The sequence below is a fragment of the Schistocerca nitens genome, chromosome 6 (assembly GCF_023898315.1).
Source record: "Schistocerca nitens isolate TAMUIC-IGC-003100 chromosome 6, iqSchNite1.1, whole genome shotgun sequence".
Classification (NCBI taxonomy): Eukaryota; Metazoa; Arthropoda; class Insecta; order Orthoptera; family Acrididae; genus Schistocerca; species Schistocerca nitens.
This window is the reverse complement of record NC_064619.1, coordinates 756,257,532-756,401,710: the sequence shown is the minus strand read 5'-3', so window position 1 is coordinate 756,401,710 and position 144,179 is coordinate 756,257,532.

Here is a 144,179-nt window from a genome sequence, read left to right as displayed (position 1 = left end):
GAAACGCTCAAAACATAGACAGTAGAAAGACTCAGTTTTCCTGTACTTAAGTCGGCATTGTGTCTCTTATATTTAATTCCGATCCAATTTCTGTGTTTCATCGTCAATGGGAAGGTCCAAGGGATACAGTAAACCTGCAGAGGTGCATCGGAGTGTAAAACTGATGACACAGGAAACCCTCAAAACATAGACAGTAAGAAGACTCAGACTTCATGTACTTAAGTAAGCATTGTGTCTCTTATATTTAAATCCGATGCAATTTGTGTGTTTAATCGTCACTGTGAAGGTCGAATTGATGCAATAAACCTGCAGAGATGCGTCGGAATGTAAAACTGATGACACAGGAAACGCTCAAAGCATAGACAGTAGGAAGACTCAGCCTTCCTGTACTTAAGTCGGCATTGTGCCTCTTATATTTAAATCCGATGCAATTTCTGCGTTTCATCGGCAATAGGAAGGTCCAATGGATACAGTAAAGCTGCAAAGGTGCATCGGAACGTAAAACTGGTGACACAGGAAACGCTCAAAGCATAGAGAGTAGGAAGACTCTGCCTTCCTGTACTTAAGTCGGCATTGTGCCTCTTATATTTAATTCCGATGCAATTTCTGTGTTTCATCGTCCATGGGAAGGTCCAAGGAATACAGTAAACCTGCAGAGGTGCATCGGAATGTAAAACTGATTACACAGGAAACGCTGAAAACATAGACAGTAGGAAGACTCAGTCTTCCTGTACTTAAATCGGCATTGTGTCTCTTATATTTAATTCCGATGCAATATCTGTGTTTCATTGTCACTGTGAAGGTCCAAGTGATACAGTAAACCTGCAGAGGTGCATCGGTATGTAAAACTGCTGACACAGGAAACGCTTAATACATAGACAGTAGGAAGACTCAGTCTTCCAGTACTTAAGTCGGCATTGTGTCTCTTATTTTTAAATCCGATGCAATTTCTGTGTTTCATCGTCCATGGGAAGGTCCAAGGAATACAGTAAACCTGCAGAGGTGCATCGGAATGTAAAACTGATTACACAGGAAACGCTGAAAACATAGACAGGAGGAAGACTCAGTCTTCCTGTACTTAAATCGGCATTGTGTCTCTTATATTTAAATCCGATGCAAATTCTGTGTTTCATCGTCGATGGAAGGTCCAAGGGATACAGCAAACCTGCAGAGGTGCATCGGAATGTAAAACTGGTGACACAGGAAACGCTCAAAACATAGACAGTAGGAAGAATCAGTCTACCTGTACTTAAGTCTGCTTTGTGTCTCTTATATTTAAATCCGAAGCAATTTCTGTGTTTCATCGTCAATGGGAAGGTCTAATGGATACTGTAAACCTGCAGAGGTGCATCGGAATGTAAAACGGGTGAAACAGGAAACGCTCAAAACATAGACAGTGGGAAGACTCAGTCTTCCTGACTTAAGGCGGCATTGTGTCTCTTACATTTAATTCCGATGAAATTTCTGTGTTTCATCGTCAATGGGAAGGTCCAAGGGATACAGTAAACCTGCAGAGGTGCATCGGAATGTAAACCTGGTGTCACAGGAAACGCTCAATACATAGACAGTAGGAAGACACAGTCTTCCTGTACTTAAGTCGGCATTGTGTCTCTTATGTTTAATTCCAAAGCAATTTCTGTGTTTCATCGTCACTGTGAAGGTCCAGTGGATACAGTAACCTGCAGAGGTGCATCGGAATGCAAAACTGGTGACACAGGAAAAGCTCAAAACATAGACAGTTGGAAGACTCAGTCTTCCTGTACTTAAGTCGGCATTGTGTCTCTTATATTTAATTCCGATGCAATTTCCGTGTTTCATCGTCCATGGGAAGGTCCAAGGAATACAGTAAACCTGCAGAGGTGCATCGGAATGTAAAACTGATTACACAGGAAACGCTGAAAACATAGACAGTAGGAAGACTCAGTCTTCCTGTACTTAAGTCGGCATTGTGTCTCTTATATTTAATTCCGATGCAATTTCTGTGTTTCATCGTCACTGTGAAGGTCCAAGGGATACAGTAAACCTGCAGAGGTGCATCGGTATGTGAAACCAGTGACACAGGAGACGCTCAAAACATAGACAGTAGGAAGACTCAGTCTTCCTTTACTTAAGTCGGCATTGTGTCTCTTATATTTAAATCCGATGCAATTTCTGTGTTTCATCGTCAATGGGAAGGTCCAATCGATACAGTAAACCTGCAGAGGTGCATCGGAATGTAAAACTGGTGACACAGGAAACGCTCAAAACGTAGACAGTAGGAAGACTCAGTTTTCCTGTACTTAAGTCGGCATTGTGTCTCTTATATTTAATTCCGATGCAATTTCTGTGTTTCATCGTCGATGGGAATGTCCAAGGGATACAGTAAACCTGCAGAGGTGCATCGGAATGTGAAACTGGTGACACAGGAAACGCTCAAAACATAGAGAGTAGGAAGACTCAGTCTTCCCGTACTTAAGTCGGCGATGTGTCTCTTATATTTAATTCCGATGCAATTTCTGTGTTTCATCGTCCATGGGAAGGTCCAAGGGATATAGTAAACCTGCAGAGGCCCATCGGAATGTAAAACTGGTGACACAGGAAACGCTCAAAACATAGACTCTAAAGAAGACTCAGTTCTTTGTACTTAAGTCGGCACTGTGTTCAAAATGGCTCTGAGCACTATGGGACTCAACTGCTGAGGTTATTAGTCCCCTAGAACTTAGAACTAGTTAAACCTAACTAACCTAAGGACATCACAAACATCCAAGCCCGAGGCAGGATTCGAACCTGCGACCGTAGCGGTCCTGCGGTTCCAGACTGCAGCGCCTTTAACCGCACGGCCACTTCGGCCGGCCGGCACTGTGTCTCTTATATTTAATTCCGATGCAATTTGTGTGTTTCATCTTCTTTGGGAAGGTCGAATGGATACAGTAATCCTGCAGACGTTCATCGGAATGTAAAACTGGTGACACAGAAACGCTCAAAACATAGACCCTAGGAAGACTCAGTTTTGTAGTACTTAAGTCGGCATTGTGTCTCTTATATTTAATTCCGATGCAATTTCTGTGTTTCATCGTCACTGTGAAGGTCCAATGGATACAGTAAACCTGCAGAGGTGCATCGGAATGTAAAACTGGTGACACAGGAAACGCTCAAAACATAGACCCTAAGAAGACTGAGTTTTGTAGTACTTAAGTCGGCATTGTGTCTCTTATATTTAATTCCGAAGCAATTTCTGTGTTTCATCGTCACTGTGAAGGTCCAATGGATACAGTAAACCTACAGAGGTGCATCGGAATGTAAAACTGGTGACACAGGAAACGCTCAAAACATAGACAGTAGAAAGACTCAGTCTTCCTGTACTTAAGTCGGCATTGTGTCTCTTATATTTAATTCCGATCCAATTTCTGTGTTTCATCGTCAATGGGAAGGTCCAAGGGATACAGTAAACCTGCAGAGGTGCATCGGAGTGTAAAACTGATGACACAGGAAACCCTCAAAACATAGACAGTAAGAAGACTCAGACTTCATGTACTTAAGTAGGCATTGTGTCTCTCATATTTAAATCCGATGCAATTTGTGTGTTTAATCGTCACTGTGAGGGTGGAATGGATGCAGTAAACCTGCAGAGATGCAGCGGAATGTAAAACTGATGACACAGGAAACGCTCAAAGCATAGACAGTAGGAAGACTCAGCCTTCCTGTACTTAAGTCGGCATTGTGCCTCTTATATTTAATTCCGATGCAATTTCTGTGTTTCATCGTCCATGGGAAGGTCCAAGGAATACAGTAAACCTGCAGAGGTGCATCGGAATGTAAAACTGATTACACAGGAAACGCTGAAAACATAGACAGTAGGAAGACTCAGTCTTCCTGTACTTAAATCGGCATTGTGTCCTTTATATTTAATTCCGATGCAATATCTGTGTTTCATCGTCACTGTCAAGGTCCAAGTGATACAGTAAACCTGCAGAGGTGCATCGGTATGTAAAACTGGTGACACAGGAAACGCTCAATACATAGACAGTAGGAAGACTCAGTCTTCCAGTACTTAAGTCGGCATTGTGTCTCTTATTTTTAAATCCGATGCAATTTCTGTGTTTCATCGTCCATGGGAAGGTCCAAGGAATACAGTAAACCTGCAGAGGTGCATCGGAATGTAAAACTGATTACACAGGAAACGCTGAAAACATAGACAGGAGGAAGACTCAGTCTTCCTGTACTTAAATCGGCATTGTGTCTCTTATATTTAAATCCGATGCAAATTCTGTGTTTCATCGTCGATGGAAGGTCCAAGGGATACAGCAAACCTGCAGAGGTGCATCGGAATGTAAAACTGGTGACACAGGAAACGCTCAAAACATAGACAGTAGGAAGAATCAGTCTACCTGTACTTAAGTCTGCTTTGTGTCTCTTATATTTAAATCCGAAGCAATTTCTGTGTTTCATCGTCAATGGGAAGGTCTAATGGATACTGTAAACCTGCAGAGGTGCATCGGAATGTAAAACTGGTGACACAGGAAACGCTCAAAACGAAGACAGTAGGAAGACTCAGTTATCCTGTACTTAAGGCGGCATTGTGTCTCTTACATTTAATTCCGATGAAATTTCTGTGTTTCATCGTCAATGGGAAGGTCCAAGGGATACAGTAAACCTGCAGAGGTGCATCGGAATGTAAACCTGGTGTCACAGGAAACGCTCAATACATAGACAGTAGGAAGACACAGTCTTCCTGTACTTAAGTCGGCATTGTGTCTCTTATGTTTAATTCCAAAGCAATTTCTGTGTTTCATCGTCACTGTGAAGGTCCAGTGGAAACAGTAACCTGCAGAGGTGCATCGGAATGCAAAACTGGTGACACAGGAAAAGCTCAAAACATAGACAGTTGGAAGACTCAGTCTTCCTGTACTTAAGTCGGCATTGTGTCTCTTATATTTAATTCCGATGCAATTTCTGTGTTTCATCGTCACTGTGAAGGTCCTACGGATACAGTAGACCTGCAGAGGTGCATCGGAATGTAAAACTGGTGACACAGGAAACGCTGAAAACATAGACAGTAGGAAGACTCAGTCTACCTGTACTTAAGTCTGCATTGTGTCTCTTATATTTAAATCCGATGCAATTTCTGTGTTTTATCGTCAATGGGAAGGTCTAATGGATACTGTAAACCTGCAGAAGTGCATCGGAGTGTAAAACTGATGACACAGGAAACCCTCAAAACATAGACAGTAAGAAGACTCAGACTTCATGTACTTAAGTAGGCATTGTGTCTCTTATATTTAAATCCGATGCAATTTGTGTGTTTCATCGTCACTGTGAAGGTCGAATGGATGCAGTAAACCTGCAGAGATGCATCGGAATGTAAAACTGATGACACAGGAAACGCTCAAAGCATAGACAGTAGGAAGACTCAGCCTTCCTGTACTTAAGTCGGCATAGTGCCTCTTATATTTAAATCCGATGCAATTTCTGCGTTTCGTCGGCAATAGGAAAGTCCAATGGATACAGTAAACCTGCAAAGATGCATCGGAATGTAAAACTGGTGACACAGGAAACGCTCAAAGCATAGACTGTAGGAAGACTCTGCCTTCCTGTACTTAAGTCGGCATTGTGCCTCTTATATTTAATTCCGATGCAATTTCTGTGTTTCATCGTCCATGGGAAGGTCCAAGGAATACAGTAAACCTGCAGAGGTGCATCGGAATGTAAAACTGATTACACAGGAAACGCTGAAAACATAGACAGTAGGAAGACTCAGTCTTCCTGTACTTAAGTCGGCATTGTGTCTCTTATATTTAATTCCGATGCAATTTCTGTGTTTCATCGTCACTGTGAAGGTCCAAGGGATACAGTAAACCTTCAGAGGTGCATCGGTATGTGAAACAGGTGACACAGGAGACGCTCAAAACATAGACAGTGGGAAGACTCAGTCTTCCTTTACTTAAGTCAGCATTGTGTCTCTTATATTTAAATCCGATGCAATTTCTGTGTTTCATCGTCAATGGGAAGGTCCAATGGATACAGTAAACCTGCAGAGGTGCATCGGAATGTAAAACTGGTGACACAGGAAACGCTCAAAACGTAGACAGTAGGAAGACTCAGTTTTCCTGTACTTAAGTCGGCATTGTGTCTCTTATATTTAATTCCGATGCAATTTCTGTGTTTCATCGTCGATGGGAATGTCCAAGGGATACAGTAAACCTGGAGAGGTGCATAGGAATGTGAAACTGGTGACACAGGAAACGCCCAAAACATAGACAGTAGGAAGACTCAGTCTTCCCCTACTTAAGTCGGCATTGTGTCTCTTATATTTAATTCCGATGCAATTTCTGTGTTTCATCGTCCATGGGAAGGTCCAAGGAATACAGTAAACCTGCAGAGGTGCATCGGAATGTAAAACTGATTACACAGGAAACGCTGAAAACATAGACAGTAGGAAGACTCAGTCTTCCTGTACTTAAGTCGGCATTGTGTCTCTTATATTTAATTCCGATGCATTTTCTGTGTTTCATCGTCACTGTGAAGGTCCAAGGGATACAGTAAACCTGCAGAGGTGCATCGGTATGTGAAACCGGTGACACAGGAGACGCTCAAAACATAGACAGTAGGAAGACTCAGTCTTCCTTTACTTAAGTCGGCATTGTGTCTCTTATATTTAAATCCGATGCAATTTCTGTGTTTCATCGTCAATGGGAAGGTCCAATGGATACAGTAAACCTGCAGAGGTGCATCGGAATGTAAAACTGGTGACACAGGAAACGCTCAAAACGTAGACAGTAGGAAGACTCAGTCTTCCCGTACTTAGGTCGGCATTGTGTCTCTTATATTTAATTCCGATGCAATTTCTGTGTTTCATCGTCCATGGGAAGGTCCAAGGGATATAGTAAACCTGCAGAGGCGCATCGGAATGTAAAACTGGTGACACAGGAAACGCTCAAACCATAGACCCTAAGGAAGACTCAGTTCTTTGTACTTAAGTCGGCACTGTGTCTCTTATATTTAATTCCGATGCAATTTGTGTGTTTCATCGTCTTTGGGAAGGTCGAATGGATACAGTAATCCTGCAGAGGTTCATCGGAATGTAAAACTGGTGACACAGAAACGCTCAAAACATAGACAGTAGGAAGAATCAGTCTACCTGTACTTAAGTCTGCTTTGTGTCTCTTATATTTAAATCCGAAGCAATTTCTGTGTTTCATCGTCAATGGGAAGGTCTAATGGATACTGTAAACCTGCAGAGGTGCATCGGAATGTAAAACTGGTGACACAGGAAACGCTCAAAACGTAGACAGTAGGAAGACTCAGTTTTCCTGTACTTAAGGCGGCATTGTGTCTCTTACATTTAATTCCGATGAAATTTCTGTGTTTCATCGTCAATGGGAAGGTCCAAGGGATACAGTAAACCTGCAGAGGTGCATCGGAATGTAAACCTGGTGTCACAGGAAACGCTCAATACATAGACAGTAGGAAGACACAGTCTTCCTGTACTTAAGTCGGCATTGTGTCTCTTATGTTTCATTCCAAAGCAATTTCTGTGTTTCATCGTCACTGTGAAGGTCCAGTGGAAACAGTAACCTGCAGAGGTGCATCGGAATGCAAAACTGGTGACACAGGAAAAGCTCAAAACATAGACAGTTGGAAGACTCAGTCTTCCTGTACTTAAGTCGGCATTGTGTCTCTTATATTTAATTCCGATGCAATTTCTGTGTTTCATCGTCACTGTGAAGGTCCTACGGATACAGTAGACCTGCAGAGGTGCATCGGAATGTAAAACTGGTGACACAGGAAACGCTGAAAACATAGACAGTAGGAAGACTCAGTCTACCTGTACTTAAGTCTGCATTGTGTCTCTTATATTTAAATCCGATGCAATTTCTGTGTTTTATCGTCAATGGGAAGGTCTAATGGATACTGTAAACCTGCAGAGGTGCATCGGAGTGTAAAACTGATGACACAGGAAACCCTCAAATCATAGACAGTAAGAAGACTCAGACTTCATGTACTTAAGTAGGCATTGTGTCTCTTATATTTAAATCCGATGCAATTTGTGTGTTTCATCGTCACTGTGAAGGTCGAATGGATGCAGTAAACCTGCAGAGATGCATCGGAATGTAAAACTGATGACACAGGAAACGCTCAAAGCATAGACAGTAGGAAGACTCAGCTTTCCTGTACTTAAGTCGGCATAGTGCCTCTTATATTTAAATCCGATGCAATTTCTGCGTTTCATCGGCAATAGGAAAGTCCAATGGATACAGTAAACCTGCAAAGATGCATCGGAATGTAAAACTGGTGACACAGGAAACGCTCAAAGCATAGACTGTAGGAAGACTCTGCCTTCCTGTACTTAAGTCGGCATTGTGCCTCTTATATTTAATTCCGATGCAATTTCTGTGTTTCATCGTCCATGGGAAGGTCCAAGGAATACAGTAAACCTGCAGAGGTGCATCGGAATGTAAAACTGATTACACAGGAAACGCTGAAAACATAGACAGTAGGAAGACTCAGTCTTCCTGTACTTAAGTCGGCATTGTGTCTCTTATATTTAATTCCGATGCAATTTCTGTGTTTCATCGTCACTGTGAAGGTCCAAGGGATACAGTAAACCTTCAGAGGTGCATCGGTATGTGAAACAGGTGACACAGGAGACGCTCAAAACATAGACAGTAGGAAGACTCAGTCTTCCTTTACTTAAGTCGGCATTGTGTCTCTTATATTTAAATCCGATGCAATTTCTGTGTTTCATCGTCAATGGGAAGGTCCAATGGATACAGTAAACCTGCAGAGGTTCATCGGAATGTAAAACTGGTGACACAGGAAACGCTCAAAACGTAGACAGTAGGAAGACTCAGTTTTCCTGTACTTAAGTCGGCATTGTGTCTCTTATATTTAATTCCGATGCAATTTCTGTGTTTCATCGTCGATGGGAATGTCCAAGGGATACAGTAAACCTGCAGAGGTGCATAGGAATGTGAAACTGGTGACACAGGAAACGCCCAAAACATAGACAGTAGGAAGACTCAGTCTTCCCCTACTTAAGTCGGCATTGTGTCTCTTATATTTAATTCTGATGCAATTTCTGTGTTTCATCGTCCATGGGAAGGTCCAAGGAATACAGTAAACCTGCAGAGGTGCATCGGAATGTAAAACTGATTACACAGGAAACGCTGAAAACATAGACAGTAGGAAGACTCAGTCTTCCTGTACTTAAGTCGGCATTGTGTCTCTTATATTTAATTCCGATGCAATTTCTGTGTTTCATCGTCACTGTGAAGGTCCAAGGGATACAGTAAACCTGCAGAGGTGCATCGGTATGTGAAACCGGTGACACAGGAGACGCTCAAAGCATAGACAGTAGGAAGACTCAGTCTTCCTTTACTTAAGTCGGCATTGTGTCTCTTATATTTAAATCCGATGCAATTTCTGTGTTTCATCGTCAATGGGAAGGTCCAATGGATACAGTAAACCTGCAGAGGTGCATCGGAATGTAAAACTGGTGACACAGGAAACGCTCAAAACGTAGACAGTAGGAAGACTCAGTTTTCCTGTACTTAAGTCGGCATTGTGTCTCTTATATTTAATTCCGATGCAATTTCTGTGTTTCATCGTCAATGGGAAGGTCTAATGGATACTGTAAACCTGCAGAGGTGCATCGGAATGTAAAACTGGTGACACAGGAAACGCTCAAAACGTAGACAGTAGGAAGACTCAGTTTTCCTGTACTTAAGGCGGCATTGTGTCTCTTACATTTAATTCCGATGAAATTTCTGTGTTTCATCGTCAATGGGAAGGTCCAAGGGATACAGTAAACCTGCAGAGGTGCATCGGAATGTAAACCTGGTGTCACAGGAAACGCTCAATACATAGACAGTAGGAAGACACAGTCTTCCTGTACTTAAGTCGGCATTGTGTCTCTTATGTTTAATTCCAAAGCAATTTCTGTGTTTCATCGTCACTGTGAAGGTCCAGTGGAAACAGTAACCTGCAGAGGTGCATCGGAATGCAAAACTGGTGACACAGGAAAAGCTCAAAACATAGACAGTTGGAAGACTCAGTCTTCCTGTACTTAAGTCGGCATTGTGTCTCTTATATTTAATTCCGATGCAATTTCTGTGTTTCATCGTCACTGTGAAGGTCCTACGGATACAGTAGACCTGCAGAGGTGCATCGAAATGTAAAACTGGTGACACAGGAAACGCTGAAAACATAGACAGTAGGAAGACTCAGTCTACCTGTACTTAAGTCTGCATTGTGTCTCTTATATTTAAATCCGATGCAATTTCTGTGTTTTATCGTCAATGGGAAGGTCTAATGGATACTGTAAACCTGCAGAGGTGCATCGGAGTGTAAAACTGATGACACAGGAAACCCTCAAAACATAGACAGTAAGAAGACTCAGACTTCATGTACTTAAGTAGGCATTGTGTCTCTTATATTTAAATCCGATGCAATTTGTGTGTTTCATCGTCACTGTGAAGGTCGAATGGATGCAGTAAACCTGCAGAGATGCATCGGAATGTAAAACTGATGACACAGGAAACGCTCAAAGCATAGACAGTAGGAAGACTCAGCCTTCCTGTACTTAAGTCGGCATAGTGCCTCTTATATTTAAATCCGATGCAATTTCTGCGTTTCATCGGCAATAGGAATGTCCAATGGATACAGTAAACCTGCAAAGATGCATCGGAATGTAAAACTGGTGACACAGGAAACGCTCAAAGCATAGACCGTAGGAAGACTCTGCCTTCCTGTACTTAAGTCGGCATTGTGCCTCTTATATTTAATTCCGATGCAATTCTGTGTTTCATCGTCCATGGGAAGGTCCAAGGAATACAGTAAACCTGCAGAGGTGCATCGGAATGTAAAACTGATTACACAGGAAACGCTGAAAACATAGACAGTATACAGACTCAGTCTTCCTGTACTTAAGTCGGCATTGTGTCTCTTATATTTAATTCCGATGCAATTTCTGTGTTTCATCGTCACTGTGAAGGTCCAAGGGATACAGTAAACCTTCAGAGGTGCATCGGTATGTGAAACAGGTGACACAGGAGACGCTCAAAACATAGACAGTAGGAAGACTCAGTCTTCATGTACTTAAGTCGGCATTGTGTCTCTTATATTTAAATCCGATGCAATTTCTGTGTTTCATCGTCAATGGGAAGGTCCAATGGATACAGTAAACCTGCAGAGGTGCATCGGAATGTAAAACTGGTGACACAGGAAACGCTCAAAACGTAGACAGTAGTAAGACTCAGTTTTCCTGTACTTAAGTCGGCATTGTGTCTCTTATATTTAATTCCGATGCAATTTCTGTGTTTCATCGTCGATGGGAATGTCCAAGGGATACAGTAAACCTGCAGAGGTGCATAGGAATGTGAAACTGGTGACACAGGAAACGCCCAAAACATAGACAGTAGGAAGACTCAGTCTTCCCCTACTTAAGTCGGCATTGTGTCTCTTATATTTAATTCCGATGCAATTTCTGTGTTTCATCGTCCATGGGAAGGTCCAAGGAATACAGTAAACCTGCAGAGGTGCATCGGAATGTAAAACTGATTACACGGGAAACGCTGAAAACATAGACATTAGGAAGACTCAGTCTTCCTGTACTTAAGTCGGCATTGTGTCTCTTATATTTAATTCCGATGCAATTTCTGTGTTTCATCGTCACTGTGAAGGTCCAAGGGATACAGTAAACCTGCAGAGGTGCATCGGTATGTGAAACCGGTGACACAGGAGACGCTCAAAACATAGACAGTAGGAAGACTCAGTCTTTCTTTACTTAAGTCGGCATTGTGTCTCTTATATTTAAATCCGATGCAATTTCTGTGTTTCATCGTCAATGGGAAGGTCCAATGGATACAGTAAACCTGCAGAGGTGCATCGGAATGTAAAACTGGTGACACAGGAAACGCTCAAAACGTAGACAGTAGGAAGACTCAGTTTTCCTGTACTTAAGTCGGCATTGTGTCTCTTATATTTAATTCCGATACAATTTCTGTGTTTCATTGTCGATGGGAATGTCCAAGGGATACGGTAAACCTACAGATGTGCATCGGAATGTGAAACTGGTGACACAGGAAACGCAAAAACATAGACAGTAGGAAGACTCAGTCTTCCCGTACTTAGGTCGGCATTGTGTCTCTTATATTTAATTCCGATGCAATTTCTGTGTTTCATCGTCCATGGGAAGGTCCAAGGGATATAGTAAACCTGCAGAGGCGCATCGGAATGTAAAACTGGTGACACAGGAAACGCTCAAACCATAGACCCTAAGGAAGACTCAGTTCTTTGTACTTAAGTCGGCACTGTGTCTCTTATATTTAATTCCGATGCAATTTGTGTGTTTCATCGTCTTTGGGAAGGTCGAATGGATACAGTAATCCTGCAGAGGTTCATCGGAATGTAAAACTGGTGACACAGAAACGCTCAAAACATAGACCCTAGGAAGACTCAGTTTTGTAGTACTTAAGTCGGCATTGTGTCTCTTATATTTAATTCCGATGCAATTTCTGTGTTTCATCGTCACTGTGAAGGTCCAATGGAAACAGTAAACCTGCAGAGGTGCATCGGAATTTAAAACTGGTGACACAGGAAACGCTCAAAACATAGACAGTAGAAAGACTCAGTCTTCCTGTACTTAAGGCGGCATTGTGTCTCTTATATTTAATTCCGATCCAATTTCTGTGTTTTATCGTCAATGGGAAGGTCCAAGGGATACAGTAAACCTGCAGAGGTGCATCGGAGTGTAAAACTGATGACACAGGAAACCCTCAAATCATAGACAGTAAGAAGACTCAGACTTCATGTACTTAAGTAGGCATTGTGTCTCTTATATTTAAATCCGATGCTATTTCTGTGTTTAATCGTCACTGTGAAGGTCGAATGGATGCAGTAAACCTGCAGAGATGCATCGGAATGTAAATCTGATGACACAGGAAACGCTCAAAGCATAGACAGTAGGAAGACCCAGCCTTCCTGTACTTAAGTCGGCATTGTGCCTCTTATATTTAAATCCGATGCAATTTCTGCGTTTCATCGGCAATAGGAAGGTCCAATGGATACAGTAAAGCTGCAAAGGTGCATCGGAATGTAAAACTGGTGACACAGGAAACGCTCAAAGCATAGAGAGTAGGAAGACTCAGCCTTCCTGGACTTAAGTCGGCATTGTGCCTCTTATATTTAATTCCGATGCAATTTCTGTGTTTCATCGTCCATGGGAAGGTCCAAGGAATACAGTAAACCTGCAGAGGTGCATCGGAATGTAAAACTGATTACACAGGAAACGCTGAAAACATAGACAGTAGGAAGACTCAGTCTTCCTGTACTTAAATCGGCATTGTGTCTCTTATATTTAATTCCGATGCAATTTCTGTGTTTCATCGTCACTGTGAAGGTCCAAGTGATACAGTAACCCTGCAGAGGTGCATCGGTATGTAAAACTGGTGACACAGGAAACGCTCAATACATAGACAGTAGGAAGACTCAGTCTTCCAGTACTTAAGTCGGCATTGTGTCTCTTATATTTAAATCCGAAACAATTTCTGTGTTTCATCGTCAATGGGAAGGTCTAATGGATACTGTAAACTTGCAGAGGTGCATCGGAATGTAAAACGGGTGAAACAGGAAACGCTCAAAACATAGACAGTGGGAAGACTCAGTCTTCCTGACTTAAGGCGGCATTGTGTCTCTTACATTTAATTCCGATGAAATTTCTGTGTTTCATCGTCAATGGGAAGGTCCAAGGGATACAGTAAACCTGCAGAGATGCATCGGAATGTAAATCTGATGACACAGGAAACGCTCAAAGCATAGACAGTAGGAAGACCCAGCCTTCCTGTACTTAAGTCGGCATTGTGCCTCTTATATTTAAATCCGATGCAATTTCTGCGTTTCATCGGCAATAGGAAGGTCCAATGGATACAGTAAAGCTGCAAAGGTGCATCGGAATGTAAAACTGGTGACACAGGAAACGCTCAAAGCATAGAGAGTAGGAAGACTCAGTCTTCCTGTACTTAAGTCGGCATTGTGTCTCTTATGTTTAATTCCAAAGCAATTTCTGTGTTTCATCGTCACTGTGAAGGTCCAGTGGATACAGTAACCTGCAGAGGTGCATCGGAATGTAAATCTGGTGACACAGGAAAAGCTCAAATCATAGACAGTTGGAAGACTGAGTCTTCCTGTACTTAAGTCGGCATTGTGTCTCTTATATTTAATTCCGATGCAATTTCTGTGTTTCATCGTCCATGGGAAGGTCCAAGGAATACAGTAAACCTGCAGAGGTGCATCGGAATGTAAAACTGATTACACAAGGAACGCTGAAAACATAGACAGTAGGAAGACTCAGTCTTCCTGTACTTAAGTCGGCATTGTGTCTCTTATATTTAATTCCGATGCAATTTCTGTGTTTCATCGTCATTGTGAAGGTCCAAGAGATACAGTAAACCTGCAGAGGTGCATCGGTATGTGAAACCGGTGACACAGGAGACGCTCAAAACATAGACAGTAGGAAGACTCAGTCCTCCTTTACTTAAGTCGGCATTGTGTCTCTTATATTTAAATCCGATGCAATTTCTGTGTTTCATCGTCAATGGGAAGGTCCAATGGATACAGTAAACCTGCAGAGATGCATCGGAATGTAAAACTGGTGACACAGGAAACGCTCAAAACGTAGACAGTAGGAAGACTCAGTTTTCCTGTACTTAAGTCGGCATTGTGTCTCTTATATTTAATTCCGATGCAATTTCTGTGTTTCATCGTCGATGGGAATGTCCAAGGGATACAGTAAACCTGTAGAGGTGCATCGGAATGTGAAACTGGTGACACAGGAAACGCTCAAAACATAGAGAGTAGGAAGACTCAGTCTTCCCGTACTTAAGTCGGCGATGTGTCTCTTATATTTAATTCCGATGCAATTTCTGTGTTTCATCGTCCATGGGAAGGTCCAAGGGATATAGTAAACCTGCAGAGGCCCATCGGAATGTAAAACTGGTGACACAGGAAACGCTCAAAACATAGAACCTAAAGAAGACTCATTTCTTTGTACTTAAGTCGGCACTGTGTCTCTTATATTTAATTCCGATGCAATTTGTGTGTTTCATCGTCTTTGGGAAGGTCGAATGGATACAGTAATCCTGCAGAGGTTCATCGGAATGTAAAAGTGGTGACACAGAAACGCTCAAAACATAGACCCTAGGAAGACTCAGTTTTGTAGTACTTAAGTCGGCATTGTGTCTCTTATATTTAATTCCGATGCAATTTCTGTGTTTCATCGTCACTGTGAAGGTCCAATGGATACAGTAAACCTGCAGAGGTGCATCGGAATGTATAACTGGTGACACAGGAAACGCTCAAAACATAGACCCTAAGAAGACTGAGTTTTGTAGTACTTAAGTCGGCATTGTGTCTCTTATATTTAATTCCGATGCAATTTCAGTGTTTCATCGTCACTGTGAAGGTCCAATGGATACAGTAAACCTACAGAGGTGCATCGGAATGTAAAACTGGTGACACAGGAAACGCTCAAAACATAGACAGTAGAAAGACTCAGTTTTCCTGTACTTAAGTCGGCATTGTGTCTCTTATATTTAATTCCGATGCAATTTCTGTGTTTCATCGTCAATGGGAAGGTCCAAGGGATACAGTAAACCTGCAGAGGTGCATCGGAGTGTAAAACTGATGACACAGGAAACCCTCAAAACATAGACAGTAAGAACACTCAGACTTCATGTACTTAAGTAAGCATTGTGTCTCTTATATTTAAATCCGATGCAATTTGTGTGTTTAATCGTCACTGTGAAGGTCGAATGGATGCAGTAAACCTGCAGAGATGCATCGGAATGTAAAACTGATGACACAGGAAACGCTCAAAGCATAGACACTAGGAAGACTCAGCCTTCCTGTACTTAAGTCGGCATTGTGCCTCTTATATTTAAATCCGATGCAATTTCTGCGTTTCATCGGCAATAGGAAGGTCCAATGGATACAGTAAAGCTGCAAAGGTGCATCGGAATGTAAAACTGGTGACACAGGAAACGCTCAAAGCATAGAGAGTAGGAAGACTCTGCCTTCCTGTACTTAAGTCGGCATTGTGCCTCTTATATTTAATTCCGATGCAATTTCTGTGTTTCATCGTCCATGGGAAGGTCCAAGGAATACAGTAAACCTGCAGAGGTGCATCGGAATGTAAAACTGATTACACAGGAAACGCTGAAAACATAGACAGTAGGAAGACTCAGTCTTCCTGTACTTAAATCGGCATTGTGTCTCTTATATTTAATTCCGATGCAATATCTGTGTTTCATCGTCACTGTGAAGGTCCAAGTGATACAGTAAACCTGCAGAGGTGCATCGGTATGTAAAACTGGTGACACAGGAAACGCTCAATACATAGACAGTAGGAAGACTCAGTCTTCCAGTACTTAAGTCGGCATTGTGTCTCTTATTTTTAAATCCGATGCAATTTCTGTGTTTCATCGTCCATGGGAAGGTCCAAGGAATACAGTAAACCTGCAGAGGTGCATCGGAATGTAAAACTGATTACACAGGAAACGCTGAAAACATAGACAGGAGGAAGACTCAGTCTTCCTGTACTTAAATCGGCATTGTGTCTCTTATATTTAAATCCGATGCAAATTCTGTGTTTCATCGTCGATGGAAGGTCCAAGGGATACAGCAAACCTGCAGAGGTGCATCGGAATGTAAAACTGGTGACACAGGAAACGCTCAAAACATAGACAGTAGGAAGAATCAGTCTACCTGTACTTAAGTCTGCTTTGTGTCTCTTATGTTTAATTCCAAAGCAATTTCTGTGTTTCATCGTCACTGTGAAGGTCCAGTGGATACAGTAACCTGCAGAGGTGCATCGGAATGCAAAACTGGTGACACAGGAAAAGCTCAAAACATAGACAGTTGGAAGACTCAGTCTTCCTGTACTTAAGTCGGCATTGTGTCTCTTATATTTAATTCCTATGCAATTTCCGTGTTTCATCGTCCATGGGAAGGTCCAAGGAATACAGTAAACCTGCAGAGGTGCATCGGAATGTAAAACTGATTACACAGGAAACGCTGAAAACATAGACAGTAGGAAGACTCAGTCTTCCTGTACTTAAGTCGGCATTGTGTCTCTTATATTTAATTCCGATGCAATTTCTGTGTTTCATCGTCACTTTGAAGGTCCAAGGGATACAGTAAACCTGCAGAGGTGCATCGGTATGTGAAACCAGTGACACAGGAGACGCTCAAAACATAGACAGTAGGAAGACTCAGTCTTCCTTTACTTAAGTCGGCATTGTGTCTCTTATATTTAAATCCGATGCAATTTCTGTGTTTCATCGTCAATGGGAAGGTCCAATCGATACAGTAAACCTGCAGAGGTGCATCGGAATGTAAAACTGGTGACACAGGAAACGCTCAAAACGTAGACAGTAGGAAGACTCAGTTTTCCTGTACTTAAGTCGGCATTGTGTCTCTTATATTTAATTCCGATGCAATTTCTGTGTTTCATCGTCGATGGGAATGTCCAAGGGATACAGTAAACCTGCAGAGGTGCATCGGAATGTGAAACTGGTGACACAGGAAACGCTCAAAACATAGAGAGTAGGAAGACTCAGTCTTCCCGTACTTAAGTCGGCGATGTGTCTCTTATATTTAATTCCGATGCAATTTCTGTGTTTCATCGTCCATGGGAAGGTCCAAGGGATATAGTAAACCTGCATAGGCCCATCGGAATGTAAAACTGGTGACACAGGAAACGCTCAAAACATAGACCCTAAAGAAGACTCAGTTCTTTGTACTTAAGTCGGCACTGTGTCTCTTATATTTAATTCCGATGGAATTTGTGTGTTTCATCGTCTTTGGGAAGGTCGAATGGATACAGTAATCCTGCAGAGGTTCATCGGAATGTAAAACTGGTGACACAGAAACGCTCAAAACATAGACCCTAGAAAGACTCAGTTTTGTAGTACTTAAGTCGGCATTGTGTCTCTTATATTTAATTCCGATGCAATTTCTGTGTTTCATCGTCACTGTGAAGGTCCAATGGATACAGTAAACCTGCAGAGGTGCATCGGAATGTAAAACTGGTGACACAGGAAACGCTCAAAACATAGACAGTAGAAAGACTCAGTCTTCCTGTACTTAAGTCCGCATTGTGTCTCTTATATTTAATTCCGATCCAATTTCTGTGTTTCATCGTCAATGGGAAGGTCCAAGGGATACAGTAAACCTGCAGAGGTGCATCGGAGTGTAAAACTGATGACACAGGAAACCCTCAAAACATAGACAGTAAGAAGACTCAGACTTCATGTACTTAAGTAGGCATTGTGTCCCTTATATTTAAATCGGATGCAATTTGTGTGTTTAATCGTCACTGTGAAGGTCGAATGGATGCAGTAAACCTGCAGAGATGCATCGGAATGTAAAACTGATGACACAGGAAACGCTCAAAGCATAGACAGTAGGAAGACTAAGCCTTCCTGTACTTAAGTCGGCATTGTGCCTCTTATATTTAAATCCGATGCAATTTCTGCGTTTCATCGGCAATAGGAAGGTCCAATGGATACAGTAAAGCTGCAAAGGTGCATCGGAATGTAAAACTGGTGACACAGGAAACGCTCAAAGCATAGAAAGTAGGAAGACTCAGCCTTCCTGTACTTAAGTCGGCATTGTGCCTCTTATATTTAATTCCGATGCAATTTCTGTGTTTCATCGTCCATGGGAAGGTCCAAGGAATACAGTAAACCTGCAGAGGTGCATCGGAATGTAAAACTGATTACACAGGAAACGCTGAAAACATAGACAGTAGGAAGACTCAGTCTTCCTGTACTTAAATCGGCATTGTGTCTCTTATATTTAATTCCGATGCAATATCTGTGTTTCATCGTCACTGTGAAGGTCCAAGTGATACAGTAAACCTGAGGAGGTGCATCGGTATGTAAAACTGGTGACACAGGAAACGCTCAATACATAGACAGTAGGAAGACTCAGTCTTCCAGTACTTAAGTCGGCATTGTGTCTCTTATCTTTAAATCCGATGCAATTTCTGTGTTTCATCGTCCATGGGAAGGTCCAAGGAATACAGTAAACCTGCAGAGGTGAATCGGAATGTAAAACTGATTACACAGGAAACGCTGAAAACATAGACAGTAGGAAGACTCAGTCTTCCTGTACTTAAATCGGCATTGTGTCTCTTATATTTAAATCCGATGCAAATTCTGTGTTTCATCGTCGATGGAAGGTCCAAGGGATACAGCAAACCTGCAGAGGTGCATCGGAATGTAAAACTGGTGACACAGGAAACGCTCAAAACATAGACAGTAGGAAGAATCATTCTACCTGTACTTAAGTCTGCTTTGTGTCTCTTATATTTAAATCCGACGCAATTTCTGTGTTTCATCGTCAATGGGAAGTTCTAATGGATACTGTAAACCTGCAGAGGTGCATCGGAATGTAAAACGGGTGAAACAGGAAACGCTCAAAACATAGACAGTGGGAAGACTCAGTCTTCCTGACTTAAGGCGGCATTGTGTCTCTTACATTTAATTCCGATGAAATTTCTGTGTTTCATCGTCATTGGGAAGGTCCAAGGGATACAGTAAATCTGCAGAGGTGCATCGGAATGTAAACCTGGTGTCACAGGAAACGCTCAATACATAGACAGTAGGAAGACACAGTCTTCCTGTACTTAAGTCGGCATTGTGTCTCTTATGTTTAATTCGAAAGCAATTTCTGTGTTTCATCGTCACTGTGAAGGTCCAGTGGATACAGTAACCTGCAGAGGTGCATCGGAATGCAAAACTGGTGACACAGGAAAAGCTCAAAACATAGACAGTTGGAAGACTCAGTCTTCCTGTACTTAAGTCGGCATTGTGTCTCTTATATTTAAATCCGATGCAATTTCTGTGTTTCATCGTCAATGGGAAGGTCCAATGGATACAGTAAACCTGCAGAGGTGCATCGGAATGTAAAACTGGTGACACAGGAAACGCTCAAAACGTAGACAGTAGGAAGACTCAGTTTTCCTGTACTTAAGTCGGCATTGTGTCTCTTATATTTAATTCCGATGCAATTTCTGTGTTTCATCGTCGATAGGAATGTCCAAGGGATACAGTAAACGTGCAGAGGTGCATCGGAATGTGAAACTGGTGACACAGGAAACGCTCAAAACATAGAGAGTAGGAAGACTCAGTCTTCCCGTACTTAAGTCGGCGATGTGTCTCTTATATTTAATTCCGATGCAATTTCTGTGTTTCACCGTCCATGGGAGGGTCCAAGGGATATAGTAAACCTGCAGAGGTGCATCCGAATGTAAAACTGGTGACACAGGAAACGCTCAAAACATAGACCCTAAAGAAGACTCAGTTCTTTGTACTTAAGTCGGCACTGTGTCTCTTATATTTAATTCCGATGCAATTTGTGTGTTTCATCGTCTTTGGGAAGGTCGAATGGATACAGTAATCCTGCAGAGGTTCATCGGAATGTAAAACTGGTGACACAGAAACGCTCAAAACATAGACCCTAGAAAGACTCAGTTTTGTAGTACTTAAGTCGGCATTGTGTCTCTTATATTTAATTCCGATGCAATTTCTGTGTTTCATCGTCACTGTGAAGGTCCAATGGATACAGTAAACCTGCAGAGGTGCATCGGAATGTAAAACTGGTGACACAGGAAACGCTCAAAACATAGGCCCTAAGAAGACTGAGTTTTGTAGCACTTAAGTCGGCATTGTGTCTCTTATATTTAATTCCGATGCAATTTCTGTGTTTCATCGTCACTGTGAAGGTCCTACGGATACAGTAAACCTGCAGAGGTGCATCGGAATGTAAAACAGGTGACACATGAAACGCTCAAAACATAGACAGTAGAAAGACTCAGTCTTCCTGTAGTTAAATCGGCATTGTGTCTCTTATATTTAAATCCGATGCAATTTCTGTGTTTCATCGTCGATGGAAGGTCCAAGGGATACAGCAAACCTGGAGAGGTGCATCGGAATGTAAAACTGGTTACACAGGAAACGCTCAAAACGTAGACAGTAGGAAGGCTCAGTCTACCTGTACTTAAGTCGGCATTGTGTCTCTTATATTTAATTCCGATGCAATTTCTGTGTTTCATCGTCTTTGGGAAGGTCGAATGCATACAGTAATCCTGCAGAGGTTCATCGGAATGTAAAACTGGTGACACAGGAAACGCTCAAAACGTAGACAGTAGGAAGACTCAGTTTTCCTGTACTTAAGTCGGCATTGTGTCTCTTATATTTAATTCCGATGCAATTTCTGTGTTTCATCGTCGATGGGAATGTCCAAGGGATACAGTAAACACGCAGAGGTGCATCGGAATGTGAAACTGGTGACACAGGAAACGCTCAAAACATAGACAGTAGAAAGACTCAGTCTTCCTGTAGTTAAATCGGGATTGTGTCTCTTATATTTAAATTCGATGCAATTTCTGTGTTTCATCGTCGATGGAAGGTCCAAGGGATACAGCAAACCTGCAGAGGTGCATCGGAATGTAAAACTGGTTACACAGGAAACGCTCAAAACGTAGACAGTAGGAAGGCTCAGTCTACCTGTACTTAAGTCGGCATTGTGTCTCTTATATTTAATTTCGATGCAATTTCTGTGTTTCATCGTCACTGTGAAGGTCCAATGGATACAGTAAACCTGCAGAGGTGCATCGGAATGTAAAACTGGTGACACAGGAAACGCTCAAAACATAGACCCTAAGAAGACTGAGTTTTGTAGTACTTAAGTCGGCATTGTGTCTCTTATTTTTAATTCCGATGCAATTTCTGTGTTTCATCGTCCATGGGAAGGTCCAAGGAATACAGTAAACCTGCAGAGGTGCATCGGAATGTAAAACTGATTACACAGGAAACGCTGAAAACATAGACAGTAGGAAGACTCAGTCTTCCTGTACTTAAATCCGCATTGTGACTCTTATATTTAATTCCGATGCAATTTCTGTGTTTCATCGTCGATGGAAGGTCCAAGGGATACAGCAAACCTGCAGAGGTGCATCGGAATGTAAAACTGGTGACACAGGAAACGCTCAAAACAATGACAGTAGGAAGACTCAGTCTACCTGTACTTAAGTCTGCATTGTGTCTCTTATATTTAAATCCGATGCAATTTCTGTGTTTCATCGTCAATGGGAAGGTATAATGGATACAGTAAACCTGCAGAGGTGCATCGGAATGTAAAACGGGTGATACAGGAAACGCTCAAAGCATAGACAGTGGGAAGACTCAGTCTTCCTGACTTAAGGCGGCATTGTGTCTCTTACATTTAATTCCGATGAAATTTCTGTGTTTCATCGTCAATGGGAAGGACCAAGGGATACAGTAAACCTGCAGAGGTGCATCGGAATGTAAACCTGGTGACACAGGAAACGCTCAATACATAGACAGTAGGAAGACACAGTCTTCCAGTACCTAAGTCGGCATTGTGTCTCTTATGTTTAATTCCAAAGCAATATCTGTGTTTCATCGTCACTGTGAAGGTCCATTGGATACAGTAAACCTGCAGAGGTGCATCGGAATGTAAAACTGGTGACACAGGAAAAGCTCAAAACGTAGACAGTTGGAAGACTCAGTCTTCCTGTACTTAAGTCGGCATTGTGTCTCTTCTATTTAATTCCGATGCAATTTCTGTGTTTCATCGTCCATGGGAAGGTCCAAGGAATACAGTAGACCTTCAGAGGTGCATCGGAATGTAAAACTAATTACACAGGAAACGCTGAAAACATAAACAGTAGGAAGACTCAGTCTTCCTGTACTTAAGTCGGCATTGTGTCTCTTATATTTAATTCCGATGCAATTTCTGTGTTTCATCGTCACTGTGAAGGTCCAAGGGATACAGTATACCTGCAGAGGTGCATCGGTATGTGAAACCGGTGACACAGGAGACGCTCAAATCATAGACAGTAGGAAGACTCAGTTTTCCTGTACTTAAGTCGGCATTGTGTCTCTTATATTTAAATCCGATGCAATTTCTGTGTTTCATCGTCAATGGGAAGGTCCAATGGATACAGTAAACCTGCAGAGGTTAATCGGAATGTAAAACTGGTGACACAGGAAACGCTCAAAACGTAGACAGTAGGAAGACTCAGTTTTCCTGTACTTAAGTCGGCATTGTGTCTCTTATGTTTAATTCCGATGCAATTTCTGTGTTTCATCGTCGATGGAAATGTCCAAGGGATACAGTAAACCTGCAGAGGTGCATCGGAATGTGAAACTGGTGACACAGGAAACGCTCAAAACATAGACAGTAGGAAGACTCAGTCTTCCCGTACTTAAGTCGGCATTGTGTCTCTTATATTTAATTCCGATGCAATTTCTGTGTTTTATCGTCCATGGGAAGGTCCAAGGGATTCAGTAAACCTGCTGAGGCGCATCGGAATGTAAAACTGGTGACACAGGAAACGCTCAAAACATAGACCCTAAAGAAGACTCAGTTCTTTGTACTTAAGTCGGCACTGTGTCTCTTATATTTAATACCGATGCAATTTGTGTGTTTCATCGTCTTTGGGAAGGTCGAATGGATACAGTAATCCTGCAGAGGTTCATCGGAATGTAAAACTGGTGACACAGAAACGCTCAAAACATAGACCCTAGGAAGACTCAGTTTTGTAGTACTTAAGTCGGCATTGTTTCTCTTATATTTAATTCCGATGCAATTTCTGTGTTTCATCGTCACTGTGAAGGTCCTACGGATACAGTAAACCTGCAGAGGTGCATCGGAATGTAAATCAGGTGACACAGGAAACGCTCAAAACATAGACAGTAGATAGACTCAGTCTTCCTGTACTTAAATCGGCATTGTGTCTCTTATATTTAAATCCGGTGCAATTTCTGTGTTTCATCGTCGATGGAAGGTAAAAGGGATACAGCAAACCTGCAGAGGTGCATCGGAATGTAAAACTGGTGACTCAGGAATCGCTCAAAACATAGACAGTAGGAAGACTCAGCCTACCTGTACTTAAGTCTGCATTGTGTCTCTTATATTTAAATCCGATGCAATTTCTGTGTTTCATCGTCAATGAGAAGGTCTAATGGATACAGTAAACCTGCAGAGGTGCATCGGAATGTAAAACGGGTGATACAGGAAACGCTCAAAACATAGACAGTGGGAAGACTCAGTCTTCCTGACTTAAGGCGGCATTGTGTCTCTTATGTTTAATTCCAAAGCAATTTCTGTGTTTCATCGTCACTGTGAAGGTCCAGTGGATACAGTAAACATGCAGAGGTGCATCGGAATGTAAAACTGGTGACACAGGAAAAGCTCAAAACATAGACAGTAGGAAGACTCAGTCTTCCTGTACTTAAGTCGGCATTGTGTCTCTTATATTTAATTCCGATGCAATTTCTGTGTTTCATCGTCCATGGGAAGGTCCAAGGAATACAGTAAGCCTGCAGAGGTGCATCGGAATGTAAAACTGATTACACAGGAAACGCTGAAAACATAGACAGTAGGAAGACTCAGACTTCCTGTACTTAAGTCGGCATTGTGTCTCTTATATTTAATTCCGATGCAATTTCTGTGTTTCATCGTCCATGGGAAGGTCCAAGGGATACAGTAAACCTGCAGAGGCTCATCGTAATGTAAAACTGGTGACACAGGAAACGCTCAAAACATAGACCCTAAAGAAGACTCAGTTCTTTGTACTTAAGTCGGCACTGTGTCTCTTATATTTAATTCCGATGCAATTTGTGTGTTTCATCGTCATTGGGAAGGTCGAATGGATACAGTAATCCTGCAGAGGTTCATCGGAATGTAAAACTGGTGACACAGAAACGCTCAAAACATAGACCCTAGGAAGACTCAGTTTTGTAGTACTTAAGTCGGCATTGTGTGTCTTATATTTAATTCCGATGCAATTTCTGTGTTTCATCGTCACTCTGAAGGTCCAAGTGATACAGTAAACCTGCAGAGGTGCATCGGAATGTAAAACTGGTGACACAGGAAACGCTCAAAACATAGACCCTAAGAAGACTGAGTTTTGTAGTACTTAAATCGGCATTGTGTCTCTTATAATTAATTCCGATGCAATTTCTGTGTTTCATCGTCACTGTGAAGGTCCTACGGATACAGTAAACCTGCAGAGGTGCATCGGAGTGTAAAACTGATGACACAGGAAACCCTCAAAACATAGACAGTAGGAAGACTCAGACTTCCTGTACTTAAGTAGGCATTGTGTCGCTTATATTTTAATCCGATGCAATTTGTGTGTTTCATCGTAACTGTGAAGGTCGAATGGATGCAGTAAACCTGCAGAGATGCATCGGAATGTAAAACTGATGACACAGGAAACGCTCAAAACATAGACAGTAGGAAGACTCAGCCTTCCTGTACTTAAGTCGCGCATTGTGCCTCTTATATTTAAATCCGATTCATTTTCTGCGTTAAATCGGCAATAGGAAGGTCCAATGGATACAGTAAACCTGCAAAGGTGCATCGGAATGTAAAACTGGTGACACAGGAAACGCTCAAAGCATAGACAGTAGGAAGACTCAGCCTAACTGTACTTAAGTCGGCATTGTGCCTCTTATATTTAATTCCGATGCAATTTCTGTGTTTCATCGTCCATGGAAAGGTCCAAGGAATACAGTAAACCTGCAGAGGTGCATCGGAATGTAAAACTGATCACACAGGAAACGCTGAAAACATAGACAGTAGGAAGACTCAGTCTTCCTGTACTTAAATCGGCATTGTGTCTCTTATATTTAATTTCGATGCAATATCTGTGTTTCATCGTCACTGTGAAGGTCCAAGTGATACAGTAAACCTGCAGAGCTGCATCGGAATGTAAAACTGGTGACACAGGAAACGCTCAATACATAGACAGTAGGAAGACTCAGTCTTCCTGTACTTAAGTCGGCATTGTGTCTCTTATTTTTAATTGCGATGCAATTTATGTGTTTCATCGTCCATGGGAAGGTCCAAGGAATACAGTAAACCTGCAGAGGTGCATCGGAATGTAAAACTGATTACACAGGAAACGCTGAAAACATAGACAGTAGGAAGACTCAGTCTTCCTTTACTTAAGTCGGCATTGTGTCTCTTATATTTAAATCCGATGCAATTTCTGTGTTTCATCGTCCATGGGAAGGTCCAATGTATACAGCAAACCTGCAGAGGTGCATCGGAATGTAAAACTGGTGACACAGGAAACGCTCAAAACGTAGACAGTAGGAAGACTCAGTTTTCCTGTACTTAAGTCGGCATTGTGTCTCTTATATTTAATTCCGATGCAATTTCTGTGTTTGATCGTCGATGGGAATGTCCAAGGGATACAGTAAACCTGCAGAGGTGCATCGGAATGTGAAACTGGTGACACAGGAAACGCTCAAAACATAGACAGTAATAAGACTCAGTCTTCCCGTACTTAAGTCGGCATTGTGTCTCTTATATTTAATTTCGATGCAATATCTGTGTTTCATCGTCACTGTGAAGGTCCAAGTGATACAGTAAACCTGCAGAGCTGCATCGGTATGTAAAACTGGTGACACAGGAAACGCTCAATACATAGACAGTAGGAAGACTCAGTCTTCCTGTACTTAAGTCGGCATTGTGTCTCTTATTTTTAATAGCGATGCAATTTATGTGTTTCATCGTCCATGGGAAGGTCCAAGGAATACAGTAAACCTGCAGAGGTGCATCGGAATGTAAAACTGATTACACAGGAAACACTGAAAACATAGACAGTAGGAAGACTCAGTCTTCCTTTACTTAAGTCGGCATTGTGTCTCTTATATTTAAATCCGATGCAATTTCTGTGTTTCATCGTCCATGGGAAGGTCCAATGTATACAGCAAACCTGCAGAGGCCCATCGGAATGTAAAACTGGTGACACAGGAAACGCTCAAAACATAGACCCTAAAGAAGACTCAGTTCTTTGTACTTAAGTCGGCACTGTGTCTCTTATATTTAATTCCGATGCAATTTGTGTGTTTCATCGTCTTTGGGAAGGTCGAATGGATACAGTAATCCTGCAGAGGTTCATCGGAATGTAAAACTGGTGACAAAGAAACGCTCAAAACATAGACCCTAGGAAGACTCAGTTTTGTAGTACTTAAGTCGGCATTGTGTCTCTTATATTTAATTCCGATGCAATTTCTGTGTTTTATTGTCACTGTGAAGGTCCTACGGATACAGTAAACCTGCAGAGGTGCATCGGAATGTAAAACAGGTGACACAGGAAACGCTCAAAACATAGACAGTAGATAGACTCAGTCTTCCTGTACTTAAATCGGCATTGTGTCTCTTATATTCAAATCCGGTGCAATTTCTGTGTTTCATCGTCGATGGAAGGTAAAAGGGATACAGCAAACCTGCAGAGGTGCATCGGAATGTAAAACTGGTGACACAGGAATCGCTCAAAACATAGACAGTAGGAAGACTCAGCCTACCTGTACTTAAGTCTGCATTGTGTCTCTTATATTTAAATCCGATGCAATTTCTGTGTTTCATCGTCAATGGGAAGGTCTAATGGATACAGTAAACCTGCAGAGGTGCACCGGAATGTAAAACGGGTGATACAGGAAACGCTCAAAACATAGACAGTGGGAAGACTCAGTCTTCCTGACTTCAGGCGGCATTGTGTCTCTTATGTTTAATTCCAAAGCAATTTCTGTGTTTCATCGTCACTGTGAAGGTCCAGTGGATACAGTAAACATGCAGAGGTGCATCGAAATGTAAAACTGGTGACACAGGAAAAGCTCAAAACATAGACAGTAGGAAGACTCAGTCTTCCTGTACTTAAGTCGGCATTGTGTCTCTTATATTTAATTCCGATGCAATTTCTGTGTTTCATCGTCCATGGGAAGGTCCAAGGAATACAGTAAGCCTGCAGAGGTGCATCGGAATGTAAAACTGATTACACAGGAAACGCTGAAAACATAGACAGTAGGAAGACTCAGACTTCCTGTACTTAAGTCGGCATTGTGTCTCTTATATTTAATTCCGATGCAATTTCTGTGTTTCATCGTCCATGGGAAGGTCCAAGGGATACAGTAAACCTGCAGAGGCTCATCGTAATGTAAAACTGGTGACACAGGAAACGCTCAAAACATAGACCCTAAAGAAGACTCAGTTCTTTGTACTTAAGTCGGCACTGTGTCTCTTATATTTAATTCCGATGCAATTTGTGTGTTTCATCGTCATTGGGAAGGTCGAATGGATACAGTAATCCTGCAGAGGTTCATCGGAATGTAAAACTGGTGACACAGAAACGCTCAAAACATAGACCCTAGGAAGACTCAGTTTTGTAGTACTTAAGTCGGCATTGTGTGTCTTATATTTAATTCCGATGCAATTTCTGTGTTTCATCGTCACTGTGAAGGTCCAAGTGATACAGTAAACCTGCAGAGGTGCATCGGAATGTAAAACTGGTGACACAGGAAACACTCAAAAATAGACCCTAAGAAGACTGAGTTTTGTAGTACTTAAGTTGGCATTGTGTCTCTTATAATTAATTCCGATGCAATTTCTGTGTTTCATCGTCACTGTGACGGTCCTAGGGATACAGTAAACCTGCAGAGGTGCATCGGAGTGTAAAACTGATGACACAGGAAACCCTCAAAACATAGACAGTAGGAAGACTCAGACTTCCTGTACTTAAGTAGGCATTGTGTCTCTTATATTTTAATCCGATGCAATTTGTGTGTTTCATCGTAACTGTGAAGGTCGAATGGATGCAGTAAACCTGCAGAGATGCATCGGAATGTAAAACTGATGACACAGGAAACGCTCAAAACATAGACAGTAGGAAGACTCAGCCTTCCTGTACTTAAGGCGCGCATTGTGCCTCTTATATTTAAATCCGATTCAATTTCTGCGTTAAATCGGCAATAGGAAGGTCCAATGGATACAGTAAACCTGCAAAGGTGCATCGGAATGTAAAACTGGTGACACAGGAAACGCTCAAAGCATAGACAGTAGGAAGACTCAGCCTTCCTGTACTTAAGTCGGCATTGTGCCTCTTATATTTCATTCCGATGCAATTTCTGTGTTTCATCGTCCATGGAAAGGTCCAAGGAATACAGTAAACCTGCAGATTTGCATCGGAATGTAAAACTGATTATACAGGAAACGCTGAAAACATAGACAGTAGGAAGACTCAGTCTTCCTGTACTTAAATCGGCATTGTGTCTCTTATATTTAATTTCGATGCAATATCTGTGTTTCATCGTCACTGTGAAGGTCCAAGTGATACAGTAAACCTGCAGAGCTGCATCGGTACTTAAAACTGGTGACACAGGAAACGCTCAATACACAGACAGTAGGAAGACTCAGTCTTCCTGTACTTAAGTCGGCATTGTGTCTCTTATTTTTAATTGCGATGCAATTTCTGTGTTTCATCGTCCATGGGAAGGTCCAAGGAAAACAGTAAACCTGCAGAGGTGCATCGGAATGTAAAACTGATTACACAGGAAACGCTGAAAACATAGACAGCAGGAAGACTCAGTCTTCCTTTACTTAAGTCGGCTTTGTGTCTCTGATATTTAATTCCGATGCAATTTCTGTGTTTCATCGTCCATGGGAAGGTCCAATGGATACAGCAAACCTGCAGAGGTGCATCGGAATGTAAAACTGGTGACACAGGAAACGCTCAAAACGTAGACAGTAGGAAGACTCAGTTTTCCTGTACTTAAGTCGGCATTGTGTCTCTTAAATTTAATTCCGATGCAATTTCTGTGTTTGATCGTCGATGGGAATGTCCAAGAGATACAGTAAACCTGCAGAGGTGCATCGGAATGTGAAACTGGTGACACAGGAAACGCTCAAAACATAGACAGTAATAAGACTCAGACTTCCCGTACTTAAGTCGGCATTGTGACTCTTATATTTAATTCCGATGCAATTTCTGTGTTTCATCGTCCATGGGAAGGTCCAAGGGATACAGTAAACCTGCAGAGGCCCATCGGAATGTAAAACTGGTGACACAGGAAACGCTCAAAACATAGACCCTAAAGAAGACTCAGTTCTTTGTACTGAAGTCGGCACTGTGTCTCTAATATTTAATTCCGATGGATTTTGTGTGTTTCATCGTCTTTGGGAAGGTCGAACGGATACAGTAATCCTGCAGAGGTTCATCGGAATGTAAAACTGGTGACACAGAAACGCTCAAAACATAGACCCTAGGAAGACTCAGTTTTGTTGTACTTAAGTCTTCATTGTGTCTCTTATATTTAATTCCGATGCAATTTCTGTGTTTCATCGTCACTGTGAAGGTCCAATGGGTACAGTAAACCTGCAGAGGTGCATCGGAATGTAAAACTGGTGACACAGGAAACACTCAAAACATAGACCCTAAGAAGACTGAGTTTTGTAGTACTTAAGTCGGCATTGTGTCTCTTATATTTAATTCCGATGCAATTTCTGTGTTTCATCGTCACTGTGAAGGTCCTACGGATACAGTAAACCTGCAGAGGTGCATCGGAATGTAAAACTGGTGACACAGGAAACGCTCAAAACATAGACAGTAGAAAGACTCAGTCTTCCTGAACTTAAGTCGGCATTGTGTCTCTTATATTTAATTCCGATCCAATTTCTGTGTTTCATCGTCAATGGGAAGGTCCAAGGGATACAGCAAACCTGCAGAGGTGCATCGGAATGTAAAACTGGTGACACAGGAAACGCTCAAAACGTAGACAGTAGGAAGACTCAGTTTTCCTGTACTTAAGTCGGCATTGTGTCTCTTAAATTTAATTCCGATGCAATTTCTGTGTTTGATCGTCGATGGGAATGTCCAAGAGATACAGTAAACCTGCAGAGGTGCATCGGAATGTGAAACTGGTGACACAGGAAACGCTCAAAACATAGACAGTAATAAGACTCAGTCTTCCCGTACTTAAGTCGGCATTGTGACTCTTATATTTAATTCCGATGCAATTTCTGTGTTTCATCGTCCATGGGAAGGTCCAAGGGATACAGTAAACCTGCAGAGGCCCATCGGAATGTAAAACTGGTGACACAGGAAACGCTCAAAACATAGACCCTAAAGAAGACTCAGTTCTTTGTACTGAAGTCGGCACTGTGTCTCTAATATTTAATTCCGATGGATTTTGTGTGTTTCATCGTCTTTGGGAAGGTCGAACGGATACAGTAATCCTGCAGAGGTTCATCGGAATGTAAAACTGGTGACACAGAAACGCTCAAAACATAGACCCTAGGAAGACTCAGTTTTGTTGTACTTAAGTCTTCATTGTGTCTCTTATATTTAATTCCGATGCAATTTCTGTGTTTCATCGTCACTGTGAAGGTCCAATGGGTACAGTAAACCTGCAGAGGTGCATCGGAATGTAAAACTGGTGACACAGGAAACACTCAAAACATAGACCCTAAGAAGACTGAGTTTTGTAGTACTTAAGTCGGCATTGTGTCTCTTATATTTAATTCCGATGCAATTTCTGTGTTTCATCGTCACTGTGAAGGTCCTACGGATACAGTAAACCTGCAGAGGTGCATCGGAATGTAAAACTGGTGACACAGGAAACGCTCAAAACATAGACAGTAGAAAGACTCAGTCTTCCTGAACTTAAGTCGGCATTGTGTCTCTTATATTTAATTCCGATCCAATTTCTGTGTTTCATCGTCAATGGGAAGGTCCAAGGGATACAGTAAACCTGCAGAGATGCATCGGAATGTAAACTGATGACACAGGAAACGCTCAAAGCATAGACAGTAAGAAGACTCAGCCTTCTGTACTTAAGTCAGCATTGTGCCTCTTATATTTAAATCCGATGCAATTTCTGCGTTTCATCGGCAATAGGAATGTCCAATGGATACAGTGAACCTGCAAAGGTGCATCGGAATGTAAACCTGGTGACACAGGAAACGCTCAAAGCATAGACAGTAGGAAGACTCAGCCTTCCTGTACTTAAGTCGGCATTGTGCCTCTTATATTTAATTCCGATGCAATTTCTGTGTTTCATCGTCCATGGGAGGTCCAAGGAATACAGTAAACCTGCAGAGGTGCATCGGAATGTAAAACTGATTACCCAGGAAACGCTGAAAACATAGACAGTAGGAAGACTCAGTCTTCCTGTACTTAAATCGGCATTGTGTCTCTTATATTTAATTCCGATGCAATATCTGTGTTTCATCGTCACTGTGAAGGTCCAAGTGATACAGTAAACCTGCAGAGGTGCATCGGTATGTAAAACTGGTGACACAGGAAACGCTCAATACATAGACAGTAGGCAGACTCAGTCTTCCTGTACTTAAGTCGGCATTGTGTCTCTTATTTTTAATTCCGATGCAATTTCTGTGTTTCATCGTCCATGGGATGGTCCAAGGAATACAGTAAACCTGCAGAGGTGCATCGGAATGTAAAACTGATTACACAGGAAACGCTGAAAACATAGACAGTAGGAAGACTCTGTCTTCCTGTACTTAAATCGGCATTGTGTCTCTTATATTTAAATCCGATGCAATTTCTGTGTTTCATCGTCGATGGAAGGTCCAAGGGATACAGCAAACCTGCAGAGGTGCATCGGAATGTAAAACTGGTGACACAGGATACGCTCAAAACGTAGACAGTAGGAAGACTCAGTCTTCCTGTACTTAAGTCGACATTGTGTCTCTTAGATTTAATTCCTATGCAATTTCTGTGTTTCATCTTCAATGGGAAGGTCTAATGGATACAGTAAACCTGCAGATGTGCATCGGAATGTAAGACGGGTGATACAGGAAACGCTCAAAACATAGACAGTGGGAAGACTCAGTCTTCCTGACTTAAGGCGGCATTGTGTCTCTTACATTTAATTCCGATGAAATTTCTGTGTTTCATCGTCAATGGGAAGGTCCAAGGGATACAGTAAACCTGCAGAGGTGCATCGGAATGTAAACCTGGTGACACAGGAAACGCTCAATACATAGACAGTAGGAAGACACAGTCTTCCTGTACTTAAGTCGGCAGTGTGTCTCTTATATTTAATTCCGAAGCAATTTCTGTGTTTCATCGTCACTGTGAAGGTCCAATGGATACAGTAAACCTGCAGAGGTGCATCGGAATGTAAAACTGGTGACACAGGAAACGCTCAAAACATAGACCCTAAGAAGACTGAGTTTTGTAGTACTTAAGTCGGCATTGTGTCTCTTATATTTAATTCCGATGCAATTTCTGTGTTTCATCGTCACTGTTAAGGTCCTACGGATACAGTAAACCTGCAGAGGTGCATTGGAATGTAAAACTGGTGACACAGGAAAAGCTCAAAACATAGACAGTAGGATGACTCAGTCTTCCTGTACTTAAGTCGGCATTGTGTCTCTTATATTTAATTCCGATGCAATTTCTGTGTTTCATCGTCACTGTGAAGGTCCAATGGATACAGTAAACCTGCAGAGGTGCATCGGAATGTAAAACTGGTGACACAGGAAACGCTCAAAACATAGACCCTAAGAAGACTGAGTTTTGTAGTACTTAAGTCGGCATTGTGTCTCTTATATTTAATTCCGATGCAATTTCTGTGTTTCATCGTCACTGTGAAGGTCCTACGGATACAGTAAACCTGCAGAGGTGCATCGGAATGTAAAACTGGTGACACAGGAAACGCTCAAAACATAGACAGTAGAAAGACTCAGTCTTCCTGTACTTAAGTCGGCATTGTGTCTCTTATATTTAAATCCGATGCAAATTGTGTGTTTCATCGTCACTGTGAAGGTCGAATGGATGCAGTAAACCTGCAGAGATGCATCGGAATGTAAAACTGATGACACAGGAAACGTTCAAAGCATAGACAGTAGGAAGACTCAGCCTTCCTGTACTTAAGTCGGCATTGTGCCTCTTATATTTAAATCCGATGCAATTTCTGCGTTTCATCGGCAATAGGAAGGTCTAATGAATACAGTAAACCTGCAAAGGTGCATCGGAATGTAAAACTGGTGACACAGGAAACGCTCAAAGCATAGACAGTAGGAAGACTCAGCCTTCCTGTACTTAAGTCGGCATTGTGCCTCTTATATTTAATTCCGATGCAATTTCTGTGTTTCATCGTCCATGGGAAGGTCCAAGGAATACAGTCAACCTGCAGAGGTGCATCGGAATGTAAAACTGATTACACAGGAACCGCTGAAAACATAGACAGTGGGAAGACTCAGTCTTCCTGTACTTAAATCGGCATTGTGTCTCTTATATTTAATTCCGATGCAATATCTGTGTATCATCGTCACTGTGAAGGTCCAAGTGATACAGTAAACCTGCAGAGGTGCATCGGTATGCAAAACTGGTGACACAGGAAACGCTCAATACATAGACAGTAGGAAGACTCAGTCTTCCTGTACTTAAGTCGGCATTGTGTCTCTTATTTTTAATTCCGATGCAATTTCTGTGTTTCATCGTCCATGGGAAGGTCCAAGGAATACAGTAAACCTGCAGAGGTGCATCGGAATGTAAAACTGATTACACAGGAAACGCTGAAAACATAGACAGTAGGAAGACTCAGCCTTCCTGTACTTAAATCGGCATTGTGTCTCTTATATTTAAATCCGATGCAATTTCTATGTTTCATCGTCGATGGAAAGTCCAAGGGATACAGCAAACCTCCAGAGGTGAATCGGAATGTAAAACTGGTGACACAGGAAACGCTCAAAACATAGACAGTAGGAAGACTCAGTCTTCCTGTACGTAAGTCGACATTGTGTCTCTTAGATTTAATTCCGATGCAATTTCTGTGTTTCATCGTCAATGGGAAGGTCCTACGGATACAGTAAACCTGCAGAGGTGCATCGGAATGTAAAACTGGTGACACAGGAAACGCTCAAAACATAGACAGTAGAAAGACTCAGTCTTCCTGTACTTAAGTCGGCATTGTGTCTCTTATATTTAATTCCGATCCAATTTGTGTGTTTCATCGTCAATGGGAAGGTCCAAGGGATACAGTAAACCTGCAGAGGTGCATCGGAGTGTAAAACTGATGACACAGGAAACCCTCAAAACATAGACAGTAGGAAGACTCAGACTTCCTGTACTTAAGTGGGCATTGTGTCTCTTATATTTAAATCCGATGCAAATTGTGTGTTTCATCGTCACTGTGAAGGTCGAATGGATGCAGTAAACCTGCAGAGATGCATCGGAATGTAAAACTGATGACACAGGAAACGTTCAAAGCATAGACAGTAGGAAGACTCAGCCTTCCTGTACTTAAGTCGGCATTGTGCCTCTTATATTTAAATCCGATGCAATTTCTGCGTTTCATCGGCAATATGAAGGTCTAATGGATACAGTAAACCTGCAAAGGTGCATCGGAATGTAAAACTGGTGACACAGGAAACGCTCAAAGCATAGACAGTAGGAAGACTCAGCCTTCCTGTACTTAAGTCGGCATTGTGCCTCTTATATTTAATTCCGATGCAATTTCTGTGTTTCATCGTCCATGGGAAGGTCCAAGGAATACAGTCAACCTGCAGAGGTGCATCGGAATGTAAAACTGATTACACAGGAACCGCTGAAAACATAGACAGTGGGAAGACTCAGTCTTCCTGTACTTAAATCGGCATTGTGTCTCTTATATTTAATTCCGATGCAATATCTGTGTTTCATCGTCACTGTGAAGGTCCAAGTGATACAGTAAACCTGCAGAGGTGCATCGGTATGCAAAACTGGTGACACAGGAAACGCTCAATACATAGACAGTAGGAAGATTCAGTCTTCCTGTACTTAAGTCGGCATTGTGTCTCTTATTTTTAATTCCGATGCAATTTCTGTGTTTCATCGTCCATGGGAAGGTGCAAGGAATACAGTAAACCTGCAGAGGTGCATCGGAATGTAAAACTGATTACACAGGAAATGCTGAAAACATAGACAGTAGGAAGACTCAGTCTTCCTGTACCTAAATCGGCATTGTGTCTCTTATATTTAAATCCGATGCAATTTCTGTGTTTCATCGTCGATGGAAAGTCCAAGGGATACAGCAAACCTGCAGAGGTGCATCGGAATGTAAAACTGGTGACACAGGAAACGCTCAAAACATAGACAGTAGGAAGACTCAGTCTTCCTGTACGTAAGTCGACATTGTGTCTCTTAGATTTAATTCCGATGCAATTTCTGTGTTTCATCGTCAATGGGAAGGTCTAATGTATACAGTAATCCTGCAGAGGTGCATCGGAATGTAAAACGGGTGATACAGGAAACGCTCAAAACATAGACAGTGGGAAGACTCAGTCTTCCTGACTTAAGGCGGCATTGTGTCTCTTACATTTAAATCCGATGAAATTTCTGTGTTTCATCGTCAATGGGAAGGTCCAAGGGATACAGTAAACCTGCAGAGGTGCATCGGAATGTAAAACTGGTGACACAGGAAACGCTCAAAACGTAGACAGTAGGAAGACTCAGTTTTCCTGTACTTAAGTCGGCATTGTGTCTCTTATATTTAATTCCGATGCAATTTCTGTGTTTCATCGTCGATGGGAATGTCCAAGGGATACAGTAAACCAACAGAGGTGCATCGGAATGTGAAACTGGTGACACAGGAAACGCTCAAAACATAGACAGTAGGAAGACTCAGTCTTCCCGTACTTAAGTCGGCATTGTGTCTCTTATATTTAATTCCGATGCAATTTCTGTGTTTCATCGTCCATGGGAAGGTCCAACCGATACAGTAAACCTGCAGAGGCCCATTGGAATGTAAAACTGGTGACACAGGAAACGCTCAAAACATAGACCCTAAAGAAGACTCAGTTCTTTGTACTTAAGTCGGCACTGTGTCTCTTATATTTAATTCCGATGCAATTTGTGTGTTTCATCGTCTTTGGGAAGGTCGAATGGATACAGTAATCCTGCAGAGGTTCATCGGAATGTAAAACTGGTGACACAGAAACGCTCACAACATAGAACCTAGGAAGACTCAGTTTTGTAGTACTTAAGTCGGCGTTGTGTCTCTTATATTTAATTCCGATGCAATTTCTGTGTTTCATCGTCAATGGGAAGGTCCAATGGATACAGTAAACCTGCAGAGGTGCATCGGAATGTAAAACTGGTGACACAGGAAACGCTCAATACATAGACAGTAGGAAGACTCAGTCTTCCTGTACTTAAGTCGGCCTTGTGTCTCTTATTTTTAATTCCGATGCAATTTCTGTGTTTCATCGTCACTGTGAAGGTCCTACGGATACAGTAAACCTGCAGAGGTGCATCGGAATGTAAAATTGGTGACACAGGAAACGCTCAAAACATAGACAGTAGAAAGACTCAGTCTTCCGGTACTTAAGTCGGCATTGTGTCTCTTATATTTAATTCCGATCCAATTTGTGTGTTTCATCGTCAATGGGAAGGTCCAAGGGATACAGTAAACCTGCAGATGTGCATCGGAATGTAAAACTGATTACACAGGAACCGCTGAAAACATAGATAGTGGGAAGACTCTGTCTTCCTGTACTTAAATCGGCATTGTGTCTCTTATATTTAATTCGGATGCAATATCTGTGTTACATCGTCACTGTGAAGGTCCAAGTGATACAGTAAACCTGCAGAGGTGCATCGGTATGTAAAACTGGTGACACAGGAAACGCTCAATACATAGACAGTAGGAAGACTCAGCCTTCCTGTACTTAAGTCGGCATTGTGCCTCTTATATTTAATTCCGATGCAATTTCTGTGTTTCATCGTCCATGGGAAGGTCCAAGGAATACAGTCAACCAGCAGAGGTGCATCGGAATGTAAAACTGATTACACAGGAACCGCTCAAAACATAGACAGTGGGAAGACTCAGTCTTCCTGTACTTAAATCGGCATTGTGTCTCTTATATTTAATTCCGATGCAATATCTGTGTTTCATCGTCACTGTGAAGGTCCAAGTGATACAGTAAACCTGCAGAGGTGCATCGGTATGTAAAACTGGTGACACAGGAATCGCTCAATACATAGACAGTAGGGAGACTCAGTCTTCCTGTACTTAAGTCGGCATTGTGTCTCTTATTTTTAATTCCGATGCAATTTCTGTGTTTCATCGTCCATGGGAAGGTCCAAGGAATACAGTAAACCTGCAGAGGAGCATCGGAATATAAAACTGATTACACAGGAAACGCTGAAAACATAGACAGTAGGAAGACTCAGTCTTCCTGTACTTAAATCGGCATTGTGTCTCTTATATTTAAATCCGATGCAATTTCTGTGTTTCATCGTCGATGGAAGGTCCAAGGGATACAGCAAACCTGCAGAGGTGCATCGGAATGTAAAACTGGTGACACAGGAAACGCTCAAAACATAGACAGTAGGGAGACTCAGTCTTACTGTACGTAAGTCGACATTGTGTCTCTTAGATATAATTCCGATGCAATTTCTGTGTTTCATCGTCAATGGGAAGGTCTAATGTATACAGTAATCCTGCAGAGGTGCATCGGAATGTAAAATTGGTGACACAGGAAACGCTCAAAACATAGACAGTAGAAAGACTCAGTCTTCCGGTACTTAAGTCGGCATTGTGTCTCTTATATTTAATTCCGATCCAATTTGTGTGTTTCATCGTCAATGGGAAAGTCCAAGGGATACAGTAAACCTGTAGAGGTGCATCGGAATGTAAAACTGATTACACAGGAACCGCTGAAAACATAGATAGTGGGAAGACTCTGTCTTCCTGTACTTAAATCGGCATTGTGTCTCTTATATTTAATTCCGATGCAATATCTGTGTTACATCGTCACTGTGAAGATCCAAGTGATACAGTAAACCTGCAGAGGTGCATCGGTATGTAAAACTGGTGACACAGGAAACGCTCAATACATAGACAGTAGGAAGACTCAGTCTTCCTGTACTTAAGTCGGCATTGTGTCTCTTATTTTTAATTCCGATGCAATTTCTGTGTTTCATCGTCCATGGGAAGGTCCAAGGAATACAGTAAACCTGCAGAGGTGCATCGGAATGTAAAACTGATTACACAGGAAACGCTGAAAACATAGACAGTAGGAAGACTCAGTCTTCCTGTACTTAAATCGGCATTGTGTCTCTTATATTTAAATCCGATGCAATTTCTGTGTTTCATCGTCGATGGAAGGTCCAAGGGATACAGCAAACCTGAAGAGGTGCATCGGAATGTAAAACTGGTGACACAGGAAACACTCAAAGCATAGACAGTAGGAAGACTCAGTCTTCCTGTACTTAAGTCGGCATTGTGCCTCTTATATTTAATTCCGATGCAATTTCTGTGTCTCATCGTCCATGGGAAGGTCCAAGGAATACAGTCAACCTGCAGAGGTGCATCGGAATGTAAAACTGATTACACAGGAACCGCTGAAAACATAGACAGTGGGAAGACTCAGTCTTCCTGTACTTAAATCGGCATTGTGTCTCTTATATTTAATTCCGATGCAATATCTGTGTTTCATCGTCACTGTGAAGGTCCAAGTGATACAGCAAACCTGCAGAGGTGCATCGGTATTTAAAACTGGTGACACAGGAAACGCTCAATACATAGACAGTAGGAAGACTCAGTCTTCCTGTACTTAAGTCGGCATTGTGTCTCTTATTTTTAATTCCGATGCAATTTCTGTGTTTCATCGTCCATGGGAAGGTCCAAGGAATACAGTAAACCTGCAGAGGTGCATCGGAATGTAAAACTGATTACACAGGAAACGCTGAAAACATAGACAGTAGGAAGACTCAGTCTTCCTGTATTTAAATCGGCATTGTGTCTCCTACATTTAAATCCGATGAAATTTCTGTGTTTCATCGTCAATGGGAAGGTCCAAGGGATACAGTAAACCTGCAGAGGTGCATCGGAATGTAAAACTGATTACACAGGAAACGCTGAAAACATAGACAGTAGGAAGACACAGTCTTCCTGTACTTAAGTCGGCATTGTGTCTGTTATGTTTAATTCCAAAGCAATTTCTGTGTTTCATCGTCACTGTGAAGGTCCAGTGGATACAGTAAACCTGCAGAGGTGCATCGGAATGTAAAACTGGTGACACAGGAAAAGCTCAAAACATAGACAGTAGGTTGACTCAGTCTTCCTGTACTTATGTCGGCATTGTGTCTCTTATATTTAATTCCGATGCAATTTCTGTGTTTCATCGTCCATGGGAAGGTCCAAGGAATACAGTAAACCTCTAGAGGTGCATCGGAATGTAAAACTGATTACACAGGAAACGCTGAAAACATAGACAGTAGGAAGACTCAGTCTTCCTGTACTTAAGTCGGCATTGTGTCTCTTATATTTAATTCCGATGCAATTTCTGTGTTTCATCGTCACTGTGAAGGTCCAAGGGATACAGTAAACCTGCAGAGGTGCATCGGTATGTGATACTGGTGACACAGGAGACGCTCAAAACATAGACAGTAGGAAGACTCAGTCTTCCTTTACTTAAGTCGGCATTGTGTCTCTTATATTTAAATCGGATGCAATTTCTGTGTTTCATCGTCAATGGGAAGGTCCAATGGATACAGTAAACCTGCAGAGGTGCATCGGAATGTAAAACTGGTGACACAGGAAACGCTCAAAACGTAGACAGTAGGAAGACTCAGTTTTCCTGTACTTAAGTCGGCATTGTGTCTCTTATATTTAATTCCGATGCAATTTCTGTGTTTCATCGTCGATGGGAATGTCCAAGGGATACAGTAAACCTGCAGAGGTGCATCGGAATGTGAAACTGGTGACACAGGAAACGCTCAAAACATAGACAGTAGGAAGACTCAGTCTTCCCGTACTTAAGTCGGCATTGTGTCTCTTATATTTAATTCCGATGCAATTTCTGTGTTTCATCGTCCATGGGAAGGTCCAAGGAATACAGTCAACCTGCAGAGGTGCATCGGAATGTAAAACTGATTACACAGGAACCGCTGAAAACCTAGACAGTGGGAAGACTCAGTCTTCCTGTACTTAAATCGGCATTGTGTCTCTTATATTTAATTCCGATGCAATATCTGTGTTTCATCGTCACTGTGAAGGTCCAAGTGATTCAGTAAACCTGCTGAGGTGCATCGGTATCGAAAACTGGTGACACAGGAAACGCTCAATACATAGACAGTAGGAAGACTCAGTCTTCCTGTACTTAAGTCGGCATTGTGTCTCTTATATTTAAATCCGATGCAATTTCTGTGTTTCATCGTCGATGGAAGGTCCAAGGGATACAGCAAACCTGCAGAGGTGCATCGGAATGTAAAACTGGTGACACAGGAAACGCTCAAAACATAGACAGTAGGAAGACTCAGTCTTACTGTACGTAAGTCGACATTGTGTCTCTTAGATTTAATTCCGATGCAATTTCTGTGTTTCATCGTCAATGGGAAGGTCTAATGTATACAGTAATCCTGCAGAGGTGCATCGGAATGTAAAATTGGTGACACAGGAAACGCTCAAAACATAGACAGTAGAAAGACTCAGTCTTCCGGTACTTAAGTCGGCATTGTGTCTCTTATATTTAATTCCGATCCAATTTGTGTGTTTCATCGTCAATGGGAAAGTCCAAGGGATACAGTAAACCTGCAGAGGTGCATCGGAATGTAAAACAGGTGACACAGGAAACGCTCAAAACATAGACAGTAGATAGACTCAGTCTTCCTGTACTTAAATCGGCATTGTGTCTCTTATATTTAATTCCGATGCAATATCTGTGTTACATCGTCACTGTGAAGATCCAAGTGATACAGTAAACCTGCAGAGGTGCATCGGTATGTAAAACTGGTGACACAGGAAACGCTCAATACATAGACAGTAGGAAGACTCAGTCTTCCTGTACTTAAGTCGGCATTGTGTCTCTTATTTTTAATTCCGATGCAATTTCTGTGTTTCATCGTCCATGGGAAGGTCCAAGGAATACAGTAAACCTGCAGAGGTGCATCGGAATGTAAAACTGATTACACAGGAAACGCTGAAAACATAGACAGTAGGAAGACTCAGTCTTAATGTACTTAAATCGGCATTGTGTCTCTTATATTTAAATCCGATGCAATTTCTGTGTTTCATCGTCGATGGAAGGTCCAAGGGATACAGCAAACCTGCAGAGGTGCATCGGAATGTAAAACTGGTGACACAGGAATCGCTCAAAGCATAGACAGTAGGAAGACTCAGCCTTCCTGTACTTAAGTCGGCATTGTGCCTCTTATATTTAATTCCGATGCAATTTCTGTGTTTCATCGTCCATGGGAAGGTCCAAGGAATACAGTCAACCTGCAGAGGTGCAACGGAATGTAAAACTGATTACACAGGAACCGCTGAAAACATAGACAGTGGGAAGACTCAGTCTTCCTGTACTTAAATCGGCATTGTGTCTCTTATATTTAATTCCGATGCAATATCTGTGTTTCATCGTCACTGTGAAGGTCCAAGTGATTCAGTAAACCTGCAGAGGTGCATCGGTATCTAAAACTGGTGACACAGGAAACACTCAAAGCATAGACAGTAGGAAGACTCAGTCTTCCTGTACTTAAGTCGGCATTGTGCCTCTTATATTTAATTCCGATGCAATTTCTGTGTCTCATCGTCCATGGGAAGGTCCAAGGAATACAGTCAACCTGCAGAGGTGCATCGGAATGTAAAACTGATTACACAGGAACCGCTGAAAACATAGACAGTGGGAAGACTCAGTCTTCCTGTACTTAAATCGGCATTGTGTCTCTTATATTTAATTCCGATGCAATATCTGTGTTTCATCGTCACTGTGAAGGTCCAAGTGATACAGCAAACCTGCAGAGGTGCATCGGTATTTAAAACTGGTGACACAGGAAACGCTCAATACATAGACAGTAGGAAGACTCAGTCTTCCTGTACTTAAGTCGGCATTGTGTCTCTTATTTTTAATTCCGATGCAATTTCTGTGTTTCATCGTCCATGGGAAGGTCCAAGGAATACAGTAAACCTGCAGAGGTGCATCGGAATGTAAAACTGATTACACAGGAAACGCTGAAAACATAGACAGTAGGAAGACTCAGTCTTCCTGTATTTAAATCGGCATTGTGTCTCCTACATTTAAATCCGATGAAATTTCTGTGTTTCATCGTCCATGGGAAGGTCCAAGGAATACAGTAAACCTGCAGAGGTGCATCGGAATGTAAAACTGATTACACAGGAAACGCTGAAAACATAGACAGTAGGAAGACTCAGTCTTCCTGTACTTAAATCGGCATTGTGTCTCTTATATTTAAATCCGATGCAATTTCTGTGTTTCATCGTCGATGGAAGGTCCAAGGGATACAGCAAACCTGCAGAGGTGCATCGGAATGTAAAACTGGTGACACAGGAAACGCTCAAAACATAGACAGTAGGAAGACTCAGTCTTACTGTACGTAAGTCGACATTGTGTCTCTTAGATTTAATTCCGATGCAATTTCTGTGTTTCATCGTCAATGGGAAGGTCTAATGTATACAGTAATCCTGCAGAGGTGCATCGGAATGTAAAATTGGTGACACAGGAAACGCTCAAAACATAGACAGTAGAAAGACTCAGTCTTCCGGTACTTAAGTCGGCATTGTGTCTCTTATATTTAATTCCGATCCAATTTGTGTGTTTCATCGTCAATGGGAAAGTCCAAGGGATACAGTAAACCTGCAGAGGTGCATCGGAATGTAAAACAGGTGACACAGGAAACGCTCAAAACATAGACAGTAGATAGACTCAGTCTTCCTGTACTTAAATCGGCATTGTGTCTCTTATATTTAATTCCGATGCAATATCTGTGTTACATCGTCACTGTGAAGATCCAAGTGATACAGTAAACCTGCAGAGGTGCATCGGTATGTAAAACTGGTGACACAGGAAACGCTCAATACATAGACAGTAGGAAGACTCAGTCTTCCTGTACTTAAGTCGGCATTGTGTCTCTTATTTTTAATTCCGATGCAATTTCTGTGTTTCATCGTCCATGGGAAGGTCCAAGGAATACAGTAAACCTGCAGAGGTGCATCGGAATGTAAAACTGATTACACAGGAAACGCTGAAAACATAGACAGTAGGAAGACTCAGTCTTAATGTACTTAAATCGGCATTGTGTCTCTTATATTTAAATCCGATGCAATTTCTGTGTTTCATCGTCGATGGAAGGTCCAAGGGATACAGCAAACCTGCAGAGGTGCATCGGAATGTAAAACTGGTGACACAGGAATCGCTCAAAGCATAGACAGTAGGAAGACTCAGCCTTCCTGTACTTAAGTCGGCATTGTGCCTCTTATATTTAATTCCGATGCAATTTCTGTGTTTCATCGTCCATGGGAAGGTCCAAGGAATACAGTCAACCTGCAGAGGTGCAACGGAATGTAAAACTGATTACACAGGAACCGCTGAAAACATAGACAGTGGGAAGACTCAGTCTTCCTGTACTTAAATCGGCATTGTGTCTCTTATATTTAATTCCGATGCAATATCTGTGTTTCATCGTCACTGTGAAGGTCCAAGTGATTCAGTAAACCTGCAGAGGTGCATCGGTATCTAAAACTGGTGACACAGGAAACGCTCAATACATAGACAGTAGGAAGACTCAGTCTTCCTGTACTTAAGTCGGCATTGTGTCTCTTATTTTTAATTCCGATGCAATTTCTGTGTTTCATCGTCCATGGGAAGGTCCAAGGAATACAGTAAACCTGCAGAGATGCATCGGAATGTAAAACTGATTACACAGGAAACGCTGAAAACATAGACAGTAGGAAGACTCAGTCTTCCTGTACTTAAATCGGCATTGTGTCTCTTATATTTAAATCCGATGCAATTTCTGTGTTTCATCGTCGATGGAAGGTCCAAGGGATACAGCAAACCTGCAGAGGTGCATCGGAATGTAAAACTGGTGACACAGGAAACGCTCAAAACATAGACAGTAGGAAGACTCAGTCTTACTGTACGTAAGTCGACATTGTGTCTCTTAGATTTAATTCCGATGCAATTTCTGTGTTTCATCGTCAATGGGAAGGTCTAATGTATACAGTAATCCTGCAGAGGTGCATCGGAATGTAAAATTGGTGACACAGGAAACGCTCAAAACATAGACAGTAGAAAGACTCAGTCTTCCGGTACTTAAGTCGGCATTGTGTCTCTTATATTTAATTCCGATCCAATTTGTGTGGTTCATCGTCAATGGGAAAGTCCAAGGGATACAGTAAACCTGCAGAGGTGCTTCGGAATGTAAAACAGGTGACACAGGAAACGCTCAAAACATAGACAGTAGATAGACTCAGTCTTCCTGTACTTAAATCGGCATTGTGTCTCTTATATTTAATTCCGATGCAATATCTGTGTTACATCGTCACTGTGAAGATCCAAGTGATACAGTAAACCTGCAGAGGTGCATCGGTATGTAAAACTGGTGACACAGGAAACGCTCAATACATAGACAGTAGGAAGACTCAGTCTTCCTGTACTTAAGTCGGCATTGTATCTCTTATTTTTAATTCCGATGCAATTTCTGTGTTTCATCGTCCATGGGAAGGTCCAAGGAATACAGTAAACCTGCAGAGGTGCATCGGAATGTAAAACTGATTACACAGGAAACGCTGAAAACATAGACAGTAGGAAGACTCAGTCTTAATGTACTTAAATCGGCATTGTGTCTCTTATATTTAAATCCGATGCAATTTCTGTGTTTCATCGTCGATGGAAGGTCCAAGGGATACAGCAAACCTGCAGAGGTGCATCGGAATGTAAAACTGGTGACACAGGAATCGCTCAAAGCATAGACAGTAGGAAGACTCAGCCTTCCTGTACTTAAGTCGGCATTGTGCCTCTTATATTTAATTCCGATGCAATTTCTGTGTTTCATCGTCCATGGGAAGGTCCAAGGAATACAGTCAACCTGCAGAGGTGCAACGGAATGTAAAACTGATTACACAGGAACCGCTGAAAACATAGACAGTGGGAAGACTCAGTCTTCCTGTACTTAAATCGGCATTGTGTCTCTTATATTTAATTCCGATGCAATATCTGTGTTTCATCGTCACTGTGAAGGTCCAAGTGATACAGTAAACCTGCAGAGGTGCATCGGTATGTAAAACTGGTGACACAGGAAACGCTCAATACATAGACAGTAGGAAGACTCAGTCTTCCTGTACTTAAGTCGGCATTGTGTCTCTTATTTTTAATTCCGATGCAATTTCTGTGTTTCATCGTCCATGGGAAGGTCCAAGGAATACAGTAAACCTGCAGAGGTGCATCGGAATGTAAAACTGATTACACAGGAAACGCTGAAAACATAGACAGTAGGAAGACTCAGTCTTCCTGTACTTAAATCGGCATTGTGTCTCTTACATTTAAATCCGATGAAATTTCTGTGTTTCATCGTCAATGGGAAGGTCCAAGGGATACAGTAAACCTGCAGAGGTGCATCGGAATGTAAACCTGGTGACACAGGAAACGCTCAATACATAGACAGTAGGAAGACACAGTCTTCCTGTACTTAAGTCGGCATTGTGTCTGTTATGTTTAATTCCAAAGCAATTTCTGTGTTTCATCGTCACTGTGAAGGTCCAGTGGATACAGTAAACCTGCAGAGGTGCATCGGAATGTAAAACTGGTGACACAGGAAAAGCTCAAAACATAGACAGTAGGTTGACTCAGTCTTCCTGTACTTAAGTCGGCATTGTGTCTCTTATATTTAATTCCGATGCAATTTGTGTGTTTCATCGTCTTTGGGAAGGTCGAATGGATACAGTAATCCTGCAGAGGTTCATCGGAATGTAAAACTGGTGACACAGAAACGCTCAAAACATAGAACCTAGGAAGACTCAGTTTTGTGGTACTTAAGTCGGCATTGTGTCTCTTATATTTAATTCCGATGCAATATCTGTGTTTCATCGTCAATGGGAAGGTCCAATGGATACAGTAAACCTGCAGAGGTGCATCGGAATGTAAAACTGGTGACACAGGAAACGCTCAAAACATAGACCCTAGGAATACTGAGTTTTGGAGTACTTAAGTCGGCATTGTGTCTCTTATATTTAATTCCGATGCAATTTCTGTGTTTCATCGTCACTGTGAAGGTCCTACGGATACAGTAAACCTGCAGAGGTGCATCGGAATGTAAAATTGGTGACACAGGAAACGCTCAAAACATAGACAGTAGAAAGACTCAGTCTTCCGGTACTTAAGTCGGCATTGTGTCTCTTATATTTAATTCCGATCCAATTTGTGTGTTTCATCGTCAATGGGAAGGTCCAAGGGATACAGTAAACTTGCAGAGGTGCATCGGAATGTAAAACTGATTACACAGGAACCGCTGAAAACATAGACAGTGGGAAGACTCTGTCTTCCTGTACTTAAATCGGCATTGTGTCTCTTATATTTAATTCCGATGCAATATCTGTGTTACATCGTCACTGTGAAGGTCCAAGTGATACAGTAAACCTGCAGAGGTGCATCGGTATGTAAAACTGGTGACACAGGAAACGCTCAATACATAGACAGTAGGAAGACTCAGTCTTCCTGTACTTAAGTCGGCATTGTGTCTCTTATATTTAATTCCGATGCAATATCTGTGTTTCATCGTCCATGGGAAGGTCCAAGGGATACAGTAAACCTGCAGAGGCACATCGGAATGTAAAACTGGTGACACAGGAAACGCTCAAAACATAGACCCTAAAGAAGACTCAGTTCTTTGTACTTAAGTCGGCACTGTGTCTCTTATATTTAATTCCGATGCAATTTGTGTGTTTCATCGTCTTTGGGAAGGTCGAATGGATACAGTAATCCTGCAGAGGTTCATCGGAATGTAAAACTGGTGACACAGAAACGTTCAAAACATAGACCCTAGGAAGACTCAGTTTTGTAGTACTTAAGTCGGCATTGTGTCTCTTATATTTAATTCCGATGTAATTTCTGTGTTTCATCGTCACTGTGAAGGTCCAATGGATGCAGTAAACCTGCAGAGATGCATCGGAATGTAAAACTGATGACACAGGAAACGCTCAAAGCATAGACAGTAGGAAGACTCAGCCTTCCTGTACTTAAGTCGGCATTGTGCCTCTTATATTTAAATCCGAAGCAATTTCTGCGTTTCATCGGCAATAGGAAGGTCGAATGGATACAGTGAACCTGCAAAGGTGCATCGGAATGTAAAACTGGTGACACAGGAAACGCTCAAAACATAGACCCTAAGAAGACTGAGTTTTGTAGTACTTAAGTTGGCATTGTGTCTCTTATATTTAATTCCGATGCAATTTCTGTGTTTCATCGTCACTGTGAAGGTCCTACGGATACAGTAAACCTGCAGAGGTGCATCGGAATGTAAAACTGGTGACACGGGAAACGCTCAAAACATAGACGGTAGAAAGACTCAGTCTTCCTGTACTTAAGTCGGCATTGTGTCTCTTATATTTAATTCCGATCCAATTTCTGTGTTTCATCGTCAATGGGAAGGTCCAAGGGATACAGTAAACCTGCAGAGGTGCATCGGAGTGTAAAACTGATGACACAGGAAACCCGCAAAACATAGACAGTAGGAAGGCTCAGACTTCCTGTACATAAGTAGGCATTGTGTCTCCTATATTTAAATCCGATGCAATTTGTGTGTTTCATCGTCACTGTGAAGGTCGAATGGATGCAGTAAACCTGCAGAGATGCATCGGTATGTAAAACTGGTGACACAGGAAACACTCAATACATAGACAGTAGGAAGACTCAGTATTCCTGTACTTAAGTCGGCATTGTGTCACTTATTTTTAATTCCGATGCAATTTCTGTGTTTCATCGTCCATGGGAAGGTCCAAGGAATACAGTAAACCTGCAGAGGTGCATCGGAATGTAAAACTGGTGACACAGGAAACGCTCAAAACGTAGACAGTAGGAAGACTCAGTTTTCCTGTACTTCAGTCGGCATTGTGTCTCTTATTTTTAATTCCGATGCAATTTCTGTGTTTCATCGTCGATGGGAATGTCCAAGGGATACAGTAAACCTGCAGAGGTGCATCGGAATGTGAAACTGGTGACACAGGAAACGCTCAAAACATAGACAGTAGGAAGACACAGTCTTCCTGTACTTAAGTCGGCATTGTGTCTGTTATGTTTAATTCCAAAGCAATTTCTGTGTTTCATCGTCACTGTGAAGGTCCAGTGGATACAGTAAACCTGCAGAGGTGCATCGGAATGTAAAACTGGTGACACAGGAAAAGCTCAAAACATAGACAGTAGGTTGACTCAGTCTTCCTGTACTTAAGTCGGCATTGTGTCTCTTATATTTAATTCCGATGCAATTTCTGTGTTTCATCGTCCATGGGAAGGTCCAAGGAATACAGTAAAGCTCTAGAGGTGCATCGGAATGTAAAACTGATTACACAGGAAACGCTGAAAACATAGACAGTAGGAAGACTCAGTCTTCCTGTACTTAAGTCGGCATTGTGTCTCTTATATTTAATTCCGATGCAATTTCTGTGTTTCATCGTCACTGTGAAGGTCCAAGGGATACAGTAAACCTGCAGAGGTGCATCGGTATGTGATACTGGTGACACAGGAGACGCTCAAAACATAGACAGTAGGAAGACTCAGTCTTCCTTTACTTAAGTCGGCATTGTGTCTCTTATATTTAAATCGGATGCAATTTCTGTGTTTCATCGTCAATGGGAAGGTCCAATGGATACAGTAAACCTGCAGAGGTGCATCGGAATGTAAAACTGGTGACACAGGAAACGCTCAAAACGTAGACAGTAGGAAGACTCAGTTTTCCTGTACTTAAGTCGGCATTGTGTCTCTTATATTTAATTCCGATGCAATTTCTGTGTTTCATCGTCGATGGGAATGTCCAAGGGATACAGTAAACCTGCAGAGGTGCATCGGAATGTGAAACTGGTGACACAGGAAACGCTCAAAACATAGACAGTAGGAAGACTCAGTCTTCCCGTACTTAAGTCGGCATTGTGTCTCTTATATTTAATTCCGATGCAATTTCTGTGTTTCATCGTCGATGGAAGGTCCAAGGGATACAGCAAACCTGCAGAGGTGCATCGGAATGTAAAACTGGTGACACAGGAAACGCTCAAAACATAGACAGTAGGAAGACTCAGTCTTACTGTACGTAAGTCGACATTGTGTCTCTTAGATTTAATTCCGATGCAATTTCTGTGTTTCATCGTCAATGGGAAGGTCTAATGTATACAGTAATCCTGCAGAGGTGCATCGGAATGTAAAATTGGTGACACAGGAAACGCTCAAAACATAGACAGTAGAAAGACTCAGTCTTCCGGTACTTAAGTCGGCATTGTGTCTCTTATATTTAATTCCGATCCAATTTGTGTGTTTCATCGTCAATGGGAAAGTCCAAGGGATACAGTAAACCTGCAGAGGTGCATCGGAATGTAAAACAGGTGACACAGGAAACGCTCAAAACATAGACAGTAGATAGACTCAGTCTTCCTGTAATTAAATCGGCATTGTGTCTCTTATATTTAATTCCGATGCAATATCTGTGTTACATCGTCACTGTGAAGATCCAAGTGATACAGTAAACCTGCAGAGGTGCATCGGTATGTAAAACTGGTGACACAGGAAACGCTCAATACATAGACAGTAGGAAGACTCAGTCTTCCTGTACTTAAGTCGGCATTGTGTCTCTTATTTTTAATTCCGATGCAATTTCTGTGTTTCATCGTCCATGGGAAGGTCCAAGGAATACAGTAAACCTGCAGAGGTGCATCGGAATGTAAAACTGATTACACAGGAAACGCTGAAAACATAGACAGTAGGAAGACTCAGTCTTAATGTACTTAAATCGGCATTGTGTCTCTTATATTTAAATCCGATGCAATTTCTGTGTTTCATCGTCGATGGAAGGTCCAAGGGATACAGCAAACCTGCAGAGGTGCATCGGAATGTAAAACTGGTGACACAGGAAACGCTCAAAGCATAGACAGTAGGAAGACTCAGCCTTCCTGTACTTAAGTCGGCATTGTGCCTCTTATATTTAATTCCGATGCAATTTCTGTGTTTCATCGTCCATGGGAAGGTCCAAGAAATACAGTCAACCTGCAGAGGTGCATCGGAATGTAAAACTGATTACACAGGAACCGCTGAAAACATAGACAGTGGGAAGACTCAGTCTTCCTGTACTTAAATCGGCATTGTGTCTCTTATATTTAATTCCGATGCAATATCTGTGTTTCATCGTCACTGTGAAGGTCCAAGTGATACAGTAAACCTGCAGAGGTGCATCGGTATGTAAAACTGGTGACACAGGAAACGTTCAATACATAGACAGTAGGAAGACTCAGTCTTCCTGTACTTAAGTCGGCATTGTGTCTCTTATTTTTAATTCCGATGCAATTTCTGTGTTTCATCGTCCATGGGAAGGTCCAAGGAATACAGTAAACCTGCAGAGGTGCATCGGAATGTAAAACTGATTACACAGGAAACGCTGAAAACATAGACAGTAGGAAGACTCAGTCTTCCTGTACTTAAATCGGCATTGTGTCTCTTACATTTAAATCCGATGAAATTTCTGTGTTTCATCGTCAATGGGAAGGTCCAAGGGATACAGTAAACCTGCAGAGGTGCATCGGAATGTAAACCTGGTGACACAGGAAACGCTCAATACATAGACAGTAGGAAGACACAGTCTTCCTGTACTTAAGTCGGCATTGTGTCTGTTATGTTTAATTCCAAAGCAATTTCTGTGTTTCATCGTCACTGTGAAGGTCCAGTGGATACAGTAAACCTGCAGAGGTGCATCGGAATCTAAAACTGGTGACACAGGAAAAGCTCAAAACATAGACAGTAGGTTGACTCAGTCTTCCTGTACTTAAGTCGGCATTGTGTCTCTTATATTTAATTCCGATGCAATTTCTGTGTTTCATCGTCCATGGGAAGGTCCAAGGAATACAGTAAACCTCTAGAGGTGCATCGGAATGTAAAACTGATTACACAGGAAACGCTGAAAACATAGACAGTAGGAAGACTCAGTCTTCCTGTACTTAAGTCGGCATTGTGTCTCTTATATTTAATTCCGATGCAATTTCTGTGTTTCATCGTCACTGTGAAGGTCCAAAGGATACAGTAAACCTGCGGAGGTGCATCGGTATGTGATACTGGTGACACAGGAGACGCTCAAAACATAGACAGTAGGAAGACTCAGTCTTCCTTTACTTAAGTCGGCATTGTGTCTCTTATATTTAAATCGGATGCAATTTCTGTGTTTCATCGTCAATGGGAAGGTCCAATGGATACAGTAAACCTGCAGAGGTGCATCGGAATGTAAAACTGGTGACACAGGAAACGCTCAAAACGTAGACAGTAGGAAGACTCAGTTTTCCTGTACTTAAGTCGGCATTGTGTCTCTTATATTTAATTCCGATGCAATTTCTGTGTTTCATCGTCGATGGGAATGTCCAAGGGATACAGTAAACCTGCAGAGGTGCATCGGAATGTGAAACTGGTGACACAGGAAACGCTCAAAACATAGACAGTAGGAAGACTCAGTCTTCCCGTACTTAAGTCGGCATTGTGTCTCATATTTAATTCCGATGCAATTTCTGTGTTTCATCGTCCATGGGAAGGTCCAAGGGATACAGTAAACCTGCAGAGGCCCATCGGAATGTAAAACTGGTGACACAGGAAACGCTCAAAACATAGACCCTAAAGAAGACTCAATTCTTTGTACTTAAGTCGGCACTGTGTCTCTTATATTTAATTCCGATGCAATTTGTGTGTTTCATCGTCTTTGGGAAGGTCGAATGGATACAGTAATCCTGCAGAGGTTCATCGGAATGTAAAACTGGTGACACAGAAACGCTCAAAACATAGAACCTAGGAAGACTCAGTTTTGTGGTACTTAAGTCGGCATTGTGTCTCTTATATTTAATTCCGATGCAATATCTGTGTTTCATCGTCAATGGGAAGGTCCAATGGATACAGTATACCTGCAGAGGTGCATCGGAATGTAAAACTGGTGACACAGGAAACGCTCAAAACATAGACCCTAGGAATACTGAGTTTTGGAGTACTTAAGTCGGCATTGTGTCTCTTATATTTAATTCCGATGCAATTTCTGTGTTTCATCGTCACTGTGAAGGTCCTACGGATACAGTAAACCTGCAGAGGTGCATCGGAATGTAAAATTGGTGACACAGGAAACGCTCAAAACATAGACAGTAGAAAGACTCAGTCTTCCGGTACTTAAGTCGGCATTGTGTCTCTTATATTTAATTCCGATCCAATTTGTGTGTTTCATCGTCAATGGGAAGGTCCAAGGGATACAGTAAACCTGCAGAGGTGCATCGGAATGTAAAACTGATTACACAGGAACCGCTGAAAACATAGACAGTGGGAAGACTCTGTCTTCCTGTACTTAAATCGGCATTGTGTCTCTTATATTTAATTCCGATGCAATATCTGTGTTACATCGTCACTGTGAAGGTCCAAGTGATACAGTAAACCTGCAGAGGTGCATCGGTATGTAAAACTGGTGACACAGGAAACGCTCAATACATAGACAGTAGGAAGACTCAGTCTTCCTGTACTTAAGTCGGCATTGTGTCTCTTATATTTAATTCCGATGCAATTTCTGTGTTTCATCGTCACTGTGAAGGTCCAAGGGATACAGTAAACCTGCAGAGGTGCATCGGTATGTGATACTGGTGACACAGGAGACGCTCAAAACATAGACAGTAGGAAGACTCAGTCTTCCTTTACTTAAGTCGGCATTGTGTCTCTTATATTTAAATCGGATGCAATTTCTGTGTTTTATCGTCAATGGGAAGGTCCAATGGATACAGTAAACCTGCAGAGGTGCATCGGAATGTAAAACTGGTGACACAGGAAACGCTCAAAACGTAGACAGTAGGAAGACTCAGTTTTCCTGTACTTAAGTCGGCATTGTGTCTCTTATATTTAATTCCGATGCAATTTCTGTGTTTCATCGTCGATGGGAATGTCCAAGGGATACAGTAAACCTGCAGAGGTGCATCGGAATGCGAAACTGGTGACACAGGAAACGCTCAAAACATAGACAGTAGGAAGACTCAGTCTTCCCGTACTTAAGTCGGCATTGTGTCTCTTATATTTAATTCCGATGCAATTTCTGTGTTTCATCGTCCATGGGAAGGTCCAAGGGATACAGTAAACCTGCAGAGGCCCATCGGAATGTAAAACTGGTGACACAGGAAACGCTCAAAACATAGACCCTAAAGAAGACTCAGTTCTTTGTACTTAAGTCGGCACTGTGTCTCTTATATTTAATTCCGATGCAATTTGTGTGTTTCATCGTCTTTGGGAAGGTCGAATGGATACAGTAATCCTGCAGAGGTTCATCGGAATGTAAAACTGGTGACACAGAAACGCTCAAAACATAGACCCTAGGAAGACTCAGTTTTGTAGTACTTAAGTCGGCATTCTGTCTCTTATATTTAATTCCGATGCAATTTCTGTGTTTCATCGTCACTGTGAAGGTCCAATGGATGCAGTAAACCTGCAGAGATGCATCGGAATGTAAAACTGATGACACAGGAAACGCTCAAAGCATAGACAGTAGGAAGACTCAGCCTTCCTGTACTTAAGTCGGCATTGTGCCTCTTATATTTAAATCCGAAGCAATTTCTGCGTTTCATCGGCAATAGGAAGGTCGAATGGATACAGTGAACCTGCAAAGGTGCATCGGAATGTAAAACTGGTGACACAGGTAACGCTCAAAACATAGACCCTAAGAAGACTGAGTTTTGTAGTACTTAAGTTGGCATTGTGTCTCTTATATCTAATTCCGATGCAATTTCTGTGTTTCATCGTCACTGTGAAGGTCCTACGGATACAGTAAACCTGCAGAGGTGCATCGGAATGTAAAACTGGTGACACAGGAAACGCTCAAAACATAGACGGTAGAAAGACTCAGTCTTCCTGTACTTAAGTCGGCATTGTGTCTCTTATATTTAATTCCGATCCAATTTCTGTGTTTCATCGTCAATGGGAAGGTCCAAGGGATACAGTAAACCTGCAGAGGTGCATCGGAGTGTAAAACTGATGACACAGGAAACCCGCAAAACATAGACAGTAGGAAGACTCAGACTTCCTGTACATAAGTAGGCATTGTGTCTCTTATATTTAAATCCGATGCAATTTGTGTGTTTCATCGTCACTGTGAAGGTCGAATGGATGCAGTAAACCTGCAGAGATGCATCGGTATGTAAAACTGTTGACACAGGAAACACTCAATACATAGACAGTAGGAAGACTCAGTATTCCTGTACTTAAGTCGGCATTGTGTCACTTATTTTTAATTCCGATGCAATTTCTGTGTTTCATCGTCCATGGGAAGGTCCAAGGAATACAGTAAACCTGCAGAGGTGCATCGGAATGTAAAACTGGTGACACAGGAAACGCTCAAAACGTAGACAGTAGGAAGACTCAGTTTTCCTGTACTTAAGTCGGCATTGTGTCTCTTATTTTTAATTCCGATGCAATTTCTGTGTTTCATCGTCGATGGGAATGTCCAAGGGATACAGTAAACCTGCAGAGGTGCATCGGAATGTGAAACTGGTGACACAGGATACGCTCAAAACATAGACAGTAGGAAGACTCAGTCTTCCCCTACTTAAGTCGGCATTGTGTCTCTTATATTAAATTCCGATGCATTTTCTGTGTTTCATCGTCCATGGGAAGGTCCAAGGGATACAGTAAACCTGCAGAGGCCCATCGGAATGTAAAACTGGTGACACAGGAAACGCTCAAAACATAGACCCTAAAGAAGACTCAGTTCTTTGTACTTAAGTCGGCACTGTGTCTCTTATATTTAATTCCGATGCAATTTGTGTGTTTCATCGTCTTTGGGAAGGTCGAATGGATACAGTAATCCTGCAGAGGTTCATCGGAATGTAAAACTGGTGACACAGAAACGCTCAAAACATAGACCCTAGGAAGACTCAGTTTTGTAGTACTTAAGTCGGCATTGTGTCTCTTACATTTCATTCCGATGCAATTTCTGTGCTTCATCGTCACTGTGAAGGTCCAATGGATACAGTAAACCTGCAGAGGTGCATCGGAATATAAAACTGGTGACACAGGAAACGCTCAAAACATAGACCCTAAGAAGACTGAGTTTTGTAGTACTTAAGTTGGCATTGTGTCTCTTATATTTAATTCCGATGCAATTTCTGTGTTTCATCGTCACTGTGAAGGTCCTACGGATACAGTAAACCTGCAGAGGTGCATCGGAATGTATAACTTGTGACACAGGAAACGCTCAAAACATAGACGGTAGAAAGACTCAGTCTTCCTGTACTTAAGTCGGCATTGTGTCTCTTATATCTAATTCCGATCCAATTTCTGTGTTTCATCGTCACTGTGAAGGTCGAATGGATGCAGTAAACCTCCAGAGATGCATCGGAATGTAAAACTGATGACACAGGAAACGCTCAAAGCATAGACAGTAGGAAGACTCAGCCTTCCTGTACTTAAATCGGCATTGTGCCTCTTATATTTAAATCCGAAGCAATTACTGCGTTTCATCGGCAATAGGAAGGTCCAATGGATACAGTGAACCTGCAAAGGTGCATCGGAATGTAAAACTGGTGACACAGGAATCGCTCAAAGCATAGACAGTAGGAAGACTCAGCCTTCCTGTACTTAAGTCAGCATTGTGCCTGTTATATTTAATTCCGATGCAATTTCTGTGTTTCATCGTCCATGGGAAGGTCCAAGGAATACAGTAAACCTGCAGAGGTGCATCGGTATGTAAAACTGGTGACACAGGAAACGCTCAAAACATAGACAGTAGGAAGACTCAGTCTTCCCGTACTTAAGTCGGCATTGTGTCTCTTATATTTAATTCCGATGCAATTTCTGTGTTTCATCGTCCATGGGAAGGTCCAAGGGATACAGTAATCCTGCAGAGGTTCATCGGAATGTAAAACTGGTGACACAGAAACGCTCAAAACATAGACCCTAGGAAGACTCAGTTTTGTAGTACTTAAGTCGTAATTGTGTCTCTTATTTTTAATTCCGATGCAATTTCTGTGTTTCATCGTCCATGGGAAGGTCCAAGGAATACAGTAAACCTGCAGAGGTGCATCGGAATGTAAAACTGATTACACAGGAAACGCTGAAAACATAGACAGTAGGAAGACTCAGTCTTCCTGTACTTAAATCGGCATTGTGTCTCTTATATTTAAATCCGATGCAATTTCTGTGTTTCATCGTCGATGGAAGGTCCAAGGGATACAGCAAACCTGCAGAGGTGCATCGGAATGTAAAACTGGTGACACAGGAAACGCTCAAAACATAGACAGTAGGATGACTCAGTCTTCCTGTACTTAAGTCGGCATTGTGTCTCTTATATTTAATTCCGATGCAATTTCTGTGTTTCATCGTCCATGGGAAGGTCCAAGGAATACAGTAAACCTGCAGAGGTGCATCGGAATGTAAAACTGATTACACAGGAAACGCTGAAAACATAGACAGTAGGAAGACTCAGTCTTCCGGTACTTAAGTCGGCATTGTGTCTCTTATATTTAATTCCGATGCAATTTCTGTGTTTCATCGTCACTGTGAAGGTCCAAGGGATACAGTAAACCTGCAGAGGTGCATCGGTATGTGATACTGGTGACACAGGAGACGCTCAAAACATAGACAGTAGGAAGACTCAGTCTTCCTTTACTTAAGTCGGCATTGTGTCTCTTATATTTAAATCGGATGCAATTTCTGTGTTTTATCGTCAATGGGAAGGTCCAATGGATACAGTAAACCTGCAGAGGTGCATCGGAATGTAAAACTGGTGACACAGGAAACGCTCAAAACGTAGACAGTAGGAAGACTCAGTTTTCCTGTACTTAAGTCGGCATTGTGTCTCTTATATTTAATTCCGATGCAATTTCTGTGTTTCATCGTCGATGGGAATGTCCAAGGGATACAGTAAACCTGCAGAGGTGCATCGGAATGTGAAACTGGTGACAGAGGAAACGCTCAAAACATAGACAGTAGGAAGACTCAGTCTTCCCGTACTTAAGTCGGCATTGTGTCTCTTATATTTAATTCCGATGCAATTTCTGTGTTTCATCGTCCATGGGAAGGTCCAAGGGATACAGTAAACCTGCAGAGGCCCATCGGAATGTAAAATTGGTGACACAGGAAACGCTCAAAACATAGACCCTAAAGAAGACTCAGTTCTTTGTACTTAAGTCGGCACTGTGTCTCTTATATTTAATTCCGATGCAATTTGTGTGTTTCATCGTCTTTGGGAAGGTCGAATGGATACAGTAATCCTGCAGAGGTTCATCGGAATGTAAAACTGGTGACACAGAAACGCTCAAAACATAGACCCTAGGAAGACTCAGTTTTGTAGTACTTAAGTCGGCATTGTGTCTCTTATATTTAATTCCGATGTAATTTCTGTGTTTCATCGTCACTGTGAAGGTCCAATGGATACAGTAAACCTGCAGAGGTGCATCGGAATGTAAAACTGGTGACACAGGAAACGCTCAAAACATAGACCCTAAGAAGACTGAGTTTTGTAGTACTTAAGTTGGCATTGTGTCTCTTATATTTAATTCCGATGCAATTTCTGTGTTTCATCGTCACTGTGAAGGTCCTACGGATACAGTAAACCTGCAGAGGTGCATCGGAATGTAAAACTGGTGACACAGGAAACGCTCAAAACATAGACGGTAGAAAGACTCAGTCTTCCTGTACTTAAGTCGGCATTGTGTCTCTTATATTTAATTCCGATCCAATTTCTGTGTTTCATCGTCAATGGGAAGGTCCAAGGGATTAGGTAAACCTGCAGAGGTGCATCGGAGTGTAAAACTGATGACACAGGAAACCCTCAAAACATAGACAGTAGGAAGACTCAGACTTCCTGTACTTAAGTAGGCATTGTGTCTCTTATATTTAAATCCGATGCAATTTGTGTGTTTCATCGTCACTGTGAAGGTCGAATGGATGCAGTAAACCTGCAGAGATGCATCGGAATGTAAAACTGATGACACAGGAAACGCTCAAAGCATAGACAGTAGGAAGACATAGCCTTCCTGTACTTAAGTCGGCATTGTGCCTCTTATATTTAAATCCGAAGCAATTTCTGCGTTTCATCGGCAATAGGAAGGTCCAATGGATACAGTGAACCTGCAAAGGTGCATCGGAATGTAAAACTGGTGACACAGGAATCGCTCAAAACATAGACCCTAAGAAGACTGAGTTTTGAAGTACTTAAGTTGGCATTGTGTCTCTTATATTTAATTCCGATGCAATTTCTGTGTTTCATCGTCACTGTGAAGGTCCTACGGATACAGTAAACCTGCAGAGGTGCATCGGAATGTAAAACTGGTGACACAGGAAACGCTCAAAACATAGACGGTAGAAAAACTCAGTCTTCCTGTACTTAAGTGGGCATTGTGTCCCTTATATTTAATTCCGATCCAATTTCTGTGTTTCATCGTCAATGGGAAGGTCCAAGGGATACAGTAAACCTGCAGAGATGCATCGGAGTGTAAAACTGATGACACAGGAAACCCTCAAAACATAGACAGTAGGAAGACTCAGACTTCCTGTACTTAAGTAGGCATTGTGTCTCTTATATTTAAATCCGATGCAATTTGTGTGTTTCATCGTCACTGTGAAGGTCGAATGGATGCAGTAAACCTGCAGAGATGCATCGGTATGTAAAACTGGTGACACAGGAAACGCTCAATACATAGACAGTAGGAAGACTCAGTATTCCTGTACTTAAGTCGGCATTGTGTCTCTTATTTTTAATTCCGATGCAATTTCTGTGTTTCATCGTCCATGGGAAGGTCCAAGGAATACAGTAAACCTGCAGAGGTGCATCGGAATGTAAAACTGGTGACACAGGAAACGCTCAAAACGAAGACAGTAGGAAGACTCAGTTTTCCTGTACTTAAGTCGGCATTGTGTCTCTTATATTTAATTCCGATTCAATTTCTGTGTTTCATCGTCGATGGGAATGTCCAAGGGATACAGTAAACCTGCAGAGGTGCATCGGAATGTGAAACTGGTGACACAGGAAACGCTCAAAACATAGACAGTAGGAAGACTCAGTCTTCCCGTGCTGAAGTCGGCATTGTGTCTCTTATATTTAATTCCGATGCAATTTCTGTGTTTCATCGTCCATGGGAAGGTCCAAGGGATACAGTAAACCTGCAGAGGCCGATCGGAATGTAAAACTGGTGACACAGGAAACGCTCAAAACATAGACCCTAAAGAAGACTCAGTTCTTTGTACTTAAGTCGGCACTGTGTCTCTTATATTTAATTCCGATGCAATTTGTGTGTTTCATCGTCTTTGGGAAGGTCGAATGGATACAGTAATCCTGCAGAGGTTCATCGGAATGTAAAACTGGTGACACAGAAACGCTCAAAACATAGACCCTAGGAAGACTCAGTTTTTTAGTACTTAAGTCGGCATTGTGTCTCTTATATTTAATTCCGATGCAATTTCTGTGTTTCATCGTCACTGTGAAGGTCCAATGGATACAGTAAACCTGCAGAGGTGCATCGGAATGTAAAACTGGTGACACAGGAAACGCTCAAAACATAGACCCTAAGAAGACTGAGTTTTGTAGTACTTAAGTTGGCATTGTGTCTCTTATATTTAATTCCGATGCAATTTCTGTGTTTCATCGTCACTGTGAAGGTCCTACGGATACAGTAACCCTGCAGAGGTGCATCGGAATGTAAAACTGGTGACACAGGAAACGCTCAAAACATAGACGGTAGAAAGACTCAGTCTTCCTGTACTTAAGTGGGCATTGTGTCTCTTATATTTAATTCCGATCCAATTTCTGTGTTTCATCGTCAATGGGAAGGTCCAAGGGATACAGTAAACCTGCAGAGGTGCATCGGAGTGTAAAACTGATGACACAGGAAACCCTCAAAACATAGACAGTAGGAAGACTCAGATTTCCTGTACTTAAGTAGGCATTGTGTCTCTTATATTTAAATCCGATGCAATTTGTGTGTTTCATCGTCACTGTGAAGGTCGAATTTATGCAGTAAACCTGCAGAGATGCATCGGTATGTAAAACTGGTGACACAGGATACGCTCAATACATAGACAGTAGGAAGACTCAGTATTCCTGTACTTAAGTCGGCATTGTGTCTCTTATTTTTAATTCCGATGCAATTTCTGTGTTTCATCGTCCATGGGAAGGTCCAAGGAATACAGTAAACCTGCAGAGGTGCATCGGAATGTAAAACTGGTGACACAGGAAACGCTCAAAACGAAGACAGTAGGAAGACTCAGTTTTCCTGTACTTAAGTCGGCATTGTGTCTCTTATATTTAATTCCGATTCAATTTCTGTGTTTCATCGTCGATGGGAATGTCCAAGGGATACAGTAAACCTGCAGAGGTGCATCGGAATGTGAAACTGGTGACACAGGAAACGCTCAAAACATAGACAGTAGGAAGACTCAGTCTTCCCGTGCTGAAGTCGGCATTGTGTCTCTTATATTTAATTCCGATGCAATTTCTGTGTTTCATCGTCCATGGGAAGGTCCAAGGGATACAGTAAACCTGCAGAGGCCGATCGGAATGTAAAACTGGTGACACAGGAAACGCTCAAAACATAGACCCTAAAGAAGACTCAGTTCTTTGTACTTAAGTCGGCACTGTGTCTCTTATATTTAATTCCGATGCAATTTGTGTGTTTCATCGTCTTTGGGAAGGTCGAATGGATACAGTAATCCTGCAGAGGTTCATCGGAATGTAAAACTGGTGACACAGAAACGCTCAAAACATAGACCCTAGGAAGACTCAGTTTTTTAGTACTTAAGTCGGCATTGTGTCTCTTATATTTAATTCCGATGCAATTTCTGTGTTTCATCGTCACTGTGAAGGTCCAATGGATACAGTAAACCTGCAGAGGTGCATCGGAATGTAAAACTGGTGACACAGGAAACGCTCAAAACATAGACCCTAAGAAGACTGAGTTTTGTAGTACTTAAGTTGGCATTGTGTCTCTTATATTTAATTCCGATGCAATTTCTGTGTTTCATCGTCACTGTGAAGGTCCTACGGATACAGTAACCCTGCAGAGGTGCATCGGAATGTAAAACTGGTGACACAGGAAACGCTCAAAACATAGACGGTAGAAAGACTCAGTCTTCCTGTACTTAAGTGGGCATTGTGTCTCTTATATTTAATTCCGATCCAATTTCTGTGTTTCATCGTCAATGGGAAGGTCCAAGGGATACAGTAAACCTGCAGAGGTGCATCGGAGTGTAAAACTGATGACACAGGAAACCCTCAAAACATAGACAGTAGGAAGACTCAGATTTCCTGTACTTAAGTAGGCATTGTGTCTCTTATATTTAAATCCGATGCAATTTGTGTGTTTCATCGTCACTGTGAAGGTCGAATTTATGCAGTAAACCTGCAGAGATGCATCGGTATGTAAAACTGGTGACACAGGATACGCTCAATACATAGACAGTAGGAAGACTCAGTATTCCTGTACTTAAGTCGGCATTGTGTCTCTTATTTTTAATTCCGATGCAATTTCTGTGTTTCATCGTCCATGGGAAGGTCCAAGGAATACAGTAAACCTGCAGAGGTGCATCGGAATGTAAAACTGGTGACACAGGAAACGCTCAAAACGTAGACAGTAGGAAGACTCAGTTTTCCTGTACTTAAGTCGGCATTGTGTCTCTTATATTTAATTCCGATGCAATTTCTGTGTTTCATCGTCGATGGGAATGTCCAAGGGATACAGTAAACTTGCAGAGGTGCATCGGAATGTGAAACTGGTGACGCAGGAAACGCTCAAAACATAGACAGTAGGAAGACTCAGTCTTCCCGTACTTAAGTCGGCATTGTGTCTCTTATATTTAATTCCGATGCAATTTCTGTGCTTCATCGTCCATGGGAAGGTCCAAGGGATACAGTAAACCTGCAGAGGCCCATCGGAATGTAAAACTGGTGACACAGGAAACGCTCAAAACATAGACCCAAAGAAGACTCAGTTCTTTGTACTTAAGTCGGCACTGTGTCTCTTATATTTAATTCCGATGCAATTTGTGTGTTTCATCGTCTTTGGGAAGGTCGAATGGATACACTAATCCTGCAGAGGTTCATCGGAATGTAAAACTGGTGACACAGAAACGCTCAAAACATAGACCCTAGGAAGACTCAGTTTTGTAGTACTTAAGTCGGCATTGTGTCTCTTATTATTATTATTATTATTATTCGTTACAGTCAACTTTGGACTACGCTAAGCATCAGTCATTTCTTGTGCTTTTTCTTGCGTTCTTCCCAGTACTTCTTCATTTTTTCTGAGTGGGCTTCTTTACGTTCTTGCGACCAGGTTGTTCCCGTCTTCTTTGATTGCGTTCGGTCTTTGAATCCCTATATTTTTTTGATGGCATTCCTATATTCCATTCTGTTGTAAACTGTCTCTGGTATAATGTTCATTTCTGCAATGTCTTCTTTTACTTCTTTCAGCCAGTTAATTTGTGTCTTTCTGCTTTCCATGTATTCCAGGATTTTCTTTGCCGTTCTTTCTGGTGCCATTCTTTTGACATGCCCACAGAAACTCAGTCTTCTCTTTTTAAAGGATGTTGTCAGTTTTTCAATTTTCTCGTATAACTCTTTATTGGATCGCAATTTATAATCTTGTCCATCCTTTTTAGGTCCTAAGATCTTTCTCAGTATTTTTCTCTCTTTTATTTCCAATTTCTCCAACAGACGTTTTCTGTTCAGTGGGATGCATTCAATCGCATACAAACTTTCTGGTTTTATTACCGCATTGTAGTGCCTGAGCTTGGCATTGATGGAGATCGACTTTTTATTGTATACATTTCGGCATAGCTGGTACGCCGTTTCCATCTTTATTGCTCTTTCCTGTAGTGAAACATTTGGTAACCCTGTCGGTGTAATCCATTCCCCTAGATACTTAACTTTATGAACTCTCTTAATTATTCCATATTTAGTTTGCAATGTCTGTGTTGGGTCTGTTTTGTCCTGTATCATCAGTTCTGTCTTTTCATACGATATTTGTAGACCTGTCTTCTCAGCGATATCATGCAGCATTTCTATCTGAATCTTTGCTATTTCGATGTCATCTGCCAATATTGCCATGTCATCAGCAAATGCCAGACATTCAATTTTTGTTTTATTTCTTCCTAACGTTATCCCATTTTTCACTCCAGCTTCTGCCATCTTCTTTCTCCATTCCCTGACCACTTTTTCAAGGACAATGTTAAACAACAGTGGGGAGAGCCCATCCCCTTGTCTAACACCTGTTCCAATTACAAACGGTTGTGACAATCTACCCAAAAACTTCACTTGCGATTTTGTTCCCGTAAGGATTTCCTGGATTAGACTTCTGCTTTTATCATCAATCCCAAATTCTTCTAATGTGTTAATCAGGGTTGGTCTATCAATAGAATCATATGCTTTTTTGAAGTCTATGAATGTAATTACTAGATTTTTCGATGTGCGTGCGCGAAGTTGTATTATGGAGAGTAGACTGAATATCTGTTCACTGCATGATCTTCCTTTTCTAAACCCAGCCTGATATTCACCCAGTTCTTTCTCTACTTGATTTTCAATCCTGTTTTGTAGTGCCTTGGATAGGATCTTATAGGCCACTGATAACAATGAGATACCTCTGTAGTTATTTGCATTTGTCTTATATTTAATTCCGATGCAATTTCTGTGTTTCATCGTCACTGTGAAGGTCCAATGGATACAGTAAACCTGCAGAGGTGCATCGGAATGTAAAACTGGTGACACAGGAAACGCTCAAAACATAGACCCTAAGAAGACTGAGTTTTGTAGTACTTAAGTCGGCATTGTGTCTCTTATATTTAATTCCGATGCAATTTCTGTGTTTCATCGTCACTGTGAAGGTCCTACGGCTACAGTAAACCTGCAGAGGTGCATCGGAATGTAAAACTGGTGACACAGGAAACGCTCAAAACATAGACGGTAGAAAGACTCAGTCTTCCTGTACTTAAGTCGGCATTGTATCTCTTATATTTAATTCCGAACCAATTTCTGTGTTTCATCGTCAATGGGAAGGTCCAAGAGATACAGTAAACCTGCAGAGGTGCATCGGAGTGCAAAACTGATGACACAGGAAACCCTCAAAACATAGACAGTAGGAAGACTCAAACTTCCTGTACTTAAGTAGGCATTGTGTCTCTTATATTTAAATCCGATGCAATTTGTGTGTTTCATCGTCACTGTGAAGGTCGAATGGATGCAGTAAACCTGCAGAGATGCATCGGAATGTAAAACTGATGACACAGGAAACGCTCAAAGCATAGACAGTAGGAAGACTCAGCCTTCCTGAACTTAAGTCGGCATTGTGCCTCTTATATTTAAATCCGATGCAATTTCTGCGTTTCATCGGCAATAGGAAGGTCCAATGGATACAGTGAACCTGCAAAGGTGCATCGGAATGTAAAACTGGTGACACAGGAAACGCTAAAAGCATAGACATTAGGAAGACTCAGCCTTCCTGTACTTAAGTCGGCATTGTGCCTCTTATATTTAATTCCGATGCAATTTCTGTGTTTCATCGTCCATGGGAAGGTCTAATGGATACAGTAAACCTGCAGAGGTGCATCTATATGTAAAACTGGTGATACAGGAAACGCTCAAAACATAAACAGTGGGAAGACTCAGTCTTCCTGACTTAAGGCGGCATTGTGTCTCTTACATTTAATTCCGATGAAATTTCTGTGTTTCATCGTCAATGGGAAGGTCCAATGGATACAGTAAACCTGCAGAGGTGCATCGGAATGTAAACCTGGTGACACAGGAAACGCTCAATACATATACAGTAGGAAGACACAGTCTTCCTGTACTTAAGTCGGCATTGTGTCTCTTATGTTAATTTCCAAAGCAATTTCTGTGTTTCATCGTCACTGTGAAGGTCCAGTGGATACAGTAAACTTGCAGAGGTGCATCGGAATGTAAAACTGGTGACACAGGAAAAGCTCAAAACATAGACAGTAGGAAGACTCAGTCTTCCTGTACTTAAGTCGGCATTGTGTCTCTTATATTTAATTCCGATGCAATTTCTGTATTTCATCGTCCATGGGAAGGCCCAAGGAATACAGTAAACCTGCCGAGGTGCATCGGAATGTAAAACTGATTACACAGGAAACGCTGAAAGCATAGACAGTAGGAAGACTCAGTCTTCCTGTACTTAAGTCGGCATTGTGTCTCTTATATTTAATTCCGATGCAATTTCTGTGTTTCATCGTCATTGTGAAGGTCCAAGGGAAACAGTAAACCTTCAGAGGTGCATCGGTATGTAAAACTGGTGACAAAGGAGACGCTCAAAACATAGACAGTAGGAAGACTCAGTCTTCCTTTACTTAAGTCGGCATTGTGTCTCTTATATTTATATCCGATGCAATTTCTGTGTTTCATCGTCAATGGGAATGTCCAGTGGATACAGTAAACCTGCAGAGGTGCATCGGAATGTAAAACTGGTGACACAGGAAACGCTCAAAACGTAGACAGTAGGAAGACTCAGTTTTCCTGTACTTAAGTCGCATTGTGTCTCTTATATTTAATTCCGATGCAATTTCTGTGTTTCATCGTCGATGGGAATGTCCAAGGGATACAGTAAACCTGCAGAGGTGTATCGGAATGTGAAACTGGTGACACAGGAAACGCTCAAAACATAGACAGTAGGAAGACTCAGTCTTCCCGTACTTAAGTCGGCATTGTGTCTCTTATATTTAATTCCGATGCAATTTCTGTGTTTCATCGTCCATGGGAAGGTCCAAGGGATACAGTAAACCTGCAGAGGCCCATCGGAATGTAAAACTGGTGACACAGGAAACGCTCAAAGCATAGACCCTAAAGAAGACTCAGTTCTTTGTACTTAAGTCGGCACTGTGTCTCTTGTATTTGATTCCGATGCAATTTGTGTGTTTCATCGTCTTTGGGAAGGTCGAATGGATACAGTAATCCTGCATAGGTTCATCGGAATGTAAAACTGGTGACACAGAATCGCTCAAAACATAGACCCTAGGAAGACTCAGTTTTGTAGTACTTAAGTCGGCATTGTGTCTCTTATATTTAATTCCGATGCAATTTCTGTGTTTCATCGTCACTGTGAAGGTCCAATGGATACAGTAAACCTGCAGAGGTGCATCGGAATGTAAAACTGGTAACACAGGAAACGCTAAAAACATAGACCCTAAGAAGATTGAGTTTTGTAGTACTTTCGTCGGCATTGTGTCTCTTATATTTAATTCCGATGCAATTTCTGCCTTTCATCGTCACTGTGAAGGTCCTGCGGATACAGTAAACCTGCAGAGGTGCATCGGAATGTAAAACTGGTACTACAGGAAACGCTCAAAACATAGACAGTAGAAAGACTCAGTCTTCCTTTACTTAAGTCGGCATTGTGTCTCTTATATTTAATTCCTATCCAATTTCTGTGTTTCAACGTCAATGGGAAGGTCCAAGGAATACAGTAAACCTGCAGAGGTGCATTGGAGTGTAAAACTGATGACACAGGAAACCCTCAAAACATAGACAGTAGGAAGACTCAGACTACCTGTACTTAAGTAGGCATTGTGTCTCTTATATTTAAATCCGATGCAATTTGTGTGTTTCATCGTCACTGTGAAGGTCGAATGGATGCAGTAAACCTGCAGAGATGCATCGGAATCTAAAACTGATGACACAGGAAACGCTCAAAGCATAGACAGTAGGAAGACTCAGCCTTCCTGTACTTAAGTCGGCATTGTGCCTCTTATTTTTAAATCCGATGCAATTTCTGCGTTTCATCGGCAATAGGAAGGTCCAATGGATACAGTAAACCTGCAAAGGTGCATCGGAATGTAAAACTGGTGACACAGGAAACGCTCAAAGCATAGACAGTAGGAAGACTCAGCCTTCCTGTACTTAAGTCGGCATCGTGCCTCTTATATGTAAATCCGATGCAATTTCTGCGTTTCATCGGCAATAGGAAGGTCCATTTGATACAGTAAACCTGCAAAAGTGCATCGGAATGTAAAACTGGTGACACAGGAAACGCTCAAACCATAGACCCTAAGAAGACTCAGTTTTCTTGTACTTAAGTCGGCATTGTGCCTCTTATATTTAATTCCGATGCAAATTCTGTGTTTCATCGTCACTGGGAAGGTCCAAAGGATACAGTAAACCTGCAGAGGTGCATCGGAATGTAAAACTGGTGACACAGGAAACGCTCAAAACATAGACCCTAAGAAGACTCAGTTTTCTTGTACTTATGTCTGCATTGTGTCTCTTATATTTAATTCCGATGCAATTTCTGTGTTTCATCGTCACTGTGAAGGTCGAAAGGATACAGTAAACCTGCAGAGGTGCATCGGAATGTAAAACTGGTGACACAGGAAACGCTCAAAACATAGACAGTAGGAAGACTCAGTCTTCCTGTACTTAAGTCTGCATTTTGTCTCTTATATTTAATTCCGATGCAATTTCTGTCTTTCAACGTCAATGGGAAGGTCCAATGGATACAGTAAGCCTGCAGAGGTGCATCGGAATGTAAAACTGGTGACACAGGAAACGCTCAAAACATAGACAGTAGGAAGACTCAGTCTTCCTGACTTAAGTCGGCATTGTGTCTCTTATACTAAATTCCGATGAAATTTCTGTGTTTCTTCGTCAATGGGAAGGTCCAAGGGATACATTAAACCTGCAAAGGTGCATCGGAATGTAAAACTGGTGACACAGGAAACGCTGAAAACATAGACAGTAGAAAGACACAGTCTTCTTGTACTTAAGTCGGCATTGTGCCTCTTATATTTAATTCCAAAGCAATTTCTGTGTTTCATCGTCACTGTGAAGGTGCAACGGATACAGTAAACCTACAGAGGTGAATCGGAATGTAAAACTGGTGACACAGGAACGCTCAAAACATAGACAGTAGGAAGACTCAGTCTTCCTCAAAATAAGACGGCATTGTGTCTCTTTTATTTAAATCCGATGAAATTTCTGTGTTTCATCGTCAATGGGAAGGTCCAATGGATACAGAAAACCTGCAGAGGTGCATCGGAATGTATAACTGGTGACACAGGAAACGCTCAAAACGTAGACAGTAGGAAGAATCAGTCTTCCTGTACTTAAGTCGGCATTGTGTCTCTTATATTTAATTCCGATGCTATTTCTGTGTTTCATCGTCGATGGGAAGGTCCAAGGAATACAGTAAACCTGCAGAGGCCCATCGGAATGTAAAACTGATTACACAGGGAACGCTGAAAACATAGACAGTAGGAAGACTTAGCCTTCCTGTAGTTAAATCGGCATTGTGTCTCTTATATTTAATTCCGATGCAATATCTGTGTTTCATCGTTACTGTGAAGGTCCAAGGGATACAGTAAAACTGCAGAGGTGCATCGGAAAGTAAAACGGGTGACACAGGAGACGCTCAAAACACAGACCCTAAGAAGCCTCCGTTTTGTAGTACTTAAGTCGGCATTGTGTCTCTTATATTTAATTTCGATGCAATTTCTGTGTTTCATCGTCACTGTGAAGGTCCAATGGATACAGTAGACCTGCAGAGGTGCATCGGAATGTAAAACTGGTGACACAGGAAACGGTAAAAAAAATAGACAGTAGGAAGACTCAGTCTTCCTGCTCTTAAGTCGGCATTGTATCTCCTATATTTAATTCCGATGCAATTTCTGTGTTTCATCGTCACTGTGAAGGTCGAATGTAAACAGTAAACCTGCAGAGGTGCATCGGAATGTAAAACTGGTGACACAGGAAACGCTCAAAACGTATACAGTAGGAAGACTCAGTCTTGCTGTACTTAAGACGGCATTGTGTCTCTTATATTTAATTCCGTTGCAATTTCTGTGTTTCATCGTCGATACGAATGTCCAAGGGATAGAGTAAGACTGCAGAGGTCCATCGGAATGTAAAACTGGTGACACAGGAAACGCTCAAAACATAGCCCCTAAGAAGACTGAATTTCCTTGTACTTAAGTCGCCATTGTGTCTCTTATATTTAATTCCGATGCAATTTCTGTGTTTCATCGTCACTGTGAAGGTCCAATGGATACAGTAAACCTGCAGAGGTGCATCGGAATGTAAAACTGGTGACACAGGAAACGCTCAAAACATAGACCCTAAGAAGACTGAGTTTTGTAGTACTTAAGTCGGCATTGTGTCTCTTATATTTAATTCCGATGCAATTTCTGTGTTTCATCGTCACTGTGACGGTCCTACGGATACAGTAAACCTGCAGAGGTGCATCGGAATGTAAAACTGGTACTTCAGGAAACGCTCAAAACATAGACAGTAGAAAGACTCAGTCTTCCTGTACTTAAGTCGGCATTCTGTCTCTTATATATAATTCTGATCCAATTTCTGTGTTTCACCGTCAATGGGAAGGTCCAAGGAATACAGTAAACCCGCAGAGGTGCATCGGAGTGTAAAACTGATGACACAGGAAACCCTCAAAACATAGACAATAGGAAGACTCAGACTTCCTGTACTTAAGTAGGCATTGTGTCTCTTATATTTAAATCCGATGCAATTTGTGTGTTTCATCGTCACTGTGAAGGTCGAATGGATGCAGTAAACCTGCAGAGATGCACCGGAATGTAAAACTGATGACACAGGAAACGCTCAAAGAATAGACAGTAGGAAGACTCAGCCTTCCTGTACTTAAGTCGGCATTGTGCCTCTTATATTTAAATCCGATGCAATTTCTGCGTTTCATCGTCAATAGGAAGGTCCAATGGATACAGTAAACCTGCAAAGGTGCATCGGAATGTAAAACTGGTGACACAGGAAACGCTCAAAGCATTGGCAGTAGGAAGACACAGCCTTCCTGTACTTAAGTCGGCATCGTGCCTCTTATATTTAAATCTGATGCAATTTCTGCGTTTCATCGGCAAAAGGAAGGTCCAATTGATAGAGTAAACCTGCAAAAGTGCATCGGAAAGTAAAACTGGTGACACAGGAAACGCTCAAAACATAGACCCTAAGAAGACTCAGTTTTCTTGTACTTAAGTCGGCATTGTGTCTCTTATATTTAAATCCGATGCAATTTCTGTCTTTCAACGTCAATGGGAAGGTCCAATGGATACAGTAAGCCTGCAGAGGTGCTTCGGAATGTAGAACTGGTGACACAGGAAACGCTCAAAACATAGACAGTATGAAGACTCAGTCTTCCTGACTTAAGGCGGCATTGTGTCTCTTATACTTAATTCCGACGAAATTTCTGTGTTTCTTCGCAATGGGAAGGTCCAAGGGATACAGTAAACCTGCAGAGGCCCATCGGAATGTAAAACTGGTGACACAGGAAACGCTCAAAACATAGACCCTAAAGAAGACTCAGTTCTTTGTACTTAAGTCGACACTGTGTCTCTTGTATTTGATTCCGATGCAATTTGTGTGTTTCATCGTCTTTGGGAAGGTCGAATGGATACAGTAATCCTGCATAGGTTCATCGGAATGTAAAACTGGTGACACAGAATCGCTCAAAACATAGACCCTAGGAAGACTCAGTTTTGTAGTACTTAAGTCGGCATTGTGTCTCTTATATTTCATTCCGATGCAATTTCTGTGTTTCATCGTCACTGTGAAGGTCCAATGGATACAGTAAACCTGCAGAGGTGCATCGGAATGTAAAACTGGTAACACAGGAAACGCTAAAAACATAGACCCTAAGAAGACTGAGTTTTGTAGTACTTTCGTCGGCATTGTGTCTCTTATATTTATTTCCGATGCAATTTCTGTCTTTCATCGTCACTGTGAAGGTCCTACGGATACAGTAAACCTGCAGAGGTGCATCGGAATGTAAAACTGGTGACACAGGAAACGCTCAAAGCATAGACAGTAGGAAGACTCAGCCTTCCTGTACTTAAGTCGGCATCGTGCCTCTTATATTTAAATCCGATGCAATTTCTGCGTCTCATCGGCAATAGGAAGGTCCAATTGATACAGTAATCCTGCAGAGGTGCATCGGAATGTAAAACTGGTGACACAGGAAACACTCAAACCATAGACCCTAAGAAGACTCAGTTTTCTTGTACTTAAGTCGGCATTGTGTCTCTTATATTTAATTCCGATGCAATTTCTGTGTTTCATCGTCACTGGGAAGGTCCAATGGATACAGTAAACCTGCAGAGGTGCATCGGAATGTAAAACTGGTGACACAGGAAACGCTCAAAACATAGACCCTAAGAAGACTCAGTTTTCTTGTACTTATGTCTGCATTGTGTCTCTTATATTTAATTCCGATGCAATTTCTGTGTTTCATCGTCACTGTGAAGGTCGAAAGGATACAGTAAACCTGCAGAGTGCATCGGAATGTAAAACTGGTGACACAGGAAACGCTCAAAACATAGACAGTAGGAAGACTCAGTCTTCCTGGACTTAAGTCTGCATTTTGTCTCTTATATTTAAATCCGATGCAATATCTGTCTTTCAACGTCAATGGGAAGGTCCAATGGATACAGTAAGCCTGCAGAGGTGCATCGGAATGTAAAACTGGTGACACAGGAAACGCTCAAAACATAGACAGTAGGAAGACTCAGTCTTCCTGACTTAAGTCGGCATTGTGTCTCTTATACTAAATTCCGATGAAATTTCTGTGTTTCTTCGTCAATGGGAAGGTCCAAGGGATACATTAAACCTGCAAAGGTGCATCGGAATGTAAAACTGGTGACACAGGAAACGCTCAAAACATAGACAGTAGAAAGACACAGTCTTCTTGTACTTAAGTCGGCATTGTGCCTCTTATATTTAATTCCAAAGCAATTTCTGTGTTTCATCGTCACTGTGAAGGTGCAATGGATACAGTAAACCTACAGAGGTGAATCGGAATGTAAAACTGGTGACACAGGAACGCTCAAAACATAGACAGTAGGAAGACTCAGTCTTCCTCAAAATAAGACGGCATTGTGTCTCTTTTATTTAAATCCGATGAAATTTCTGTGTTTCATCGTCAATGGGAAGGTCCAATGGATACAGAAAACCTGCAGAGGTGCATCGGAATGTATAACTGGTGACACAGGAAACGCTCAAATCGTAGACAGTAGGAAGAATCAGTCTTCCTGTACTTAAGTCGGCATTGTGTCTCTTATATTTAATTCCGATGCTATTTCTGTGTTTCATCGTCGATGGGAAGGTCCAAGGAATACAGTAAACCTGCAGAGGCCCATCGGAATGTAAAACTGATTACACAGGGAACGCTGAAAACATAGACAGTAGGAAGACTTAGCCTTCCTGTAGTTAAATCGGCATTGTGTCTCTTATATTTAATTCCGATGCAATATCTGTGTTTCATCGTTACTGTGAAGGTCCAAGGGATACAGTAAAACTGCAGAGGTGCATCGGAAAGTAAAACGGGTGACACAGGAGACGCTCAAAACACAGACCCTAAGATGACTCCGTTTTGTAGTACTTAAGTCGGCATTGTGTCTCTTATATTTAATTCCGATGCAATTTCTGTGTTTCATCGTCACTGTGAAGGTCCTACGGATACAGTAAACCTGCAGAGGTGCATCGGAATGTAAAACTGGTACTTCAGGAAACGCTCAAAACATAGAGAGTAGAAAGACTCAGTCTTCGTGTACTTAAGTCGGCATTGTGCCTCTTATATTTAAATCCGATGCAATTTGTGTGTTTCATCGTCACTGTGAAGGTCGAATGGATGCAGTAAACCTGCAGAGATGCATCGGAATGTAAAACTGATTACACAGGAAACGCTCAAAGCATAGACAGTAGGAAGACTTAGCCTTCCTGTACTTAAGTCGGCATTGTGCCTCTTATATTTAATTCCGATGCAATATCTGTGTTTCATCGTTACTGTGAAGGTCCAAGGGATACAGTAAAACTGCAGAGGTGCATCGGAAAGTAAAACGGGTGACACAGGAGACGCTCAAAACACAGACCCTAAGATGACTCCGTTTTGTAGTACTTAAGTCGGCATTCTGTCTCTTATATATAATTCCGATCCAATTTCTGTGTTTCACCGTCAATGGGAAGGTCCAAGGAATACAGTAAACCCGCAGAGGTGCATCGGAGTGTAAAACTGATGACACAGGAAACCCTCAAAACATAGACAGTAGGAAGACTCAGCCTTCCTGTACTTAAGTCGGCATTGTGCCTCTTATATTTAAATCCGATGCAATTTCTACGTTTCATCGTCAATAGGAAGGTCCAATGGATACAGTAAACCTGCAAAGGTGCATCGGAATGTAAAACTGGTGACACAGGAAACGCTCAAAGCATTGACAGTAGGAAGAATCAGCCTTCCTGTACTTAAGTCGGCATCGTGCCTCTTATATTTAAATCCGATGCAATTTCTGCGTTTCATCGGCAATAGGAAGGTCCAATTGATAGAGTAAACCTGCAAAAGTGCATCGGAATGTAAAACTGGTGACACAGGAAACGCTCAAAACATAGACCCTAAGAAGACTCAGTTTTCTTGTACTTAAGTCGGCATTGTGTCTCTTATATTTAATTCCGATGCAATTTCTGTGTTTCATCGTCACTGGGAAGGTCCAATGGATACAGTAAACCTGCAGAGGTGCATCGGAATGTAAAACTGGTGACACAGGAAACGCTCAAAAAATAGACCCTAAGAAGACTCAGTTTTCTTGTACTTATGTCGGCATTGTGTCTCTTATATTTAACTCCGATGCAATTTCTGTGTTTCATCGTCACTGTGAAGGTCGAAAGGATACAGTAAACCTGCAGAGGTGCATCGGAATGTAAAACTGGTGACACAGGAAACGCTCAAAACATAGACAGTAGGAAGACTCAGTCTTCCTGTACTTAAGTCTGCATTTTGTCTCTTAAATTTAAATCCGATGCATTTTAAGTCTTTCAACGTCAATGGGAAGGTCCAATGGATACAGTAAGCCTGCAGAGGTGCACCGGAATGTAAAACTGGTGACACAGGAAACGCTCAAAACATAGACAGTAGGAAGACTCAGTCTTCCTGACTTAAGGCGGCATTGTGTCTCTTATACTTAATTCCGATGAAATTTCTGTGTTTCTTCGCAATGGGAAGGTCCAAGGGATACATTAAACCTGCAAAGGTGCATCGGAAAGTAAAACTGGTGACACAGGAAACGCTAAAACATAGACAGTAGAAACACACAGTCTTCCTGTACTTAAGTCGGCATTGTGCCTCTTATATTTAATTCCAAAGCAATTTCTGTGTTTCATCGTCACTGTGAAGGTGCAATGGATACAGTAAACCGGCAGAGGTGCATCGGAATGTAAAACTGGTGACACAGGAAACGCTCAAAACGTAGACAGTAGGAAAAATCAGTCTTCCTGTACTTAAGTCGGCATTGTGTCTCTTAAATTTAATTCCGATGCAATTTCTGTGTTTCATCGTCCATGGGAAGGTCCAAGGGATACAGTAAACCTGCAGAGGCCCATCGGAATGTAAAACTGGTGACACAGGAAACGCTCAAAACATAGACCCTAAAGAAGACTCAGTTCTTTGTACTTAAGTCGGCACTGTGTCTCTTGTATTTGATTCCGATGCAATTTGTGTGTTTCATCGTCTTTGGGAAGGTCGAATGGATACAGTAATCCTGCATAGGTTCATCGGAATGTAAAACTGGTGACACAGAATCGCTCAACACATAGACCCTAGGAAGACTCAGTTTTGTAGTACTTAAGTCGGCATTGTGTCTCTTATATTTAATTCCGATGCAATTTCTGTGTTTCATCGTCACTGTGAAGGTCCAATGGATACAGTAAACCTGCAGAGGTGCATCGGAATGTAAAACTGGTAACACAGGAAACGCTAAAAACATAGACCCTAAGAAGACTGAGTTTTGTAGTACTTTCGTCGGCATTGTGTCTCTTATATTTAATTCCGATGCAATTTCTGTCTTTCATCGTCACTGTGAAGGTCCTACGGATACAGTAAACCTGCAGAGGTGCATCGGAATGTAAAACTGGTACTACAGGAAACGCTCAAAACATAGACAGTAGAAAGACTCAGTCTTCCTGTACTTAAGTCGGCATTGTGTCTCTTATATTTAATTCCGATGCAATTTCTGTGTTTCAACGTCAATGGGAAGGTCCAAGGAATACAGTAAACCAGCAGAGGTGCATCGGAGTGTAAAACTGATGACACAGGAAACCCTCAAAACATAGACAGTAGGAAGACTCAGACTACCTGTACTTAAGTAGGCATTGTGTCTCTTATATTTAAATCCGATGCAATTTGTGTGTTTCATCGTCACTGTGAAGGTCGAATGGATGCAGTAAACCTGCAGAGATGCATCGGAATGTAAAACTGATTACACAGGAAACGCTCAGAGCATAGACAGTAGGAAGACTCAGCCTTCCTGTACTTAAGTCGGCATTGTGCCTCTTATATTTAAATCCGATGCAATTTCTGCGTTTCATCGGCAATAGGAAGGTCCAATGGATACAGTAAACCTGCAAAGGTGCATCGGAATGTAAAACTGGTGACACAGGAAACGCTCAAAGCATAGACAGTAGGAAGACTCAGCCTTCCTGTACTTAAGTCGGCATCGTGCCTCTTATATTTAAATCCGATGCAATTTCTGCGTTTCATCGGCAATAGGAAGGTCCAATTGATACAGTAAACCTGCAAAAGTGCAATCGGAATGTAAAACTGGTGACACAGGAAACGCTCAAACCATAGACCCTAAGAAGACTCAGTTTTCTTGTACTTAAGATGGCATTGTGTCTCTTATATTTAATTCCGATGCAATTTCTGTGTTTCATCGTCACTGGGAAGGTGCAATGGATACAGTAAACCTGCAGAGGTGCATCGGAATGTAAAACTGGTGACACAGGAAACGCTCAAAACATAGACCCTAAGAAGACTCAGTTTTCTTGTACTTATGTCTGCATTGTGTCTCTTATATTTAATTCCGATGCAATTTCTGTGTTTCATCGTCACTGTGAAGGTCGAAAGGATACAGTAAACCTGCAGAGGTGCATCGGAATGTAAAACTGGTGACACAGGAAACGCTCAAAACATAGACAGTAGGAAGACTCAGTCTTCCTGTACTTAAGTCTGCATTTTGTCTCTTATATTTAAATCCGATGCAATTTCTGTCTTTCAACGTCAATGGGAAGGTCCAATGGATACGGTAAGCCTGCAGAGGTGCATCGGAATGTAAAACTGGTGACACAGGAAACGCTCAAAACATAGACAGTAGGAAGACTCAGTCTTCCCGACTTAAGTCGGCATTGTGTCTCTTATACTAAATTCCGATGAAATTTCTGTGTTTCTTCGTCAATGGGATAGTCCAAGGGATACATTAAACCTGCAAAGGTGCATCGGAATGTAAAACTGGTGACACAGGAAACGCTGAAAACATAGACAGTAGAAAGACCCAGTCTTCTTGTACTTAAGTCGGCATTGTGCCTCTTATATTTATTTCCAAAGCAATTTCTGTGTTTCATCGTCACTGTGAAGGTGCAATGGATACAGTAAAACTACAGAGGTGAATCGGAATGTAAAACTGGTGACACAGGAACGCTCAAAACATAGACAGTAGGAAGACTCAGTCTTCCTCAAAATAAGACGGCATTGTGTCTCTTTTATTTAAATCCGATGAAATTTCTGTGTTTCATCGTCAATGGGAAGGTCCAATGGATACAGAAAACCTGCAGAGGTGCATCGGAATGTATAACTGGTGACACAGGAAACGCTCAAAACGTAGACAGTAGGAAGAATCAGTCTTCCTGTACTTAAGTCGGCATTGTGTCTCTTATATTTAATTCCGATGCTATTTCTGTGTTTCATCGTCGATGGGAAGGTCCAAGGAATACAGTAAACCTGCAGAGGCCCATCGGAATGTAAAACTGATTACACAGGAAACGCTGAAAACATAGACAGTAGGAAGACTTAGCCTTCCTGTAATTAAATCGGCATTGTGTCTCTTATATTTAATTCCGATGCAATATCTGTGTTTCATCGTTACTGTGAAGGTCCAAGGGATACAGTAAAACTGCAGAGGTGCATCGGAAAGTAAAACGGGTGACACAGGAGACGCTCAAAACACAGACCCTAAGAAGACTCCGTTTTGTAGTACTTAAGTCGGCATTGTGTCTCTTATATTTAATTTCGATGCAATTTCTGTGTTTCATCGTCACTGTGAAGGTCCAAGGGATACAGTAAACCTGCAGAGGTGCATCGGAATGTAAAACTGGTGACACAGGAAACGGTAAAAAAAATAGACAGTAGGAAGACTCAGTCTTCCTGTACTTAAGTCGGCATTCTGTCTCTTATATATAATTCCGATCCAATTTCTGTGTTTCACCGTCAATGGGAAGGTCCAAGGAATACAGTGAACCCGCAGAGGTGCATCGGAGTGTAAAACTGATGACACAGGAAACCCTCAAAACATAGACAGTAGGAAGACTCAGACTTCCTGTACTTAAGACGGCATTGTGCCTCTTATATTTAATTCCGTTGCAATTTCTGTGTTTCATCGTCGATAAGAATGTCCAAGGGATAGAGTAACACTGCAGAGGTTCATCGGAATGTAAAACTGGTGACACAGGAAACGCTCAAAACATAGCCCCTTAGAAGACTGAATTTTCTTGTACTTATGTCGGCATTGTGCCTCTTATATTTAATTCCGTTGCAATTTCTGTGTTTCATCGTCGATAAGAATGTCCAAGGGATAGAGTAACACTGCAGAGGTTCATCGGAATGTAAAACTGGTGACACAGGAAACGCTCAAAACATAGCCCCTAAGAAGACTGAATTTTCTTGTACTTATGTCGGCATTGTGCCTCTTATATTTAAATCCGATGCAATTTCTGCGTTTCATCGGCAATAGGAAGGTCCAAGGGATACAGTAAACCTGCAGAGGTGCATCGGAATGTAAAACTGGTGACACAGGAAACGCTCAAAACATAGACCCTAAGAAGACTCAGTTTTCTTGTACTTAAGTCGGCATTGTGTCTCTTATATTTAATTCCGATGCAAGTTCTGTGTTTCATCGTCACTGGGAAGGTCCAATGGATACAGTAAACCTGCAGAGGTGCATCGGAATGTAAAACTGGTGACACAGGAAGCGCTCAAAACATAGACCCTAAGAAGACTCAGTTTTCTTGTACTTATGTCGGCATTGTGTCTCTTATATTTAACTCCGATGCAATTTCTGTGTTTCATCGTCACTGTGAAGGTCGAAAGGATACAGTAAACCTGCAGAGGTGCATCGGAATGTAAAACTGGTGACACAGAAAACGCTCAATACATAGACAGTAGGAAGACTCAGTCTTCCTGTTCTTAAGTCTGCATTTTGCCTCTTATATTTAAATCCGATGCAATTTCTGTCTTTCAACGTCAATGGGAAGGTCCAATGGATACAGTAAGCCTGCAGAGGTGCATCGGAATGTAAAACTGATGACACAGGAAACGCTCAAAACATAGACAGTAGGAAGACTCAGTCTTCCTGACTTAAGTCGGCATTGTGTCTCTTATACTTAATTCCGATGAAATTTCTATGTTTCTTCGTCAATGGGAAGGTCCAAGGGATACATTAAACCTGCAAAGGTGCATCGGAATGTAAAACTGGTGACACAGGAAACGCTGAAAACATAGACAGTAGAAAGACACAGTCTTCCTGTACTTAAGTCGGCATTGTGCCTCTTATATTTAATTCCAAAGCAATTTCTGTGTTTCATCGTCACTGTGAAGGTGCAATGGATACAGTAAACCTGCAGAGGTGCATCAGAATGTAAAACTGGTGACACAGGAAACGCTCAAAACATAGTAAGTAGGAAGACTGAGTCTTCCTGTACTTAAGTCGGCATTGTGTCTCTTATATTTAATTCCGATGCAATTTCCGTGTTTCATCGTGAATGGGAAAGTCCAAGGGATACAGTAAACCTGGAGAGGTGCATCGGAATGTAAAACTGATGACACAGGAAACGCTCAAATCATAGACAGTAGGAAGACTCAGACTTCCAGTACTTAAGTAGGCATTTTGACTCTTATATTTAAATCCGCTGCAATTTTTGCGTTTCATCGTCAATGGGAAGGTCCAATGGGTACAGAAATCCTGCAGAGGTGTATCGGAATGTAAAACTGGTGACACAGGAAACGCTCAAAACGTAGACCCTAAGAAGACTGAGTTTTGTAGTACTTAAGTCGGCATTGTGTCTCTTATATTTAATTCCGATGCAATTTCTGTGTTTCATCGTCACTGTGAAGGTCCTACGGATACAGTAAACCTGCAGAGGTGCATCGGAATGTAAAACTGGTACTTCAGGAAACGCTCAAAACATAGACAGTAGAAAGACTCAGTCTTCCTGTACTTAATTCGGCATTGTGTCTCTTATATTTAATTCCGATGCTATTTCTGTGTTTCATCGTCGATGGGAAGGTCCAAGGAATACAGTAAACATGCAGAGGCCCATCGGAATGTAAAACTGATTACACAGGAAACGCTGAAAACATAGACAGTAGGAAGACTTAGCCTTCCTGTAGTTAAATCGGCATTGTGTCTCTTATATTTAATTCCGATGCAATATCTGTGTTTCATCGTTACTGTGAAGGTCCAAGAGATACAGTAAAACTGCAGAGCTGCATCGGAAAGTAAAACGGGTGACACAGGAGACGCTCAAAACACAGACCCTAAGGAGACTCCGTTTTGTAGTACTTAAGTCGGCATTGTGTCTCTTGTATTTAATTTCATTGCAATTTCTGTGTTTCATCGTCACTGTGAAGGTCCAATGGATACAGTAAACCTGCAGAGGTGCATCGGAATGTAAAACTGGTGACACAGGAAACGGTAAAAAAAATAGACAGTAGGAAGACTCAGTCTTCCTGCTCTTAAGTCGGCATTGTATCTCCTATATTTAATTCCGATGCAAATTTCTGTGTTTCATCGTCACTGTGAAGGTCGAATGTAAACAGTAAACCTGCAGAGGTGCATCGGAATGTAAAACTGGTGACACAGGAAACGCTCAAAACGTAGACAGTAGGAAGACTCTGTCTTCCTGTACTTAAGACGGCATTGTGCCTCTTATATTTAATTCCGTTGCAATTTCTGTGTTTCATCGTCGATAAGAATGTCCAAGGGATAGAGTAACACTGCAGAGGTTCATCGGAATGTAAAACTGGTGACACAGGAAACGCTCAAAACATAGCCCCTTAGAAGACTGAATTTTCTTGTACTTATGTCGGCATTGTGCCTCTTATATTTAATTCCGTTGCAATTTCTGTGTTTCATCGTCGATAAGAATGTCCAAGGGATAGAGTAACACTGCAGAGGTTCATCGGAATGTAAAACTGGTGACACAGGAAACGCTCAAAACATAGCCCCTAAGAATACTGAATTTTCTTGTACTTATGTCGGCATTGTGCCTCTTATATTTAAATCCGATGCAATTTCTGCGTTTCATCGGCAATAGGAAGGTCCAAGGAATACAGTAAACCTGCAGAGGCCCATCGGAATGTTAAACTGATTACACAGGAAACGCTGAAAACATAGACAGTAGGAAGACTTAGCCTTCCTGTAGTTAAATCGGCATTGTGTCTCTTATATTTAATTCCGATGCAATATCTGTGTTTCATCGTTACTGTGAAGGTCCAAGGGATACAGTAAAACTGCAGAGGTGCATCGGATAGTAAAACGGGTGACACAGGAGACGCTCAAAACACAGACCCTAAGAAGACTCCGTTTTGTAGTACTTAAGTCGGCATTGCGTCTCTTATATTTAATTTCGATGCAATTTCTGTGTTTCATCGTCACTGTGAAGGTCCAATGGATACAGTAAACCTGCAGAGGTGCATCGGAATGTAAAACTGGTGACACAGGAAACGGTAAAAAAAAATAGACAGTAGGAAGACTCAGTCTTCCTGCTCTTAAGTCGGCATTGTATCTCCTATATTTAATTCCGATGCAATTTCTGTGTTTCATCGTCACTGTGAAGGTCGAATGTAAACAGTAAACCTGCAGAGGTGCATCGGAATGTAAAACTGATGACACAGGAAACGCTCAAAACGTAGACAGTAGGAAGACTCTGTCTTCCTGTACTTAAGACGGCATTGTGCCTCTTATATTTAATTCCGTTGCAATTTCTGTGTTTCATCGTCGATAAGAATGTCCAAGGGATAGAGTAACACTGCAGAGGTTCATCGGAATGTAAAACTGGTGACACAGGAAACGCTCAAAACATAGCCCCTTAGAAGACTGAATTTTCTTGTACTTATGTCGGCATTGTGCCTCTTATATTTAATTCCGTTGCAATTTCTGTGTTTCATCGTCGATAAGAATGTCCAAGGGATAGAGTAACACTGCAGAGGTTCATCGGAATGTAAAACTGGTGACACAGGAAACGCTCAAAACATAGCCCCTAAGAAGACTGAATTTTCTTGTACTTATGTCGGCATTGTGCCTCTTATATTTAAATCCGATGCAATTTCTGCGTTTCATCGGCAATAGGAAGGTCCAAGGGATACAGTAAACCTGCAGAGGTGCATCGGAATGTAAAACTGGTGACACAGGAAACGCTCAAAACATAGACCCTAAGAAGACTCAGTTTTCTTGTACTTAAGTCGGCATTGTGTCTCTTATATTTAATTCCGATGCAATTTCTGTGTTTCATCGTCACTGGGAAGGTCCAATGGATACAGTAAACCTGCAGAGGTGCATCGGAATGTAAAACTGGTGACACAGGAAGCGCTCAAAACATAGACCCTAAGAAGACTCAGTTTTCTTGTACTTATGTCGGCATTGTGTCTCTTATATTTAACTCCGATGCAATTTCTGTGTTTCATCGTCACTGTGAAGGTCGAAAGGATACAGTAAACCTGCAGAGGTGCATCGGAATGTAAAACTGGTGACACAGAAAACGCTCAATACATAGACAGTAGGAAGACTCAGTCTTCCTGTTCTTAAGTCTGCATTTTGTCTCTTATATTTAAATCCGATGCAATTTCTGTCTTTCAACGTCAATGGGAAGGTCCAATGGATACAGTAAGCCTGCAGAGGTGCATCGGAATGTAAAACTGATGACACAGGAAACGCTCAAAACATAGACAGTAGGAAGACTCAGTCTTCCTGACTTAAGTCGGCATTGTGTCTCTTATACTTAATTCCGATGAAATTTCTATGTTTCTTCGTCAATGGGAAGGTCCAAGGGATACATTAAACCTGCAAAGGTGCATCGGAATGTAAAACTGGTGACACAGGAAACGCTGAAAACATAGACAGTAGAAAGACACAGTCTTCCTGTACTTAAGTCGGCATTGTGCCTCTTATATTTAATTCCAAAGCAATTTCTGTGTTTCATCGTCACTGTGAAGGTGCAATGGATACAGTAAACCTGCAGAGGTGCATCAGAATGTAAAACTGGTGACACAGGAAACGCTCAAAACATAGTAAGTAGGAAGACTGAGTCTTCCTGTACTTAAGTCGGCATTGTGTCTCTTATATTTAATTCCGATGCAATTTCCGTGTTTCATCGTGAATGGGAAAGTCCAAGGGATACAGTAAACCTGGAGAGGTGCATCGGAATGTAAAACTGATGACACAGGAAACGCTCAAATCATAGACAGTAGGAAGACTCAGACTTCCAGTACTTAAGTAGGCATTTTGACTCTTATATTTAAATCCGCTGCAATTTTTGCGTTTCATCGTCAATGGGATAGGTCCAATGGGTACAGAAATCCTGCAGAGGTGTATCGGAATGTAAAACTGGTGACACAGGAAACGCTCAAAACGTAGACCCTAAGAAGACTGAGTTTTGTAGTACTTAAGTCGGCATTGTGTCTCTTATATTTAATTCCGATGCAATTTCTGTGTTTCATCGTCACTGTGAAGGTCCTACGGATACAGTAAACCTGCAGAGGTGCATCGGAATGTAAAACTGGTACTTCAGGAAACGCTCAAAACATAGACAGTAGAAAGACTCAGTCTTCCTGTACTTAATTCGGCATTGTGTCTCTTATATTTAATTCCGATGCTATTTCTGTGTTTCATCGTCGATTGGAAGGTCCAAGGAATACAGTAAACATGCAGAGGCCCATCGGAATGTAAAACTGATTACACAGGAAACGCTGAAAACATAGACAGTAGGAAGACTTAGCCTTCCTGTAGTTAAATCGGCATTGTGTCTCTTATATTTAATTCCGATGCAATATCTGTGTTTCATCGTTGCTGTGAAGGTCCAAGAGATACAGTAAAACTGCAGAGGTGCATCGGAAAGTAAAACGGGTGACACAGGAGACGCTCAAAACACAGACCCTAAGAAGACTCCGTTTTGTAGTACTTAAGTCGGCATTGTGTCTCTTGTATTTAATTTCATTGCAATTTCTGTGTTTCATCGTCACTGTGATGGTCCAATGGATACAGTAAACCTGCAGAGGTGCATCGGAATGTAAAACTGGTGACACAGGAAACGGTCAAAACATAGACAGTAGGAAGACTCAGTCTTAATATACTTAAGTCTGCATTTCGTCTCTTATATTTAAATCCGATGCAATTTCTGTTTTTCAACGTCAATGGGAAGGTCCAATGGATACAGTAAGCCTGCAAAGGTGCATCGGAATGTAAAACTGGTGACACAGGAAACGCTCAAAGCATTGACAGTAGGAAGACTCAGCCTTCCTGTACTTAAGTCGGCATCGTGCCTCTTATATTTAAATCCGATGCAATTTCTGTGTTTCATCGGCAATAGGAAGGTCCAATTGATAGAGTAAACCTGCAAAAGTGCATCGGAATGTAAAACTGGTGACACAGGAAACGCTCAAAACATAGACCCTAAGAAGACTCAGTTTTCTTGTACTTAAGTCGGCATTGTGTCTCTTATATTTAATTCCGATGCAATTTCTGTGTTTCATCGTCACTGGGAAGGTCCAATGGATACAGTAAACCTGCAGAGGTGCATCGGAATGTAAGACTGGTGACACAGGAAACGCTCAAAACATAGACCCTAAGAAGACTCAGTTTTCTTGTACTTATGTCGGCATTGTGTCTCTTATATTTAACTCCGATGCAATTTCTGTGTTTCATCGTCACTGTGAAGGTCGAAAGGATTCAGTAATCCTGCAGAGGTGCATCGGAATGTAAAACTGGTGACACAGGAAACGCTCAAAACATAGACAGTAGGAAGACTCAGTCTTAATATACTTAAGTCTGCATTTCGTCTCTTATATTTAAATCCGATGCAATTTCTGTTTTTCAACGTCAATGGGAAGGTCCAATGGATACAGTAAGCCTGCAGAGGTCCATCGGAATGTAAAACTGGTGACACAGAAAACGCTCAAAACACAGACCCTAAGAAGACTCCGTTTTGTAGTACTTAAGTCGGCGTTGTGTCTCTTATATTTAATTTCGATGCAATTTCTGTGTTTCATCGTCACTGTGAAGGTCCAATGGATACAGTAAACCAGCAGAGGTGCATCGGAATGTAAAACTGGTGACACAGGAAACGGTAAAAAAAATAGACAGTAGGAAGACTCAGTCTTCCTGCTCTTAAGTCGGCATTGTATCTCCTATATTTAATTCCGATGCAATTTCTGTGTTTCATCGTCACTGTGAAGGTCGAATGTAAACAGTAAACCTGCAGAGGTGCATCGGAATGTAAAACTGGTGACACAGGAAACGCTCAAAACGTATACAGTAGGAAGACTCAGTCTTCCTGTACTTAAGACGGCATTGTGTCTCTTATATTTAATTCCGTTGCAATTTCTGTGTTTCATCGTCGATAAGAATGTCCAAGGGATAGAGTAAGACTGCAGAGATCCATCGGAATGTAAAACTGGTGACACAGGAAACGCTCAAAACATAGCCCCTAAGAAGACTGAATTTCCTTGTACTTAAGTCGACATTGTGTCTCTTATATTTAATTCCGATGCAATTTCTGTGTTTCATCGTCACTGTGAAGGTCCAATGGATACAGTAAACCTGCAGAGGTGCATCGGAATGTAAAACTGGTGACACAGGAAACGCTCAAAACATAGACCCTAAGAAGACTGAGTTTTGTAGTAGTTAAGTCGGCATTGTGTCTCTTATATTTAATTCCGATGCAATTTCTGTGTTTCATCGTCACTGTGAAGGTCCTACGGATACAGTAAACCTGCAGAGGTGCATCGGAGTGTGAAACTGATGACACAGGAAACCCTCAAAACATAGACAGTAGGAAGACTCAGACTTCCTGTACTTAAGTAGGCATTGTGTCTCTTATATTTAAATCCGATGCAATTTGTGTGTTTCATCGTCACTGTGAAGGTCGAATGGATGCAGTAATCCTGCAGAGATGCATCGGAATGTAAAACTGATGACACAGGAAACGCTCAAAGCATAGACAGTAGGAAGACTCAGCCTTGCTGTACTTAAGTCGGCATTGTGTCTCTTATATTTAATTCCGATGCTATTTCTGTGTTTCATCGTCGATGGGAAGGTCCAAGGAATACAGTAAACCTGCAGAGGTGCATCGGAATTTAAAACTGGTGACACAGGAAACGCTCAAAACATAGACCCTAAGAAGACTCAGTTTTCTTGTACTTATGTCGGCATTGTTTCTCTTATATTTAACTCCGATGCAATTTCTGTGTTTCATCGTCACTGTGAAGGTCGAAAGGATACAGTAAACCTGCAGAGGTGCATCGGAATGTGAAACTGGTGACACAGGAAACGCTCAAAACATAGACAGTAGGAAGACTCAGTCTTCCTGTACTTAAGTCCGCATTTTGTCTCTTATATTTAAATCCGATGCAATTTCTGTCTTTAAACGTCAATGGGAAGGTCCAATGGATACAGTAAACCTGCAGAGGTGCATCGGAATGTAAAACTGGTGACACAGGAAACGGTAAAAAAAATAGACAGTAGGAAGACTCAGTCTTCCTGCTCTTAAGTCGGCATTGTATCTCCTATATTTAATTCCGATGCAATTTCTGTGTTTCATCGTCACTGTGAAGGTCGAATGTAAACAGTAAACCTGCAGAGGTGCATCGGAATGTAAAACTGGTGACACAGGAAACGCTCAAAACGTATACAGTAGGAAGACTCAGTCTTCCTGTACTTAAGACGGCATTGTGTCTCATATATATTTAATTCCGTTGCAATTTCTGTGTTTCATCGTCGATAAGAATATCCAAGGGATAGAGTAAGACTGCAGAGGTCCATCGGAATGTAAAACTGGTGACACAGGAAACGCTCAAATCATAGCCCCTAAGAAGACTGAATTTCCTTGTACTTAAGTCGACATTGTGTCTCTTATATTTAATTCCGATGCAATTTCTGTGTTTCATCGTCACTGTGAAGGTCCAATGGATACAGTAAACCTGCAGAGGTGCATCGGAATGTAAAACTGGTGACACAGGAAACGCTCCAAACATAGACCCTAAGAAGACTATGTTTTGTAGTAGTTAAGTCGGCATTGTGTCTCTTATATTTAATTCCGATGCAATTTCTTTGTTTCATCGTCACTGTGAAGGTCCTACGGATACAGTAAACCTGCAGAGGTGCATCGGAATGTAAAACTGGTACTTCAGGAAACGCTCAAAACATAGACAGTAGAAAGACTCAGTCTTCCTGTACTTAAGTCGGCATTCTGTCTCTTATATATAATTCCGATCCAATTTCTGTGTTTCACCGTCAATGGGAAGGTCCAAGTAATACAGTAAACCCGCAGAGGTGCATCGGAGTGTAAAACTGACGACACAGGAAACCCTCAAAACATAGACAGTAGGAAGACTCAGACTTCCTGTACTTAAGTAGGCATTGTGTCTCTTATATTTAAATCCGATGCAATTTGTGTGTTTCATCGTCACTGCGAAGGTCGAATGGATGCAGTAAACCTGCAGAGATGCATCGGAATGTAAAACTGATGACACAGGAAACGCTCAAAACATAGACCCTAAGAAGACTGAGTTTTGTAGTAGTTAAGTCGGCATTGTGTCTCTTATATTTAATTCCGATGCAATTTCTGTGTTTCATCGTCACTGTGAAGGTCCTACGGATACAGTAAACCTGCAGAGGTGCATCGGAATGTAAAACTGGTACTTCAGGAAACGCTCAAAACATAGACAGTAGAAAGACTCAGTCTTCCTGTACTTATGTCGGCATTCTGTCTCTTATATATAATTCCGATCCAATTTCTGTGTTTCACCGTCAATGGGAAGGTCCAAGGAATACAGTAAACCCGCAGAGGTGCATCGGAGTGTGAAACTGATGACACAGGAAACCCTCAAAACATAGACAGTAGGAAGACTCAGACTTCCTGTACTTAAGTAGGCATTGTGTCTCTTATATTTAAATCCGATGCAATTTGTGTGTTTCATCGTCACTGTGAAGGTCGAATGGATGCAGTAATCCTGCAGAGATGCATTGGAATGTAAAACTGATGACACAGGAAACGCTCAAAGCATAGACAGTAGGAAGACTCAGCCTTGCTGTACTTAAGTCGGCATTGTGTCTCTTATATTTAATTCCGATGCTATTTCTGTGTTTCATCGTCGATGGGAAGGTCCAAGGAATACAGTAAACCTGCAGAGGTGCATCGGAATTTAAAACTGGTGACACAGGAAACGCTCAAAACATAGACCCTAAGAAGACTCAGTTTTCTTGTACTTATGTCGGCATTGTTTCTCTTATATTTAACTCCGATGCAATTTCTGTGTTTCATCGTCACTGTGAAGGTCGAAAGGATACAGTAAACCTGCAGAGGTGCATCGGAATGTGAAACTGGTGACACAGGAAACGCTCAAAACATAGACAGTAGGAAGACTCAGTCTTCCTGTACTTAAGTCCGCATTTTGTCTCTTATATTTAAATCCGATGCAATTTCTGTCTTTAAACGTCAATGGGAAGGTCCAATGGATACAGTAAACCTGCAGAGGTGCATCGGAATGTAAAACTGGTGACACAGGAAACGGTAAAAAAAATAGACAGTAGGAAGACTCAGTCTTCCTGCTCTTAAGTCGGCATTGTATCTCCTATATTTAATTCCGATGCAATTTCTGTGTTTCATCGTCACTGTGAAGGTCGAATGTAAACAGTAAACCTGCAGAGGTGCATCGGAATGTAAAACTGGTGACACAGGAAACGCTCAAAACGTATACAGTAGGAAGACTCAGTCTTCCTGTACTTAAGACGGCATTGTGTCTCATATATATTTAATTCCGTTGCAATTTCTGTGTTTCATCGTCGATAAGAATATCCAAGGGATAGAGTAAGACTGCAGAGGTCCATCGGAATGTAAAACTGGTGACACAGGAAACGCTCAAATCATAGCCCCTAAGAAGACTGAATTTCCTTGTACTTAAGTCGACATTGTGTCTCTTATATTTAATTCCGATGCAATTTCTGTGTTTCATCGTCACTGTGAAGGTCCAATGGATACAGTAAACCTGCAGAGGTGCATCGGAATGTAAAACTGGTGACACAGGAAACGCTCCAAACATAGACCCTAAGAAGACTGTGTTTTGTAGTAGTTAAGTCGGCATTGTGTCTCTTATATTTAATTCCGATGCAATTTCTGTGTTTCATCGTCACTGTGAAGGTCCTACGGATACAGTAAACCTGCAGAGGTGCATCGGAATGTAAAACTGGTACTTCAGGAAACGCTCAAAACATAGACAGTAGAAAGACTCAGTCTTCCTGTACTTAAGTCGGCATTCTGTCTCTTATATATAATTCCGATCCAATTTCTGTGTTTCACCGTCAATGGGAAGGTCCAAGTAATACAGTAAACCCGCAGAGGTGCATCGGAGTGTAAAACTGATGACACAGGAAACCCTCAAAACATAGACAGTAGGAAGACTCAGACTTCCTGTACTTAAGTAGGCATTGTGTCTCTTATATTTAAATCCGATGCAATTTGTGTGTTTCATCGTCACTGCGAAGGTCGAATGGATGCAGTAAACCTGCAGAGATGCATCGGAATGTAAAACTGATGACACAGGAAACGCTCAAAGCATAGACAGTAGGAAGACTCAGGCTTCCTGTACTTAAGTCGGCATTGTGTCTCTTATATTTAATTCCGATGCTATTTCTGTGTTTCATCGTCGATGGGAAGGTCCAAGGAATACAGTAAACCTGCAGAGGCCCATCGGAATGTTAAACTGATTACACAGGAAACGCTGAAAGCATAGACAGTAGGAAGACTTAGCCTTCCTGTAGTTAAATCCGCATTGTTGTCTCTTATATTTAATTCCGATGCAATATCTGTGTTTCATCGTTACTGTGAAGGTCCAGGGGATACAGTAAAACTGCAGAGGTGCATCGGATAGTAAAACGGGTGACACAGGAGACGCTCAAAACACAGACCCTAAGAAGACTCCGTTTTGTAGTACTTAAGTCGGCATTGTGTCTCTTATATTTAATTTCGATGCAATTTCTGTGTTTCATCGTCACTGTGAAGGTCCAATGGATACAGTAAACCTGCAGAGGTGCATCGGAATGTAAAACTGGTGACACAGGAAACGGTAAAAAAAATAGACAGTAGGAAGACTCAGTCTTCCTGCTCTTAAGTCGGCATTGTATCTCCTATGTTTAATTCCGATGCAATTTCTGTGTTTCATCGTCACTGTGAAGGTCGAATGTAAACAGTAAACCTGCAGAGGTGCATCGGAATGTAAAACTGGTGACACAGGAAACGCTCAAAACGTAGACAGTAGGAAGACTCTGTCTTCCTGTACTTAAGACGGCATTGTGCCTCTTATATTTAATTCCGTTGCAATTTCTGTGTTTCATCGTCGATAAGAATGTCCAAGGGATAGAGTAACACTGCAGAGGTCCATCGGAATGTAAAACTGGTGACACAGGAAACGCTCAAAACATAGACCCTAAGAAGACTGAGTTTTGTAGTACTTAAGTCGGCATTGTGTCTCTTATATTCAATTCCGATCCAATTTCTCTGTTTCAACGTCAATGGGAAGGTCCAAGGAATACAGTAAACCCGCAGAGGTGCATCGGAGTGTAAAACTGATGACACAGGAAACCCTCAAACCATAGACAGTAGGAAGACTCAGACTTCCTGTACTTAAGTAGGCATTGTGTCTCTTATATTTAAATCCGATGCAATTTCTGTGTATCATCGTCACTGTGAAGGTCGAATGGATGCAGTAAACCTGCAGAGATGCATCGGAATGTAAAACTGATGACACAGGAAACGCTCAAAGCATAGACAGTAGGAAGACTCAGCCTTCCTGTACTTAAGTCGGCATCGTGCCTCTTATATTTAAATCCGATGCAATTTCTGCGTTTCATCGGCAATAGGAAGGTCCAAGGGATACAGTAAACCTGCAGAGGTGCATCGGAATGTAAAACTGGTGACACAGGAAACGCTCAAAACATAGACCCTAAGAAGACTCAGTTTTCTTGTACTTAAGTCGGCATTGTGTCTCTTATATTTAATTCCGATGCAATTTCTGTGTTTCATCGTCACTGGGAAGGTCCAATGGATACAGTAAACCTGCAGAGGTGCATCGGAATGTAAAACTGGTGACACAGGAAGCGCTCAAAACATAGACCCTAAGAAGACTCAGTTTTCTTGTACTTATGTCGGCATTGTGTCTCTTATATTTAACTCCGATGCAATTTCTGTATTTCATCGTCACTGTGAAGGTCGAAAGGATACAGTAAACCTGCAGAGGTGCATCGGAATGTAAAACTGGTGACACAGGAAACGCTCAAAACATAGACAGTAGGAAGACTCAGTCTTCCTGTACTTAAGTCTGCATTTTGTCTCTTATATTTAAATCCGATGCAATATCTGTCTTTCAACGTCAATGGGAAGGTCCAAGGAATACAGTAAACCCGCAGAGGTGCATCGGAGTGTAAAACTGATGACACAGGAAACCCTCAAAACATAGACAGTAGGAAGACTCAGACTTCCTGTACTTAAGTAGGCATTGTGTCTCTTATATTTAAATCCGATGCAATTTGTGTGTTTCATCGTCACTGTGAAGGTCGAATGGATGCAGTAAACCTGCGGAGATGCATCGGAATGTAAAACTGATGACACAGGAAACGCTCAAAGCATAGACAGTAGGAAGACTCAGCCTTCCTGTACTTAAGTCGGCATTGTGTCTCTTATATTTAATTCCGATGCTATTTCTGTGTTTCATCGTCGATGGGAAGGTCCAATGAATACAGTAAACCTGCAGAGGCCCATCGGAATGTTAAACTGATTACACAGGAAACGCTGAAAACATAGACAGTAGGAAGACTTAGCCTTCCTGTAGTTAAATCCGCATTGTTGTCTCTTATATTTAATTCCGATGCAATATCTGTGTTTCATCGTTACTGTGAAGGTCCAAGGGATACAGTAAAACTGCAGAGGTCCATCGGATAGTAAAACGGGTGACACAGGAGACGCTCAAAACACAGACCCTAAGAAGACTCAGTTTTCTTGTACTTAAGTCGGCATTGTGTCTCTTATATTTAATTCCGATGCAATTTCTGTGTTTCATCGTCACTGGGAAGGTCCAATGGATACAGTAAACCTGCAGAGGTGCATCGGAATGTAAAACTGGTGACACAGGAAACGCTCAAAACATAGACCCTAAGAAGACTCAGTTTTCTTGTACTTATGTCGGCATTGTGTCTCTTATATTTAACTCCGATGCAATTTATGTGTTTCATCGTCACTGTGAAGGTCGAAAGGATACAGTAAACCTGCAGAGGTGCATCGGAATGTAAAACTGGTGACACAGGAAACGCTCAAAACATAGACAGTAGGAAGACTCAGTCTTCCTGTACTTAAGTCTGCATTTTGTCTCTTATATTTAAATCCGATGCAATTTCTGTTTTTCAACGTCAATGGGAAGGTCCAATGGATACAGTAAGCCTGCAGAGGTGCATCGGAATGTAAAACTGATGACACAGGAAACGCTCAAAACATAGACAGTAGGATGACTCAGTCTTCCTGACTTAAGTCGGCATTGTGTCTCTTATACTTAATTCCGATGAAATTTCTATGTTTCTTCGTCAATGGGAAGGTCCAAGGGATACATTAAACCTGCAAAGGTGCATCGGAATGTAAAACTGGTGACACAGGAAACGCTGAAAACATAGACAGTAGAAAGACACAGTCTTCCTGTACTTAAGTCGGCATTGTGCCTCTTATATTTAATTCCAAAGCAATTTCTGTGCTTCATCGTCACTGTGAAGGTGCAATGGATACAGTAAACCTGCAGAGGTGCATCGGAATGTAAAACTGGTGACACAGGAAACGCTCAAAACATAGACAGTAGGAAGACTCAGTCTTCCTGTACTTAAGTCGGCATTGTGTCTCTTATATTTAATTCCGATGCAATTTCCGTGTTTCATCGTGAATGGGAAAGTCCAAGGGATACAGTAAACCTGGAGAGGTGCATCGGAATGTAAAACTGATGACACAGGAAACGCTCAAATCATAGACAGTAGGAAGACTCAGACTTCCTGTACTTAAGTAGGCATTTTGTCTCTTATATTTAAATCCGCTGCAATTTTTGCGTTTCATCGTCAATGGGAAGGTCCAATGGGTACAGAAATCCTGCAGAGGTGTATCGGAATGTAAAACTGGTGTCACAGGAAACGCTCAAAACATAGACCCTAAGAAGACTGAGTTTTGTAGTACTTAAGTCGGCATTGTGTCTCTTATATTTAATTCCGATGCAATTTCTGTGTTTCATCGTCACTGTGAAGGTCCTACGGATACAGTAAACCTGCAGAGGTGCATCGGAATGTAAAACTGGTACTTCAGGAAACGCTCAAAACATAGACAGTAGAAAGACTCAGTCTTCCTGTACTTATGTCGGCATTGTGTCTCTTATATATAATTCCGATCCAATTTCTGTGTTTCACCGTCAATGGGAAGGTCCAAGGAATACAGTAAACCCGCAGAGGTGCATCGGAGTGCAAAACTGATGACACAGGAAACCCTCAAAACATAGACAGTAGGAAGACTCAGACTTCCTGTACTTAAGTAGGCATTGTGTCTCTTATATTTAAATCCGATGCAATTTGTGTGTTTCATCGTCACTGTGAAGGTCGAATGGATGCAGTAAACCTGCAGAGATGCATCGGAATGTAAAACTGATGACACAGGAAACGCTCAAAGCATAGACAGTAGGAAAACTCAGCCTTCCTGTACTTAAGTCGGCATTGTGCCTCTTATATTTAAATCCGATGCAATTTCTGCGTTTCATCGTCAATAGGAAAGTCCAATGGATACAGTAAACCTGCAAAGGTGCATCGGAATGTAAAACTGGTGACACAGGAAACGCTCAAACCATTGACAGTAGGAAGACTCAGCCTTCCTGTACTTAAGTCGGCATCGTGCCTCTTATATTTAAATCCGATGCAATTGCTGCGTTTCATCGGCAATAGGTAGGTCCAATTGATACAGTAAACCTGCAAAATGCATCGGAATGTAAAACTGGTGACACAGGAAACGCTCAAAACATAGACCCTAAGAAGACTCAGTTTTCTTGTACTTAAGTCGGAATTGTGTCTCTTATATTTAATTCCGATGCAATTTCTGTGTTTCATCGTCACTGGGAAGGTCCAATGGATACAGTAAACCTGCAGAGGTGCATCGGAATGTAAAACTGGTGACACAGGAAACGCTCAAAACATAGATCCTAAGAAGACTCAGTATTCTTGTACTTATGTCGGCATTGTGTCTCTTATATTTAACTCCGATGCAATTTCTGTGTTTCATCGTCACTGTGAAGGTCGAAAGGATACAGTAAACCTGCAGAGGTGCATCGGAATGTAAAACTGGTGACACAGGAAACGCTCAAAACATAGACAGTAGGAAGACTCAGCCTTCCTGTACTTAAGTCGGCATTGTGCCTCTTATATTTAAATCCGATGCAATTTCTGCGTTTCATCGTCAATAGGAAGGTCCAATGGATACAGTAAACCTGCAAAGGTGCATCGGAATGTCAAACTGGTGACACAGGAAACGCTCAAACCATTGACAGTAGGAAGACTCAGCCTTCCTGTACTTAAGTCGGCATTGTGTCTCTTATATTTAATTCCGATGCAATATCTGTGTTTCATCGTTACTGTGAAGGTCCAAGGGATACAGTAAAACTGCAGAGGTGCATCGGATAGTAAAACGGGTGACACAGGAGACGCTCAAAACACAGACCCTAAGAAGACTCCGTTTTGTAGTACTTAAGTCGGCATTGTGTCTCTTATATTCAATTCCGATCCATTTTCTGTGTTTCAACGTCAATGGGAAGGTCCAATGGATACAGTAAACCTGCAGAGGTGCATCGGAATGTAAAACTGGTGACACAGGAAACGCTCAAAACATAGATCCTAAGAAGACTCAGTTTTCTTGTACTTATGTCGGCATTGTGTCTCTTATATTTAACTCCGATGCAATTTCTGTGTTTCATCGTCACTGTGAAGGTCGAAAGGATACAGTAAACCTGCAGAGGTGCATCGGAGTGTAAAACTGATGACATAGGAAACCCTCAAAACATAGACAGTAGGAAGACTCAGACTTCCTGTACTTAAGTAGGCATTGTGTCTCTTATATTTAAATCCGATGCAATTTCTGTGTTTCATCGTCACTGTGAAGGTCGAATGGATGCAGTAAACCTGCAGAGATGCATCGGAATGTAAAACTGATGACACACGAAACGCTCAAACCATTGACAGTAGGAAGACTCAGCCTTCCTGTACTTAAGTCGGCATCGTGCCTCTTATATTTAAATCCGATGCAATTTCTGCGTTTCATCGGCAATAGGAAGGTCCAAGGGATACAGTAAACCTGCAGAGCTGCATCGGAATGTAAAACTGGTGACACAGGAAACGCTCAAAACATAGACCCTAAGAAGACTCAGTTTTCTTGTACTTAAGTCGGCATTGTGTCTCTTATATTTAATTCCGATGCAATTTCTGTGTTTCATCGTCACTGGGAAGGTCCAATGGATACAGTAAACCTGCAGAGGTGCATCGGAATGTAAAACTGGTGACACAGGAAGCGCTCAAAACATAGACCCTAAGAAGACTCAGTTTTCTTGTACTTATGTCGGCATTGTGTCTCTTATATTTAACTCCGATGCAATTTCTGTGTTTCATCGTCACTATGAAGGTCGAAAGGATACAGTAAACCTGCAGAGGTGCATCGGAATGTAAAACTGGTGACACAGGAAACGCTCAAAACATAGACAGTAGGAAGACTCAGTCTTCCTGTACTTAAGTCTGCATTTTGTCTCTTATATTTAAATCCGATGCAATTTCTGTCTTTCAACGTCAATGGGAAGGTCCAAGGAATACAGTAAACCCGCAGAGGTGCATCGGAGTGTAAAACTGATGACACAGGAAACCCTCAAAACATAGACAGTAGGAAGACTCAGACTTCCTGTACTTAAGTAGGCATTGTGTCTCTTATATTTAAATCCGATGCAATTTGTGTGTTTCATCGTCACTGTGAAGGTCGAATGGATGCAGTAAACCTGCGGAGATGCATCGGAATGTAAAACTGATGACACAGGAAACGCTCAAAGCATAGACAGTAGGAAGACTCAGCCTTCCTGTACTTAAGACGGCATTGTGTCTCTTATATTTAATTCCGATGCTATTTCTGTGTTTCATCGTCGATTGGAAGGTCCAATGAATACAGTAAACCTGCAGAGGCCCATCGGAATGTTAAACTGATTACACAGGAAACGCTGAAAACATAGACAGTAGGAAGACTTAGCCTTCCTGTAGTTAAATCCGCATTGTTGTCTCTTATATTTAATTCCGATGCAATATCTGTGTTTCATCGTTACTGTGAAGGTCCAAGGGATACAGTAAAACTGCAGAGGTGCATCGGATAGTAAAACGGGTGACACAGGAGACGCTCAAAACACAGACCCTAAGAAGACTCCGTTTTGTAGTACTTAAGTCGGCATTGTGTCTCTTATATTTAATTTCGATGCAATTTCTGTGTTTCATCGTCACTGTGAAGGTCCAATGGATACAGTAACCCTGCAGAGGTGCATCGGAATGTAAAACTGGTGACACAGGAAACGGTAAAAAAAATAGACAGTAGGAAGACTCAGTCTTCCTGCTCTTAAGTCGGCATTGTATCTCCTATATTTAATTCCGATGCAATTTCTGTGTTTCATCGTCACTGTTAAGGTCGAATGTAAACAGTAAACCTGCAGAGGTGCATCGGAATGTAAAACTGGTGACACAGGAAACGCTCAAAACGTAGACAGTAGGAAGACTCAGCCTTCCTGTACTTAAGTCGGCATTGTGCCTCTTATATTTAAATCCGATGCAATTTCTGCGTTTCATCGGCAATAGGAAGGTCCAAGGGATACAGTAAACCTGCAGAGGTGCATCGGAATGAAAAACTGGTGACACAGGAAACGCTCAAAACATAGACCCTAAGAAGACTCAGTTTTCTTGTACTTAAGTCGGCATTGTGTCTCTTATATTTAATTCCGATGCAATTTCTGTGTTTCATCGTCACTGGGATGGTCCAATGGATACAGTAAACCTGCAGAGGTGCATCGGAATGTAAAACTGGTGACACAAGAAACGCTCAAAACATAGACCCTAAGAAGACTCAGTTTTCTTGTACTTATGTCGGCATTGTGTCTCTTATATTTAACTCCGATGCAATTTCTGTGTTTCATCGTCACTGTGAAGGTCGAAAGGATACAGTAAACCTGCAGAGGTGCATCGGAATGTAAAACTGGTGACACAGGAAACGCTCAAAACATAGACAGTAGAAAGACACAGTCTTCCTGTACTTAAGTCGGCATTGTGCCTCTTATATTTAATTCCAAAGCAATTTCTGTGCTTCATCGTCACTGTGAAGGTGCAATGGATACAGTAAACCTGCAGAGGTGCATCGGAATGTAAAACTGGTGACACAGGAAACGCTCAAAACATAGACAGTAGGAAGACTCACTCTTCCTGTACTTAAGTCGGCATTGTGTCTCTTATATTTAATTCCGATGCAATTTCCGTGTTTCATCGTGAATGGGAAAGTCCAAGGGATACAGTAAACCTGGAGAGGTGCATCGGAATGTAAAACTGATGACACAGGAAACGCTCAAATCATAGACAGTAGGAAGACTCAGACTTCCTGTACTTAAGTAGGCATTTTGTCTCTTATATTTAAATCCGCTGCAATTTTTGCGTTTCATCGTCAATGGGAAGGTCCAATGGGTACAGAAATCCTGCAGAGGTGTATCGGAATGTAAAACTGGTGTCACAGGAAACGCTCAAAACATAGACCCTAAGAAGACTGAGTTTTGTAGTACTTAAGTCGGCATTGTGTCTCTTATATTTAATTCCGATGCAATTTCTGTGTTTCATCGTCACTGTGAAGGTCCTACGGATACAGTAAACCTGCAGAGGTGCATCGGAATGTAAAACTGGTACTTCAGGAAACGCTCAAAACATAGACAGTAGAAAGACTCAGTCTTCCTGTACTTATGTCGGCATTGTGTCTCTTATATATAATTCCGATCCAATTTCTGTGTTTCACCGTCAATGGGAAGGTCCAAGGAATACAGTAAACCCGCAGAGGTGCATCGGAGTGCAAAACTGATGACACAGGAAACCCTCAAAACATAGACAGTAGGAAGACTCAGACTTCCTGTACTTAAGTAGGCATTGTGTCTCTTATATTTAAATCCGATGCAATTTGTGTGTTTCATCGTCACTGTGAAGGTCGAATGGATGCAGTAAACCTGCAGAGATGCATCGGAATGTAAAACTGATGACACAGGAAACGCTCAAAGCATAGACAGTAGGAAGACTCAGCCTTCCTGTACTTAAGTCGGCATTGTGCCTCTTATATTTAAATCCGATGCAATTTCTGCGTTTCATCGTCAATAGGAAGGTCCAATGGATACAGTAAACTTGCAAAGGTGCATCGGAATGTAAAACTGGTGACACAGGAAACGCTCAAACCATTGACAGTAGGAAGACTCGGCCTTCCTGTACTTAAGTCGGCATCGTGCCTCTTATATTTAAATCCGATGCAATTTCTGCGTTTCATCGGCAATAGGAAGGTCCAATTGATACAGTAAACCTGCAAAAGTGCATCGGAATGTAAAACTGGTGACACAGGAAACGCTCAAAACATAGACCCTAAGAAGACTCAGTTTTCTTGTACTTAAGTCGGCATTGTGCCTCTTATATTTAATTCCGTTGCAATTTCTGTGTTTCATCGTCGATAAGAATGTCCAAGGGATAGAGTAACACTGCAGAGGTCCATCGGAATGTAAAACTGGTGACACAGGAAACGCTCAAAACATAGCCCCTAAGAAGACTGAATTTTCTTGTACTTAAGTCGGCATTGTGTCTCTTATATTTAATTCAGATGCAATTTCTGTGTTTCATCGCCACTCTGAAGGTCCAATGGATACAGTAAACCTGCAGAGGTGCATCGGAATGTAAAACTGGTCACACAGGAAACGCTCAAAACATAGACCCTAAGAAGACTGAGTTTTGTAGTACTTAAGTCGGCATTGTGTCTCTTATATTCAATTCCGATCCATTTTCTGTGTTTCAACGTCAATGGGAAGGTCCAAGGAATACAGTAAACCCGCAGAGGTGCATCGGAGTGTAAAACTGATGACACAGGAAACCCTCAAAACATAGACAGTAGGAAGACTCAGACTTCCTGTACTTAAGTAGGCATTGTGTCTCTTATATTTAAATCCGATGCAATTTCTGTGTTTAATCGTCACTGTGAAGGTCGAATCGATGCAGTAAACCTGCAGAGATGCATCGGAATGTAAAACTGATGACACAGGAAACGCTCAAAGCATAGACAGTTGGAAGACTCAGCCTTCCTGTACTTAAGTCGGCATTGTGCCTCTTATATTTAAATCCGATGCAATTTCTGCGTTTCATCGGCAATAGGAAGGTCCAAGGGATACAGTAAACCTGCAGAGGTGCATCGGAATGTAAAACTGGTGACACAGGAAACGCTCAAAACATAGACCCAAAGAAGACTCAGTTTTCTTGTACTTAAGTCGGTATTGTGTCTCTTATATTTAATTCCGATGCAATTTCTGTGTTTCATCGTCACTGGGAAGGTCCAATGGATATAGTAAACCTTCAGAGGTGCATCGGAATGTAAAGCTGGTGACACAGGCTGCGCTCAAAACATAGACCCTAAGAAGACTCAGTTTTCTTGTACTTATGTCGGCATTGTGTCTCTTATATTTAACTCCGATGCAATTTCTGTGTTTCATCGTCACTGTGAAGGTAGAAAGGATACAGTAAACCTGCAGTGGTGCATCGGAATGTAAAACTGGTGACACAGGAAACGCTCAAAACATAGACAGTAGGAAGACTCAGTCTTCCTGTACTTAAGTCTGCATTTTGTCTCTTATATTTAAATCCGATGCAATTTCTGTCTTTCAACGTCAATGGGAAGGTCCAATGGATACAGTAAGCCTGCAGAGGTGCATCGGAATGTAAAACTGATGACACAGGAAACGCTCAAAGCATAGACAGTAGGAAGACTCAGTCTTCCTGACTTAAGTCGGCATTGTGTCTCTTATACTTAATTCCGATGAAATTTCTATGTTTCTTCGTCAATGGGAAGGTCCAAGGGATACATTAAACCTGCAAAGGTGCATCAGAATGTAAAACTGGTGACACAGGAAACGCTGAAAACATAGACAGTAGAAAGACACAGTCTTCCTGTACTTAAGTCTGCATTGTGCCTCTTATATTTAATTCCAAAGCACTTGCTGTGTTTCATCGTGAATGGGAAAGTCCAAGGGATACAGTAAACCTAGAGAGGTGCATCGGAATGTAAAACTGATGACACAGGAAACGCTCAAATCATAGACAGTAGGAAGACTCAGACTTCCTGTACTTAAGTAGGCATTTTGTCTCCTATATTTAAATCCGCTGCAATTTTTGCGTTTCATTGTCAATGGGAAGGTCCAATGGGTACAGAAATCCTGCAGAGGTGTGTCGGAATGTAAAACTGGTGACACAGGAAACGCGCAAAACATAGACTTAAAGAAGACTCAGTTTTCTTGTACTTAAGTCGGCATTGTGTCTCTTATATTTAATTCCGATGCAATTTCTGTGTTTCATCGTCACTGTGAAGGTCGAATGGATGCAGTAGACCTGCAGAGATGCATCGGAATGTAAAACTGATGACACAGGATACGCTCAAAGCATAGACAGTAGGAAGACTCAGCCTTCCTGTACTTAAGTCGGCATTGTGCCTCTTATATTTAGATCCGATGCAATTTCTGCGTTTCATCGGCAATAGGAAGGTCCAAGGGATACAGTAAACCTGCAGAGGTGCATCGGAATGTAAAACTGGTGACACAGGAAACGCTCAAATCATAGACCCTAAGAAGACTCAGTTTTCTTGTACTTAAGTCGGCATTGTGTCTCTTATATTTAATTCCGATGCAATTTCTGTGTTTCATCGTCACTGGGAAGGTCCAATGGATACAGTAAACCTGCAGAGGTGCATCGGAATGTAAAACTGGTGACACAGGAAGCGCTCAAAACATAGACCCTAGGAAGACTCAGTTTTCTTGTACTTATGTCGGCATTGTGTCTCTTATATTTACCTCCGATGCAATTTCTGTGTTTCATCGTCACTGTGAAGGTCGAAAGGATACAGTAAACCTGCAGAGGTGGATCGGAATGTAAAACTGGTGACCCAGGAAACGCTCAAAACATAGACAGTAGGAAGACTCAGTCTTCCTGTACTTAAGTCTGCATTTTGTCTCTTATATTTAAATCCGATGCAATTTCTGTCTTTCAACGTCAATGGGAAGGTCCAATGGATACAGTAAGCCTGCAGAGGTGCATCGGAATGTAAAACTGATGACACAGGAAACGCTCACAAGATAGACAGTATGAAGACTCAGTCTTCCTGACTTAAGTCGGCATTGTGTCTCTTATACTTAATTCCGATGAAATTTCTATGTTTCTTCGTCAATGGGAAGGTCCAAGGGGTTCATTAAACCTGCAAAGGTACATCGGAATGTAAAACTGGTGACACAGGAAACGCTGAAAACATAGACAGTAGAAAGACACAGTCTTCCTGTACTTAAGTTGGCATTGTGCCTCTTATATTTAATTCCAAAGCAATTTCTGTGTTTCATCGTCACTGTGAAGGTGCAATGGATACAGTAAACCTGCAGAGGTGTATCGGAATGTAAAACTGGTGACACAGGAAAGGCGCAAAACATAGACTTAAAGAAGACTCAGTTTTCTTGTACTTAAGTCGGCATTGTGTCTCTTACATTTAATTCCGATGCAATTTCTGTGTTTCATCGTCACTGTGAAGGTCGAATGGATGCAGTAGACCTGCAGAGATGCATCGGAATGTAAAACTGATGACACAGGAAACGCTCAAAGCATAGACAGTAGGAAGACTAAGCCTTCCTGTACTTAAACCGGCAATGTGTCTCTTACATTGAATTCCGATGCAATTTCTGTGTTTCATCGTTACTGTGAAGGCCCAAGGGATACAGTAAACCTGCAGAGGTGAATCGGAATGTAAAACTGGTGACACAGGAGACGCTCAAAACATAGACAGTAGGAAGACTCAGTCTTCCTGTAAATAAGTCGGCGTTGTGTCTCTTATATTTAATTCCGATGCAATTTCTGTGTTTCATCGTCACTGTGCAGGTCGAATGGATACAGTAAACCTGCAGAGGTGCATCGGAATGTAAAACAGGTGACACAGGAGACACTCAAAAAATAGACAGTAGGAAGACTCAGTCTTCCTGTACTTAAGTCGGCATTGTGTCTCTTATATTTAATTCCGATGCAATTTCCGTGTTTCATCGTGAATGGGAAGGTCCAAGGGATACAGTAAACATGGAGAGGTGCATCGGAATGTAAAACTGGTGATACAGGAAACGCTCAAAACGTAGACAGTAGGAAGAATCAGTCTTCCTGTACTTAAGTCGGCATTGTGTCTCTTATATTTAATTCCGATGCTATTTCTGTGTTTCATCGTCGATGGGAAGGTCCAAGGAATACAGTAAACCTGCAGAGGCCCATCGGAATGTAAAGCTGATTACACAGGAAACGCTGAAAACATAGACAGTAGGAAGACTTAGCCTTCCTGTAGTTAAATCGGCATTGTGTCTCTTATATTTAATTCCGATGCAATATCTGTGTTTCATCGTTACTGTGAAGGTCCAAGGGATACAGTAAAACTGCAGAGGTGCATCGGATAGTAAAACGGGGGACACAGGAAACGCTCAAAACACAGATCCTAAGAAGACTCCGTTTTGTAGTACTTAAGTCGGCATTGTGTCTCTTATATTTAATTTCGATGCAATTTCTGTGTTTCATCGTCACTGTGAAGGTCCAATGGATACAGTAAACCTGCAGAGGTGCATCGGAATGTAAAACAGGTGACACAGGAGACACTCAAAAAATAGACAGTATCAAGACTCAGTCTTCCTGTACTTAAGTCGGCATTGTGTCTCTTATATTTATATCCGCTGCAATTTTTGCGTTTCATCGTCAATGGGAAGGTCCAATGGGTACAGAAATCCTGCAGAGGTGTATCGGAATGTAAAACTGGTGACACAGGAAACGCGCAAAACATAGACTTAAAGAAGACTCAGTTTTCTTGTACTTAAGTCGGCATTGTGTCTCTTACATTTAATTCCGATGCAATTTCTGTGCTTCATCGTCACTGTGAAGGTCGAATGGATGCAGTAGACCTGCAGAGATGCATCGGAATGTAAAACTGATGACACAGGAAACGCTCAAAGCATAGACAGTAGGAAGACTTAGCCTTCCTGTACTTAAACCGGCAATGTGTCTCTTACATTGAATTCCGATGCAATTTCTGTGTTTCATCGTTACTGTGAAGGCCCAAGAGATACAGTAAACCTGCAGAGGTGAGTCGGAATGTAAAACTGGTGACACAGGAGACGCTCAAAACATAGACAGTAGGAAGACTCAGTCTTCCTGTAAATAGGTCGGCATTGTGTCTCTTATATTTAATTCCGATGCAATTTCTGTGTTTCATCGTCACTGTGCAGGTCGAATGGATACAGTAAACCTGCAGAGGTGCATCGGAATGTAAAACAGGTGACACAGGAGACACTAAAAAAATAGACAGTAGGAAGACTCAGTCTTCCTGTACTTAAGTCGGCATTGTGTCTCTTATATTTAATTCCGATGCAATTTCCGTGTTTCATCGTGAATGGGAAGGTCCAAGGGATACAGTAAACCTGGAGAGGTGCCTCGGAATGTAAAACTGGTGATACAGGAAACGCTCAAAACGTAGACAGTAGGAAGAATCAGTCTTCCTGTACTTAAGTCGGCATTGTGTCTCTTATATTTAATTCCGATGCTATTTCTGTGTTTCATCGTCGATGGGAAGGTCCAAGGAATACAGTAAACCTGCAGAGGCCCATCGGAATGTAAAACTGATTACACAGGAAACGCTGAAAACATAGACAGTAGGAAGACTTAGCCTTCCTGTAGTTAAATCGGCATTGTGTCTCTTATATTTAATTCCGATGCAATATCTGTGTTTCATCGTTACTGTGAAGGTCCAAGGGATACAGTAAAACTGCAGAGGTGCATCGGATAGTAAAACGGGGGACACAGGAGACGCTCAAAGCACAGACCCTAAGAAGACTCCGTTTTGTAGTACTTAAGTCGGCATTGTGTCTCTTATATTTAATTTCGATGCAATTTCTGTGTTTCATCGTCACTGTGAAGGTCCAATGGATACAGTAAACCTGCAGAGGTGCATCGGAATGTAAAACTGGTGACACAGAAAACGGTAAAAAAAATAGACAGTAGGAAGACTCAGTCTTCCTGCTCTTAAGTCGGCATTGTATCTCCTATATTTAATTCCGATGCAATTTCTGTGTTTCATCGTCACTGTGAAGGTCGAATGTAAACAGTAAACCTGCAGAGGTGCATCGGAATGTAAAACTGGTGACACAGGAAACGCTCAAAACGTAGACAGTAGGAAGACTCAGTCTTCCTGTACTTAAGACGGCATTGTGTCTCTTATATTTAATTTCGTTGCAATTTCTGTGTTTCATCGTCGATAAGAATGTCCAAGGTATAGAGTACCACTGCAGAGGTCCATCGGAATGTAAAACTGGTGACACAGGAAACGCTCAAAACATAGCCCCAAAGAAGACTGAATTTTCTTGTACTTAAGTCGGCATTGTATCTCTTATATTTAATTCCGATGCAATTTCTGTGTTTCATCGTCACTGTGAAGGTCCAATGGATACAGTAAACCTGCAGAGGTGCATCGGAATGTAAAACTGGTGACACAGGAAACGCTCAAAACATAGACCCTAAGAAGACTGAGTTTTGTAGTACTTAAGTCGGCATTGTGTCTCTTATATTTAATTCCGATCCAATTTCTGTGTTTCAACGTCAATGGGAAGGTCCAAGGAATACAGTAAACCCGCAGAGGTGCATCGGAGTGTAAAACTGATGACACAGGAAACCCTCAAAACATAGACAGTAGGAAGACTCAGACTTCCTGTACCTAATTAGGCATTGTGTCTCTTATATTTAAATCCGATGCAATTTCTGTGTTTCATCGTCACTGTGAAGGTCGAATGGATGCAGTAAACCTGCAGAGATGCATCGGAATGTAAAACTGATGACACAGGAAACGCTCAAAGCATAGACAGTAGGAAGACTCAGCCTTGCTGTACTTAAGTCGGCATTGTGCCTCTTATATTTAAATCCGATGCAATTTCTGCGTTTCATCGGCAATAGGAAGGTCCAATGGATACAGTAAACCTGCAAAGGTGCATCGGAATGTAAAACTGGTGACACAGGAAACGCCCAAAGCATAGACAGTAGGAAGACTCAGCCTTCCTGTACTTAAGTCGTCATCGTGCCTCTTATATTTAAATCCGATGCAATTTCTGCGTTTCATCGGCAATAGGAAGGTCCCATTGATACAGTAAACCTGCAAAAGTGCATCGGAATGTAAAACTGGTGACACAGGAAACGCTCAAAACATAGACCCTAAGAGGAATCAGTTTTCTTGTACTTAAGTCGGCATTGTGTCTCTTATATTTAATTCCGATGCAATTTCTGTGTTTCATCGTCACTGGGAAGGTCCAATGGATACAGTAAACCTGCAGAGGTGCATCGGAATGTAAAACTGGTGACACAGGAAGCGCTCAAAACATAGACCCTAAGAAGACTCAGTTTTCTTGTACTTATGTCGGCATTGTGTCTCTTATATTTAACTCCGATGCAATTTCTGTGTTTCATCGTCACTGTGAAGGTCGAAAGGATACAGTAAACCTGCAGAGGTGGATCGGAATGTAAAACTGATGACACAGGAAACGCTCAAAGCATAGACAGTAGGAAGACTCAGCCTTCCTGTACTTAAACCGGCAATGTGTCTCTTATATTGAATTCCGATGCAATTTCTGTGCTTCATCGTTACTGTGAAGGCCCAAGGGATACAGTAAACCTGCAGAGGTGAATCGGAATGTAAAACTGGTGACACAGGAGACGCTCAAAACATAGACAGTAGGAAGACTCAGTCTTCCTGTAAATAAGACGGCATTGTGTCTCTTTTATTTAAATCCGATGCAATTTCTATGTTTCATCGTCAATGGGAAGGTCCAATTGATACAGAAAACCTGCAGAGGTGCATCGGAATGTGAAACTGGTGACACAGGAAACGCTCAAAACGTAGACAGTAGGAAGACTCAGTCTTCCTGTACTTAAGACGGCATTGTGTCTCTTATATTTAATTCCTTTGCAATTACTGTGTTTCATCGACGATAAGAATGTCCAAGGGATACAGTAACACTGCAGAGGTCCATCGGAATGTAAAACTGGTGACACAGGAAACGCTCAAAACATAGCCCCTAAGAAGACTGAATTTTCTTGTACTTAAGTCGGCATTGTGTCTCTTATATTTAATTCCGATGCAATTTCTGTGTTTCATCGTCACTGTGCAGGTCGAATGGATACAGTAAACCTGCAGAGGTGCATCGGAATGTAAAACAGGTGACACAGGAGACTCTCAAAAAATAGACAGTAGGAAGACTCAGTCTTCCTGTACTTAAGTCGGCATTGTGTCTCTTATATTTAATTCCGATGCAATTTCCGTGTTTCATCGTGAATGGGAAGGTCCAAGGGATACAGTAAACCTGGAGAGGTGCATCGGAATGTAAAACTGGTGACACAGGAAACGCTCAAAACGTAGACAGTAGGTAGAATCAGTCTTCCTGTACTTAAGTCGGCATTGTGTCTCTTATATTTAATTCCGATGCTATTTCTGTGTTTCATCGTCGATGGGAAGGTCCAAGGAATACAGTAAACCTGCAGAGGCCCATCGGAATGTAAAACTGATTACACAGGAAACGCTGAAAACATAGACAGTAGGAAGACTTAGCCTTCCTGTAGTTAAATCGGCATTGTGTCTCTTATATTTAATTCCGATGCAATATCTGTGTTTCATCGTTATTGTGAAGGTCCAAGGGATACAGTAAAACTGCAGAGGTGCATCGGATAGTAAAACGGGGGACACAGGAGACGCTCAAAACACAGACCCTAAGAAGACTCCGTTTTGTAGTACTTAAGTCGGCATTGTGTCTCTTATATTTAATTTCGATGCAATTTCTGTGTTTCATCGTAACTGTAAAGGTCCAATGGATACAGTAAACCTGCAGAGGTGCATCGGAATGTAAAACTGGTGACACAGGAAACGGTAAAAAAAAAATAGACAGTAGGAAGACTCAGTCTTCCTGCTCTTAAGTCGGCATTGTATCTCCTATATTTAATTCCGATGCAATTTCTGTGTATCATCGTCACTGTGAAGGTCGAATGTAAACAGTAAACCTGCAAAGGTGCATCGGAATGTAAAACTGGTGACACAGGAAACGCTCAAAACGTAGACAGTAGGAAGACTCAGTCTTCTTGTACTTAAGACGGCATTGTGTCTCTTATATTTAATTCCGTTGCAATTTCTGTGTTTCATCGTCGATAAGAATGTCCAAGGGATAGAGTACCACTGCAGAGGTCCATCGGAATGTAAAACTGGTGACACAGGAAACGCTCAAAACGTAGACAGTAGGAAGACTCAGCCTTCCTGTACTTAAGTCGGCATCGTGCCTCTTATATTTAAATCCGATGCAATTTCTGCGTTTCATCGGCAATAGGAAGGTCCCATTGATACAGTATACCTGCAAAAGTGCATCGGAATGTAAAACTGGTGACACAGGAAACGCTCAAAACATAGCCCCTAAGAAGACTGAATTTTCTTGTACTTAAGTCGGCATTGTGCCTCTTATATTTAATTCCAAAGCAATTTCTGTGTTTCATCGTCACTGTGAAGGTGCAATGGATACAGTAAACCTGCAGAGGTGCACCGGAATGTAAAACTGGTGACACAGGAAACGCTCAAAACATAGACAGTAGGAAGACTCAGTCTTCTTGTACTTAAGTCGGCATTGTGTCTCTTATATTTAATTCCGATGCAATTTCCGTGTTCATCGTGAATGGGAATGTCCAAGGGATACAGTAAACCTGGAGAGGTGCATCGGAATGTAAAACTGGTGACACAGGAAACGCTCAAAACGTAGACAGTAGGAAGACTCAGTCTTCCTGTACTTAAGTCGGCATTGTGTCTCTTATATTTAATTTCGATGCAATTTCTGTGATTCATCGTCACTGTGAAGGTCCAATGGATACAGTAAACCTGCAGAGGTGCATCGGAATGTAAAACTGGTGACACAGGAAACGCTCAAAACATAGACCCTAAGAAGACTGAGTTTTGTAGTACTTAAGTCGGCATTGTGTCTCTTATATTTAATTCCGATCCAATTTCTGTGTTTCAACGTCAATGGGAAGGTCCAAGGAATACAGTAAACCCGCAGAGGTGCATCGGAGTGTAAAACTGATGACACAGGAAACCCTCAAAACATAGACAGTAGGAAGACTCAGAATTCCTGTACCTAATTAGGCATTGTGTCTCTTATATTTAAATCCGATACAATTTCTGTGTTTCATCGTCACTGTGAATGTCGAATGGATGCAGTAAACCTGCAGAGATGCATCGGAATGTAAAACTGATGACACAGGAAACGCTCAAAGCATAGACAGGAGGAAGACTCAGCCTTCCTGTACTTAAGTCGGCATTGTGCCTCTTATATTTAAATCCGGTGCAATTTCTTCGTTTCATCGGCAATAGGAAGGTCCAATGGATACAGTAAACCTGCAAAGGTGCATCGGAATGTAAAACTGGTGACACAGGAAACGCTCAAAGCATAGACAGTAGGAAGACTCAGCCTTCCTGTACTTAAGTCGGCATCGTGCCTCTTATATTTAAATCCGATGCAATTTCTGCGTTTCATCGGCAATAGGAAGGTCCAATTGATACAGTAAACCTGCAAAAGTGCATCGGAATGTAAAACTGGTGACACAGGGAACGCTCAAAACATAGACCCTAAGAAGACTCAGTTTTCTTGTACTTAAGTCGGCATTGTGTCTCTTATATTTAATTCCGATGCAATTTCCGTGTTTCATCGTGAATGGGAAGGTCCAAGGGATACAGTAAACCTGGAGAGGTGCCTCGGAATGTAAAACTGGTGATACAGGAAACGCTCAAAACGTAGACAGTAGGAAGAATCAGTCTTCCTGTACTTAAGTCGGCATTGTGTCTCTTATATTTAATTCCGATGCTATTTCTGTGTTTCATCGTCGATGGGAAGGTCCAAGGAATACAGTAAACCTGCAGAGGCCCACCGGAATGTAAAACTGATTACACAGGAAACGCTGAAAACATAGACAGTAGGAAGACTTAGCCTTCCTGTAGTTAAATCGGCATTGTGTCTCTTATATTTAATTCCGATGCAATATCTGTGTTTCATCGTTACTGTGAAGGTCCAAGGGATACAGTAAAACTGCAGAGGTGCATCGGATAGTAAAACGGGGGACACAGGAGACGCTCAAAGCACAGACCCTAAGAAGACTCCGTTTTGTAGTACTTAAGTCGGCATTGTGTCTCTTATATTTAATTTCGATGCAATTTCTGTGTTTCATCGTCACTGTCAAGGTCCAATGGATACAGTAAACCTGCAGAGGTGCATCGGAATGTAAAACTGGTGACACAGAAAACGGTAAAAAAAATAGACAGTAGGAAGACTCAGTCTTCCTGCTCTTAAGTCGGCATTGTATCTCCTATATTTAATTCCGATGCAATTTCTGTGTTTCATCGTCACTGTGAAGGTCGAATGTAAACAGTAAACCTGCAGAGGTGCATCGGAATGTAAAACTGGTGACACAGGAAACGCTCAAAACGTAGACAGTAGGAAGACTCAGTCTTCCTGTACTTAAGACGGCATTGTGTCTCTTATATTTAATTTCGTTGCAATTTCTGTGTTTCATCGTCGATAAGAATGTCCAAGGTATAGAGTACCACTGCAGAGGTCCATCGGAATGTAAAACTGGTGACACAGGAAACGCTCAAAACATAGCCCCAAAGAAGACTGAATTTTCTTGTACTTAAGTCGGCATTGTATCTCTTATATTTAATTCCGATGCAATTTCTGTGTTTCATCGTCACTGTGAAGGTCCAATGGATACAGTAAACCTGCAGAGGTGCATCGGAATGTAAAACTGGTGACACAGGAAACGCTCAAAACATAGACCCTAAGAAGACTGAGTTTTGTAGTACTTAAGTCGGCATTGTGTCTCTTATATTTAATTCCGATCCAATTTCTGTGTTTCAACGTCAATGGGAAGGTCCAAGGAATACAGTAAACCCGCAGAGGTGCATCGGAGTGTAAAACTGATGACACAGGAAACCCTCAAAACATAGACAGTAGGAAGACTCAGACTTCCTGTACCTAATTAGGCATTGTGTCTCTTATATTTAAATCCGATGCAATTTCTGTGTTTCATCGTCACTGTGAAGGTCGAATGGATGCAGTAAACCTGCAGAGATGCATCGGAATGTAAAACTGATGACACAGGAAACGCTCAAAGCATAGACAGTAGGAAGACTCAGCCTTGCTGTACTTAAGTCGGCATTGTGCCTCTTATATTTAAATCCGATGCAATTTCTGCGTTTCATCGGCAATAGGAAGGTCCAATGGATACAGTAAACCTGCAAAGGTGCATCGGAATGTAAAACTGGTGACACAGGAAACGCCCAAAGCATAGACAGTAGGAAGACTCAGCCTTCCTGTACTTAAGTCGGCATCGTGCCTCTTATATTTAAATCCGATGCAATTTCTGCGTTTCATCGGCAATAGGAAGGTCCCATTGATACAGTAAACCTGCAAAAGTGCATCGGAATGTAAAACTGGTGACACAGGAAACGCTCAAAACATAGACCCTAAGAGGAATCAGTTTTCTTGTACTTAAGTCGGCATTGTGTCTCTTATATTTAATTCCGATGCAATTTCTGTGTTTCATCGTCACTGGGAAGGTCCAATGGATACAGTAAACCTGCAGAGGTGCATCGGAATGTAAAACTGGTGACACAGGAAGCGCTCAAAACATAGACCCTAAGAAGACTCAGTTTTCTTGTACTTATGTCGGCATTGTGTCTCTTATATTTAACTCCGATGCAATTTCTGTGTTTCATCGTCACTGTGAAGGTCGAAAGGATACAGTAAACCTGCAGAGGTGGATCGGAATGTAAAACTGATGACACAGGAAACGCTCAAAGCATAGACAGTAGGAAGACTCAGCCTTCCTGTACTTAAACCGGCAATGTGTCTCTTATATTGAATTCCGATGCAATTTCTGTGCTTCATCGTTACTGTGAAGGCCCAAGGGATACAGTAAACCTGCAGAGGTGAATCGGAATGTAAAACTGGTGACACAGGAGACGCTCAAAACATAGACAGTAGGAAGACTCAGTCTTCCTGTAAATAAGACGGCATTGTGTCTCTTTTATTTAAATCCGATGCAATTTCTATGTTTCATCGTCAATGGGAAGGTCCAATTGATACAGAAAACCTGCAGAGGTGCATCGGAATGTGAAACTGGTGACACAGGAAACGCTCAAAACGTAGACAGTAGGAAGACTCAGTCTTCCTGTACTTAAGACGGCATTGTGTCTCTTATATTTAATTCCTTTGCAATTACTGTGTTTCATCGACGATAAGAATGTCCAAGGGATACAGTAACACTGCAGAGGTCCATCGGAATGTAAAACTGGTGACACAGGAAACGCTCAAAACATAGCCCCTAAGAAGACTGAATTTTCTTGTACTTAAGTCGGCATTGTGTCTCTTATATTTAATTCCGATGCAATTTCTGTGTTTCATCGTCACTGTGCAGGTCGAATGGATACAGTAAACCTGCAGAGGTGCATCGGAATGTAAAACAGGTGACACAGGAGACTCTCAAAAAATAGACAGTAGGAAGACTCAGTCTTCCTGTACTTAAGTCGGCATTGTGTCTCTTATATTTAATTCCGATGCAATTTCCGTGTTTCATCGTGAATGGGAAGGTCCAAGGGATACAGTAAACCTGGAGAGGTGCATCGGAATGTAAAACTGGTGACACAGGAAACGCTCAAAACGTAGACAGTAGGTAGAATCAGTCTTCCTGTACTTAAGTCGGCATTGTGTCTCTTATATTTAATTCCGATGCTATTTCTGTGTTTCATCGTCGATGGGAAGGTCCAAGGAATACAGTAAACCTGCAGAGGCCCATCGGAATGTAAAACTGATTACACAGGAAACGCTGAAAACATAGACAGTAGGAAGACTTAGCCTTCCTGTAGTTAAATCGGCATTGTGTCTCTTATATTTAATTCCGATGCAATATCTGTGTTTCATCGTTATTGTGAAGGTCCAAGGGATACAGTAAAACTGCAGAGGTGCATCGGATAGTAAAACGGGGGACACAGGAGACGCTCAAAACACAGACCCTAAGAAGACTCCGTTTTGTAGTACTTAAGTCGGCATTGTGTCTCTTATATTTAATTTCGATGCAATTTCTGTGTTTCATCGTAACTGTAAAGGTCCAATGGATACAGTAAACCTGCAGAGGTGCATCGGAATGTAAAACTGGTGACACAGGAAACGGTAAAAAAAAAATAGACAGTAGGAAGACTCAGTCTTCCTGCTCTTAAGTCGGCATTGTATCTCCTATATTTAATTCCGATGCAATTTCTGTGTATCATCGTCACTGTGAAGGTCGAATGTAAACAGTAAACCTGCAAAGGTGCATCGGAATGTAAAACTGGTGACACAGGAAACGCTCAAAACGTAGACAGTAGGAAGACTCAGTCTTCTTGTACTTAAGACGGCATTGTGTCTCTTATATTTAATTCCGTTGCAATTTCTGTGTTTCATCGTCGATAAGAATGTCCAAGGGATAGAGTACCACTGCAGAGGTCCATCGGAATGTAAAACTGGTGACACAGGAAACGCTCAAAACGTAGACAGTAGGAAGACTCAGCCTTCCTGTACTTAAGTCGGCATCGTGCCTCTTATATTTAAATCCGATGCAATTTCTGCGTTTCATCGGCAATAGGAAGGTCCCATTGATACAGTATACCTGCAAAAGTGCATCGGAATGTAAAACTGGTGACACAGGAAACGCTCAAAACATAGCCCCTAAGAAGACTGAATTTTCTTGTACTTAAGTCGGCATTGTGCCTCTTATATTTAATTCCAAAGCAATTTCTGTGTTTCATCGTCACTGTGAAGGTGCAATGGATACAGTAAACCTGCAGAGGTGCACCGGAATGTAAAACTGGTGACACAGGAAACGCTCAAAACATAGACAGTAGGAAGACTCAGTCTTCTTGTACTTAAGTCGGCATTGTGTCTCTTATATTTAATTCCGATGCAATTTCCGTGTTCATCGTGAATGGGAATGTCCAAGGGATACAGTAAACCTGGAGAGGTGCATCGGAATGTAAAACTGGTGACACAGGAAACGCTCAAAACGTAGACAGTAGGAAGACTCAGTCTTCCTGTACTTAAGTCGGCATTGTGTCTCTTATATTTAATTTCGATGCAATTTCTGTGATTCATCGTCACTGTGAAGGTCCAATGGATACAGTAAACCTGCAGAGGTGCATCGGAATGTAAAACTGGTGACACAGGAAACGCTCAAAACATAGACCCTAAGAAGACTGAGTTTTGTAGTACTTAAGTCGGCATTGTGTCTCTTATATTTAATTCCGATCCAATTTCTGTGTTTCAACGTCAATGGGAAGGTCCAAGGAATACAGTAAACCCGCAGAGGTGCATCGGAGTGTAAAACTGATGACACAGGAAACCCTCAAAACATAGACAGTAGGAAGACTCAGAATTCCTGTACCTAATTAGGCATTGTGTCTCTTATATTTAAATCCGATACAATTTCTGTGTTTCATCGTCACTGTGAATGTCGAATGGATGCAGTAAACCTGCAGAGATGCATCGGAATGTAAAACTGATGACACAGGAAACGCTCAAAGCATAGACAGGAGGAAGACTCAGCCTTCCTGTACTTAAGTCGGCATTGTGCCTCTTATATTTAAATCCGGTGCAATTTCTTCGTTTCATCGGCAATAGGAAGGTCCAATGGATACACTAAACCTGCAAAGGTGCATCGGAATGTAAAACTGGTGACACAGGAAACGCCCAAAGCATAGACAGTAGGAAGACTCAGCCTTCCTGTACTTAAGTCGGCATCGTGCCTCTTATATTTAAATCCGATGCAATTTCTGCGTTTCATCGGCAATAGGAAGGTCCAATTGATACAGTAAACCTGCAAAAGTGCATCGGAATGTAAAACTGGTGACACAGGGAACGCTCAAAACATAGACCCTAAGAAGACTCAGTTTTCTTGTACTTAAGTCGGCATTGTGTCTCTTATATTTAATTCCGATGCACTTTCTGTGTTTCATCGTCACTGGGAAGGTCCAATGGATAGAGTAAACCTGCAGAGGTGCATCGGAATGTAAAACTGGTGACACAGGAAGCGCTCAAAACATAGACCCTAAGAAGGCTCAGTTTTCTTGTACTTATGTCGGCATTGTGTCTCTTATATTTAACTCCGATGCAATTTCTGTGTTTCATCGTCACTGTGAAGGTCGAAAGGATACAGTAAACCTGCAGAGGTGCATCGGAATGTAAAACTGATGACACAGGAAACCCTCAAAACATAGACAGTAGGAAGAGTCAGTCTTCCTGTACTTAAGTCGGCATTGTGTCTCTTATATTTAATTCCGATGCAATTTCCGTGTTTCATCGTGAATGGGAAGGTCCAAGGGATACAGTAAACCTGGAGAGGTGCATCAGAATGTAAAACTGGTGACACAGGAAACGCTCAAAACGTAGACAGTAGGAAGAATCAGTCTTCCTGTACTTAAGTCGGCATTGTGTCTCTTATATTTAATTCCGATGCTATTTCTGTGTTTCATCGTCGATGGGAAGGTCCAAGGAATACAGTAAACCTGCAGAGGCCCATCGGAATGTAAAACTGATTACACAGGAAACGCTGAAAGCATAGACAGTAGGAAGACTTAGCCTTCCTGTTGTTAAATCGGCATTGTGTCTCTTATATTTAATTCCGATGCAATATCTGTGTTTCATCGTTACTGTGAAGGTCCAAGGGATACAGTAAAACTGCAGAGGTGCATCGGATAGTAAAACGGGGGACACAGGAGACGCTCAAAACACAGACACTAAGAAGACTCCGTTTTGTAGTACTTAAGTCGGCATTGTGTCTCTTATATTTAATTTCGATGCAATTTCTGTGTTTCATCGTCACTGTGAAGGTCCAATGGATACAGTAAACCCGCAGAGGTGCATCGGAATGTAAAACTGGTGACACAGGAAACGGTAAAAAAAAAAATAGACAGTAGGAAGACTCAGTCTTCCTGCACTTATGTCGGCATTGTATCTCCTATATTTAATTCCGATGCAATTTCTGTGTTTCATCGTCACTGTGAAGGTCGAATGTAAACAGTAAACCTGCAGAGGTGCATCGGAATGTAAAACTGGTGACACAGGAAACGCTCAAAACGTAGACAGTAGGAAGACTCAGTCTTCCTGTACTTAAGACGGCATTGTGTCTCTTATATTTAATTCCGTTGCAATTTCTGTCTTTCATCGTCGATAAGAATGTCCAAGGGATAGAGTACCACTGCAGAGGTCCATCGGAATGTAAAACTGGTGACACAGGAAACGCTCAAAACATTGCCCCTAAGAAGACTGAATTTTCTTGTACTTAAGTCGGCATTGTGTCTCTTATATTTAATTCCGATGCAATTTCTGTGTTTCATCGTCACTGTGAAGGTCCAATGGATACAGTAAACCTGCAGAGGTGCATCGGAATGTAAAACTGGTGACACAGGAAACGCTCAAAACATAGACCCTAAGAAGACTGAGTTTTGTAGTACTTAAGTCGGCATTGTGTCTCTTATAATTAATTCCGATCCAATTTCTGTGTTTCAACGTCAATGGGAAGGTCCAAGGAATACAGTAAACCCGCAGAGGTGCATCGGAGTGTAAAACTGATGACACAGGAAACCCTCAAAACTTAGACAGTAGGAAGACTCAGACTTCCTGTACTTAAGTAGGCATTGTGTCTCCTATATTTAAATCCGATGCAATTTCTGTGTTTCATCGTCACTGTGAAGGTCGAATGGATGCAGTAAACCTGCAGAGATGCATCGGAATGTAAAACTGATGACACAGGAAACGCTCAAAGCATAGACAGTAGGAAGACTCAGCCTTCCTGTACTTAAGTCGGCATTGTGCCTCTTATATTTAAATCCGATGCAATTTCTGCGTTTCATCGGCAATAGGAAGGTCCAATGGATACAGTAAACCTGCAAAGGTGCATCGGAATGTAAAACTGGTGACACAGGAAACGCTCAAAGCATAGACAGTAGGAAGACTCAACCTTCCTGTACTTAAGTCGGCATCGTGCCTCTTATATTTAAATCCGATGCAATTTCTGCGTTTCATCGGCAATAGGAAGGTCCCATTGATACAGTAAACCTGCAAAAGTGCATCGGAATGTAAAACTGGTGACACAGGAAACGCTCAAAACATAGTCCCTAAGAAGACTCAGTTTTCTTGTACTTAAGTCGGCATTGTGTCTCTTATATTTAATTCCGATGCAATTTCTGTGTTTCATCGTCACTGGGAAGGTCCAATGGATACAGTAAACCTGCAGAGGTGCATCGGAATGTAAAACTGGTGACACAGGAAGCGCTCAAAACATAGACCCTAAGAAGACTCAGTTTTCTTGTACTTATGTCAGCATTGTGTCTCTTATATTTAACTCCGATGCAATTTCTGTGTTGCATCGTCACTGTGAAGGTCGAAAGGATACAGTAAACCTGCAGAGGTGCATCGGAATGTAAAACTGGTGACACAGGAAACGCTCAAAACATAGACAGTAGGAAGACTCAGTTTTCCTGTACTTAAGTCAGCATTTTGTCTCTTATATTTAAATCCGATGCAATTTCTGTCTTTCAACGTCAATGGGAAGGTCCAATGGATATAGTAAGCCTGCAGAGGTGCATCGGAATGTAAAACTGGTGACACAGGAAACGCTCAAAACATAGACAGTAGGAAGACTCAGTCTTCCTGACTTAAGTCGGCATTGTGTCTCTTATACTTAATTCCGATGAAATTTCTGTGTTTCTTCGTCAATGGGAAGGTCCAAGGGATACATTAAACCTGCAAAGGCGCATCGGAATGTAAAACTAATGACACAGGATACGCTGAAAACATAGACAGTAGAAAGACACAGTCTTCCTGTACTTAAGTCGGCATTGTGCCTCTTATATTTAATTCCAAAGCAATTTCTGTGTTTCATCGTCACTGTGAAGGTGCAATGGATACAGTAAACCTGCAGAGGTGCATCGGAATGTAAAACTGGTGACACAGGAAACGCTCAAAACATAGACAGTAGGAAGACTCAGTCTTCCTGTACTTAAGTCGGCATTGTGTCTCTTATATTTAATTCCGATGCAATTTCCGTGTTCATCGTGAATGGGAAAGTCCAAGGGATACAGTAAACCTGGAGAGGTGCATCGGAATGTAAAACTGGTGACACAGGAAACGCTCAAAACGTAGACAGTAGGAACGATCAGTCTTCCTGTACTTAAGTCGGCATTGTGTCTCTTATATTTAATTCCGATGCTATATCTGTGTTTCATCGTGGATGGGAATGTCCAAGGGATACAGTAAAACTGCAGAGGTGCATCGGATAGTAAAACGGGTGACACAGGAGACGCTCAAAACACAGACCCTAAGAAGACTCCGTTTTGTAGTACTTAAGTCGGCATTGTGTCTCTTATATTTAATTTCGATGCAATTTCTGTGTTTCATCGTCACTGTGAAGGTCCAATGGATACAGTAAACCTGCAGAGGTGCATCGGAATGTAAAACTGGTGACACAGGAAACGGTAAAAAAAAAATAGACAGTAGGAAGAATCAGTCTTCCTGCTCTTAAGTCGGCATTGTATCTCCTATATTTAATTCCGTTGCAATTTCTGTGTTTCATCGTCGATAAGAATGTCCAAGGGATTGAGTACCACTGCAGAGGTCCATCGGAATGTATAACTGGTGACACAGGAAACGCTCAAAACATAGCCCCAAAGAAGACTGAATTTTCTTGTACTTAAGTCGGCATTGTGTCTCTTATATTTAATTTCGATGCAATTTCTGTGATTCATCGTCACTGTGAAGGTCCAATGGATACAGTAAACCTGCAGAGGTGCATCGGAATGTAAAACTGGTGACACAGGAAACGCTCAAAGCATAGACAGTAGGAAGACTCAGCCTTCCTGTACTTAAGTCGGCATTGTGCCTCTTATATTTAAATCCGATGCAATTTCTGTGTTTCATCGTCACTGGGAAGGTCGAATGGATGCAGTAAACCTGCAGAGATGCATCGGAATGTAAAACTGATGACACAGGAAACGCTCAAAGCATAGACAGTAGGAAGACTCAGCCTTCCTGTACTTAAGTCGGCATTGTGCCTCTTATATTTAAATCCGATGCAATTTCTTCGTTTCATCGGCAATAGAAAGGTCCAATGGATACAGTAAACCTGCAAAGGTGCATCGGAATGTAAAACTGGTGACACAGGAAACGCTCAAATCATAGACAGTAGGAAGACTCAGCCTTCCTGGACTTAAGTCGGCATCGTGCCTCTTATATTTAAATCCTATGCAATTTCTGCGTTTCATCGGCAATAGGAAAGTCCAATTGATACAGTAAACCTGCAAAAGTGCATCGGAATGTAAAACTGATGACACAGGAAACGCTCAAATCATACACAGTAGGAAGACTCAGACTTCCTGTACTTAAGTAGGCATTTTGTCTCTTATATTTATATCCGATGCAATTTTTGCGTTTCATCGTCAATGGGAAGGTCCAATGGGTACAGAAATCCTGCAGAGGTGTATCGGAATGTAAAACTGGTGACACAGGAAACGCGCAAAACATAGACTTAAAGAAGACTCAGTTTTCTTGTACTTAAGTCGGCACTGTGTCTCTTATATTTAATTCCGATGCAATTTCTGTGTTTCATCGTCACTGTGAAGGTCGAATGGATGCAGTAGACCTGCAGAGATGCATCGGAAGGTAAAACTGATGACACAGGAAACGCTCAAAGCATAGACAGTAGGAAGACTCAGCCTTCCTGTACTTAAACCGGCAATGTGTCTCTTATATTGAATTCCGATGCAATTTCTGTGTTTCATCGTTACTGTGAAGGCCCAAGGGATACAGTAAACCTGCAGAGGTGAATCGGAATGTAAAACTGGTGACACAGGAGACGCTCAAAGCATAGACAGTAGGAAGACTCAGTCTTCCTGTAAATAAGACGGCATTGTGTCTCTTTTATTTAAATCCGATGAAATTTCTGTGTTTCATCGTCAATGGGAAGGTCCAATGGATACAGAAAACCTGCAGAGGTGCATCGGAATGTAAAACTGGTGACACAGGAAACGCTCAAAACGTAGACAGTAGGAAGACTCAGTCTTCCTGTACTTAAGACGGCATTGTGTCTCTTATATTTAATTCCGTTGCAATTTCTGTCTTTCATCGTCGATAAGAATGTCCAAGGGATAGAGTACCACTGCAGAGGTCCATCGGAATGTAAAACTGGTGACACAGGAAACGCTCAAAACATTGCCCCTAAGAAGACTGAATTTTCTTGTACCTAAGTCGGCATTGTGTCTCTTATATTTAATTCCGATGCAATTTCTGTGTTTCATCGTCACTGTGAAGGTCCAATGGATACAGTAAACCTGCAGAGGTGCATCGGAATGTAAAACTGGTGACACAGGAAACGCTCAAAACATAGACCCTAAGAAGACTGAGTTTTGTAGTACTTAAGTCGGCATTGTGTCTCTTATAATTAATTCCGATCCAATTTCTGTGTTTCAACGTCAATGGGAAGGTCCAAGGAATACAGTAAACCCGCAGAGGTGCATCGGAGTGTAAAACTGATGACACAGGAAACCCTCAAAACTTAGACAGTAGGAAGACTCAGACTTCCTGTACTTAAGTAGGCATTGTGTCTCCTATATTTAAATCCGATGCAATTTCTGTGTTTCATCGTCACTGTGAAGGTCGAATGGATGCAGTAAACCTGCAGAGATGCATCGGAATGTAAAACTGATGACACAGGAAACGCTCAAAGCATAGACAGTAGGAAGACTCAGCCTTCCTGTACTTAAGTCGGCATTGTGCCTCTTATATTTAAATCCGATGCAATTTCTGCGTTTCATCGGCAATAGGAATGTCCAATGGATACAGTAAACCTGCAAAGGTGCATCGGAATGTAAAACTGGTGACACAGGAAACGCTCAAAGCATAGACAGTAGGAAGACTCAGCCTTCCTGTACTTAAGTCGGCATCGTGCCTCTTATATTTAAATCCGATGCAATTTCTGCGTTTCATCGGCAATAGGAAGGTCCCATTGATACAGTAAACCTGCAAAAGTGCATCGGAATGTAAAACTGGTGACACAGGAAACGCTCAAAACATAGACCCTAAGAAGACTCAGTTTTCTTGTACTTAAGTCGGCATTGTGTCTCTTATATTTAATTCCGATGCAATTACTGTGTTTCATCGTCACTGGGAAGGTCCAATGGATACAGTAAACCTGCAGAGGTGCATCGGAATGTAAAACTGGTGACACAGGAAGCGCTCAAAACATAGACCCTAAGAAGACTCAGTTTTCTTGTACTTATGTCGGCATTGTGTCTCTTATATTTAACTCCGATGCAATTTCTGTGTTGCATCGTCACTGTGAAGGTCGAAAGGATACAGTAAACCTGCAGAGGTGCATCGGAATGTAAAACTGGTGACACAGGAAACGCTCAAAACATAGACAGTAGGAAGACTCAGTTTTCCTGTACTTAAATCTGCATTTTGTCTCTTATATTTAAATCCGATGCAATTTCTGTCTTTCAACGTCAATGGGAAGGTCCAATGGATACAGTAAGCCTGCAGAGGTGCATCGGAATGTAAAACTGGTGACACAGGAAACGCTCAAAACATAGACAGTAGGAAGACTCAGTCTTCCTGACTTAAGTCGGCATTGTGTCTCTTATACTTAATTCCGATGAAATTTCTGTGTTTCTTCGTCAATGGGAAGGTCCAAGGGATACATTAAACCTGCAAAGGTGCATCGGAATGTAAAACTGATGACACAGGAAACGCTGAAAACATAGACAGTAGAAAGACACAGTCTTCCTGTACTTAAGTCGGCATTGTGCCTCTTATATTTAATTCCAAAGCAATTTCTGTGTTTCATCGTCACTGTGAAGGTGCAATGGATACAGTAAACCTGCAGAGGTGCATCGGAATGTAAAACTGGTGACACAGGAAACGCTCAAAACATAGACAGTAGGAAGACTCAGTCTTCCTGTACTTAAGTCGGCATTGTGTCTCTTATATTTAATTCCGATGCAATTTCCGTGTTCATCGTGAATGGGAAAGTCCAAGGGATACAGTAAACCTGGAGAGGTGCATCGGAATGTAAAACTGGTGACACAGGAAACGCTCAAAACGTAGACAGTAGGAACGATCAGTCTTCCTGTACTTAAGTCGGCATTGTGTCTCTTATATTTAATTCCGATGCTATATCTGTGTTTCATCGTGGATGGGAATGTCCAAGGGATACAGTAAAACTGCAGAGGTGCATCGGATAGTAAAACGGGTGACACAGGAGACGCTCAAAACACAGACCCTAAGAAGACTCCGTTTTGTAGTACTTAAGTCGGCATTGTGTCTCTTATATTTAATTTCGATGCAATTTCTGTGTTTCATCGTCACTGTGAAGGTCCAATGGATACAGTAAACCTGCAGAGGTGCATCGGAATGTAAAACTGGTGACACAGGAAACGGTAAAAAAAAAATAGACAGTAGGAAGAATCAGTCTTCCTGCTCTTAAGTCGGCATTGTATCTCCTATATTTAATTCCGTTGCAATTTCTGTGTTTCATCGTCGATAAGAATGTCCAAGGGATAGAGTACCACTGCAGAGGTCCATCGGAATGTATAACTGGTGACACAGGGAACGCTCAAAACATAGCCCCAAAGAAGACTGAATTTTCTTGTACTTAAGTCGGCATTGTGTCTCTTATATTTAATTTCGATGCAATTTCTGTGATTCATCGTCACTGTGAAGGTCCAATGGATACAGTAAACCTGCAGAGGTGCATCGGAATGTAAAACTGGTGACACAGGAAACGCTCAAAGCATAGACAGTAGGAAGACTCAGCCTTCCTGTACTTAAGTCGGCATTGTGCCTCTTATATTTAAATCCGATGCAATTTCTTCGTTTCATCGGCAATAGGAAGGTCCAAGGAATACAGTAAACCCGCAGAGGTGCATCGGAGTGTAAAACTGATGACACAGGAAACCCTCAAAACATAGACAGTAGGAAGACTCAGACTTCCTGTACCTAATTAGGCATTGTGTCTCTTATATTTAAATCCGATGCAATTTCTGTGTTTCATCGTCACTGTGAAGGTCGAATGGATGCAGTAAACCTGCAGAGATGCATCGGAATGTAAAACTGATGACACAGGAAACGCTCAAAGCATAGACAGTAGGAAGACTCAGCCTTCCTGTACTTAAGTCGGCATTGTGCCTCTTATATTTAAATCCGATGCAATTTCTTCGTTTCATCGGCAATAGAAAGGTCCAATGGATACAGTAAACCTGCAAAGGTGCATCGGAATGTAAAACTGGTGACACAGGAAACGCTCAAAGCATAGACAGTAGGAAGACTCAGCCTTCCTGTACTTAAGTCGGCATCGTGCCTCTTATATTTAAATCCTATGCAATTTCTGCGTTTCATCGGCAATAGGAAAGTCCAATTGATACAGTAAACCTGCAAAAGTGCATCGGAATGTAAAACTGATGACACAGGAAACGCTCAAATCATACACAGTAGGAAGACTCAGACTTCCTGTACTTAAGTAGGCATTTTGTCTCTTATATTTATATCCGATGCAATTTTTGCGTTTCATCGTCAATGGGAAGGTCCAATGGGTACAGAAATCCTGCAGAGGTGTATCGGAATGTAAAACTGGTGACACAGGAAACGCGCAAAACATAGACTTAAAGAAGACTCAGTTTTCTTGTACTTAAGTCGGCACTGTGTCTCTTATATTTAATTCCGATGCAGTTTCTGTGTTTCATCGTCACTGTGAAGGTCGAATGGATGCAGTAGACCTGCAGAGATGCATCGGAAGGTAAAACTGATGACACAGGAAACGCTCAAAGCATAGACAGTAGGAAGACTCAGTCTTCCTGTAAATAAGACGGCATTGTGTCTCTTTTATTTAAATCCGATGAAATTTCTGTGTTTCATCGTCAATGGGAAGGTCCAATGGATACAGAAAACCTGCAGAGGTGCATCGGAATGTAAAACTGGTGACACAGGAAACGCTCAAAATGTAGACAGTAGGAAGACTCAGTCTTCCTGTACTTAAGACGGCATTGTGTCTCTTATATTTAATTCCGTTGCACTTTCTGTCTTTCATCGTCGATAAGAATGTCCAAGGGATAGAGTACCACTGCAGAGGTCCATCGGAATGTAAAACTGGTGACAGAGGAAACGCTCAAAACATTGCCCCTAAGAAGACTGACTTTTCTTGTACTTAAGTCGGCATTGTGTCTCTTATATTTAATTCCGATGCAATTTCTGTGTTTCATCGTCACTGTGAAGGTCCAATGGATACAGTAAACCTGCAGAGGTGCATCGGAATGTAAAACTGGTGACTCAGGAAACGCTCAAAACATAGACCCTAAGAAGACTGAGTTTTGTAGTACTTAAGTCGGCATTGTGTCTCTTATAATTAATTCCGATCCAATTTCTGTGTTTCAACGTCAATGGGAAGGTCCAAGGAATACAGTAAACCCGCAGAGGGGCATCGGAGTGTAAAACTGATGACACAGGAAACCCTCAAAACTTAGACAGTAGGAAGACTCAGATTTCCTGTACTTAAGTAGGCATTGTGTCTCTTATATTTAAATCCGATGCAATTTCTGTGTTTCATCGTCACTGCGAAGGTCGAATGGATGCAGTAAACCTGCAGAGATGCATCGGAATGTAAAACTGATGACACAGGAAACGCTCAAAGCATAGACAGTAGGAAGACTCAGCCTTCCTGTACTTAAGTCGGCATTGTGCCTCTTATATTTAAATCCGATGCAATTTCTGCGTTTCATCGGCAATAGGAAGGTCCAATGGATACAGTAAACCTGCAAAGGTGCATCGGAATGTAAAACTGGTGACACAGGAAACGCTCAAAGCATAGACAGTAGGAAGACTCAGCCTTCCTGTACTTAAGTCGGCATCGTGCCTCTTATATTTAAATCCGATGCAATTTCTGCGTTTCATCGGCAATAGGAAGGTCCCATTGATACAGTAAACCTGCAAAAGTGCATCGGAATGTAAAACTGGTGACACAGGAAACGCTCAAAACATAGACAGTAGGAAGACTCAGTCTTCCTGACTTAAGTCGGCATTGTGTCTCTTATACTTAATTCCGATGAAATTTCTGTGTTTCTTCGTCAATGGGAAGGTTCAAGGGATACATTAAACCTGCAAAGGTGCATCGGAATGTAAAACTGGTGACACAGGAAACGCTGAAAACATAGACAGTAGAAAGACACAGTCTTCCTGTACTTAAGTCGGCATTGTGCCTCTTATATTTAATTCCAAAGCAATTTCTGTGTTTCATCGTCACTGTGAAGGTGCAATGGATACAGTAAACCTGCAGAGGTGCATCGGAATGTAAAACTGGTGACACAGGAAACGCTCAAAACATAGACAGTAGGAAGACTCAGTCTTCCTGTACTTAAGTCGGCATTGTGTCTCTTATATTTAATTCCGATGCAATTTCCGTGTTCATCGTGAATGGGAAAGTCCAAGGGATACAGTAAACCTGGAGAGGTGCATCGGATAGTAAAACGGGTGACACAGGAGACGCTCAAAACACAGACCCTCAGAAGACACCGTTTTGTAGTACTTAAGTCGGCATTGTGTCTCTTATATTTAATTTCGATGCAATTTCTGTGTTTCATCGTCACTGTGAAGGTCCAATGGATACAGTAAACCTGCAGAGGTGCATCGGAATGTAAAACTGGTGACACAGGAAACGGTAAAAAAAAATAGACAGTAGGAAGGCTCAGTCTTCCTGCACTTAAGTCGGCATTGAATCTCCTATATTTAATTCCGATGCAATTTCTGTGTTTCATCGTCACTGTGAAGGTCGAATGTAAACAGTAAACCTGCAGAGGTGCATCGGAATGTAAAACTGGTGACACAGGAAACGCTCAAAACGTAGACAGTAGGAAGACTCAGTCTTCCTGTACTTAAGACGGCATTGTGTCTCTTATATTTAATTCCGTTGCAATTTCTGTGTTTCATCGTCGATAAGAATGTCCAAGGGATTGAGTACCACTGCAGAGGTTCATCGGAATGTAAAACTGGTGACACAGGAAACGCTCAAAACATAGCCCCAAAGAAGACTGAATTTTCTTGTACTTAAGTCGGCATTGTGTCTCTTATATTTAATTTCGATGCAATTTCTGTGATTCATCGTCACTGTGAAGGTCCAATGGATACAGTAAACCTGCAGAGGTGCATCGGAATGTAAAACTGGTGACACAGGAAACGCTCAAAACATAGACAGTAGGAAGACTCAGACTTCCTGTACCTAATTAGGCATTGTGCCTCTTATATTTAAATCCGATGCAATTTCTGTGTTTCATCGTCACTGTGAAGGTCGAATGGATGCAGTAAACCTGCAGAGATGCATCGGAATGTAAAAGTGATGACACAGGAAACGCTCAAAGCATAGACAGTAGGAAGACTCAGCCTTCCTGTACTTAAGTCGGCATTGTGCCTCTTATATTTAAATCCGATGCAATTTCTTCGTTTCATCGGCAATAGGAAGGTCCAATGGATACAGTAAACCTGCAAAGGTGCATCGGAATGTAAAACTGGTGACACAGGAAACGCTCAAAGCATAGACAGTAGGAAGACTCAGCCTTCCTGTACTTAAGTCGGCATCGTGCCTCTTATATTTAAATCCTATGCAATTTCTGCGTTTCATCGGCAATAGGAAAGTCCAATTGATACAGTAAACCTGCATAAGTGCATCGGAATGTAAAACTGATGACACAGGAAACGCTCAAATCATACACAGTAGGAAGACTCAGACTTCCTGTACTTAAGTAGGCATTTTGTCTCTTATATTTATATCCGATGCAATTTTTGCGTTTCATCGTCAATGGGAAGGTCCAATGGGTACAGAAATCCTGCAGAGGTGTATCGGAATGTAAAACTGGTGACACAGGAAACGCGCAAAACATAGACTTAAAGAAGACTCAGTTTTCTTGTACTTAAGTCGGCACTGTGTCTCTTATATTTAATTCCGATGCAATTTCTGTGTTTCATCGTCACTGTGAAGGTCGAATGGATGCAGTAGACCTGCAGAGATGCATCGGAAGGTAAAACTGATGACACAGGAAACGCTCAAAGCATAGACAGTAGGAAGACTCAGCCTTCCTGTACTTAAACCGGCAATGTGTCTCTTATATTGAATTCCGATGCAATTTCTGTGTTTCATCGTTACTGTGAAGGCCCAAGGGATACAGTAAACCTGCAGAGGTGAATCGGAATGTAAAACTGGTGACACAGGAGACGCTCAAAGCATAGACAGTAGGAAGACTCAGTCTTCCTGTAAATAAGACGGCATTGTGTCTCTTTTATTTAAATCCGATGAAATTTCTGTGTTTCATCGTCAATGGGAAGGTCCAATGGATACAGAAAACCTGCAGAGGTGCATCGGAATGTAAAACTGGTGACACAGGAAACGCTCAAAACGTAGACAGTAGGAAGAATCAGTCTTCCTGTACTTAAGTCGGCATTGTCTCTCTTATATTTAATTCCGATGCTATTTCTATGTTTCATCGTCGATGGGAAGGTCCAAGGAATACAGTAAACCTGCAGAGGCCCATCGGAATGTAAAACTGATTACACAGGAAACGCTGAAAACATAGACAGTAGGTAGACTTAGCCTTCCTGTAGTTAAATCGGCATTGTGTCTCTTATATTTAATTCCGATGCAATATATGTGTTTCATCGTTACTGTGAAGGTCCAAGGGATACAGTAAACCTGCAGAGGTGCATCGGAATGTAAAACTGGTGACACAGGAAACGGTAAAAAAAAATAGACCGTAGGAAGACTCAGTCTTCCTGCTCTGAAGTCGGCATTGTGTCTCCTATATTTAATTCCGATGCAATTTCTGTGTTTCATCGTCACTGTGAAGGTCGAATGTAAACAGTAAACCTGCAGAGGTGCATCGGAATGTAAAACTGGTGACACAGGAAACGCTCAAAACGTAGACAGTAGGAAGACTCAGTCTTCCTGTACTTAAGACGGCATTGTGTCTCTTATATTTAATTCCGTTGCAATTTCTGTGTTTCATCGTCGATAAGAATGTCCAAGGGATACAGAAACACTGCAGAGGTCCATCGGAATGTAAAACTGGTGACACAGGAAACGCTCAAAACATAGCCTCTAAGGAGACTGAATTTTCTTGTACTTAAGTCGGCATTGTGTCTCTTATATTTAATTCCGATGCAATTTCTGTGTTTCATCGTCACTGTGCAGGTCGAATGGATACAGTAAACCTGCAGAGGTGCATCGGAATGTAAAACAGGTGACACAGGAAACACTCAAAGAATGGACAGTAGGAAGACTCAGTCTTCCTGTACTTCAGTCGGCTTTGTGTCTCTTATATTTAATTACGATGCAATTTCTGTGTTTCATCGTCAATGGGAAGGTCCAAGGACTACAGAAATCCTGCAGAGGTGCATCGGAATGTAAAACTGATTACATAGGAAACGCTGAAAACATAGACAGTAGGAAGACTCAGCGTTCCTGTACTTAAATCGGCATTGTGTCTCTTATATTTAATTCCGATGCAATTTCTGTGTTTCATCGTAACTGTGAAGGTCGAATGGATACAGTAAACCTGCAGAGGTGCATCGGAATGTAAAACTGGTGACATAGGAAACGCTAAAAAACATAGACAGTAGGAAGATTCAGCCTTCCTGTACTTATGTCGGCATTGTGTCTCTTATATTTAGTTCCGATGCCATTACTGTGTTTCATCATCAATGGGAAGGTCCAAGGGATACAGTAAACCTGCAGAGGTGCATCGGAATGTAAAACTGGTGACACAGGAAACGCTCAAGACATAGTGAGTAGGAAGACTCAGTCTTCCTGTACTTAAGTCTGCATTTTGTCTCTTACATTTAAATCCGATGCAATTTCTGTCTTTCAAAGTCAATGGGAAGGTCCAATGGATACAGTAAGCCTGCAGAGGTGCATCGGAATGTAAAATTGGTGACACAGGAAACGCTCAAAACATAGACAGTAGGAAGACTCAGTCCTCCTGACTTAAGTCGGCATTGTGTCTCTTATACTTAATTCCGATAAAATTTCTGTGTTTCTTCGTCAATGGGAAGGTCCAAGGGATACAGTAAACCTGCAAAGGTGCATCGGAATGTAAAACTGGTGACACAGGAAACGCTGAAACCATAGACAGTAGGAAGACACAGTCTTCCTGTACTTAAGTCGGCATTGTGCCTCTTATATTTAATTCCAAAGCAATTTCTGTGTTTCATCGTCACTGTGAAGGTGCAATAGATACAGTAAACCTGCAGAGGTGCATCGGAATGTAAAACTGGTCACACAGGAAACGCTCAAAGCATAGACAGTAGGAAGACTCAGTCTTCCTGTACTTAAGTCGGCATTGTGTCTCTTATATTTAATTCCGATGCAATTTCTGTGTTTCATCGTCAATGGGAAGGTCCAAGGGATACAGTAAACCTGGAGAGGTGCATCGGAATGTAAAACTGATGACACAGGAAACGCTCAAATCATAGACACTAGGAAGACTCAGACTTCCTGTACTTAAGTAGGCATTTTGTCTCTGATATTTAAATCCGATGCAATTTTTGCGTTTCATCGTCAATGGGAAGGTTCAATGGGTACAGTAATCCTGCAGAGGTGTATCGGAATGTAAAACTGGTGACACAGGAAACGCTCAAAACATAGACTTAAAGAAGACTCAGTTTTCTTGTACTTAAGTCGGCACTGTGCCTGTTATATTTAATTCTAATGCAATTTCTGTGTTTCATCGTCACTGTGAAGGTCGAATGGATGCAGTAGACCTGCAGAGATGCATCGGAATGTAAAACTGATGACACAGGAAACGCTCAAGGCATTGACAGTAGGAAGACTCAGCCTTCCTGTACTTAAACCGGCACTGTGTCTCTTATATTGAATTCCGATGCAATTTTGTGTTTCATCGTTACTGTGAAGGTTCAAGGGATACAGTAAACCTGCAGAGGTGAATCGGAATATAAAACTGGTGACACAGGAAACGCTCAAAACATAGCCCCTAAGAAGACTGAATTTTCTTGTACTTAAGTCGGCATTATGTCTCCTATATTTAATTCCGATGCAATTTCTGTGTTACATCGTCACTGTGCAGGTCGAGTGGATACAGTAAACCTGCAGAGGTGAATCGGAATGTAAAACAGGTGACACAGGAAACGCTCAAAAAATAGACAGTAGGAAGACTCAGTCTTCCTGTACTTAAGTCGGCTTTGTGTCTCTTATATTTAATTCCGATGCAATTTCTGTGTTTCATCGTCAATGGGAAGGTCCAAGGACTACAGTAATCCTACAGAGGTGCATCGGAATGTAAAACTGATTACATAGGAAACGCTGAAAACATAGACAGTAGGAAGACTCAGCGTTTCTGTACTTAAATCGGCATTGTGTCTCTTATATTTTATTCCGATGCAATTTCTGTGTTTCATCGTCACTGTGAAGGTCGAATGGATACAGTAAACCTGCAGAGGTGCATCGGAATGTAAAACTGGTGACACAGGAAACACTAAAAAACATAGACAGTAGGAAGATTCAGCCTTCCTGTACTTAAGTCGGCATTGTGTCCCTTATATTTACTTCCGATGCCATTACTGTGTTTCATCATCAATGGGAAGGTCCAAGGGATACAGTAAACCTGCAGAGATGCATCGGAATGTAAAACCGATGACACAGGAAACGCTCAAAACATAGACGGTAAGAAGACTCTGTCTTCCTGTTCTTAAGTCGGCATTGTGCCTCTTATATTTAATTCCGATGCAATATCTGTGTTTCATCGTCAATGGGAAGGTCCAAGGGATACAATAAACCTGCAGAGGTGCATCCGAGTGTTAAACTGGTGACACAGGAAACGCTCAAATCATAGACAGTAGGAAGACTCAGTCTTCCCGTGCTTAAGTCGGCATTGTGTCTCTTATATTTAATTCCGATGCAATTTCTGTGTTTCATAGTCACTGGGAAGGTCCAATGGATACAGTAAACCTGCAGAGGTGCATCGGAATGTAAAACTGGTGACACACGAGACGCTCAGAACACAGACCCTAAGAAGACTCCATTTTGTAGTACTTAAGTCGGCATTGTGTCTCTTATATTTAATTCCGATGCAATTTCTGTGTTTCATCGTCATTGTGAAAGTCCAATGGATACAGTAAACCTGCAAAGGTGCATTAGAATGTAAAACTGGTGACACAGGAAACGCTCAAAACATAGACCCTAAGAAGACTCAGTTTTGTAGTACTTAGTCGGCATTGTGTCTCTTATATTTAAATCCGATGCAATTTCTGTGTTTCATGGTCACTGTGAAGGTCGAATGGATACAGTAAACCTGCAGAGGTGCATCGGAATGAAAAACTGGTGACACAGGAAACGCTCAAAACATAGACAGTAGGATGACTGAGTCTTCTTGTACTCAAGTCGGCATTGTGTCTCTCATATTTAAATCCGATGCCATTTCTGTGTTTCATCGTCACTGTGAAGGTCGAATGGATACAGTAAACCTGCCGAGGTGCATCGGAATTTAAAACTGGTGACACAGGAAACGATCAAAACATAGACAGTAGGAAGACTCAGTCTTCCTGTACTTAAGTCGGCATTGTGCCTCTTATATTTAAATCCGATGCAATTTCTGTGTTTCATCGTCAATGGGAAGGTCCAATGGATACAGTAAACCTGCAGAGGTGCATCGGAATGTAAAACTGATGACAAAGCAAACGCTCAAATCATAGACAGTTGGAAGACTCAGTCTTCCTGTACTTAAGTCGGCATTGTGTCTCTTATATATAAATCCGATGCAATTTCTGTGTTTCATCGTCAATGGGATGGTCCAATGGATACAGTAAACCTGCAGAGGTGCATCGGAATGTAAAACTGGTGACACAGGAAACGCTCAAAACATAGACCCTAAGAAGACTCAGTTTTCTTGTACTTATGCCGGCATTGTGTCTCTTACATTTAATTCCGATGCAATTTCTGTGTTTCATCGTCACTGTGAAGGTCGAATGGATACAGTAAACCTGCAGGGGTGCATCGGAATGTAAAACTGGTGACACAGGAAACGCTCAAAACATAGACCCTAAGAAGACTCAGTTTTCTTGTACTTATGCCGGCATTGTGTCTCTTACATTTAATTCCGATGCAATTTCTGTGTTTCATCGTCACTGTGAAGGTCGAATGGATACAGTAAACCTGCAGAGGTGCTTCGGAAGGTAAAACTGGTGACACAGGAAACGCTCTTAACATAGAGAGTAGGAAGACTCAGCCTTCCTGTACTTAAGTCGGCATTGTGCCTCTTATATTTAAATGCGATGCAATTTCTGCGTTTCATCGTCAATGGGAAGGTCCAATGGATACAGTAAACCTGGAGAGGTGCATCGGAATGTAAAACTGGTGACACAGGAAACGCTCATATCATAGACCCTAAGAAGACTCAGTTTTGTAGTACTTAGTCGGCATTGTGTCTCTTATATTTCATTCCGATGCAATATCTGTGTTTCATCGTCTATGGGAAGGTCCAAGGGATACAATAAACCAGCAGAGGTGCATCCGAGTGTAAAACTGGTGACACAGGAAACGCTCAAATCATAGACAGTAGGAAGACTCAGTCTTCCCGTGCTTAAGTCGGCATTGTGTCTCTTATATTTAATTCCGATGCAATTTCTGTGTTTCATCGTCACTGGGACGGTCGAATGGATACAGTAATTCTGCAGAGGTGCATCGGAATGTAAAACTGGTGACACACGAGACGCTCAAAACACAGACCCTAAGAAGACTCCATTTTGTAGTACTTAAGTCGGCATTGTGTCTCTTATATTTCATTCCGATGCAATTCCTGTGTTTCATCGCCACCGTGATGGTCCAATGGATACAGTAAACCTACAGAGGTGCATCGGAATGTAAAACTGGTGACACAGGAAACGCTAAAAGACATAGACAGTAGGAAGATTCAGCCTTCCTGTACTTAAGTCGGCATTGTGTCCCTTATATTTAGTTCCGGTGCCATTACTGTGTTTCATCATCAATGGGAAGTTCCAAGGGATACAGTAAACCTGCAGAGATGCATCGGAATGTAAAACCGATGACACAGGAAACGCTCAAAACATAGGCGGTAGGAAGACTCTGTCTTCCTGTTGTTAAGTCGGCATTGTGCCTCTTATATTTAATTCCGATGCAATACCTGTGTTTCATCGTCAATGGGAAGGTCCAAGGGATACAATAAACCTGCAGAGGTGCATCCGAGTGTAAAACTGGTGACACAGGAAACGCTCAATTCATAGACAGTAAGAAGACTCAGTCTTCCCGTGCTTAAGTCGGCATTGTGTCTCTTATATTTAATTCCGATGCAATTTCTGTGTCTCATAGTCACTGGGAAGGTCCAATGGATACAGTAAACCTGCAGAGGTGCATCGGAATGTAAAACTGGTGACACACGAGACGCTCAAAACACAGACCCTAAGAAGACTCCATTTTGTAGTACTTAAGTCGGCATTGTGTCTCTTATATTTAATTCCGATGCAATTTCTGTGTTTCATCGTCAATGGGAAGGACCAAGGGATACAGTAAACCTGCAGAGGTGCATCTGAATGTAAAACTGGTGACACAGGAAACGGTAAAAAACATACACAGAAGGAAGACTCAGTCTTCCTGTTCTTAAATCGGCATTGTGTCTCTTATATTTAATTCCGATGCAATTTCTGTGTTTCATCGTCACTGTGAAGGTCGAATGGATACAGTAAACCTGCAGAGGTGCATCGGAATGAAAAACTGGTGACACAGGAAACGCTCAAAACATAGACAGTAGGATGACTCAGTCTTCTTGTACTTAAGTCGGCATTGTGTCTCTTATATTTAAATCCGATACAATTTCTGTGTTTCATCGTCACTGTGAAGGTCGAATGGATACAGTAAACCTGCCGAGGTGCATCGGAATTTAAAACTGGTGACACAGGAAACGATCAAAACATAGACAGTAGGAAGACTCAGTCTTCCTGTACTTAAGTCGGCATTGTGCCTCTTATATTTAAATCCGATGCAATTTCTGTGTTTCATCGTCAATGGGAAGGTCCAAGGGATACAGTAAACCTGCAGAGGTGCATCGGAATGTAAAACTGATGACAAAGGAAACGCTCAAATCATAGACAGTTGGAAGACTCAGTCTTCCTGTACTTAAGTCGGCATTGTGTCTCTTATATATAAATCCGATGCAATTTCTGTGTTTCATCGTCAATGGGATGGTCCAATGGATACAGTAAACCTGCAGAGGTGCATCGCAATGTAAAACTGGTGACACAGGAAACGGTCAAATCATAGACAGTAGGAAGACTCAGTCTTCCTGTACTTAAGTCGACATTGTGTCTCTTATATTTCATTCCGATGCAATTTCTGTGTTTCATCGTCACTGTGAAGGTCGAATGGATACAGTAAACCTGCAGAGGTGCATCGGAATGTAAAACTGGTGACACAGGAAACGCTCTTTACATAGAGAGTAGGAAGACTCAGCCTTCCTGTACTTAAGTCGTCATTGTGCCTCTTATATTTAAATGCGATGCAATTTCTGCGTTTCATCGTCAATGGGAAGGTCCAATGGATACAGTAAACCTGCAGAGGTGCATCGGAATGTAAAACTGGTGACACAGGAAACGCTCAAATCATAGACCCTAAGAAGACTCAGTTTTGTAGTACTTAGTCGGCATTGTGTCTCTTATATTTAATTCCGATGCAATTTCTGTGTTTCATCGTCAATGGGAAGGACCAAGGGATACAGTAAACCTGCCGAGGTGCATCGGAATGTAAAACTGGTGACACAGGAAACGCTCAAAACATAGACAGTAGGAAGACTCTGTCTTCCTGTTCTTAAGTCGGCATTGTGCTTCTTATATTTAATTCCGATGCAATATCTTTGTTTCATCGTCTATGGGAAGGTCCAAGGGATACAATAAACCTGCAGAGGTGCATCCGAGTGTAAAACTGGTGACACAGGAAACGCTCAAATCATAGACAGTAGGAAGACTCAGTCTTCCCGTGCTTAAGTCGGCATTGTGTCTCTTATATTTAATTCCGATGCAATTTCTGTGTTTCATCGTCACTGGGACGGTCCAATGGATACAGTAAAACTGCAGAGGTGCATCGGAATGTAAAACTGGTGACACACGAGACGCTCAAAACACAGACCCTAAGAAGACTCCATTTTGTAGTACTTAAGTCGGCATTCTGTCTCTTATATTTCATTCCGATGCAATTCCTGTGTTTCATCGCCACTGTGAAGGTCGAATGGATACAATAAACCTGCAGAGGTGCATCGGAATGTAAAACTGGTGACACAGGAAATGCTCAAAACATAGACCCTAAGAAGACTCAGTTTCGTAGTACTTAGTCGGCATTGTGTCTCTTATATTAAATTCCGATGCAATTTCTGTGTTTTATCGTCACTGTGAAGGTCGAATTGGTACAGTAAACCTGCAGAGGTGCATCGCAATGTAAAACTGGTGACACAGGAAACGCTCAAAACATAGACAGTAGGAAGACTCAGTCTTCCTGTACTTAAGTCGGCTTTGTGTCTCTTATATTTAATTCCGATGCAGTTTCTGTGTTTCATCGTCAATGGGAAGGTCCAAGGACTACAGTAATCCTACAGAGGTGCATCGGAATGTAAAACTGATTACATAGGAAACGCTGAAAACATAGACAGTAGGAAGACTCAGCGTTCCTGTACTTAAATCGGCATTGTGTCTCTTATATTTTATTCCGATGCAATTTCTGTGTTTCATCGTCACTGTGAAGGTCGAATGGATACAGTAAACCTACAGAGGTGCATCGGAATGTAAAACTGGTGACACAGGAAACGCTAAAAGACATAGACAGTAGGAAGATTCAGCCTTCCTGTACTTAAGTCGGCATTGTGTCCCTTATATTTAGTTCAGGTGCCATTACTGTGTTTCATCATCAATGGGAAGGTCCAAGGGATACAGTAAACCTGCAGAGATGCATCGGAATGTAAAACCGATGACACAGGAAACGCTCAAAACATAGACGGTAGGAAGACTCTGTCTTCCTGTTGTTAAGTCGGCATTGTGCCTCTTATATTTAATTCCGATGCAATACCTGTGTTTCATCGTCAATGGGAAGGTCCAAGGGATACAATAAACCTGCAGAGGTGCATCCGAGTGTAAAACTGGTGACACAGGAAACGCTCAATTCATAGACAGTAGGAAGACTCAGTCTTCCTGTGCTTAAGTCGGCATTGTGTCTCTTATATTTAATTCCGATGCAATTTCTGTGTCTCATAGTCACTGGGAAGGTCCAATGGATACAGTAAACCTGCAGAGGTGCATCGGAATGTAAAACTGGTGACACACGAGACGCTCAAAACACAGACCCTAAGAAGACTCCATTTTGTAGTACTTAAGTCGGCATTGTGTCTCTTATATTTAATTCCGATGCAATTTCTGTGTTTCATCGTCAATGGGAAGGACCAAGGGATACAGTAAACCTGCAGAGGTGCATCTGAATGTAAAACTGGTGACACAGGAAACGGTAAAAAACATAGACAGAAGGAAGACTCAGTCTTCCTGTTCTTAAATCGGCATTGTGTCTCTTATATTTAATTCCGATGCAATATCTGTGTTTCATCGTCACTGTGAAGGTCGAATGGATACAGTAAACCTGCAGAGGTGCATCGGAATGAAAAACTGGTGACACAGGAAACGCTCAAAACATAGACAGTAGGATGACTCAGTCTTCTTGTACTTAAGTCGGCATTGTGTCTCTTATATTTAAATCCGATACAATTTCTGTGTTTCATCGTCACTGTGAAGGTCGAATGGATACAGTAAACCTGCCGAGGTGCATCGGAATTTAAAACTGGTGACACAGGAAACGATCAAAACATAGACAGTAGGAAGACTCAGTCTTCCTGTACTTAAGTCGGCATTGTGCCTCTTATATTTAAATCCGATGCAATTTCTGTGTTTCATCGTCAATGGGAAGGTCCAAGGGATACAGTAAACCTGCAGAGGTGCATCGGAATGTAAAACTGATGACAAAGGAAACGCTCAAATCATAGACAGTTGGAAGACTCAGTCTTCCTGTACTTAAGTCGGCATTGTGTCTCTTATATATAAATCCGATGCAATTTCTGTGTTTCATCGTCAATGGGATGGTCCAATGGATACAGTAAACCTGCAGAGGTGCATCGCAATGTAAAACTGGTGACACAGGAAACGCTCAAATCATAGACAGTAGGAAGACTCAGTCTTCCTGTACTTAAGTCGACATTGTGTCTCTTATATTTCATTCCGATGCAATTTCTGTGTTTCATCGTCACTGTGAAGGTCGAATGGATACAGTAAACCTGCAGAGGTGCATCGGAATGTAAAACTGGTGACACAGGAAACGCTCTTAACATAGAGAGTAGGAAGACTCAGCCTTCCTGTACTTAAGTCGTCATTGTGCCTCTTATATTTAAATGCGATGCAATTTCTGCGTTTCATCGTCAATGGGAAGGTCCAATGGATACAGTAAACCTGCAGAGGTGCATCGGAATGTAAAACTGGTGACACAGGAAACGCTCAAATCATAGACCCTAAGAAGACTCAGTTTTGTAGTACTTAGTCGGCATTGTGTCTCTTATATTTAATTCCGATGCAATTTCGGTGTTTCATCGTCAATGGGAAGGACCAAGGGATACAGTAAACCTGCCGAGGTGCATCGGAATGTACAACTGGTGACACAGGAAACGCTCAAAACATAGACAGTAGGAAGACTCTGTCTTCCTGTTCTTAAGTCGGCATTGTGCTTCTTATATTTAATTCCGATGCAATATCTTTGTTTCATCGTCTATGGGAAGGTCCAAGGGATACAATAAACCTGCAGAGGTGCATCCGAGTGTAAAACTGGTGACACAGGAAACGCTCAAATCATAGACAGTAGGAAGACTCAGTCTTCCCGTGCTTAAGTCGGCATTGTGTCTCTTATATTTAATTCCGATGCAATTTCTGTGTTTCATCGTCACTGGGACGGTCCAATGGATACAGTAAAACTGCAGAGGTGCATCGGAATGTAAAACTGGTGACACACGAGACGCTCAAAACACAGACCCTAAGAAGACTCCATTTTGTAGTACTTAAGTCGGCATTGTGTCTCTTATATTTCATTCCGATGAAATTCCTGTGTTTCATCGCCACCTTGAAGGTCCAATGGATACAGTAAACCTGCAGAGGTGCATCGGAATGTAAAACTGGTGACACAGGAAACGCTCAAAACATAGACCCTAAGAAAACTCAGTTTTGTAGTACTTAGTCGGCATTGTGTCTCTTATATTTAATTCCGATGCAATTTCTGTGTTTCATCGTCACTGTGAAGGTCGAATGGGTACAGTAAACCTGCAGAGGTGCATCGCAATGTAAAACTGGTGACACAGGTAACGCTGAAAACATTGACAGGAGGAAGACTCAGTCTTCTTGTACTTAAGTCAGCATTGTGTCTCATATATTTAAATCCGATGCTATTTCTGTGTTTCATCGTCACTGTGAAGGTCGAATGGATACAGTAAACCTGCCGAGGTGCATCGGAATGTAAAACTGGTGACACAGGAAACGCTCAAAACATAGACAGTAGGAAGACTCAGTCTTCCTGTACTTAAGTCGGCATTGTGCCTCTTATATTTAATTCCGATGCAAATTCTGTGTTTCATCGTCAATGGGAAGGTCCAAGGGATACAGTAAACCTGCAGAGGTGCACCGGAATGTAAAAGTGATGACAAAGGAAACGCTCAAAACATAGACAGTTGGAAGACTCAGTCATCCTGTACTTAAGTCGCCATTGTGTCTCTTATATTTATATCCGATGCAATTTCTGTGTTTCATCGTCAATGGGAAGGTCCAATGGATACAGTAAACCTGCAGAGGTGCATCGGAATGTAAAACTGGTGACACAGGAAACGCTCAAAACATAGAGAGTAGGAAGACTCAGTCTTCCTGTACTTAAGTTGACATTGTGTCTCTCATATTTAATTCCGATGCAATTTCTGTGTTTCATCGTCAATGGGAAGGTCCAAGGGATACAGTAAACCCGCTGAGGTGCATCGGAATGTAAAACTGATGACAAAGGAAACGCTCAAAACATAGACAGTTGGAAGACTCAGTCTTCCTGTACTTAAGTCGGCATTGTGTCTCTTATATTTAATTCCGATGCTATTTCTGTGTTTCATCGTCGATGGGAAGGTCCAAGGAATACAGTAAACCTGCAGAGGCCCATCGGAATGTAAAACTGATTACACAGGAAACGCTGAAAACATAGACAGTAGGAAGACTCAGCCTTCCTGTAGTTAAATCGGCATTGTGTCTCTTATATTTAATTCCGATGCAATTTCTGTGTTTCATCGTCAATGGGATGGTCCAATGGATACAGTAAACCTGCAGAGGTGCATCGCAATGTAAAACTGGTGACACAGGAAACGCTCAAATCATAGGCAGTAGGAAGACTCAGTCTTCCTGTACTTAAGTCGACATTGTGTCTGTTATATTTCATTCCGATCAATTTCTGTGTTTCATCGTCAATGGGAAGGTCCAAGGGATACAGTGAACCTGCAGAGGTGCATCGGAATGTAAAACTGGTGAAACAGGAAACGCTCAAAACATAGACCCTAAGAAGACTCAGTTTTCTTTAACTTAAGCCGGCATTGTGTCTCTTACATTTAATTCCGTTGCAATTTCTGTGTTTCATCGTCACTGTGAAGGTCGAATGGATACAGTAAACCTGCAGAGGTGCATCGGAATGTAAAACTGGTGACACAGGAAACGCTCTTAACATAGAGAGTAGGAAGACTCAGCCTTCCTGTACGTAAGTCGGCATTGTGCCTCTTATATTTAAATACGATGCAATTTCTGCGTTTCATCGTCAATGGGAAGGTCCAATGGATACAGTAAACCTGCAGAGGTGCATCGGAATGTAAAACTGGTGACACAGGAAACGCTCAAATCATAGACCCCAAGAAGACTCAGTTTTGTAGTACTTAGTCGGCATTGTGTCTCTTATATTTAATTCCGATGCAATTTCTGTGTTTCATCGTCTATGGGAAGGTCCAAGGGATACAATAAACCTGCAAAGGTGCATCCGAGTGTAAAACTGGTGACACAGGAAACGCTCAAATCATAGACAGTAGGAAGACTCAGTCTTCCCGTGCTTAAGTCGGCATTGTGTCTCTTATATTTAATTCCGATGCAAATTCTGTGTTTCATCGTCACTGGGACGGTACAATGGGTACAGTAAACCTGCAGAGGTGCATCGGAATGTAAAACTGGTGACACACGAGACGCTCAAAACACAGACCCTAAGAAGACTCCATTTTGTAGTACTTAAGTCGGCATTGTGTCTCTTATATTTCATTCCGATGCAATTCCTGTGTTTCATTGCCACCTTGAAGGTCCAATGGATACAGTAAACCTGCAGAGGTGCATCGGAATGTAAAACTGGTGACACAGGAAACGCTCAAAACATAGACCCTAAGAAGACTCAGTTTTGTAGTACTTAGTCGGCATTGTGTCTCTTATATTTAATTCCGATGCAATTTCTGTGTTTCATCGTCACTGTGAAGGTCGAATGGGTACAGTAAACCTGCAGAGATGCATCGCAATGTAAAACTGGTGACACAGGAAACGCTCAAAACATAGACAGTAGGAAGACTCAGTCTTCTTGTACTTAAGTCAGCATTGTATCTCTTATATTTAAATCCGATGCAATTTCTGTGTTTCATCGTCACTGTGAAGGTCGAATGGATACAGTAAACCTGCCGAGGTGCATCGGAATGTAAAACTGGTGACACAGGAAACGCTCAAAACATAGACAGTAGGAAGACTCAGTCTTCCTGTACTTAAGTCGGCATTGTGCCTCTTATATTTAATTCCGATGCAATTTCTGTGTTTCATCGTCAATGGGAAGGTCCAAGGGATACAGTAAACCTGCAGAGGTGCACCGGAATGTAAAACTAATGACAAAGGAAACGCTCAAAACATAGACCGTTGGAAGACTCAGTCTTCCTGTACTTAAGTCGGCATTGTGTCTCTTATATTTAAATCCGATGCAATTTCTGTGTTTCATCGTCAATGGGAAGGTCCAATGGATGCAGTAAACCTGCAGAGGTGCATCGGAATGTAAAACTGGTGACACAGGAAGCGCTCAAAACATAGACAGTAGGAAGACTCAGTCTTCCTGTACTTAAGTTGACATTGTGTCTCTCATATTTAATTCCGATGCAATTTCTGTGTTTCATCGTCAATGGGAAGGTCCAAGGGATACAGTAAACCTGCAGAGGTGCATCGGAATGTAAAACTGATGACAAAGGAAACGCTCAAAACATAGACAGTTGGAAGACTCAGTCTTCCTGTACTTAAGTCGGCATTGTGTCTCTTATATTTAATTCCGATGCTATTTCTGTGTTTCATCGTCGATGGGAAGGTCCAAGGAATACAGGAAACCTGCAGAGGCCCTTCGGAATGTAAAACTGATTACACAGGATACGCTGAAAACATAGACAGTAGGAAGACTCAGCCTTCCTGTAGTTATATCGGCATTGTGCCTCTTATATTTAATTCCGATGCGATTTCTGTGTTTCATCGTCAATGGGAAGGTCCAAGGACTACAGTAATCCTACAGAGGTGCATCGGAATGTAAAACTGATTACATAGGAAACGCTGAAAACATAGACAGTAGGAAGACTCAGCGTTCCTGTACTTAAATCGGCATTGTGTCTCTTATATTTTATTCCGATGCAATTTCTGTGTTTTATCGTCACTGTGAAGGTCGAATGGATACAGTAAACCTGCAGAGGTGCATCGGAATTTAAAACTGGTGACACAGGAAACGCTAATAAACATAGACAGTAGGGAGATTCAGCCTTCCTGTACTTAAGTCGGCATTGTGTCCCTTATATTTAGTTCCGATGCCGTTACTGTGTTTCATCATCAATGGGAAGGTCCAAGGGATACAGTAAACCTGCAGAGATGCATCGGAATGTAAAACCGATGACACAGGAAACGCTCAAAACATAGACGGTAGGAATACTCTGTCTTCCTGTTCTTAAGTCGGCATTGTGCCTCTTATATTTAATTCCGATGCAATATCTGTGTTTCATCGTCAATGGGAAGGTCCAAGGGATACAATAAACCTACAGAGGTGCATCCGAGTGTAAAACTGGTGACACAGGAAACGCTCAAATCATAGACAGTAGGAAGACTCAGTCTTCCCGTGCTTAAGTCGGCATTGTGTCTCTTATATTTAATTCCGATGCAATTTCTGTGTTTCATAGTCACTGGGAAGGTCCAATGGATACAGTAAACCTGCAGAGGTGCATCGGAATGTAAAACTGGTGACACACGAGACGCTCAAAACACAGACCCTACGAAGACTCCATTTTGTAGTACTTAAGTCGGCATTGTGTCTCTTTTATTTAATTCCGATGCAATTTCTGTGTTTCATCGTCACTGTGAAGGTCGAATGGATACAGTAAACCTGCAGAGGTGCATCGGAATGAAAAACTGGTGACACAGGAAACGCTCAAAACATAGACAGTAGGATGACTCAGTCTTCTTGTACTTAAGTTGGCATTGTGTCTCTTATATTTAAATCCGATGCAATTTCTGTGTTTCATCGTCACTGTGAAGGTCCAAGGGATACAGTAAACCTGCAGAGGTGCATCGGAATGTAAAACTGATGACAAAGGAAACGCTCAAATCATAGACAGTAGGAAGACTCAGTCTTCCTGTACTTAAGTCGACATTGTGTCTCTTATATTTCATTCCGATGCAATTTCTGTGTTTCATCGTCTATTTGAAGGTCCAAGGGATACAGTGAACCTGCAGAGGTGCATCGGAATGTAAAACTGGTGACACAGGAAGCGCTCAAAACATAGACCCTAAGAAGACTCAGTTTTCTTGTACTTAAGCCGGCATTGTGTCTCTTACATTTAATTCCGATGCAATTTCTGTGTTTCATCGTCACTGTGAAGGTCAAATGGATACAGTAAACCTGCAGAGGTGCATCGCAATGTAAAACTGGTGACACAGGAAACGCTCAAATCATAGACCCTAAGAAGACTCAGTTTTGTAGTACTTAGAAGGCATTGTGTCTCTTATATTTAATTCCGATGGAATTCCTATGTTTCATCGCCACCGTGAAGGTCCAATGGATACAGTAAACCTGCAGAGCTGCATCGGAATGTAAAACTGGTGACACAGGAAACGCTCAAAACATAGACAGTAGGAAGACTCAGTCTTCCTGTACTTAAGTCGGCTTTGTGTCTCTTATATTTAATTCCGATGCAATTTCTGTGTTTCATCGTCACTGTGAAGGTCGAATGGATACAGTAAACCTGCCGAGGTGAATCGGAATTGAAAACTGGTGACACAGGAAACGATCAAAACATAGACAGTAGGAAGACTCAGTCTTCCTGTAATTAAGTCGGCATTGTGCCTCTTATATTTATATCCGATGCAATTTCTGTCTTTCAACGTCAATGGGAAGGTCCAAGAGATACAGTAAACCTGCAGAGGTGCATCGGAATGTAAAACTGATGACAAAGGAAACACTCAAATCATAGACAGTTGGAAGACTCAGTCTTCCTGTACTTAAGTCGGCATTGTGTCTTTTATATATAAATCCGATGCAATTTCTGTGTTTCATCGTCAATGGGATGGTCCAATGGATACAGTAAACCTGCAGAGGTGCATCGCAATGTAAAACTGGTGACACAGGAAACGCTCAAATCATATACAGTAGGAAGACTCAGTCTTCCTGTACTTAAGTCGACATTGTGTCTGTTATATTTCATTCCGATCAATTTCTGTGTTTCATCGTCAATGGGAAGGACCAAGGGATACAGTGAACCTGCAGAGGTGCATCGGAATGTAAAACTGGTGCCACAGGAAACGCTCAAAACATAGACCCTAAGAAGACTCAGTTTTCTTTAACTTAAGCCGGCATTGTGTCTCTTCCATTTAATTCCGATGAAATTTCTGTGTTTCATCGTCACTGTGAAGGTCGAATGGATACAGTAAACCTGCAGAGGTGCATCGGAATGTAAAACTAGTGACACAGGAAACGCTCTTAACATAGAGAGTAGGAAGACTCAGCCTTCCTATACGTAAGTCGGCATTGTGCCTCTTATATTTAAATGCGATGCAATTTCTGCGTTTCATCGTCAATGGGAAGGTCCAATGGATACAGTAAACCTGGAGAGGTGCATCGGAATGTAAAACTGGTGACACAGGAAACGCTCAAATCATAGACCCCCAAGAAGACTCAGTTTTGTAGTACTTAGTCGGCATTGTGTCTCTTATATTTAATTCCGATGCAATTTCTGTGTTTCATCGTCAATGGGAAGGACCAAGGGATACAGTAAACCTGCCGAGGTGCGTCGGAATGTAAAACTGGTGACACAGGAAACGCTCAAAACATAGACAGTAGGAAGACTCTGTCTTCCTGTTCTTAAGTCGGCATTGTGCTTATTATATTTAATTCCGATGCAATATCTGTGTTTCATCGTCGATGGGAAGGTCCAAGGGATACAATAAACCTGCAGAGGTGCATCCGAGTGT